The sequence below is a fragment of the Felis catus genome, chromosome C2 (genome assembly GCF_018350175.1).
Source record: "Felis catus isolate Fca126 chromosome C2, F.catus_Fca126_mat1.0, whole genome shotgun sequence".
In the NCBI taxonomy this organism is placed as follows: domain Eukaryota; kingdom Metazoa; phylum Chordata; class Mammalia; order Carnivora; family Felidae; genus Felis; species Felis catus.
In genome coordinates, this window is record NC_058376.1 from 149,908,870 (window position 1) to 150,053,048 (window position 144,179).

Genomic DNA, 144,179 nt, shown 5'->3' on the forward strand with positions numbered 1-144,179 from the left:
GGTCCCCGTCCCCCTTCCTGTCCCTGAATTCTCTGCTCTGTTCCCAGGCAGCCCTGGAGCCCGCACCTGCTGTGATCCCACTATCTGTACCTCCACACCGGTTCTGGATGTGAGTGTTCTAGATGGAGAATGTAATTCTTTGATAAACTCCCACATTAAAAAGAAACAAGGAATAAAGGCTAACAGGGGAGCATCAAATGTTAATCCAAACTCGTCCCTGGGGATGGAAACGGCAGTTATGTGGGCAGGAAGAAAATTATGTGACCTCGGCCTCTAGCGAAGGCCAAGTTTAGTTAGTTTAATTGAATCAGTGATTCTCAAGTGGCCTGGAGGGTGCTTTTAGAATTTCTGGGGAGCTTCTTTCAAAACAGGCACACTTTGTCCTCTGAATCTGATGGGTTACCCCGCAGAGGGTCAGGGGTGGAGATACGGCCTCCTCTCTGCCTCCCTGGCAAAAAATCCCTGTGGGAAATCTGGGAAGTTACTGATGGGGAAGCCTTGGAATGTGGACAATGTGGGGGCAGAGGGAAGGCTGAGAACCTCTGGTTTAAAATATAACCCTGGATGGGGCGCCTGGGTGGTGCAGTCGGTTAAGCGGCCGACTTCAGCCAGGTCACGATCTCGCCGTCGGTGAGTTCGAGCCCCGCATTGGGCTTTGGGCTGATGGCTCAGAGCCTGGAGCCTGTTTCCGATTCTGTGTCTCCCTCTCTCTCTGCCCCTCCCCCGTTCATGCTCTGTCTCTCTCTGTCCCAAAAATAAATAAACGTTGAAAAAAAAAATAAAATATAACCCTGGATCCCCAAGGGCAGTAGAGTGGGAGGGGCATGTGGAGAGGAGACAGGGGTTTGAATTCAGAACTGACTGGCCACCGACCTTCTCTGCGCCTGTTTCACCATCTGTAAAGTGGGAATGAAGATGCAAGCCGCATGGGAGTGTTGAGGGAATTAACAGAGTTTCTAGCACACTGGTTTGATCGCACGCTCACTTATGATTTGTTTTGTAACCAACCATCTGAGTGGTCTCTAATGCAGTGAGATTTAACCCGGTGAGATTACCCAATAGCAGTCTCCTGGGTCCCTTCCTTCCACCCATATTACTGACCCTCTTGCCCAGCTCCTGGCCAGCCTCTGGCCATAGCTTGAGCTCCTCCATAGTTGCCAAAGGTCCTTAAAGGGGTGAGGGAAGGTCAGAGCCACCTCCTTCTTGCAGAGCCACCTCTCTTTCTTGTCTAGTAGGTGGAGGTAGAGGCTGGTTCAGATGTCCCAGAGGGCTACGGAAGAGTGCTTGTGAGTCTTGGGACAAATGGTGGTATTTAACAGAAAAGGCAGGAAATGGAAGTTGAGCACCTTCCCTGGGAGAGGAAGTGAGAACCACGACCAAATCACCCGCAGAGACACCTTCCTGACCCCCCAATCCTCCCCCGTAGGTGAAACTGAAGGCATCCCCCCACCCTTTGAGCTCTACAGGGCACACTCTCACCAAAGAACTGCCAGTCTCGTCTCTCCCATACATTTGTCTGCATGGCTATTTCTGCCTTTCCTGTGTGCCTTTAATTAGTACTGAAATCATTGCCCTCAAATATTCAACATACGGGCTCCTGGATAGCTCAGTTGGAAGAGCTGATCTCAGGGTCATGAGTTTGAGCCCCATGTTGGGTGTCGAGATTACCTCTACAAATAAATATTTTTTAAAAATTCAGCATCGTATTTTTTAAAGATATGATAAACAAAGAAAATAGCATACATACAAAATAGCACACAGAGGAACATTTCATTTGCATTCCTAAAGAGGCGTTGGTTGTCGTGGATTCTCCAAGAAGCCTGCCTGAGTTGACAATTTATCCTAAACCCAAATGCAAACATAAATGCTGTCAGAGTGAAAAGCCACTTGCTGTCTTTTCGAGGGGAGGAAGTGGGTGGAAATTCCCAGGAATTCCCTGGGTGACTCCTGCAGAGGCATTGCCTCAAGGAGACTGACCCCAAATATAGCAGGTGCAGCTGGCCCCAGGCTGGAAAAGACATTCCTTCACCATTCTTCACGCTTAGCCGGGAGGGGCTCTGCCCAGTACCATGCTGTCCTTTTTTTGCCTCCTGGATTAGTGTGACATGCTCTGAGACATTTTTTCCCCCCTTAAAGCTCTACGTGGCGAAATGAAAAGAAAAAATTGCTCACCCCTCCTTCTCCTCCTACTTGCTTTACCCAATGACAGCCAAGGACACATTTTTGCCTCTTTTTCTGTGCCTGCTCCACACACATACTGAATACGCTAGGAACCCAAGCAGAAAACTCTTGTAGCGAGAGCCTGCCCAATTCAAGTCCCACCACTGCAGGGCCCTTGAGAATGCCTGATGCCCAAGAGTTCTGCCAAGGAGATGAAGACAGTGCAAAGTCAGTCCATCTGGTATATTCCACTGGTTGCTTCTAATGCTGGAAGAATGGCACAACTCTATGCATAATCCTATCTGGAATAGGATGAGAAATAGATGAAGAAATAATCACACAGTGTTAGCTACATATTAATATATTTAATGTTTATATAGAGAGTGTATTTTCAGAAGAGTTTGTAAATATTCCACATTCAGGGACTCACTGTGTGCCAGGTACACTCATATTGGAATCTTTCTGCAATAGGATTTGCGGAAGAGTGGAGAAATGATTGGACCATTCAATAAAAGGCGTTAAAAAGAAGTGATACACTTCTACACCATACTGTGCACAGGAATATATTCAAAGAGCATTAAGAAGTTAACAATAAAAGTATAAGGGTATGAGGATAAAACACAGGAAAGGTCATTTTATTTTTATTTTATTTTTAATTTTTTTCATGTTTATTTATTTTTGAGAGAGAGACACAGAGTGCAAGCAGGTGGGGAAAGAGAGAGAGAGAGAGAGAGAGAGAGAGAGAATCTGAAACAGGCTCCAGGCTCTGAGCTGTCAGCACAGAGCCCGATGGGGGGCTTGAACTCACCAACTGTGAGACCATGACCTGAGCTAAAGTCAGATGCTTAACCGACTGAGCCACCCAGGCACCTTAGGATAGTTCATTTAAAAAAAAAATGTTTGGATGTGGGCTTCCTAAACAACAAATAAACCCCCAAAAGTCATAAAAGTGGAAAATTAAGAAACCTTATCTCATAAAAATGAAAAAACGTGTGAGCAACAATAAAAAAATACCATAAGCAAAGTTAGATGGAAAGTTATACGCAGAAGAAATATTTGCAATATATTTAATGCAAAGAGATTATTAGAATGGAGTGTGGGTGTTACAAATCAATAAGACAAGCTGTTATGATAGAAAAATAGACAAGAGATATGAATGGGTGCTTCAGACACAGATATATAAATAGCCAAATATGTATTAAAACACTCTAGACTCCAGTCATAATTAGACAATAAAGAAGGGCTATCATTTGACATACATAGAATTGGAAAAATTTTAAAGATGGACCCATCAGTAGTGGATCTTAGTTGGCAACAGAATTCAATCCAGAGAGTTTAAGCAGGAAAGAAATTTGTGGAAGTTCTAGGAGGGCTAGAGATAAAATTGTAGGATGCAGGGCTGGAACAACACCAGATCACACTATGGGGGCCATTCTGGCTAAGATATCCCTGCTGCCCATCCTTGATCCAGACTCTGCAAGTGGCCCCAGTGATGTTAGACCCTGGACACCAGCAACTCTGCCTCTGAAACTCCTGTAGAGCTAACACTTTCCCAACAAACCTTGTCAAAAGAAGGATCTCATGTTGACCCGTTTCTTCATATTTCCCTCTTCTGAAGACTTGAGTGCATATGTCCGATAGGTAGAACGTATGCCCATACCAGCAGCTTAGACACAATGAGGCTGAGAAAGCAACACCTGATGGCTACAATAGGACAAAGGACTCGTTATGTCTTCAAACACAGGAAGGATGAGCCAAAGATGGTGAGGTTCTAAGTTTCCACTTGGAGAAACTTGAAAAAGTAGAGCAAACTAAATCCAAAACAAGCAGAAGGAAAGAAGTAGTAAAGATAAAACAGAAATCAATGAAATTAAGAACAGAAAAACAAAAGAAAAAAGTCAATGAAACTAAAAATCTGGCTCTTTGGAAGGCTTAATAACATTGATAAACATTTAACCAGACTAAACCAAGAAAAATCCAGAAGATGTAAACTACAAATATCAGGAAAAGAAGAGGTGATATCACTAAAGACTCCGCAAACATTCAAAGGGTAAGGAGAATACTATGAATAGCTTTCTGCCGATAAATTCAACCACTTTGATGAAATAAACAAATTCTTTGAAAGACACAAACTGCCAAATATCACTCGAGAAGAAATAGATAACCTAAATAGTCCTTTACCTTATTTGTAAAATACTTTATTAAAAAAATTGAATTAGTAAAAGCCTCCCAAAAAAGAAAACTCCAGGCCTAGATGTCTCACTGGTGAATTCTACCAAACATTTAAGGAAGAAATAACATCAACTATACACAAATGCTTAGAGAACAGAAAAGAAGAAGGAATACTTCCCAATTTATTTTAGGAGTCCAGTATTATTCTGATACCAAACTGGACAAAAATTTTACAAGAAAATAACATTATGGACCAATATCCCTCATGAACATAGATGCAAAATTCCTTGGCAAAATACAAGTAAAATAAACCCAGGAATATATAAAATGATAATACATTATGTCTAACAAGGATTTTCCTAGGAATGCAAGTTTGGTTCAACATTTAAAAACCCATCTCTGTAATTTACCATGCCAAAACACTAAAGAAGCATTACCATGTGATAACCTCTATGGATGCAAGACAAGCATTTAACAAAATTCAATATTGATTCACAGGCAAGAGCTCTCAGCAAACCAGGAATTACCTCAACCTGATCAAAGACATCTGAAAAAAAAAAAAAAAAAAAACACCTCTCAGCTAATGTATACTCACTAGGAAAGACTGAATATTTTCACCTAAGATCGAAACAAGACAAACATATCTTCTCTCACCACTCCCGTTCACTATTGTATTGGAGATCCTAGCCACTGCATCTCTATTGGAAAGGAGAAATGATAACAATGATAAACTCTCTCCACTGACAGATGGCATGATTGTCTACATAAAATACCCCAAATAATCTACAAAAAACTACTGGAAATAGTGAGCTTAGCAGTTTTATAGAATACAAAGCTAATTAAAAAAAAAAATCAATGCTATTCCCATAGGCTAGCAATGAAGAATTGAAATTTGCAATTTAAAAAAGTATCATGTTAATAGCACCCAAAAGTATGAAATACGTAGGTACAAATTTTATAAAATATGGTCTGAATGAGTGTGTTGCAAAGTGCAAAACGCTAATGAAAGAAATAAACAAAGACCTAAGTAAATAGTAATATCATGTTTGTGAATTGGAAGACTGAATATAGTTTAGGTGCCAATTATCTCCACGTTGACGTATAGATTCAGTGTAATTCCAACCAAAATCCCACCAGGAATTTTTTTGGACACTGACAAACTGATTCTAATATGCACGTCGAAAAACCAAACCAATTTTTGAAAAAAAACAAGTTTGGAGAACTCACGCTATCTGATTTCAAGAATTTTATAAAGCTACAGTGACAAAAAGAGTATGTTATTTGTAAAAGGATAGACACAAAGATCAATGGGACAGAATTGAAACTCTAGAAATAGATCCACATATATGCTTGATTGGTTTTCATCGAAATCGCAAAGGCAATTTACTGGAGTAAAGGTAATCTTTTCAACAATTGGGCATCCATATGCAAACAAACAAGAAACATCAGGCTCAGTGCTGGCAGCATGAAGTTGGCTTGGGATTCTCACTCTCCCCTTCTCTCTGCTCCTCACCTGCTCACGCTCACTCTCTCTTCCTCTCTCTCTCTCTCAAAATAAATATATAAACTTAAGAAAAAGTTAAATACTTTTATGACCCATAAAATACTTTTATGACCCAGCAACATCATCTCTGGAAGAGAGGCTGTGGGGGGCACCACCCTTAGGCAGCTCTCTGATTTGGTGAGCACCAAGGAAGGGACCAGAGAAGGAATGGACGACTGCTTATGAGTGCATGTGGGAAGAGCAGACGGTGGGTAGATTTTGCATGAGGTATAGGCTTGTGTCACTGAAATGTAAATTATTACTGTGGGGAGGACCCCTGCTTTGCTCACATTGTCCTCTGTGGGACAGAAACACATGCCGTAGGAGAGTTTCTCACAGCCCTTCTTTAAATTAGACTAGGACAGCTGAACTTGTGGGCTTACCGAAGAGGCCCTTTTCCCAAGCACCATCAGTCACTGCCCAGAGATTTAAATTACACAAATGGAATCTGTAGCCTGTGAACCACTGCTGTTTAAGTTGGATATTAATAATTTGTGCCCCTTCTACTCCCAAGAAAGAGTTTTGAGAAATGACTGCGTATGTTGTGAATTTTAGAACATCCTGGGTCAATTCATCTTCTAAAGCTAACTGGTCAAAGCAGCTGCTGTTCACAACATCAAAGATTAAGTTTTCGTCATCCACAGTGGGCCGGCTCCAAAGACAAGTTTCGAGCCTAGCTGGTGATGCTTGATTCAGATCCTTTTCTTTCACGAATAGCAACCATTGTTGAACCAGTTCAAGCCAACTGGACTCCTTATGAAGACTGTCTGGAAGGTGATACAAGGTCAAGACTGTCCTTGAAGACACTCTGAGTCTCTGCAAGCGTACTGCATTATTACTATTGGCAATATCAGAGCGTAGGGCACAGTAGACGTCAACTGGCTTATGTTAGATCAAATGTCATTGAGTCACTTGCCATGCCGGTCCCGTATTACGCTGGGCTATTTTCTCCAAGACACAGACTACATTAACGATGCAGCCAGACAGTATAGACTGTGTTGATTGACAAGTGCCTTTATAGGTGTCAGTGGGTGGCAAGTAATTAAACTTGTCTCTACAATTCAGTTTATTCATAAGCTGTAGAAACTACATATTTTCTCCAGAAAGATATAGAAGAGGATTAAAACAATTTTTTAAAATGTTTATTTATTTTTGAGAGAGAGAGAGAGAGAGAGTGTGAGCAAGGGAGGGGCAGAGAGAGAGGGAGACACAGACTCTGAGCTGTCAGCACAGAGCACAACATGGGGCTCAAACCAATGAACTGTGAGATCATGACCTGAACCGAAGCTAGACGCTTAACCGACTGAGGCATCCAGGCGTCCCAAGAAAGCATTTTTGTGTGTGTGATATGCGGACCCTATAACTCACCCAAGTATTGCCCATCTGATAATAACTGCGAGGTAATTTGGAATAGATCCTAACAACTAGCATGACTGGTCAAAAAATTCCAATGAGAAATCCACATAGATTTCTGCAAAATGAGTGCAAGGGAAGAATTTCTTGATATAAATTTATGTTGATACAAATCAATATATATCTATTTATATCTATTTATATTTATGTGTATATATATCAATTTATATCAATTTAGTGTGAGAAAGGAGGTAAGTTATTGTTAACAGTACTCCCAAGCAAATATTTAGATCTATAAAATTTAACAGTGTGTATGATGACTTTATTACATAAACCAAAACTTTCAGAAAGACTCAGACCCTTCAGAAAGGGTGGGCTAGCCGGGACAGAGGGAAGCAGATGGTTGTTCCATCTCACGAGCTCTCCTTTGAAAAATAACCTTTTGTTTTCCCTTGATGATAAGTTTCTTTGCTTATGAAAATCTGGATGTGATTTTATCCCTTTACCTCACCCAGCTTGGATATAGAGCAGGGTGAGAGTGGTAAGCACCCACTTGTAAAAGTTCACACGGGCTTGGGGTGGGGCATACGGAGACCTCAGAAACACAGGGTTGTAGGGGACGGAGAAGGCTAGGGAAGCATGAGAAGAATGAGGGCGGAGGTGAAGGTCCAGGACTCTAGGGCAGAGGCTTCTAGGGCAACCAGCCTTTGGCCAATGTTAGGAGGGTCCCAACCAGCAGAGGCAGCAGGTGGTCCTCTCAGAGGCAGAGGGCTGAGCCCACTTGGGGAGGAGTCCACTAACCAGATTAATGCAGCTTTGCTAATGCCACAGTGGGACATCTGGTTCCCCTCTGAAATGAGGGCACCGTGGGCCCTCAGCAGCTTCAGGCTTCAGGCCAAGAAGACTGGAGCTTAGCCCCAGGCTTGCGGACCAGAGAAGGTGGGAAGCTGGCCCAACACGATGGGTATGAGTGAGAAGTGGAGGCAGGGGGCCCTTTGGTGGCCTGAGAACTCATCACAGCAAGTATTAGGCTTGTGGCTCAGCCCCACGTGCTGGAGCTGGGCTGCTGGGAGGCAGTTTGCTAAAAGCTAGGTCCCTGAGTTGGCCTGGCATCTCGAATGGTACAGCCTTCCCATAAGAAGCCCAGGTATGGCCCAGATGCACACCGGGCTGTCTGACAAAGCAGGCACAGCACAACATGCTAGCCCCAGGACTTGTCCCTGCCCCGCGCTGCTCCCTCATGCAGCCTTAACCACACTGGTCTCTGTTTTTCCTTAGGAAGTCCAGCACCTTCCTGTCTCAGGGCCTTTCTCCTTGCTCTCCCCTCTACTTGGACTGCTTTTCCTCCACACATCCTCTTGGCTTGCTTCCCCCCCTCTATTCCGTTGTCTGCTCAAGTGACCTTAAGAAAGATCTTTGCAGACCATTTTTACGAAAATAGCGCTTTTTTCCCCTCTAGTCTCCTACCCTGGACTTACTTGCTTTTCCTCATAGCACTTGTGATTCCTCGATAGTATATCAAGTCTCCCCACCATAATAAAAACGTGATGGGGGTAGGACAAACTGAGCCATCATATCTGCAATGTATAGAACAAGATTCGGTACAGAGAGGTGCTCAAGGGATATTTGTTGAACGAATGAATGAATGAATGAATTGTACTAGAACCCATCATAGGGAGTGAATGGCGGTGGTGTTCACCAGCCCGCGTGTGGCACGGTCAGCACAGTTCATTAAATGGGGCTGCCTAAAGTTGTCTGTGGTCCTAAGAAAGCACTGCTGGGCTCCAGAAAACTGGGGTTACTGACACGTGAGGAGAAGCTTTCAGCTCGCAGGGAATCTTTGCACCGTCTTGTTCTCTCCCCAGCGGGTTCTCCCCATCTCCGGTGGACAATGGCAGTCCTGATTAACACAAGCACCTCCCGCAGGGGCTGGAGAGAGTGGCTTCGGGCAAGTCATGACCTTGGGAGCAACCTGGGAACAGGAGACAAATCCCCCCAATTTGTATTCTCAGCGAGATTCAAGACGGCACAGCACTGATGAAAAGGGAGAAATTCGAAATCAGGATAGATTGCTTTCTGATGAAAACATGAATTCCCTAATTTAGAAAACCACCCTGGACAGCGTGAGTAACACAGTGGATAAGGCAGAAAAGACACTCATTGATTTTGAAGGATGGTTTGATAAATTATCTGATTATTCAGAAATGTAAAAAGATTTCCTATAAATGTAAAAAGATTGAGATCATGAGCAAAAGATAAGAGTCATGAAAAATTGATTCAGAGGTATTATGAAAGCTATTTCCCAGAGCGGAAAAGACTAAAATCTTCAGATTAAAAGGGCTTACCAAGTATCAGAGAAATTAGTATAGAGAAAGAATAGACACTTAGAAATACCCTGGAAAAAATTTTTTAAATTTAAGAATAAGGGGAAAGGTCTTACAAGTAACCGTGTAAATAAAACAAACAAAATGATCAAATGTGCTGCTCACTTTCTGCAACTCTCAAGATCGGAAGGAAATGGGGCCATGTTATAGATGGCAGTTGAACAAATTTGGGGCAAGAAAAATAGGGAAGACCCAGATGACAAGGTCTCGGGGGGAATGCAACAACTCACCTCTCTTCTTAATTTTGTTTTCCCAGAAAAGTGGTCCAGTGATCTTAGCAACAAATCACAATACGGAGCCCTGGTATGAGGAAAACACAATAGGAAAGAAGTGGGGTGGGCAATGATAGAGTGTAAAGTGAAATTATTCTCTAAGTAATTGATTAAAAATGTAAATATCATGGGGCCCCTGGGTGGCTCCGTCGGTTAAGCACCGACTTCGGCTCGGGCCACGATCTCATGGTTTGTGAGTTCAAGCCCCGTGTCGGGCTCTGTGCTGACAGCTCGGAGCCTGGAGCCTGCTTTGGATTCTGTGTCTCCCTCTCTCTCTGCTCCTCCCCTGTTCATGCTCCGTCTCTCTCTCTCAAATAAAATAAACATTAAAAAAGATTTTTAATGTAAATATCACATTAAATATAATTAAATTTTTAATTATGTAAGGAAACAATGCTAATGTAAAAATACTTATGAACAGAAAAAGATGGACAGTTAAACAATAACATTAACTTGGATTTAAAAACCAAGGTTATACCAAAAAAACAAAAAAAAACAAAAAAAACAAAAAAAACCCTGGGAAGTTGGACATGGGCATAGGTAGGGAAAAAAATAAAAGTGTACTAAACCATCCACTGTGGAGAGGGCCAATTAATCCTGTCTCATTCTTGACACTGATAAAACAATATAGGATCTTATGGTTTACCGCCCTCTCTGTTTTCATCTTATTTTATTTTTGAAGCTCTTAACTATAGAGAACTGAGGGTTGCTTGAGGGGAGATTGGTGGGGAGATGGGCTAAATGGGGGATGGGCATTAGGAAGGCCCTTGTGATGAGCACTGGGTGTTATATGTCAGTGACGGGTCACTAGTTCTACTCTTGAAAACAATACTGTATTATATGTTAGCTAACTTGAATTTATCTGTTTTGTTTTTCAAATTCCAGATATGAATGAAATCATATGGTGTTTGTCTTTCTATGATTGACTTGTTTCACTTGACATAATACATTCTAGCTCCAACCATGTCATGGCAAATGGCAAGACTTCATTCTTTTTATGGCTGAGTAATATTCCATTGTATATACCACATCTTCTTTATCTATTCATCAGTCAATGGACATTTGGGCTCTCTCCATAGTTTGGCTATTTGTTGATAATGCTGTTATAAACATTGGGGTGCATGTACCCTTTGAGGCTGCATTTTTGTATCCTTTGGGTAAATACCAAATTAACTAACTTGAATTCAAACAAAAACTTGGAACGACAAACAACAAAAAGAAGACAGGATCGACTATTTCTTGAAACGTAAGGGTAACCGTTATCCCGGGAAAAACAGAATTCACAACATTCCACTCACTTGAGTAAGAAAAGAACAAATAAGCCATTTGGCAAAAGATGGGGAACAAAGAGGCAGAGAGGCATAAAAATCCCAAGCAGGTCGCGGAAACTACAGTGAAAGAGACAAGACCGACCGCGTCCATCTTCGAAGCAAATAAAAGCAAAGATTCCCGGATTGGATCTAAGTGGGGATTACTCCTAAGTAACGTATCTAAGACAAAGGCAGAGAAATTGCAATGTCAGTAAGAAACAAAGAAATCCACATATAAATGAAAGTACAAGAATTCACCGGGGTGCGACACACAAATAAAATCATCTGCTCAAAACACAAGGCAGCGAAAGGAAGCCTCGTTATTCCCGTAGTTCCTGTGAGCAGCCGCATCACATTTATGTGGAAGAGATGTATGGATGAGCCGCCGGGGTGCTGTGGGGAGTCCCAGGGCCAGCTCAGGCCTCGAAGGTGCTCACTAAGCTGTTGTGCACAACCCTGCAGAGCGTTCTTCGTGATCCTCGGACACAGGGAGAGGGAGAAAGGAAGGAACCTGCAGGCTGCCTGGGGGCCACACTCTGCACTGTTACCCTCTCTCTGTGCTCCAAGCAAGGTCAGTTGGGTCAGCCCAAACCCCTGCCGAACCCGGGCGCCCTTGGGTTTTCGCGCAAAGGGGTGAAGGAGCTCGTGTCTCCTCCTGAGTGGCGGAAGGGTGAGATACTTGAAGCAAACCCCAGCGGCAGGAGGCCCTCCAGCATTTGCAGCAACACTGAGGAGGCCTCGATGGGTTTCCACCGAGCACAGGTTTGCGGGTCTGACTCGGATCCCCCGACGGTGGGGTGACACCCTTGAATGCACTCCGGTGGAGATCAGGGGAACCCACAGACCAGACCAGAGCGTAAGTTGAGGGCTGGGGATGTAACAAACGCAATCGCAAAGCTCCATCGGGGAGGATGGAGTAAAGAGCCAAAGGTGAGGCGCTCGGCCCAGATATCCTCAGGTCCTTTTCTACCCCTCCCTGTGTGCTTCTCCCACCTCTGTGTCTTCCCTGTGATCCCACTGCCCACAGCCAGTGCCTGCAGCGATTTCCTGAGGACGCCCTTGGGCTGCTGCAGCCCCCCACGTGCATCCACAGCAAAGGCTGAGCGTTCTGGAGAGCGAGCTTACTTCTCCGCCATGGCCCATAGCCAAGGACTGATGGGTGCAGGAGGATTCGAAGCCATTTCCTGCTTGCAGGTGTAACTTGTACTCCAGAGCAAAACTCATACCCCGGAGTTGCCTGCCGTCCGGCTGAAAGTGTCTCTGGTGGGAACCTCTGCTTGGCTTCCTGCCCTCCTGGCTCTTGCACCCCCCAACTCCTTTGCCAGGTTTTTATCTCAGGATCTACTTCTGGGGAATCCAACTAAAACAGGTGTGCCTGCCTCATGCAGTTCTGGCTTTTTCTGCCACCTTACCTCCTCCCTCTGCTTTGGCTTCCTGCCAGAAAGCAATCTCATGACTCGGTTCCGTGTAGACTCTCTTACACAGGGAATGAGTGAGTTGGGCTATGAACACCGGCACTGGGGGGGGGGGTCTCTCCTTGGCACCTCGCTCTCAGAAGACCTGTTAAAGACTGTCCCCATCCAGCTTTATGAAGACCTGTAAAGATGCTACTGAAGCTGTTAGCTGTTGGGAGTCCCTCCTCACTGGTTCCAGGTTTCTCTTCTTTGAGACAGATAAATCTTTGTTTTGGGGGACTGTCCGACATACTATACAAGGTTTAGCAGTATTCCTGGTTCTCTACCCACCATATGCCAATAGCATCCCCATCTCCCCTCAAGTTGTGATAGCAAAAACGTCTCAGACATTCAGCCAAATATTCCCCGGGAGAAAAAAAACGCCCCTGGATGAGAACCACCCATCTACACTAGCTCCCGGGGCCGTGGCCAATGCCACCACCATACTCCGTGGAATGAGGTCCCACTTCTTCCTCCTCTTTTGTGGTCGAGTTTATGAATGGTGTGAGGTAGGGGTGTTTTGCTTTGAAAACACAAGGGATCGCCAAGTCTCGATCTCTAAGCCAGCCATCAAGCTGACCGTTTGGAACTTGGCTAATTCTGACCTCAGTAGCGCTCTTGTATATCCCAGCCAAGGTTCAAAACCTTTGTAACCGCTGTAGAAGGAGCACGGTCTGAGTCTCAACTGTTATTTTCCATTTCTTTGGTAACAGGAGGAGTGCTTTTTTCCAAGGTGTTCAGTATTGTTGAGGAACACCCGAAGGGCTGGTGAGCACTGGCTTCTAATTCTGCAGATGGGTCCCCAGATATACTCATTAATTTAGCTTTCTCCCTCGAGGAATGTGACTCCTCCATGCTGAGGAACCAAATTAGGAGCAGGAGAGAACCTCTTTCATGAGCAAGATTTACAACACACCTGGGAGAAAATGTGGTCCAAGCCAAGGTGACAATTTGTCGTCTCCATTCCACCTGAAGCTGTTCAGAACGTTCTGTGTAATTCTCCTTGGCCATGTGGGGAATGTAAAAAGCACACGGAGTTTGCTGCTAATGGATTTATTAGAGCTGTGTGACTTCGGAGAAGTTTCTTAACCTTTCTGAACCGCAGTTTCTTTATTTAAAAATGAGTACCGGGGCACCTGGGGGGCTCAGTCGGTTAAGCTTCCAACTCCTGATGTTGGCTCAGGTTTATGATCTCACGGTTGTGAGATCGAGCCCTGCATCAGGCTCACGCCGACAGCACAGAGCCTGCTTGGGATTCCCTCCCCGTCCCTCCCCTTGTGCACGTGTGCAATCGCTCTCTGCCACTCTCTCAAAATAAATAAATAAGCGTTTAAGAACAATAAAATAAAAATGAGTACCTACTCATGGATAAGTTGGATTTTTTGAATAAAATGAGATAACATATACGAAATCAGCTGGTAAAATACCTAGCACAGAACTGCCACTCCATAGATGGTAACTACTCTGTCCTTGAGGACCCTGGTCAAGTTCCTTCGTTCTTCTGAACCCTGGTTTTCTCATTTGTAAAAAGGGAATGCTAATTCCAGTCTCACCGGGTCCCCATGGAGATGAAGTAGCAGCTTAGATGCAACTCTTGTTACACCTGTGGAGTTCTACAAAAGTATGATGACATCCGCTATGTCACAGCTACGAATATCACGGAGCTTGCGACGGACGCGCTGAGCACGGCTGGGTTGGCTGTAAGCTCCAGTGCCAGTGTGGCATAGTTGAACCCCTTGGCACCTCAGGGCACCTGCTCTTCCCATCTTAATAATATTAACGCAGTGTTTGACACTTCCCAGCAAGCATCTGGCCTGAGGGAAGCTTCCAGAGTACCCCACCCCAAATCGAGGAGCCATTCGCTGGCTCCTTCAGAACCCAGAAGGGCTTAGCTCTTCGGAAGGGGAGGAAGACCGTACAATGCAAAATGCCTTCTCTTTGATACTTAGTAAGAGCTAACTTTTTGGAGTGCCCGCTCTGTGTCAGTCATTGCGTTGTGCTAAGCATCCTGTGTGAACGATTTTACGTGATCTCCACATGATCCTCTGAAGTGAGTGCTCTCATTATCCTCAATTTACAGGTGAGTTAACTGAGGCTCGGAGTGGTAGGTCCAGTGTTGGAGCTGGAATCCTAATTCAACGATCTAACTCCATACAACTGGCAGTCCTCTAATTTCAAGCACTGGAGATGTTGTCATTCTAGAGCTTACATTAAGATTGATCGGGGGGGGGGGCGCATAGGGGAGAAAATCCTTTTCCCCTCAAAATAAGAGAGCGTGTTTTGTTGACCAGAGTTGTCCCAAGTGAAAATGGCACCTTTGAGTATGCAGGCTCTCTATCATCGCAGATAGTCAAGAATAGTCTGAACAAATAGCCATCAGAGATACAGAAGAGAGAATTCAGTCTTGCTGGGGTTTGGGTTATATGAGAATTTAAACGTGCCGGAAACATCGGGTCTGGGATTCTGGCAAAACACAAAACATATTTGGAGTATAGTCTGTATCAGAATGGTATCATAAGTAAAAAGCCAGGTTGTCTCTCAAAAAAAAATAGGATTGAATATAATGGATCAGAGGTAGAAGCTATGAAATAGAACGCATAAAAAAATAGAGAAGATCAATTAAATGACATTAGTTTAAATTACCAATAGTATGAATGAGGGATGTACCATCACCTCAGATTCTACAGTTATTAAAGGGCAATAAATAAATATTATAATTAACTTTATGCCAATAGATTTGACAATTTATATGAAAGGGACAAAGGATAAAACAACCAAAGCTTTCTCAGGAAGAAATACATCATCTTAATAGCCTTAAAAATATTAAAGAAATTAAATTTATAGTCGAAAACATTCCCCAAAGAAAACTCCTAACCCAGATGGATTTTCATTAGTGAATCTACCTCACATGTAAGGAAGAAACAGTGCCAATTCTATACGACCTCTTTCAGAAAACTGCAAAAAATGGAATACTTTGCAACAGACTCGATGAAGCCAGGCTTACTCTAAAACCAAAATGAGACCAAAAAAAACTTTCAAGAAAAGAGAATTACCAACCAATATCCCTCATGGACATACTAGCAAAAACCCTCGAAAGAATACTATCAAAATGAATCTAGCAACATACAAAAAAGATCACACATCACAACCGAAAGACGTTTCTCCCACTTGTCATTGTTGTTCAACACTATCATTCAACATTTGAAAACCTGAACACTACTCCTACACCGTATGTGCCCTTGAACTTTATTTATGGAAACCCCTCAGATCTTTCCATGACTTCTTACAACCTTTCCTCCTCTTTCTCTGCACTATTGTTGGGTTATTAGACTTGGACCCTGGGCGTCTGCTGGGGAATCTGTCTTGTGTACATCGTTTGGTTCTTTCTTGAAACTTTTTTGAACGTTTTTATTTATCTTTCAGAGACAGAGAGGAGGAGAGACCGCTGGGGAGGGGCAGGGAGAGGGGGGGACAGAGAATCCGAAGCAGACTCCAGACCCTGCCTTTGGTTCCTTCTAATTCCGGATATCTGAATTCAGAGTCTAAGACCTCCAGCCTCCAACCCCAAACTCAGCCAACCCAGAATCCCATCCATGTTCGGCCTGTAAGGGGGTTTCAGACAGGAGTAAGACCATCTTAATTTACGAAAGGAGGGCTTTGAGAAACAATATATGTAAACCACCTACCACATGGCAGACACCCCAGGAACACCACTCGACTTCTTCTCGTCTCTAGGGGAAAGCTCTGGATGAAATCTGAGTGAAGCAAGTTGCCTATTACGTTAAGCCTTCCAGCTCTGCGTTGCGAATCCAGATGCGAGCCGCCCATCGCTCTTCTCCAACATCAGGCTTGCTGGATAGAGTTGCAGAGCGCTGTTGGGCTGTGCTGGAAGCTGAGGACTGTCTTCAGTGGAAAGGGATTTAATCTCATTATCACCGACAGTGAAGTTATGGCTGCTGGCTCTGCCATCAGATTGCAGACCCAATCAGCAAGATGAAGGGGCATCATTTCCAGGAGTTGTAGGATGGCCGCTGCAAAATTATGTTTAGGAAGCTGCTTTTTTTTTTTTTTTTTTTGATCGAGAACATCCACCTGAAAATAGCTCTGAACATTGTGGAGACAGCACCGTGCGGAGTACCGAACTGAGAGTTCAAGCCTAAAGATTTGTGGAGCAGAGTGTACCTCTGATTCCAGGTTTTATAATGATACGAAACACGTTGATAATAAATAGCAGTCACAAGAAACCTGAGAATGTGATCCCAGTTCTGTTCACTCCTTGCCTTTTACCCATCTGAGAATCTGAGAATCCTGTTCCTCGAGCCTGGGGGGAACAACGACTATGCCTTCCCCTCTCCGTTAATAGTGGATTTTTCTCTTGCGTTCCACTCACAGGTTGTTTTCCTTTTCTTCCTTGCTAACAGAACCCTAATTTTGTTCAGGCAGCAGGTCACGTAAGCCAGTCTTGGCAATCCCATTCTCTTTTGCTGGGCTGGGGCTGGGCAGGGGAGCCAGGGCTGGCAAAGGAGACGGAAGGAGAAGCTTCTAGGGACTTCTGCGGGAACACAAAAAAGAGCAGGACATGAAGGAAGGTCTCCGCCACCACGTCCTCAGTCCTACTTTTGGAGCAGGTGTGGGGATCTGCTGCTCGAAGCTGAAGCATCTATCTTGCCACCAGAAGACCACGGCCGGGGGAAATAAGAGGCAGAGGGGAAGCGTGGGTGCTAGCCTTGGACCACCTCCCTCTGGATTTCTCCGTGATTAAAGAACGAATGTCCCGGTGGCCTAAACCACTGAGATACACACCCACTGGTTTTCTCTCAAGATGTGCACTCTCCATCTTCCTTCGTAAGTAGAGACCCCCTCCCCAGGCATCTGGCCACTTGGATTCATGCGCCATGTCCCAGCCTGCCCTACAACTAAGTGTGCCCATGTGACTGGTGAGTTATTGGTAGATGTGTCAGGTGGCAGCTGTTGGGAACCATCCTTGACAAGAATTGGTTCATACAGCTCCTTTGTCTTCATCCCTTTCTCTATCCAGGCACCGGGGATGAGAATGTGATGGCTGGAGCTTCAGCCACCATCTTGGTCTGTGAAGATGAAGGCTTCATCCTGAACAAAATGTGGCAAGTTGAAAGAACCTGAGTCCTTGAGTGCTTTATAGGCAAGAACAGCCCTAGATTTGCCCACCTGCAGATTTTTGTATGAAAGGCAAGTCAGCTTCTATCACGTTTAAGCCATTTTTATTTTGGTTCTCTGTTCATGGAGCTGAATTTAATCCCAACGGATACACTAAATGGGCAGCTACTGGGAGGACCCCGTAGCCCTTGTACTTCAGACCCTGGAGTCCACAGCAGCCCTCTAGTTTCTAGAAGAAGAGGAAGGAGTTAACAGTGAATTGCAGTTGTAGGGAAAAAAAACAGCTGTAGATAATATGTAAATGAATGGGTGTGGCTGTCTCAATAAAACTTTATTTGTAAAAACAGGTAAGTTGGTTAGATTGGTCCTGTGACCAGGTGTTTTAGATGCCAAGCATCATGTTAGATTCTCATTTATCAAGCATCTACAAAGTGCCTGACATTGTCCAGATGTTTCAAAACCCTGCCTCTCCTTATTCTGATCAGATTCTGAAAACTTTGTGCACAAGGACACTGACCACTGGAGACAGGAGCCACATCGCCAAGCTCACAAGTCAATAACGTTGCTGGGATGTGGACCCAGACCCGGTCTCCAAAATCCATGGCCATTTGAATACATTACTCTCCTGTTCTTTCTGTGAATAACATTTCTCTTCTGGTAACTGTGTGCGTCATGCCTGTCAGACTGTCAGTGGCTCTACCTGATCACATTTCAGATGCTCCCCGAGGACCAGGACGGAGGAACATGCCAGAAAAGCCCGTGGACGGAGGCGCGAACACAAACAGTGTTTCGTTTAACACATTTCCTGCAGACAAAACAGGCAGCTTCAAATTGTGGGTGGGAGAGGAAGGGAGAGACAATAGAAGGGAAAAAAAGAGAGAGAGAGGAACGAGGCTGTGAGGCATTTCCACAGCAGAATAGCCCAATTCTAGTGCCTCCTCCCTGAGGTCTGAGAACCCAGTGGGCAGGAAGTTGGAAATACCAAACCCACCAACAGGGACCTCCCATGTGCTGACCCCTGTGTTAAGGGCTTTCTTTCTGTGGTCTTATTTCATCCCCACAAAAAGCTCCATGAGGATGATACTAGAACCCCCTTAGTGGTACCAGAGGCTCAGAGAGTGGAGTGCATGGCACAAGGCCACCTAGCTTATGAAGGGCAGAGCTGCGAATTAAATGGACATCAGTCTCACTCCAAAGCCCATCCTCTCCCCTGTCCCGTGACTTTCCAGAGCCTCTCTGCTGGTGGAAGAACTACAGGGGCTGCCCAGGGGGTGGCTTGTCCCTCCGGCCACACCCCCCTGATCAGCGTGTGGGCGTCTCCAAGGCCTGGTTCTCTCTGCTCCTTTCTCTTTGGTCCGAGCAGCAAAGCACTGCAGGAATGGAGGGAACGGCGGCCTTGGAGGGAGGGCGCTACACCCAATCCTGCCTCTTCCACAATGAACCATGTAAAGGTGCTTCAACTCCTGGGATCTCGGCTGTCCTTCTGCAAAAATGAGAATAATAAAGACCTACCTCGCTAGGTTCTTGTAGGAGCCAAATACGAACATGTATAGAAACACCGTGCACAGTGCTTGGTTCATACATGGGGACTTAACGGGTGGGTTGAATCTCAAATGCATTGAATACCAGGGAACCCTTGGGAGGCGGTGTTGCCTAATGGTTATGGCATCCAACAGCCGTCCAGACTACCATCTGAGCCAGGGAAAGTCACTAGCTCATCCAGCCTTGATTTTCTTCTTTGTAAAATACGCAAATGCTAGTAACTGCACCCTGGGTTTGTCCAGAGGACTAAATGAGAAGATAAAGGACCGTGCCCAACAAACTGCAAAAGCTCCATAAACGCCATTATTATTATGTCATAGACTATGATTATTCCATATGGGTTCATCTACTACATTAATAAAGGAGGAAAGGACGGAAGAGGGCTCATGGCCCAGGGGAGGGATTTGCTGGATATCCTGATGTGGCATTAAATTGCACGCTCAGAGCGCATGGTAGATGGGGGACAGTCAGAGGTAGAAGGGAAGGAGAAGACTAGAAACTCTCGTGAGAGACCAAATTAGCCTGCTCCCTTTTAAAACGTATTTATTCATTCATCCAGCCTCTCTTTATGACCACGTTTTTATGCACCAGACACACAGGGCTGGGCTCTCAAGACACAGGAGAAAACAGAATAGACAGGATGTCTGTCCTCACGAAGCTTAGAGTCCAGCAGAACGACTAAGCATCAAAGAAGTAAAACCACATCTGTACATAACAGCAGGTCCTGATACTTGCTAGGAAAGAAAGCAACCGGATGCTGACAGAGAATAACGGGAAGGACTTTCTTTTCATGGAGAGTCCGGAAAGGGCTCTGGGAGGTCTCAGGTGACACTTACTCTGACATTGACTGTATAAGAAGGAGGCAGCCATTGCAAAGGTGGGCAAGAGGGAGGAATTCTGGGCGGAAGGAACACCATGCTGTCAAGACCCTAAAGGGAGACTGGATTTGCCTCCTCAGAGGATCCGAGTGAACGGGGAGTGGGGGAAGTGGGGGGGGGGGGAAGAGGGCTCTGAGGCCAAGCTGGTACCATGAGAGTTCAGATTCAGTTTTGAAGCCACTGGAGGGTTTTGAGCCCAGGAATGATGATCTGCTTCATGCTCCTGCAAAGCCATTCTGGCTCGTCTGTGATGGCAGAGATTCAGTGGGAAGGCCACTGAGGGTGTGAATTTGATGATTCGGTAGGAGGCGGTGGGGACTCGGACCAGGGAGCCGGCCTCGGAGACGAAAAGAGGTGGATGGATCTGGGGGCACGAAAGCACACAAGGTGATGGGCTTAAATGGAGCGAGGAGGAGACACGGGGACAATGTCCGGAGCCTGGCTTGAGCAACCCATGAGAGGGACGGGTTACCAGTTCCATCACAAACAAGCTTGAGATTTCAAGGACACGTCCAAGTGTGTGATGCCCACGAATGGCTCCAGAGCTAGCAAGGGGGGTCTGGGCTGGAAAGAACACATTTCAGAGTTGGTGGCATTTGCATAAGGTTTAAAACCCGGGGCAGGCTCGGTGTCCCAGCCCCATCCTGAGGCTCCCCTTCTCGTGCTGCTGACTGGCCCCGAATCTTGGTACAGCCCACTGCCTGTGGACCCCAGCATGCCTTCACGCTGCCTACCCCCGGAGCGGGGTGCGTTAGAGCAACCCTAGCCGCCCCTGTCCCACAAACGTCTTGGTGAGCAGGGGCCATCCAACACAGCCGGCACCAGAGCCCTGAGCTGGGACATCTTCTTGTCTTAGAAAGGTGCCTACGCACGGAACACTGTCCACGAGGACTGAGGGCTGGAAAGGCAAGGGCGGAGTCGGGTGGGTGTGAGGGCAGAGTGCCCCGTGGGGCACATGGGCACGCAGGACATGTTCTGCCCCGCCCCCACCTGTCCCTTCTAGATCCTTGACCTCCTCTCCTTGTCTCCTCCCAGCTCTAGAAGAGCCCTCATCTCCCCCGTGGATTGTCTTTGCCCAGGTACAGCCCTGTGTGTTCAACAACTCTTGAGCAATACGTGGGGAAGGTGCTTTGCACCCTGTAAAGTGTAATTAATGCATGCTGTCCTATGCACAACGCTTAGCAATGTGTGTAGAGGCTCTTACATTTCTGCTTTGCCCGCTTTGGATGGTAAACACCCCAGGGACTAGACCGGGGAAGCTCAGGGCGCTGCTAGGGACTGTGAGGGGTGCGGGGTTGTGGCTGCTTCTGTTCAAAGATGCCTCGCGTCTGTGGGGTCTTGTGCTTTTCAAGGAGAAGTGGGCAACTTTTTGTTTTTGCTCTCGATTCACAGAGTGATGTTAACCGGTGCCTCTTCTGCGTACTGAGCAAATCTTAGGATTGTCAGGATGTCAGAGTAGGGAGAGAGGGTGCTGGGAAGAGAGGAGGGAGGGAAAATTCACAGTTTAGGAGAGTAGCAGTACTCACATCTTGGGTTTGGGTTTTGTTTTTTTTTCAACCCAACAAATAAATAAGAAGAAGCCCCTCGAAGTGGTCCTAACCCCAGGGCCTTTATGACCGGATCTTGACTGCTACCCGAGGAGAGTTTCAAGCTGAAGTGATGTCAGCTGCATGCACTTGAGCGTGAGTGTCTGGGGGTCTGTGGCTCTGTGCGCCCTTTGGCCTGAGAGGGTTGCAGAGGCCTCCAGAAGCCTCCTCCACGTCTGTGTTGACTCCGTTTCTCTGGCTTTTCTCAGCCTCTTTCCTGTTCACCTCTGGCCTCGGCTGTCTGGCAGGCCTGACTCACAGGAAGCCAAGTCACCTGGTTAGTGTCAGTCACACTGGTCTTGGAGCATCTCTCTCTTCAAAAATAATAGAGGCAAAAGCAAATGCCTCAGTAAGTACTGCGTTTTGCCACGGATTTCGTCCGAGTGGTGCTCTTAAATGGTCAGTTCTGGGAACTCCCCACATGTCAGGTGACTCCTCTTTGGCAAGTGGGATATAAGCAAATCATTTTCTCTCCCTGCAACCGACTTGCCTCCTCCCTCCCTTTTCCTCCACAAATATTTGCAGAGAACCCGTGTGTCCCAGGCGCTGCGCTGGGGCTGGACGAGAGATGTGAAGACACAGTGTGCTGGGCCACAAGCTCCTGGTGCACACGGGGGACGGACCAGTAGACACATGAGAGCAGACGGGACAGGTTCACTGGAAAGGGGCAGCACAGGGCGTGGCTCTCAGCCTGGAGATCGTCCTGGGCACAGGGCCAGGTGTGAGCAGTCCAGGGGAGGCGCGCATGGGGAGACGTCCCGGGCAGGGTCAGACGATCCTTCACCACCCTCTTTCACGGTCAAGTGAAACGTTCCCTTAGGCAGCAGCCTTCATCTACCCTTGGGGCCCACCGAGGGTGCATCACTGTTCGGTTCTCTGCAGGAGGGAGTGCGGACAAAAGTATAGGTTGGAGGAAAGACAGAGGAGGGCCGTCCTTAGGGTCCCCACACCCCTCGGGAGAAGCTGATAGCAGTCTCTTTCCGCCTCAGTGTCGTTGGGATCCTCTGGATCCCCTGGTGGGGGAGCACCCCCATGGGCACAGTGGGGAACAGTAGGTACAGAAGGGATAATATGTTTTTACACAATGGTTTTGGTACCTGTGACACATCCCCTCAGCCCCCCTATGATTTCAGCTGTGGTTCTGGTGGTAAGTTCAGTAAGTTCATGTCTGAAGCCGGGAGCCCACCCAGCTCTCCCACAAGCACACCCTGGAAGTGTGGGAGGGTCACGCCCAGGAGCCACTGTCAAGGGGAGAATGAGAGCCAGTAGACAAAAAGCTCATCCTTCGGACAGAACGTTCTGGAAGGAATTCTGTACACTTGCCGGAGGTTCTAGAATTGAGACCCTGTTGCCCAGCAACCTTGATAATACACATAGAGTGACTTTTCCTCCTTCCTGGGCTTGCTCACTTCCTTTCCCTTTACCCCTGCTTCCTGGGATCTCCTCCCAAACGAACGAGTCCTGTCTCAGGCTCTGCTTCTGGGGGAACCCAAGCTAAGAGAGAAGTGCTATTAACAACCGGAGGATCTGAATGCCATCTCTTACCTTTCAGAATTGTCACTTACACCTAAACCAGAGAGGAGGAGAGTCCCAACGCTGGCTTTGAAACACCTCTGACCCACAGGAAATGGCTGTTTTCAAGGTGGGCTGTGAACAGGGCTTATTGATATAGAAAGCTCAGAGGACCAGGTGTGGGGATTGGTCGGGGGACTCAATTTAGCACGTGACAAGAAATTCTGGTATCACCCAGGGGAAAGCTTCTGGATATTGTTTCCTCAGTCATAATGGCCACATGTTTTAAAACCCCACAGTTCTAGAAGGATGAATGGCTGGGAAAAGATTGGGATAGGGAGGTTGTATGCGAACCTAAAAACTCTTATAAATATTTTTACGTTCATAAAAGCCCATTAAGAAAATAACAGTGAAATTTAAACCTCAAAAAATTGGAAATCAAAGTCAATAGACGATTACTTTTCCTCGTCTTTAATCTCAAGATATTGGACTGAGGTAATGATGGAGTGATGTATGGAGGAGAAAGATTTGGGGACGAGGCATTCTTAAGATTCCTTTTATCCTCTGAATTACTTTTGATCTTCAAAAACCCTATGGAAATTCTTTCTGTTGTAGAAAGTAAATACATCGCAGATGGAGTCAGACTCATGTATTTGGCGAGGTGTGGTAACTCCCATCCAAATATTTAATTTTACTCTGCTCATCAAAGGGCCAGCTCACATGGAAAGTGTGCTTGGTGTGCCGGAGACCAGGTTACATTTCTAGGTTATTCGCGTGTTTCACGAGACACTTAACAACACAATAGCCCTGAAGGTACATGACAGCGTTTAGTTTTATAGACAGGAGAGCTGAGGCTCTGTTATGCATGCAGTATGATCAGACCTGGTTTTAAAACTTTGAAAGGTTTTTCATGTGGATATATTCATGCATGGGGTGGGGGGTGGGGGGAAGGGACGGGGACTTGCCAGGCCATGTGACTTGTCCTTGGGTTAAAATCATGATCATCTAAAACTATGGGAATACATGCTGTTAAAAAGCCCACTTCCACAATTTTGCATTGGAGAAGGCCGTATTTGTCTCAGGGAGAAAACACTTCTTTAAGGAAATGCTCCGATGGCTCACTGGTCATGAATAAGCTCCCTGGCTCTTGTCAAGACAACAAGAGAAATTACTCGGCTTGGATCGCTCAATATTAAGAGATTTAAAATGTTTCCCCAGTGAGCTCAAGTCAGAAGTTAGAGTGCCAGCGGTTAAGATACGCCCAAGGCAGGGATGGTCAGTTTTCAACTGTGTGTTTTGTTTTTGTCTTTTTGTCTTGTGCAGTCCTTCCCCTTTGTTACTCTCAAACCTTCAGGGGATCCCATCACCCACGGAGCACTGCATTAGCAGTGTCTTCGGAAACTAGAGGGGAAAAAGCAGATACGTCAGCGTCTGGGCAAAGCCATGCCAAGGAAACACAATAGTCAGCAGGAGCAGGGAGTGGACGGTCAGAAGGCAGTAAGACAAAGCTGGCAACGGTTGAGATTGAGAGGTGACGTCTGTAATTCTCCACCTGTAGAATTATTCAGGAAGCCGCTGGATCTCGTACAGAGGGAGTCTGGATGAGGTTTCGGTTTTCCTTGTTTGTTTGCTTTCTCCTGGAGATTGTAAGAAACCGGGACTTAGGCCACAAAGATTACAAAGAGAGTGTGAGCCAGTTGACTCAAACCCCTAAAAAAGATATGGTGATTTCGTGGTGACTTCCTGGGCTCACTCCTCTTCCCAGTCACCTGAGAGCCCGTTAATTTGGGGGCATTTTTTTAACATTTATTTATTTTTGAGAGAGAGAGAGACAGAGTGTGAGCAGGGGAGGGGCAGAGGGACAGAGACGCAGAATGTGAAGCAGGCTCCAGGCTCTGAGCTGTCGGCACAGAGCCCGATTCGGGGCTCGAACTCACAGACCGCGAGATCGTGACCGGAGCCAAAGTCGGACACTTAACCGACTGAGCCACCCAGGCGCCCCTGGGGGCATTTTATATTCAAGTTTGTTAGATAAATGGAGTTGAAATTTGATTTTACTTCTGATTCATCACCTTTGTTCACCAACTGTACAACTGTGATAACTTCCAATAACTAACCCAGCCCAAATTATTAGTAAGCATGGTCTAATTTTTCAGACCAACACCCCCCCCCCGACAATTTATTAAACTCACTTGAAGCGTGTGATAGGATGTAAATGGAGCTCTTGGGGCTTGTTCACGGTGTCCCATTATAACCTAGACTCTTGGAATCCCCGTCCCAAGGCACTGATCATGCATGCATGCTCCAGCACCACGAAGCAACTTACAAGGGGGTTCCAGGATGGCTGCCAATGTCAGTTTTTAAAATCCAATGGGAGAAGGTTTCTGGAAAGATGGAACAGACGTACTCTCTGTTATCTCTCCCGCTAAATCCAGCTAGAACCTCTGGACAGTACATAGAAAAGAAACGTAAGGAAGGGTGTCACGGTTCATGAGTCCGAGCCCAGCGTCGGGCTCTGTGCTGACAGCTTGGAGCCTGGAGCCGGCCTCCGATTCTGTGTCTGTCTGTCTGTCTGTCTCTCTGCCCTCCCCCACTTGCACTTTGTCTCTCTCTCTCAAAAATAAAATACAATGTAAAAAAATTTAAAAAAAATTAAGGAGACTCTGAAAGGTAGACCTTGGCTGAGGACCTCAGGACCCCAGGAATGACAAGCTGATGTTTCCCTGGGTGTTCTTGGGGCCCCGTAGATCCCAGACGAAGACCAAAAGAAGCCAACAACTCAGATATGCCAATGGTTGCAGACAAAAAGAAGCCCCAGGAAAAGCCTGCTCTCTCTAGCCAAAGGACGGGGAAAGGGGCAGTCTTAAAGACAGAAAACCTTTAGGCGACCACTGCTCTCCTCCAGCCAAACATCACAGAGAACACTGTAGTCCTACTCCACTCGTTCTAGCAAAAGCCAAGTGGAGAATCTAGATTTCCACCTCAACAGGCTGTGACAAGGCACGTCCCCCCCGACAGAGTGGTGTCACAAAAGGTAGGGAGTTGGGACTTTTCATCTCTGAAGTACGGACTTGCACTTCCAGGCGATAATGAGGTACCCCTTCCCTTCCTCACTGGGGGGTGTCAGAGAAAACCAGGTGGAAAGTCAGGACTTCTGCCATGGCTCAGCAGTAATGAGCTCACCCAGCTCATTGGGAGGTGACCGGGAACAGTAACCAAGTGCCTCCCCTGTCCCTTCAACCAGGATAATAACAGCAGAGACCCAGTGGGGGAGACTGAACTCCTATTCCCACCCAGGAGCACAAAAAAAGCTTCCTCCCTCCTCCTGTTTTGACTCCCACCCCCCCGTAAGGAAGTGATGTCTCCCTTGGGAGCAATGTGAGAAGAATCCTTCTAACAATGCAAAATTTAAAAAAAGATCTCGAATCTCATAGTACCCCAGATGTCCAGGTTTCAATTGAAAATCAGCGGTCATACCAAGAACAAGAAGATTTCGACTTGAATGACAAAAGACATCAATACACGACGATTATGCCCAAGTACCAAATAACAAATATCAACGTGAAATACCAAAACAAATACCAACACCAACACCGAGATGACACGTTGGAATTATCCGACAAAAATTCAAAACCAGCCGATATAAACCCATTAAAATGAGTAACTATGAACCTACCTGAACAAATTAAACTTTAGAAAACCCTCACTAACGAGTAGAAGATATCAAAAAGAGCCAAATGAAAATTTTGGAACTAAAATATACAATAACCAGAATAAAAGCTCAATGGCAGAATGGAGAGGACAGAGAAAAGAATCAATAACCCTAAAGGTAAAACAATAGAAATTAAGACTCTGAACCACAGAGGACAAAATAAACTGATACAGAACAAAATCCGCGTGATCATCTCAGCAAATGCAGAAAAAGTGGCTGAAGGAATTCAACACCCCTGCATGGCAAAAACACTCAACAAACCAAGGATAGAAGGGAACTTTCTCAACCCGGTAAAGGGCATCTATGAAAAGCCCACAACTAACACACTTAATGGTGAAAGATTGAGTGCTTTCCTCCTAAAATCAAGAACGAGACAAGAATGTTCTTACCACTGCTATTCAATACTGTACTGGAGCTTCCAGTCAGGACAATGAGACACGGACGAGAAATAAAAGGTATCCATACTGGAAGGAAAGAGGTAAAACCATTTTATTTGCAAAGGACGTGATCTTACATACAGAAAATCCCGAGGAATCCGGTAAAAAATGAACAGAGCCCCAGGACTATAACAAAACAAAAAGCGAAACAAAACAACAACAACCAAAAAACCTAGAATTTGGGGTATCGGAGCCCGAGAAGGAGAGGAGAATGGGAGTGGAGCTGGAAAAATATGTGGAAAAAAAAAATAGCCGAAAATTTCCCAACGTTAGCAAAAGACATAAACCTACATATCAGGAAGCTGGGCAAATCTCCAAGAGGATAAACCCGAAGAAATCTGTGCCACAATTTCCGAAAACTCAAGACAAAGAAATCTTGAAAGAATTCAGAGACAAATGAGGGGTTACCTGTAGGGAAAACAATCCCAATGACAGTGGCTTTCTCATCGGAAACCGTGGAGGTCATAAGGAAGCAGCGAGGTATTTTTCAGGCGCTGAGAAAAAAAGACCTGCATCCCCTGAATTTTATATTCTGAGAAAATATCCTGTAGCAATGAAGGGGAATCAAGACCTTCTCAGATGAGGGAAAACTGAGAGAACTGGTCACTGGAGGACCTACGTTACCAGAACGGCTAAATGTAGTTCCAAAAAAAGAAAGAGAACCATAAAAGAAGGCATCTGGGAATGTCATGAGGGAAGGAATAACATAATAAAAAAAAGTCAGGAAAGAGGCTTTCCTTTTCCTCTTAACTTTTCTAAATTATGTTTGACGGTTGAAGCAGAAATGACAACATCATCTCATGTAGTTCTCAAAGGATGTAGGTGGAATATTTGAGGAAATTGTATTACAAATCAGAAAGGGTAAAGAGATATAAAGTGGGGAGTACTTTTTTTTTTTAATGTTTTATTTATTTTTGAGACAGAGAGAGACAGAGCATGAACGGGAGAGGGGCAGAGAGAGAGGGAGACACAGAATCGGAAGCAGGCTCCAGGCTCCGAGCCATCAGCCCAGAGCCCGACGCGGGGCTCGAACTCACGGACCGCGAGATCGTGACCTGAGCTGAAGTCGGCCGCTTAACCGACTGAGCCACCCAGGCGCCCCAGGGGAGTACATTTTATACACTTCACTTGAACTGGCAAAAAGCAACATCAGCAGACTATGACAGTTACGGACACATAATGTAATACGTACAGCAATCGCCCAAAAAGGTATGCAGAGAGATACGCTCAAAAACATTACAGAAAAATCAAGATGGAATTCTAAAGAAACGCTCGGTTCTCCCTCAAGACGGCAAGAAAAATGAAACACAACAACAGGAAAACAGAATAAACAGAAAACAAAAAAGTAAAATGGTAGACTTAAGCCCTAGCAATTAATAGTTACACTAAATGTAAATGAACATATCCACCAACTAAAAGACAGAATTTGGTGGAGCAGCTTTTTTAAAATTATTGAATTAATATTCTTCAAATATGATGGGATAGGTCTGTTGAAAGGGTGGGAAAAGCTATGCCAGACAAACATTAATCAAAAGAAATCAGGAGTGGTTATATAAAGATCAGAAAAAGGAGATTCGAAGCAAAGATAATTATTAGAGATAAAGAAGGACATTACAGAATGATAAATCAATCTCTCGAGAACGCATGCCCATTTGAAAGGTGGATGCAGCCAACAACTGAACTACCAAATGTGTGAAACAAAAACTGATGGAATTGAAAGGGGAAATAGACAAATCTACAGTTTTAGTGGGAGGCTTTAACACCCCTCTCTCAACAATGAGAGCAAAACCACACATAAAATCAGCAAAAATAGGGGCACCTGGGTCAGTTCAGCATCTGACTCTCGATTTCGGCTCAGGTCACGATCTCATGGTTCGTGGATTTGAGCCCTGCATCAGGCTCTGTGTTGACAGCGTGGAGCCTGCTTGGGATTCTGTCTCCCCTCCCCCCTCCCTGCCACTCTCTGCCCCTCCCCTGCTCAGGATCTCACATGCTCTCTCTCTCTCTGTCTCTCAAAATAAATAAATTAAAAAAAAAAATAAAGATAAAATAAAATCAGGTAGACTATAGAAGAATTCAACAGCGCCATCAACCAAGTGGATTTAATTGATCTGTATAAAACACTTCACCCAACAACAGCAGAATGCACATTTTATGCCCGGGGAACATATACCAAAAGAGATCATATTGCAGGCCATGTAATAAACGTGAGATCATGCCATTTGAGATGACTTAGTATTTGCTAAGTGAAATAATAAGTCAGGCAGAGAAAGACAAATACCGTAAGATTTCACTTGTATGTGGAATCTATAAAACAAAACAAACAAACAAAAAAAACAGAAACAGACTTGGAAATACAGAGAACAAACTGGTGGCTTCCAGAAGGTAGGGGGTGGGTGGAGGGATGGGTCAAATAGGTGAAGGGGGTTAAGAGGTACAAACTTCTCGGCTGCCTGAGTGTCTCAGTAGGTTAAGTGTCTGACTCTTGATCTCAGCTAAGGTCTTGATCTCAGGGTCGTGAGTTCAAGCCCCACATTGGACTCTGTGCTGGGGGTGAAGCCTACTTAAAAAAAGAAAAAGGTAAAAACTTTGTAAAGTTATAAAATAAAGAAGTCACAAGGATGAAAAGTAAACCTCAACAAACTTCTAAAACTAGAAATAATACAGAATATATTTTCTGGCCTCAGTGGATCCAGACTTCAGTTTAGGATCAAAGAGGAAATATTAAGAGAAATTTTAAAATACATTAAACTGAATGCAAATGACAATACAACGTATTAAAATTTGCAGCTAAAGCTGTGCTGAGAGGGAAATTTATACCACTAAATGTTTACATTAAATAAGAGAAAAAGTCTCAAATCAATAATTTACAACCCCCATCACAAGAAATGAAAAAGAGAAAAATAAACCCAAAAGTAGCAGAAAGAAGGGGGAAAAAAAGGTAAGAGTAGATATCAATGAAATTGAAAGCAGAAAAATAATAAAGTCAATTTTAAAAAACCCTGGTTCTTTGAAAAGATCGATAAAATTGATCAAACCTCTATCAGGAATGACAAAGAAAAAAAGCGAGAAGACACAAATTACTAACTTCAGGAATAAACTGGGGGCATCACTGCAGAGCTTGGAGATATGAAAGAATGACAAAGGGATATGAGGAACGCATCTACACAAATAAATTTGACAACTTAGATGAAATGGACCATTTCCTTAAAAAGTACAGACTCAGTATGAAGTAGATTATTAGGATAGTCCATCACAATTATGAAAATTATTCATACGTTAAAAATGCCCCCAAAAGAAATCTCCAGGCCCAAATGGATTCAATGGACAATTCCACGAAATGTCTCCAGAAGAATTAACACTAATTCTATACCGTCTCTTCCAGAAAATAGAAACACTCTCTTCCAGCGTCACTTCATAAAGCCAACACTACCTGCAACCACAAGAAAGGCAATACCAAAAGAAGAAAAATACAGAACAGTATCCCTTATGAATATATATGCAAAAATTCTCAACAAAATGGCAGCAGATAGAATTCGACAATATAGAAATGGAATTACACACCATGACCAAGTGAGGTTTATTCCAGAGGTGACAGGCTAACTTCATATCAGAAAATCAGTCAGTATAATCCACCATATTAAAAAGTTGAAGAAGGGGCGCCTGGGTGGCGCAGTCGGTTAAGTGTCCAACTTCAGCCAGGTCACGATCTCGCGGTCCGGGAGTTCGAGCCCCGCGTCGGGCTCTGGGCTGATGGCTCAGAGCCTGGAGCCTGTTTCCGATTCTGTGTCTCCCTCTCTCTCTGCCCCTCCCCCGTTCATGCTCTGTCTCTCTCTGTCCCAAAAATAAATAAACATTGAAAAAAAAATTTTTTTAAAAAAATAAAAAGTTGAAGAAGCACATGGTCATATCAACTGATGTAGAAAAGGCATTTGATAAAATTAAACATCTGTTGTGATAAAAACTCTCAGAAAACGAATAGTGAACTTCCTCAACTTCATCAAGAATATCTACTAAAACTACTAAGCTAAGATCGTGCTTAATCATCAAATTCTGAACACTTCTCCTCTCAGATCCGGCATAAGATAAGGATATTCACTCTCACCTCTATACTAGAAGCTGTATCGTACACAACAGTCAAGAAAAGGAAATAAAAGGCACAGAAATGAGAAAGGAAGTAAAACTGTCCCTATCTGCAGAGAATATGATTATGCACATTGAAAGTCTCACAGAATTTATAAGAAAACTCCTAGAATTGGGGCATCTGGGTGGCTCAGTCAGTTGATCAACTGACTCTTGGTTTCGGCTCAGGTCACGAGCCCACTGTTGGTGAGCTTGAACCTCCCATCGGGCTCTGTGCTTCTGATGCAGAGCCTGCTTGGGATTCTCTCTCTCCTTCTCTCTCTGCCCCTCCCCAACTTGTGCTTTTTCTCTCTCAATCTCTAAATAAATAAATAAATACATACATACATACTAAAAAACCACACAAAAAAAACAAACCCAAAAAACAACTTCCAGAAGTAATGAGTTCAGTAAGGTTACAGGATATAAGAATATACAAAAATCAATTGTATTTTTGTATACTAGTAAGGAACACATAGAAACTGAAATTAAAAATACAATGCCATTTAAGTCGCTCAAAAGAAAATGGGAATACTTAGGTGTAAATCTAACAAAGCATACATAGGACTGGTTCGCTGAAAAAATACCAAACACCAGGAAGATATTCAAGAAGATCCAAGTAAATGAAAAGACATACTGTGTTCATTAATTGAGAGGTTCAGCATAATAAAGATGCCAATTCTCCCTAATCGGTATGTAGGTTTAACTCCCAAATCCCAGTGAGACTTTTTTTCTAGATATTGACGAAATTATTCTAAGCTTTTATATGGAAAGGTGAAGGCACGAGACAGCTAAAACAATTTTGAAAAAGAAGAAGAAAGTGGGATGAATTACCGCATCCAATTTCAACACTTGTCATATAGGTGTAGTATTTAAGACTATGTGGCAATAGTGAAAGGATAGATTGATGAACAGAACAAAACAGAGAGGCTAGAAAGAACCCCACACAAGTACGAGCAACTGATTTTGGACAAAGGGGCCAAAGCAATTCAATGGAGGAAAGACAGTCTTCCCAGCAAATAGTGCTGTAACCATTGGGTATCCACAGACAAACAAACAAACAAAAAACAACAACAACAAAAATGAACCTTGACTTAAACCTTACACTTTAGGCAAAAATTAACTGAAAGTCAATTATAGATTTAAGGGTACATAAAACCTAAAGCCGTAAACTCATAGAAGATAATACAGGAAAAAATCTTTAGGACCCAGGTCTTGTTGAAGAGTTCTCAGACACGACACCAGCCGCATGATCTAGAAAAGAAAAAAAAGAATCGGTAAATTAGACTTTATCAAAATTAAAATATTACAAAATATTCCATTGAGAGGATAAAAAGACCAGCTACCAACCGGGAGAAAATATTTGCAACCACATAGCTGACATAGGACTCACATTCTAGAAAAGATGAAGAAAGAATTCTTGCATGTCAACACATCAACTTGCCACGTATAAAATAAATCCTATTTCAAATGGGCAAAAGACACAGGCATCTCATCAGAGAGGAGATGCAGTGGCAAACAAGCACGCAAAGGGGCGCCTGGGTGTCTCAGTCGGTTAAAGCATCTGACTTTGGCTGAGGTCATGATCTCACAGTTGGTGAATTTGAGCCCCTCATCGGGTGATCTCGAGCCCCTCACCACTTCAGGTGAGCACCAGCACCGCTTCCCTCTCTCTCCCTCTCTCTCCCCTCTCTCTCTCTCCTCTCTCTGCTCCTCACTCACTTGCACCCTCTCTCTCTCTCAAAAAAAAAAAAGCACACAAAAAGATATTCAACGTCACTAATCGTTAGGGAAATGCATATTGAGAACATGAGGTTTTATCAATGCATAGAAGTTGAAATAGGTAAAACAAACAAACAAAAAAAGCCGACAACACCAGGTGCTAGCAAAGATGTGGAGATGCTGGATTGCCCACATGGCTTCTATAAAATGGTCACTCGGGAAAAGAGTTTGAAAGTGTCTTAAAAAAACTAAACATACACCTACTAGAGATTCTACTGCCGGAGAAATGATAGCTTATGTCTAACAAAATCCTCTACAGGACGGTTCACAGCATAGCTATTTATTTGCAGTCATCAAAACCCAGAAGCAACCAAAATGCCCCTCAACAAGGAAAACAGTTAACTGTGGTAAACAACCACAACAAGCCCATCATCAATAAAAAGGGATAAAATATTAATACACACAGCAACCAGGACAAATCTCAAGAGCATTATGCAGAATGAAAAAAAGCCAACCTCAATATTACATACTGTATGACTCCATTTATATATTATTCCCTAATGACAGAATTATAGAGATGGAAAACGGATGAGTGGTTTCCAGGCGTAAAGAATGTTGGGGAGGGGCAGTGGGGGGTGGGGGAAGGGTGGGAATGACTATACTGGGTAGTAGGAGGGAGATCTTTGCAAAGATGTAACAGTTCTGTATCTTGATTGGTGGTGGCTACAGAAATCTACAAGTGCCAATGTCAGTTTCCAGGTTTGATATCGTCCTACAATGGGAAATCGACGCTCAAAGAACTCTAAAGGGGCTGGTATTCTGAGCCTGAGTGCTACGTTTGCCACCTCAATGGAGTGTGGCGCCTTGGGAAAGTGTCAGAGACCCGAGATTAAATGCTTTGTTTGTGTTCCTAAGACTCCAAGCGGCTTTGAAGTGTTTGGTCTCCAGCGGGGTCCGAAGTTCAGCGTACCACTGGCTCAGGGAGCCACGCCTGTCTGCACACACAGGGGCGGGCTGGCTGGCCCTTGCGGAACCCTCCTGTTTAGGAAATTCCTTGTGTAGTGGAACAATGTCCAGGAGAACAAGAATTGAAAAAAGTGAGGGTGTGGCTCCTACTTCATTGAACAATGTCTCCCGGTGGGAATAAGCCCCGCTTTCCAGCCTCTGGCCGCAGCCCACCTCCTGTCCTCGGGGGAATTCTCTCCTAGGTGCACCTGCTTCAGATAAGCTGCATAGTGTTACTCCTTAGGCCCCTGCAAGCTCCACCTTGGAGTGTCACGCCCTGTAAACTTGGAGTTGTGTGGCTGTAGGTGAGTCATCGGTTGGCTGAGCCGTGCTGGTTAAAGGGCACACTATAAGACCTTTAACTGGAAGGGAGAATAAATCGAGAATTGTGTACCTGGTGCTCTTGATGTCCGTGTTATTCAGCTCGACTCAGTCCCCGTGCCGGTAGGCCCTGGGCTAGGCATTGGGATGCAGGAGGGAATAAAGCACTTGTTGTCCTTCATGGGGTTGGGCAGGGAAAACGGACGTGAAGCAAACAAACACAGAGAAATATGTAGCGGCCCATGCCTTCCGGAACTTCCTGCCGAGAGCGGGAGCAGAAAAATAAACCGGGCAAGTTCCAAGGAGATCACGAAAAGCCCCTTGGAGGTGTCCCTTCAGCTGGGAGGTGCGGTGGGGATGCAGGATGGAAATGGGCTCCACGTTGGTGGAGAACCAACGTGGGCCAAGCAAAGGTCGAGGAGTGGTTCAAGGCTTGGCCAAATTGGAAGTGGGCTGGTCTGATTGGAGAGTGGGGGGCCTGCGGGCCATGGTGAGATGTGTTCATTGCCGACAACCAGCAAGGGCGGAGGGGGCATCGCCTGATACTTCCAATGGTCAGTCTGTGAGCAAGCATTTGCTGAGACCCCATGGGCTGAGCTACAGGTCCAGTGGGGTGCCCAGTAAGGTCTGGGCCTGCCCTTAAGGAATGTCCAAGCCTCTAGTGAAAAGAAAAGTGTACTTCAAGGAGATGTGTTGTTTTCCGTCTACAGAAGGGTGAACTGGTGTTGGCAGGCTGAAAATACCACCAGAACGTCTGACCAGCCTCTGCAGCTGTTACATATTACGGAGGCACAGAGGTCTGGCCTTGAATGTCTTATTTTTTTTCTGTCCCAATATTCTTGTTTTAAAATAGAGGGAAAAAAAAAAACCCAACTTAAAAACAGTCTTGTTTACTTTATCCGAGATTAAAGAGCTTAAACCGACTGGGACAGTCTAAATGGATTTTTAAGTGCTTTATGGACAAGTACCTCTAATTGCTAAAATGCCCGACTGGGCTGCCGTGATTCTGTGCGACGCTTGTGTTGTCTGGGTTTGCTTATTTACTCTCCTTGTTAGAGGTCAAAAGCTAAATCTCAGATTAGACAATCTTAACTTCTGAAGTTGAGGATTGCAACAAGTTCTAAATTTTCGTCCTTGAGTCGGCTGGTCCAAGGCCTGACCATGTCTCTAAACCAGCGTTCTACCCACGGGTAAACAGTGCAGTGATGAACTAACTGGAGGAGAGGGACAGATCGTGGTCTATGTGTTTTGGAAATACGGAGCCACCACAGACAAGTGTGGGAATGGGGCAAACCTCTACCCCTCCTCCTGCTTCCTTTTGTCCATCTTGGAAGCATCCTGGGTTGGTGGAGACCCAGAGTCTGAGCGCCAATCCTAATGAGGGTGCTAAGGGATTATGTGACTCGGGGTGGGACACTTCACTTCTTTGAGTTGGAGGTTCCTCACTTGTAGAGTGGGGATGGTAACACTTGCCTCAGTGTTCTGTTACCGAATCTATATTGTGGCCGTGAGAGCTCAGGCAGGCCCAAAGCTCTGGAGTCAACAGGGTTCTTGTGAGAGTCCCTTCCTGAGAGAAATGGGTCCTAGATGGCTGGCTCTGTTGGAGGTTGGAGTCACCCACCAGATGGGGCAGCCATTCACTCGGGCCGTCCAGGCGGTGACTTCCGGCACAATTTCACCGACGGATGACCCACAGTTCATTGTCCTCTGGAGAATGGAGCCGAGGCCTACTCTAGAAACCTGACACAAAGGGAGTCAAAAGCCAAACTAAGGAGCAAGCAAGGCTTGGTCGGGTAGGAGCGAGGGGGTGTATGTACTGGGCGGGCAGTGCTTCTGGCCCTTCAGAGGGACTCCCAGTCTAGCAAGGAGGCAGGAGACAACTCTAATCATAATTGGGGTGTGGTGGGGGAGCAAGGCCAGCAGGAGACTCACTCCAATATCCGGAATGGGGAGGGAGCCGGCTGAGGATGCAGCCTGAGCCGAGCCTTGAAGGATGAATGAACCCAAGAGAATTTCAGAAGAGGGGTAGGAGAGGCCCTACGCCGAGGCAGCTGAACTCCCAGGGGTACAGAGGTGTGCAAACAGATGCTGTGTCTGGGGCAGCAAGTTCAGTGTGAACGAGCTGGTGAGCATTACAGATGAGCCCTGAGATGAAGAGGGGATTGAACGGCCTGTATTTTGTGTGGAGGTGCTTGTTGGACTTTTTTTCATCATCAGGGCAACTCAATAAAACTGACAGAACACATATTGGTATGGATCTCTTTTCATTTATTTTTTCATTTATTTAAAACGTTGACCTGGGAAGCTCTTTCAATCTCTGCGTTCAGATCAGGAGAAATCAGGAAAGTTGTCTCCAGTTAGGAGCTTAATTTTTGCCTGGGTTTTCTGCCCCCTGGGAAAGCAATAGTTTTGACCTTGGATTTCAGTTCCGTATCATGGATAGCTACCGCCTCTCTTATCATTTATCTCTTCCCTTACCTCTGTGGGTTTTTTTAAGTTTTTTTTTTTTTAATGTTTATTTTATTTTTGAGACAGAGAAAGACAGAGCAGGAGTGGGGGAGGGGCAGAGAAAGGGGGAGACACAGAATCCGAAGCAGGCTCCAGGCTCTGAGCCATCAGCACAGAGCCTGACGCAGGGCTCGAACCCACCAACCGTGAGATCATGACCTGAGCCGAAGTCAGACGCTCAACCGACTGAGCCCCCCAGACGCACCCCCCCGCCCTTTGTGTCTTGAAAGCACTTCCCAAACATGGCTTCCACCTCATGGATATGATTCTCTGCAGTGTTGGCTTGTAGGGCTGGATTGGGGGTGGGAGAGAGGGCCCTGAAGGGACAGCAGAGCAGAATTCTGGGCAGCTCTTCTTTGTAAGTAGGAATAGTGGGATTTACCCCAACTCTAACCCCAAAGGGCATTTTTGAACCTCACAAGACCATTTCTCGCATTCGCCCGGGTATCCCTGATCTCATATCCCACAGGACTCTATCTCATGCCCCTGTTTCCTTGGAGGCTCCTTGAATGTCCTCAGACCTGTAATCTGGCAGTGGGTCAATAACGACAACTCATCAACTAGTGGTTCTCGACCTTGACCACACGTTACGTTTGCCTGCATTTACCCAGGAAGGTTGAAACCCATCGCTGTCCAGTCCCCAACCCAGACTTTGTCGCGTTTGTTTCCAGATTCCAGAGTGTTGCGGGGACCAAGAAACAACAGTGAACATGAAAGTGGGACGACCCCACTTCCGTCCCAGGCGCTGTTCCCACCAGCAGCATCTCACACGGGGACCCGCCTCCCTACTCGTGCCGGCACCACTCTCTCTGCTTTTCCATCTACTGCTCTTGAGGAGTTTGCATCTGTCCCAGCAGAATATAACGAAGTGGGGACAACTGTCGCTTTAACGCTGTCAAGCGGGGACCGCATCCCAGTTTCCCGAGTGTTTTCTGATCAGAATCCCACAACGTGAGATACGCAAACGTTTTAGTTGGCTGCGTTTATCGGTGCCTCTTTGTACAGCATTCCGTTCACACAAAGGCTCCTTTAGTCTTGAGGGTTTATTTGGTCACGCTTGGACAATTCTGGATGTGTGTCAGGGATTTCAAGTCCAGGCCCCTACCTCTGAGCAATCTGGAGAAGGTCACCATATTCACGTCCAGCATGGACCATCACTCCTCACAGCGTGCTGTAGCTGAAGATTCATGTGAGAAAGATGATTTTAGGGGCGCCTGGGGTGGCTGGGGCGGTTAAGCGGCCGGCTCTTGGCTTCGGCTCAAGTCATGATCTCACAGCTTCCTGAGTTCGAGCTCCGTGCCAGGCTCTGTAATGGCAGTGTGGAGCCTGCTTGGGATTCTCTGTCTCCCTCTCTCTCTGCCCCTCCCCTACTTGTGTTCTCTCTCTCTCTCTCTCTCTCTCTCTCTCTCTCTCTCTCTCAGGATAAATAGATAAATTTTTTTTAAAAGATGACCTTACCCGTAACGATCCTTTCTAGTTCCCCCCCCCCCCAATCTTTAGGATTGTAAGAATTTGGCCTTATGCTCTCTCCTTACTTTTCAGCTATACAACATCACATTATTTTTGCTCCCTTTCTATTGACTTTTACTCATTTCGGAAAATATTTACTGGTCACCAAATCATGCAGGGTATCTTGGGGGACACCTGGCAGGAGCAACAACGTATCCGCTCTCAAGGCTTCTACATTTCTTTAGGAAGATACCCACAGACACATAGAGCAATTTAAACCCCCAGCTGCCACACTCACTCACACAGTGGTGCATGGTGTGCCTTGTGCACCCGGGGAAGCCCATCCCTCTGTGCACCATTCCACAGCTGTGAGTTTTGACTACGTGGGACTAGAGGCCCTGCAGCTACGTGGTGAGTTCTCCGGGGCTGTGGTCTCCCGGCCACAGGGCCATTGGACAAGACATCACGAGAGGAGGTTAGGCGTAAGGCAACTGCATCAGGTTATGCATCCTTAACATTTCTAATAAGGAAAGTCCCACGTTTCTTTTCTACCCCCTTCTTACTAAGAATGTGCATCTATATTCCAACGATGCAGAGTCTATGCTAGACGTCATCAAGCAATCTATTTCCTTTCACCTCAGTGGAGTGTTCGATGACGGAGCCCTCCCTGTCCTCTAGGAAGGGGGAAAATCCTTTTCATTTGCTAGCGACTGGAAATGTGGTTCTCATAGCTCTTCAAGGTTTACTGTAGAAGTGACAGATGACACTGCGTATGTGGGGAAGAGAGGGCGGACGATGAGCAAGGGAACAGAGCTTTCGACATGGGCCACGACGGTGGGCCCTTGTCCCTGAAGGAGAAGACCTTCCGTTAGGGGAGTGAGCAGGAGCCACGCTGGACTTGAGTTGTTACCACTCTCCGGCCAGCACATCTACCAACTCTCCCGAGAGAGTCTATGCCCCTTAATGGTGGGCATGGAGGCTTGTGCATCCCGGGGCCCCTGGGTGGGGGGCTACACCAGTGAGCTGAGGTGTGCCTAGGCTTTGAGATGTGTCGTGACTTTTGCCTACCTGCTGGTACTACTAGAAATCAGAGAACAGAGAGGTGTTTCCCCGCATGGTTGCAAACTGCTGAGATTCTGCTTCCTCTTTTCCCGTTGAACCGCTGAAGTGGCCGTGTGGTGTTCACCTCCTGCAGCCTTCAGCCTGACCTTGGATGGCTGCTTACGGGACTCACGCGCAAGGGTGGCAAATATGTGATGCCCAAGCCTAGAGGACTCCAGAACTCAAGGGAGGGACACCAAGTCGACCGTCACCAACAGGTGGTTCCTACTGAGTCAAAGTAACTGTTTCTTTTTTAGGAGTTCTTTTTTTTTTTTTTTTTTTATGTATTAGATATAACTTATTGCCAAATTGGTTTCCATCAAGCGAACTTTTAAAAGCCAAAAGGAATTTAATTTTATCTAAAAAGCAGCGAGCGCTCTCAAAGAGAGAAAACTTGTAAAATCCCAAAGTCCTGAAACTGGAAGATATGATTTCTTCAATATTTCCTTACATTTCTTTAATTTAAGACGTGATTACAACTTTCATAAGGAAACTAAAGGATAAGCACTGCTTGTGGACTGAACCGTGTGCCCCAAAGCTCATATATTGAAGTACAGCCCTCAATGTGACTGTATTTGGAGGCAGGGCCTTTAATGGAGGTGATTCAGTTTAAGTGAAGTCATAAGGACGGAGCCCTAATCTGATAGGACTGATGTCCTTGTAAGAAGAGAAAGAGGCCTCGGAGAGCTCTTTCTCCACACACACAGAGAAGGGACCATCCGAGGACACAGTGAGAAGGTGTCATCGGCAAGCTGAGGAGAGAGGGCTCACCAGAAACCAACTCTGCCGGCACTTTGATCTTGGACTTCTAACCTCCAGAACTGTGAGAAAATAAGTGTCTGTTACGTAAGCCACTCAGTCTGGTTATGGCGACCCGTAATACAGCACCAGCCCTGAGAATTGCCTGACACTGGTTTTGAAGATCCAAAGGAAGACATAATCTTACCACACTGAGCAGTAATACAAGGGAAATGAAGTGATGAAAGAAAAACATAAGGCACCAGGGGGGGAAGTACAGGAAATCTAACATTTCCATAAGAGGAGATGTGAAGCGATGTGGAAGGAGAATAATGATAATTACGAAAGTAACAGAAGAAAACATCTCTGAGTTGACTCGATCTTCAGATTTTAAACACTTAATGAAAAGCAAAATTAGTAAGAATTTATATCAAAACCAGTATAAACAATAACAAAAACCAGTCCTACGTGCCTAAATGTACCCATCCTAAGGACAATGGATCTTCCACACTTCCTTAAAAAAGAAAGAGAATCATTCATTAGTTGATGGGCGTTTAGGCTCTTTCCATAATTTTATGAATGGATAAGGAAATTGGGTTTATATACACAATGGAATACTACTTGGCAATGAGAAAGAATGAAATCTGACCTTTTGTAGCATCGTGGATGGAACTGGAGGGTGTTATGCTAAGTGAAGTAAGTCATACAGAGAAAGACAGATACCATATGTTTTCACTCTTATGTGGATCCTGAGAAACTTAACAGAAGACCATGGGGGAGGGGAAGGAAAAAAAAAGTTAGAGAGGGAGGGAGCCAAACCATAAGAGACTCTTAAAAACTGAGAATCAACTGAGGGTTGATGGGGAGTGGGAGGGAGGGGAGGGTGGGTGATGGGCATTGAGGAGGGCATCTGTTGGGATGAGCACTGGGTGTTGTATGGAAACAAATCTGACAATAAATTTCATATTTAAAAAACAGAGAAAAAAAGAAAGAGAATCAGATTAGGAACAGACTTCTCATCTGTAGCCCTGGGAATCACAGCTATAGTTCTGCCTCCCAAAGGAACCCCATTGAGCGACAGGGACACTAATACAAAAGCTGGACACATGCAAGATAGCATTACTAGGTCAGGGCAAAAGAAATACATCTTGAAACACTCAAAGTCTCAGAGAGTACACTACCCAGGTGTCCTATCTAAGGAGAATTCATGACAGGAGAATGCAAACCAGATGAAAATCAAACGAGATCCAAGATCTGCAGGGGACTAGAAATAGCAGTAGGCTTCTCACTTCTAATGCATCGAGTAAAATCTAAATGGATGGACTGGCAGTTAAAGTTGACCACGCATTTATACTTCTCTCTCCTGTGACCCCATTCAAAGGATTGTAAGTGAATTTTAAAAAGGAAAAACCCCACAAGGTCCAAAAGACAGTAGAAGAAACAGCGGCAGAGGAGAGGTTTCAGTGGATGTTGGGCAATCAAAAGGTGGGCGGAGCAAGGTAGAGCCAAGTTGCTCCGCAGAACTGGACTCAAAGGCACCAGGGACAGCAAAGGGCGGGGTAGCACTGGGAGCTAGAACCAGGCAGACTGGTTAGAGCCATCTGCACCTGAACTGTACTCTCTTCCATCCCAGTGTCAGGAGGAAGCCTGGGGAGCTTGACTTGGAAAGACTTACAGTGCAGTGGACAGCAGACACAGCAGAGTGTGGGAGGTAATGCCTGAAGCTTCACTAGAGGGATTCAGTGAAAGTTTGCAGCCTGCCTGCAAGGACCTCCCCCAGAGCCTTCCTCAGGAGGCTGGCGGTCAAGCACGGACTCCCCAAAAGAAAGACTGGAGAGGATAAGTACTCCCAGACTGACAAGTTAACGCGAAGGTACGTGGGATAGAATGTATTGCTATTGGGTCTCGTTACTCACGCTGCTATCATATGGGTATTACTGATTTGTTCAGTGTACCAATAAAGAATACAGAATTGAACACCTACCAAATTTAGAAGGTCCTGTTTGACCCTGGGTCAAGGGGAGAGGAGGGTAGAATGACATCCTAAAAATGACTTCCTGAAGATAGCTTATGATCACTCCAATGTCATTTTTGATATATACAAGAAATGTGTGGCCTGGAGAATTAAGCATAAAGGACTATGAGAATATTGCTTCCCTGTGTTTTGCAACCCATGATATAAATGTCTCCACGAGGCAGAACTGATACACACATATCTGGGATGCTATAAAAATGCTGTTTTCATAGGGTTCAATCTACTAAAGAGGGGCTCGGTATGACAGCATGGGTGGAGAAAGGGATTGTCCTGGTTTCTGAAGCTCCAGGTTTCAAGTCCTGGAGAAATCTCTAACAGGAAAGAACCTTGGTAACCCGGGAGCAAAGCTGGACTTTTAGTGGGTAGGCATCTTTAAGCCACAATAAGATTTAGAATTAAGGATGGAAAGACTTCAGAGAATAAAAATCATTGTATTGATCTTTTTCGTTAGAAGGAATAGTTTGCGTTTGGTGTCTTTGGTATTTGTACTGTTAGAATTTGGCTAATTATAAATGAAAACCTTGAACTCAAATTTAAAATGTCTGTTAAAGGATGTCCATTCTCACAACTTTTATTCAACCCAGTACTGGAAGTCCTAGCCATAGCAAACAGATAACATAAAGGAGTAAAAGGCATCCAAATAAGTAAGGAAGAAATAAAACTTTCACTGTTTGCAGATGGCATGATACTCTATATACAAAAGCCCTGACGAGTCTACTAAAAAACTACTAGATCTGGTAAAATGAATTCAGTGAAGTCGTAGGATATAAAATCAATATACAGAAATCAACTGCATTTCTATACACTAAAGAGGAAGCAGCAGAAAGAGAAATTAAGAAAACAATCCCATTTACAATTGCACCAAAAAAAAAAAAAAAAAACGATAAGATATCTAGGGATAAACTCAACCAAGGAGGTGAAAAATTGAACTCTGAAAACTATAAAACGTTGATGAAAGAATTTGAAGACGACACGAACAAATGGAAAGACATTCTCTGCTCATGGATTGGAAAAACAAATATTATTAAAATGTCTATATGACTCAAAGCAATCTACAGAATTAATGCAATCCCTATCAAAATAACCACCAGCATTTTTCACAGAACCAGAACAAAGAATCCTAAAATTTGTATGAAACCACAAAAGACCTCAAATAGCCAAAGAAATCTTGAAAAAGAAAAACAAAGCTGGAGGCATTACAATTGCAGACTTCAAGTTATGTTACAAAGCTAAAAGAATCAAAACAGTGTGGTACTGGCACAAAAATAGACACATAGATCAATGGAACAGAACAGAGTGTCCAGAAATAAACCCACACGTGTATGGTTAATTAATCTTTGACGAAGGAGGCAAGAACATGTAATGGGAAAAAGACAGTCCCTTCTACAAATGGTGTTGGCAAAACTGGACAGCTACATGCAAAAGCATAAAACTGGACCACTTTCTTTCACTATACACAAAAATAAACTCATAATGGATTAAGCACCTAAATGTGAAACAATAAAAATTATAGAAGAAAGCACAGGGAGTAATGTCTCTGACTTTGGCCAGAGCAGTACTTTTCTAGATATGTTTCCTAAGGCATGAAAAACAAAGGCAAAGATGAACTACTGGGACTGCCTCGAAATAAAAAGCTTCTTCACGGCAAAGGAAACAATCAACAAAGCTAAAATACAACCTACCGAATAGAAGATATTTGCAAATGATACATCTGATAAAGGGTTAGCATCCAAAATATATAAAGAATTTATACAACTCAACACCAAATAGCAACAAATAATCCAATTAAAAAATGGGCAGAAGACATGAACAGACATTTCTCCAAAAAAGCCATCCAGATGGCAAACTGGTACATGAAGAGATGTTCAGTATCACTCATCATCGGGAAAATGCAAATCAAAACCACAATGAGGTACCACCTCACACCTGTCAGAATGGCTAAAATTGAAAACACAAGTGTTACAGAGGATGTGGAGAAAAAGGAACCCTCTTCCGCTGTTGGTGGAAATGCAAACTGGTGCAGACGCTGAGAAAGACTGTATGATGTTTCCTCAAAAAGTTAAAAATGGACCTACCATAGGATCCAGTAATCGCACTACTGAGTATTTACCCAAAGAATATGAAACACTAATTCAAAAGGATGTATGCACCCCCATGTTTTTGCAGCGTTATTTACAATAGCCAAACTATGGAAGCAACCCAAATGTCCTTCAAAAGATGAGTGGATAAAGAGGATGTCATACATATATGACATACATATATATATAACATAATATATATTATATATATATATATATTATATATAACACAAAATCTCTGGCTGAGGACTTTGCAGAAGGTCCAGGAAGTCAGATTAGAGAAGAACAGGGCCTCTGGAAGAGAGGGGGGACTGTTTACCCCAAGCTGATCTGATACGAAGGAGTACTCCGGAAGAAAACACTGCTTGGCATATGGTCGATCAGATGCCACGTGTGGGTGAGATACAGGTACGTGAAAACCAGGCAACTGTTAATTTCAGAAAAACGAAAACAAATTGTACAGGAAAAAAATATGCAATCTTCTACTTGCTACCACAAGGAACATTATTTCCATAACCACAATCATGTAAACATTGACTGTTAGTGAACAAACAAGAAACAATTCTGTAGACGTTCTTGGGAGGATAAGAGCAGGGAAGAGGGTGTTGGGTGGCATTACCACAACATTTTGACTCAGTTGAACAGGATGTTAATGGATAAGTTCTAAAAGCTAGGGAATAAGAAACTAGGGATATGAAAGTATTTAGAAAGCTGCAGGTTAGGGGCGCCTGGGTGGCTCAGTCAGTTAAACATCAGCTCAGGTCATGATGTCAGAGTTAGTGAGTTTGAGCCCCACGTCCGGCTCTGAGCTCACAGCTCAGAGCCTGGAGGCTGCTTCAGATTCTGTGTCTCCCTCTCTCTCTGCTCTCCTCCCCGCTCCCGCACTGGCTCGCACTCTGTCTCTGTCTCTCTCTCTCTCTCAAAAATAAACGTTAAAAAAAAAACACAAAACCCTGCAGGTTAATATCAGAAGTGAACAGTTCAAGGAGGCAAAAAGAAATTGCTTCTAAGGGAGCAGGCTTGAGGAAGGGTTGGGGGTGGGAGGGTAATTAATTCTTCTAAATCTTCTGGTACGACGTGATTGTGTGATGATTTGCAGGTACTGTGCTTACAACGAAAGCCCTTTATGCCTCAGCTTGTCCTGGCCTCGCCTGCCGGCTCCTCAAATCTCGGCCGCAGTGCAGCATCTGGCCAGCCTCCGGCAGGTGCAGCCTGACAGTATCTGGCCTCCGGCCCACGGATGCTTCTTACTTCCTGCCCTTGGGCTTCTCCCGGAGACCCAGGCAAGAGCCACCTCCCTTCTGATGTATGTTCCACCTGGAAATAGAGTCGAGTTGACACCCCCTGAGTCACCTCTTTGACCAACTGGTTTAGGGGGAGAATCCTGAGCTGACAGAGGCATCCCTCCCTCTTTCTCGGGAATGGACAGACAGCGCTAGGACACGTTCACGCAGCTGTCCAGGCTGTCCCCCGATAGAGCAACCAGTCACCTGCCGTCATGACCAAGCGATAGTGAATCCTTGAACCGGCTCTCCCTCCTTCCCTGTTTCACCTCCTATCACTCCCCGTCCCCTGGAGCAAACCCCCGGTTTGTCTTGTGTGGTCTTAGGCTTTGCTTTCTGGCAAACCCAGGTTAGAACGAAACTGATTAAAAACGTTAAAAAAAATTTTTTTTAATGTTTATTGATTCTTGAGGGAGAGACAGAGTGTGAGAAGGGGAGAGGCAGAGAGGGGGAGACACAGAATCACAGAACAGTTTTCTAAATGTTTTCTGATCGTTATAATCGTGGGTCCCGATTTATCTATTTTTTCCTACTATGTGGCCTGGCCGAGTTTGGGGGGTTTCTTCCTATACTAACTCCCTCTCCGCCATCCACTTACAGCTGTTACCACGCTTCTCCATTATGAAATATTAGTATTAGGGGTAAATATTAGTATATCTAATCCTCTATCTTCCACTGGTATATGAAATTAAATAATGGTCATTCTGTCCCCATAAAACACTTTGCCAGCTCAGCCCCCTTCACTCTCATGGTGAAGGAAACTTTATTTGTTTACTTGCTATTTCCTTCCTCCTTCAACTTTGAACTTTGCTGAGACTGCCCATAATTATAAATGTCACCCCATCAGCTTTCCCCTTCAGGTATTTACCTTTGGTTTCGAAATCCTACATTTATACTTTGTAATTCTTTGTTACATTATCATTTTCCGTTTAGATCTATTTTAAAAATCTGATTATTTGATTCATTTTCACTTACTTTGGCCTTTACTGGAAAGTTTTTAGGGGCGCCTGGGTGGCTCAGTTGGTTGAGCATCTGACTCTTGGTGTCGGCCCAGGTCACGATCTCAGGGTTCGTGGGTTTGAGCCCCACATGGGGCTCTGCACTGACAGTGCGGAGCCTGCTTGGGATTTTCTCTCCGTCTCTCTCTCTCTGCCCTTCACCTGCTCGCATTCTCTCTCTCTCTCTCTCTCTCTCTCTCTCTGTCTCAAAATAAATAAATAAATGTTTAAGAAAAGAAGAGAAGAACTAAAAATAAATCTGTCACTTAGGTCAATAAATGGGCTGAAATCTCCCTTTAAAAAATAGACCCTCAAATTTAAAAAAATAAAATAAAATAAATAGAACCTCAGGTTGGTTCAAAATGAGATTTTCATCTACATGCAGTTTCTAAGAGACACCTCTAAAAGTAAACACTAGTGAAGAAATGTTGATTTTAATACTCAACGCTACACCAGGAAAATGTGAATAATTAAAAAACAAGAAAGGAGGTATTTCAATGCAAAGATAATTCAAGGCCTGAACCATGGAGGGAAGAAAAAGATTACATTTTTCTCGTAATAGATACAATCCTTGAGGAAGATGAAGACAGACATGGACCTTCGTGGAATGAAAAACATGACAGCAAAATACACAGAACAGGGGCGCCTGGGGGGCTCAGTCGGTTAAGCGTCTGATTTCAGCTCAGGTCATGACCTCATGGCTTGTGAGTTCAAGCCCCGTGTGGGGCTCTGTGCTGACAGCTTGGAGCCTGGAGCCTGCTTCGGATTCTGGGTCTCCCTCTCTCTCTGTCCCTCCCCGGCTCGTGCGCTCTCTTTCAAAAATAAATAATAAACATTAAAAATAAATAAATAAATACATCCTTTAAATTAAAAAAAAAAAAACTTTTCCTTAATGCGCAGGACAAAAACACCCAGAAATTAAGGAGGGCTTGACAAAATCACTCTGGCGGTAGATTTGATTGCACCTCTGGAGTATTTAAATATCACAACCGATAGGTTCATCTAATAGCTCTGTACGAAACCCTGGAAAGCATGTTTAACAATCAACATTTGGGAGTCTGGGTGGCTCAGTCGTTAAGCATCTTGACTTTGGCTCAGGTCATGATCTCACGGTTCGTGAGTTCGACCCCTGCCTCTCTCTCTCGTTCACCCTTCTCCCTCTCCGCCTCCTGGGATTCTCTCTCTCTCTCTCTCTCTCTGCCCCTCACCCACTTGCACCCTCTCTCTCTCTCTAAACCAACCAACCAACCAACCAACCAATATCAACATTTACTTCGCCTCCAAGAAAACAGACTCTCTCCAATAAGAGAGTTCATAGATCTCATTTTGGAAACACACCCCTCATACGCTGTGGCCATTTTTGTCCCTCCCCTTCCCACACTCGAGGGGTGCATCCACGAAGCCCCAGTGTGGTACCGAGCAGGGGCAGAGGCGGGGGCGGGAATCGTGCAGAGGGAACTGGTGTCACTTGCCGACACAGCTGCGTTTGCTGGGGGCGATGGACGGTTATTCTCACTGGCCCCTGTTTGGACTATCAGATCCCTATCAACACCAGCAAGCAAACTCCCTGCCCTTCATTGGAAGGAGGAGCTGTTCCCTCGGCCTCAGACTCAAGGCACTTTTCCCGTCTCCGGGAAAGGTGTCTTTCACCTCCGTGGTAGAATGGGGACTGTCACACTGACCCACTTCCCAGCAGGGCTGGGCGACGTAACGACTAATTACAAAGGCTAATAAAATATTTACAGAGCCTCTGGAACACTTTGGATGTGCAAGGGCTCACTTAATAAAAACAATGACGGTGCTGGGTAAACACTGCCCAGAGCCTAGCGCCACTCTGGAGAAGAGTAAACAACTTGCCACGGTAATTTCAAGCTCTATTAGATGCTTGCAGCAAATATCACTGTTCTCCGAGAGGAGAGAAAATCTGCCACGCAGGAAATCTCGACTGAAGGCCACAGCCCAGCCATGCAGAGCAACGCGGTTTGATTAAAATGAGCAGTGACCTTTTGTGCCGGCGCTGGTGCGTCTGGGCTTTTTCAGAATTCGGGAAGGTAGAAGTGAGTTCGCTGCATACAACTGGGGCCCCAGCTCCAGCGCCTGGCCTGCTTTCTGAAGGAACCACTGTCTAGGAAATCCGAAACAGAGGCTGCTGTTCCGGGCTGGCCAGGCCCCAGAAAGGGAGGATGTCTTGTGACAAGTGCAGGGGCGTTTTGCATCTTTGCAGGGGACGGGAGAAAGAGCAAATGGCATGGCCCGTTTATGTAACGGAAAGAAAGCCAGCGCACCAGAAGGGAGCGGACGGGAAGACAGAGCCCACGCCAGGAAGTTGGTGCAGGGTATCAGAAGTAAGAGAAAAGCTGAAAGGGCACCTGGGGGACAGTGGGGCCACCCTGAGATCCGCAGCAGTGGGCAGCTGCTCCCAGCCTGGGCCGGGGGGAGCAAAGATGACGGTGGTGGTGTTGCCAGAGCCCAGATGTGAGCTGGACCCACGAATAAAATGCAGCCGCAGCCAGAGACATGTCCCAAAGAGGAGAAGGGAGGGGAGAAGTCCTAGGACGCATGGTTTGCGCGGGGGGGCACCTGTGGCACAGAGCAGAGCCAGGGAGGGCTCTGAGGGTCACAGGTGCTCAGCATAGAGCAGGGCAGTGGCAGGTGGGGCCAAGCAAGGTCTGGCTAAGCCAGATAGGAAGCCAGGCTCCCACTGAAGAATAAGGGGAACAGTTGATGGTTTTTAAGATGTTTTGTAACGTTTATTTATTTTTGAGAGACGCAGAGCATGAGCGGGGGGGCGGCGGGGTGGGGGGGCAGAGAGAGAGAGGGAGACACAGAACCGGAAGCAGGCTCCAGGCTCTGAGCTGTCAGCACAGAGCCCGATGAGGGGCTCAAACCCGTGAACCGTGAGATCATGACCCGAGCCGAAGTCAGGACTTAACCCACTGAGCCACCCGGGCGCCCCAACGTTTGCCAGTTTTTAAACCAGGGATGGCTTTCCCCATCCCACACACGAGATAAACAGCAGATCGGGAGCAGAGCTCCCTCCTCACTGCCAGTCTAGCTCACGAGCTGTCACCTGGTGAGCTCGGTACCAGCAGCCCCGCCCGAGAACGAGTCTGTGGGTCAAGGGATAGGATTCTGATCACTTAACACGAGTTGTAAACTCCCAAGGCTGCTGACCTCTGGGAGCAGGTGAGTGCTCTCTCTCTCTTTCTCTGAATTTGAGTTCTAGCTTTTTTTACTGCTTCAAAGACCTGGTGCCAGGGGCGACCTAGTTCTCACCAGTTTACCAAATTCTCATACACGTAACTGTGGGATTCCAGCTACAGAAAGTCACCTCTACCTCCATCGCAAATGACTGAGCTGGCACGAGGGTCAGTGAACAGGGCAACGTGTTAACAACATCACAGTAGGAGAATCAGTTGGGTGGCCCCAGGAAGCAGTCTAGAAAGTTCCAGACCAACGCTCCGTTCATTTTTCCTCAGTAAGAACGGTGTTTAAAATTGTAAACTTGTCTTATGAATCAAGCAAGGAGAGTTAAGTTCATGGGGTGTTAATTTAATGGCTCACTTGGGCTTTGACTAATTTTGTTCTATGACAGCGGGATAATTTTAGAAACTTCACACTGGGAAGGGAAGAGGAATTCATTCCCATTCACTCTGTGTCAACAGAGCTGAACCGCTGGAAACAAGTGTTCCTTTAGGCAGGCAGGTAGGTGAGGGTTCAAAATCTCACAGAGCGTCAGGGAGACAGGATACAGAAGGTTGTCTGATTTGTTGGAGGCAGAACTGGGGCCCAGAATCCAGAACTCGGGCCAGTGGTTAGGCTGGGGACACGGGGGGGGGGGACCTATTTGGTTAATAGTGCCCTCCCCCTCCCCCCATATTTTGTTCTGAAGCTCCTTTTATCTCCAAATAGCTTGGTAAGAATATTTGTTCCTGGCCCCCATGGAAACAACACTGGTTTCGTTTCTGGAACCCCAAGAGTTTTGATATCTCTTTTTTTTTAATTTTTTAAAATGTTTATTTATTTTTGAGAGAGAGAGAGAGAGAGAGAGAGAGAGAGCGAGAGCGAGCAGGGGAGGGGCAGAGAGAGAGAGGGAGACACAGAATCTGAAGCAGGCTCCAGCTCCAAGCTGTCAGCACAGATCCGGATGCAGGGCTTGAACTCACAAACCATGAGATCATGACCTGAGCCGAAGTCAGACACCCAACTGACTGAGCCACCCAGGCGCCCCTCAGATCTGACTCTTCACCCCATGACTCAATCATGTTATCTGGGGGTTAAATAGGGAATGCATTTCCCAGTGCCTAGCATGGTGCCTGGACACAAGAACTCAACGATGCCCCCTTCTTTTGTGATGATGTTGGTTCATTAGCCATTGGGCTGGACAGTCTCCCTTCGCCAGCTCAGGACCCCACAGTTACTAGCCACAAGCGCTTCACCCATCCCATTGGCTTCCCACCCTCTCCACACCCTCAAAAATAACCTTCTTACACTCAGTTGTGCCCTCCTTTTTCTCCTGGACTGTTTAATCCAGTCATTGATTAAACTATATCTCACGGTAAAAAACCAGTTTGAAAACTCTCAGGGCCTGTTGTGGCCTCTTTGGCCTCTCAAGGCCAGTTGTGACATGCCTTTGTCTTTGCTATTTCATCTTTTCAAATTCCTCATCAGGCAGGTTGTGGGAGAGGAAGTTGGGGGAATTTACACCAAGGGGGGGTGACCAGACATTTGGCTTATGGCCCATGGTACAGATCTTCTGGAACATGGTCGATCAAGAATATTCTATCCCTCTGTAGCTGCAAGTATGCTCATGTACCAGGGCCAAGCTCAGGTCCCGTGCACCTCTCCCCTGTGGCCAGAGACTGATGAATGGATAAAGAAGATGTGGTTTATACATACAATGGAATACTGCTTGGCAACGAGAAAGAATGAAATCCGGCCATTTGTAGCAATGTGGTTGGAACTGGAGGGTGTTATGCTAAGTGAAATCAGTCAGGCAGAGAAAGACAGGTACCCTATGTTTTCACTCATATGTGGATCCTGAGAAACTTAACAGAAGACCAGGGCGGAGCAGAAGGGGGAAAAAAAGTTACAGAGAGGGAAAGAGGGAAACCATAAGAGACTCTTAAATACTGAGAACAAACTGAGGGTGGCTGGGGGTTGGGGGGAAGGGGAAAGTGGGTGATGGGCGTTGAGGAGGGCACCTGTTGGGATGAGCACTGGGTGTTGTATGGGAGCCAATTTGACAATAAATTGTACATAATATAAAAAAGAGAGAGAGATGATGGACCCAGACCATTTGCTATGATTTCTGGGAAACCCAGCACCAAATTCCAGCTCCCAGAGACATGTTGGGCACATCATGAGCACTCAATACCCATTCGTGGACTAATAAATGAATTCTGGCATATATCCACATTCCCCTATGGGTGGCATATGGGGCCATCAGAAACCATCAACTCCTCGCGTGTAAAGTGTGCCCTGTGTGTCCACTCCTATGTGTCCAGCCATTATCTGTAAAATGCGATCCTTAGACCTTTGGCAGATACCAAGAGGAGCGTCCAGTTGGGTCTCTGGCTTTAAATTGTCTTCTCTAAGGGAATACACCACGCATTCTTGAGGTCAGCGTACCATTGCAAACCTCAATTCCAGCTTCTGACCTGACTACAAGTCGAAAGGATGAGAGGGCTCAAATCTCCTCAGCTACTCCATAGCTCTTTGCTGAAGAACCTAATCCAGAAGTGGCCCCCAGGGTGACCCATCCAGAAGTAAGAGCCTTTTCCCTGGAGGATGTGCTTTGTGATGCCAATTGAGTATGAGGGAGTTGCTTAGGAAACAAGATTTGCTTTAGGTGACAGATCTTTGGTTAAACTGGCCAGGTAAGGATGAACTAGCAGCTTTCTGGAGCCTACACTCTACGGAAGAAGCTGCTTTGTTGGTGTGGCTTTGTGCCCTAAGCTAATGGAATTTCTAGCGGAGGAGGGCCTGAGGCCCTGAGCCCCAAAAGCAGATGTGACCCACCCCTGCCCAGGGACAATTTTCAGACAAACAAGTAGAGTTATTACAACTTATCCTCATGATCACAATTCCTGCAGATAAATAGAACTTGACCGTGGAGTGGCTGAAACTCTTGCCCGGGCCCCCCTCCCCCACCCCACGGAAGCAACCATTGTGTGGGTGCTTAGGAAAGGATCTACTGAATTACAGCAGAACCAACTGGTAAACAGGGACCTTCAGAAAGCTGATCTGACCCTCGGCCGTCCTCCTCCGCTTGCTAGAATTTGCACCAGGACATTTCCAGGACCTTCCAGACAGGTTAGCAGCCTTCACTCTGGCAAGCTTGATGGGTCTAGGCTCCTTTTGTGACAGAGGTTGGTTGTGGCTTTACTTTTCAGAAAGAATGTTGTATCAATTCGGGTTCTCCAGAGAAATAGAACCAACAGAATATATACGTGGGGTGGAAGGGAAGAAGAGAGGAGAGATTTGTTTTAGGGAATTGTCTCACATAATTATGGGGGCCTAGCAAGTCCAAAGTTTGTAGGACGGGGCTGGCAGTCTGGAAATTCAGGCAAGAGTTAATGTTGCAGTCTTGAATCCAAAGCCTGGAAACAGGCAGCATTTATATATTGTGCAGTCTTAAGCAGAATGCCTTTTTTCTCAGGACACCTCAGTCTTTACTCATAAGGCCTTCAACTAAGTGGATAAGGCCTACCCCATTATGGAGGGTAATCTGCTTTACTCAAAGCCTACTGATTTCAATGTTAATCTTTAATCAAAATACAATGATTGTTAATGTTAATCACATCTAAAAAATACCTTCACAGCAACATCTAGACTGGCGTTTGACTAAACAACTGGGCCCACAGCCTAGCCAAGCAGACATGTAATAGGAACCATATTATCTGACAAAGATGTCCCCAGACAGGTGTATGTTCCAACAGATATGTCCCCTTTACAGCAAACGGCCATCCTGAAGAGAAGTGGCGGAAGGAGATATGAGAGAATAAGAAGGAAAAACGTGTACATTCTAGTATGATCTGGGTCTTAGTGCCCCATTTTCTTTTCTTTTCTTTTTTTTTTTTAATTTATTTTATTTCTTTTTGAGCGAGAGAGAAAGACCGAGTACAAGCTGGGGAGGGGCAGAGAGAGAGAGGGAGACACAGAATCCGAAGGAGGCGCCAGGCTCTGAGCTGTCAGCACAGAGCCCGACACAGGGCTCAAACTCGCGAACCGTGAGATCGTGACTTGAGCGGAAGTCGGACGCTTAACCGACTGATCCACCCAGGCGCCCCAATATCTGACTCTTGATATTGGCTCAGGTGGTGATCTCAGAGTTGTGAGACTGAGCCTCGAGTCGGGTACTCTGTCTCCCTCTCTCTGCCCCTTCCCTGCTTGAGCTCTCTCCCAAAATAAATCAATAAACTCAAAAAAATAAAATAAAGAAGAAAAAAGGACATAAACCTCACACCTGGGACAGCATGTGAACGACAGATGGTCATCTAAATAAGTATCTTGCTGATTTCTTGCTTTTTAAAATTTCATGTTCTATTTTCATAGATTCACAGCTAGCTCTGAGTAAATGAAGTCATTATGTTTTGTAGACACTTAGAAATAAATGTCTACAATCTCTATTCTCTATTCTTGTCTCCATTAAAATTTTTAAAAAATATTTTTATTTTTTATTTTTTGGAGTAATCTCTACACCCAACATGGGGCTCAAACTCCCCATCCCAAGATCAAGAGTCACATGCTCCACCAACTCCCTGCCGGGTGCCCCTTCTTGTCTCTGTTTGTTGGACACCGTGTGGCATTTTGAGCTCTGCCCCAGATGCATAAATAAATACATACATACATACATACATACATACACATATATACATATGTATACACACATATACACATTTTTAAATGTTTTCTTTAAAAAAATTTTTTTAATGTTTTATTTATTTTTAAGACAGAGAGAGACAGAGCATCAGTGGGGATGGGGCAGAGAGAGAGGGAGACACAGAATCTGAAGCAGGCTCCAGGCTCTGAGCCATCAGCACAGAGCCCGACACGGGGCTCGAACCAAGGAACCGTGAGATCATGACCTGAGCCGAAGTCAGACGCTTAACCGGCGGAGCCACCCAGGCGCCCCCATTTTCTTTTCTTTTAATCAAAGTCACAGCTCATTGGAACCATCAAGTGGAGTAGCCCCTTGCTCGCTGCAATTGAGGATACCCCTGGAGAGTCCCCTCTCATTTTGTTCTTGCTCCGCCCCCCTCCCCCAGAGAGGAACAGACCACAAGCCCGGCTGTGTTCCCTAACACGTGAGGTCACTTTGGGTTAAACGGTAAAGAACACAGATACCCTCTCTTCTCTCCCATCCACGATGAAGCCGTGCATATAGACATCATAATGCTAAATAAACCACGTGTTTTCTTTCCTGGGTTTTCTTGAACTTTCCTACTTAGAACCAACGTATGCAAAATCGTTTAGGTCAGCCAACTGTATTTATCCAGGATCTAAATAAATCAACACTACCTTTTCTGACATTTTTAATAAAGCAGAAAGTCTCTAAGTACAGTCCCATCACATGGGCCAACTGAGAACATCCAGGTGCGTTGAATGTGGGACTCACTTATATTCTTTTCTTTTCGTTTTTCCTTTTCGGTCCTGCAATCAATGCTCCTTTATAAAATGTAATTCATATTATTATGTTACAGATTGATACTCACTTTTCCATTAAAATGAAGGCCTTGATTCAAAAAGATTAACAAAAGAAGAGAGTAGACACTTATACATTGACTCGAATTTGAATAGATTATAGAAGTTTTTGCTTTATAAGATAATATCGCAATGTATAACATTAAAATTTAAAGTATTCAATTATTTTATTGCCAAATGCCATCATTTTTCAAATGACAAGTTTCCCTGCATTTTCTTACATTGTATAATTATATGTAAACAGATAACCTGAATTCAAATTAAAAATTTAAACTCCTTGCTGATCACTAACCTATGAATTCATGGCAGTTGCTATTTGAAACAGTAATGGGAATCTCCTAAAATCAGAAATTTTGTTGTGTTTTTAAACAAAATTTATATTAAAATGTAACACATACAGAGAAATGCACAGATCCTGGGTTTAACTTGATGAATGTTGGTTTTTATGTTAATATTTAATTTTAAGCAATTTCTGGGTTGCAAATTATTCCAGTGTATCTTTCTAAAGCCCCAGTAAAATTAGACTATATTTTTCTTGTTCGAAAATATAGAATGATGCATCTAAAAAATTGCTTGACATATGTTACCTGTGTGTCTTAACTTTTAGTGGTTGAGAGTTGGAAAATACTAGCCACAGGAGTATGAGCACATACCTCTCAGGGTTGTCAGTGGGGACGAGGGTGACCAACTTGTCACCATTTGTCCAGGACTTTGCTGATTCTAGCACTAAAATCAGTCCCAGACGAACCAGAACAATTGGTCATCCTAACAGGGACAGGAGGTGGCCTGGTCTGACCGTGGCATTTCCGTATTGAACCCTCTCCCCTCCCCCCTCCTCTCCCCGGCCCTTCTCTTTTAGCTTCAAAATGAATCCTGTAATTGGATGGGGGTCCGGGGAGGTAAGGGGGGACCTGGGAGGTCCTGGGAGAGGACCTTACAGAGATTTCCAAAGAGGGATCTCAGTGCAAGTGTGAAATTACTTTTTCTCGAAGCCATTTACGTTGCTTTTATGCCACAGGTCCTTTTTGGGTTTGGTAATATTTTTCTGCCCGTCAGCCAGAAATCGGATGGAGAGTTGGATTTGCTTGACCTTGCAGCCCCCAGGCCTCAGTGGCTAAACCTGTACATGATCACTTACCCTTCTGATTGGACACATTTCATAGCAAAAGGTCCTACAAGAATTTGTATTTCTTGGAACATGAAAAATACGGAGGGGAGAATTTTGGTGAGTGAAGTGGAGGGGAATAGAGAAATACTTACACTTTACCAAAACCTATTTAAATGAAGAGAAGAAGAGAAAACATGCCCCACACACCTGCCTACACAGAAAGAAAGAAAGCGTAAAGGAAAGGGCAGGCAGCAGGCTGGAAACTCTGGCCCTCAAGCAGTTTGCTCGATCCAGACTTCCTGCTGGTCAAATTCTCTTGCAGAACACTCCCTGTGAAACCCTAGTGAGCCCTGTGCTTTGGGAGCAGCTACAAATGGGTATGGCTGTTGCCTTCGCCACTTGCTGGCTATTCAAACTGTGGTGAAATGCTTAAGAATTAGGAACTTCAGATTCCTCACAGAGAAAGTGAAAATAAAAATATTTATCTTAAAAAGTTGAACTGAGGATAAAACCAGATAATGTGTGTAAAGGTGTTAGCCAGGCGATGGCATATAACGAATGTTAAATAAATGCAAGATTACCTTGTCTCCTGACATTAACAAGGCATTCATTCATCATCCATACATCCATTTATTCAGCAAATATTTATGGTGCTGAACTGGCCCTGAGTATAAGCCAAGAGTAACCCTGGTGATGAGCAAACCTGCTGGGTCCTGGCCCTCATGGAGTCTAAGAGGAGAAATTAGGCATTAACAAAGCTACACATAAGGAATTTTTAGTTACACGTGTATTAGGAAGAAAAAGAACATGGCCCCATGAGAAAGCCTACTAGACAGATATGAGTTTGTATGTGGAGGTCAGGAAAGCCTCTCTGAAGAAGATATATTTAAGTTGAATCTGAAGGAATTGTTAGAGATAGCCCAGAAAAACCACAAGGGTGGGGGAAGGAGGAAGAGGAGAACTCTGGAGTAGAGCAGGATATGTGAAGACCCTGAAGCAGGAAGAGCTTGGTTCACTCAAGATTGAAGAAAGGGTGTCATGGCCGCTTTGAGGGAGCTGGAGAGTGGGCTCCAGTAAGGAACGAGAAGAGCGGCCACCCTGCGTGAGGGTATGTCGGTGGCCTCAAGCAAAGCAGTAAAAGCAGGCCAGATCACACCTGGCCTTGGGTGTTACATGTTGCAGAGATGACCAGCTTCCACCAAAAATCATGCTACCCCTTCCAGAGAACGGAGTTGTTTCTGAGAAGTGTTTGGCAAGTCAGGACCCCTCCCCTTGCACTTAGATGTGGCTAGAGGCCACTTCGGGCTAGAAAATCAAGGTGTTATGTGCCATTTCTAGGCTAAAACCTTTAAGAAGTAGGTCTGCCTTCTCCAGACCCTTCCTTTCCCAGTCTTCCAGCTGGAAGCAGATGTCGATGAGGCCCTCAAAAACTGTGGTATTGTAATATAGAAGGAAGTCTGGCCCCTAAATCCTAGAGGATGGCTGCCGGCCGCCTAGGCGCACTCACCCTGAACTCCTATGTGTCTGAGAATTGACCTTTGATTGTGTTTCAACCGCTACATGTCTTTTGTTCCATCTGTTCCAGCAGCTAGCATCGTTCTAACATCTAGGTTGTGCTAAGGAGTTTTGATTTTATTCTCAAAATTTTATTTTGAATTCTATTTTGCTCTAAGTGCAGTGCAAACTTGCTGAAGGATTTTAAGCAAGGACATGACATGACCTGATTTTCACTATAAAATGATTACTCTGCCTGAGCAGATTAGGAGGTCTAAAATTTTGTAAGATGAAGCGCCTGTGCGGCTGAGTCACTTAAGCATCCGACTCTAGATTTTGGCTCAGGTCGTGACCTCACGGTTCATGGGATTGAGCCCTGAGATCGTCTCTCTCTCTCTCTCTCTCTCTCTGCCCCTCCCCTGCTTCTGCTCTCTCTCTCTCTCTCTCTTTCTCAATCTCAAAATAAATAAGCATTTTTAAAATAAAATAAAATTCTATGGTAAACAAGGCAAGAGATGATCATAGCTAAGATTAGTGGTTGAAGTCAAGAGAGAGAAATTTGGGTGTGTGGGATGACCGAGATTCAATGATGGCGGGCGGGAGAGAGACAGATGTTGCAGGTCTGCTCTGACTGGAGCATGTGGGTGCTCTGATGGTGAACTCTGGGAAGGGTCCTGGCTGGGGTGGGGGCAGAGAGTTCAGAATGAGCAGTGTGGAAGTGGGGATACTGCCGTGGTCTTCACTGTGGGGCTAATCTTCATGCAGTCACATTACCAGAGGGAGCCTTTGGTCCGGAGAGCATGAGGCATCTTTCCATCTTAAGTAGCAAACACATCATGCCATATATTCATTTGTTCATTCATTCATTCAACCAGGCACTGGGCTGGGGACAGTCATGCTCTTGAGGAACTGATAGTCCTCACGTTCTCTGTCTTTAATTTCTTCCTGTTTATTTTAATTTTTGGTAGAGAGAGAGAGAGAGACAGAGCATGAGCAGAGGAGGGGCAGAGAGAGAGAAAGAGACACAGAACCCGAAGCAGGCTCCAGGCTCCGAGCTGTCACAGAGCCCGATGGACGCGGGGCTCGAACTCGCAGACCTGAGCTCACATGACCTGAGCCGAAGTCGGACGCTCAACCGACTGAGCCACCCAGGCGCCCCACGTTCTCTATCTTTAATTGTGTATGTGTATCTATCATACGGAATCAGTAGCCAGAAGTAGGCGGCCAAAGAAACTGACAATTAATGAAAATACCGTTTCTTTTTTTTTTTTTTTTCAACGTTTATTTATTTTTGGGACAGAGAGAGACAGAGCATGAACGGGGGAGGGGCAGAGAGAGAGGGAGACACAGAATCAGAAACAGGCTCCAGGCTCGGAGCCATCAGCCCAGAGCCCGACGCGGGGCTCGAACTCACGGACCGCGAGATCGTGACCTGGCTGAAGTCGGACGCTTAACCGACTGCGCCACCCAGGCGCCCCTGAAAATACCCTTTCTAATACGGAGAGGGTGGTGTGAGGGACAAGGGTGGAAAGAGAGCAGGTCTGAGAGCAGAAAGGGCGAGGAATGATAGTTTCCCTTAGAAATTTACAGGGTTTCACCTCTGCAGTTTCACAGGATGCTTAAAATATGGGAGGGAGAAACCAAGTCCCAGGTGCACAAATCCCCCCAAAAGTTACAACTAAAACAGCCTTTGAGTCAAGGTCCATTTGCTCATCACTACATGCCGCCAGGATGCTTCCTCAGAGTAAGAGAAGCGCCGTATACAAAGTAGGTCAGAGAAAAATGGTAGAATGTGAGGATTAGAAGAGGCTGCACCTTCAGAAGGACATAGTGACTGACACCCCTTCACCCGAACAGGTGCTCAAGACCTGGCCGTCTCCACCGGGTGAGGTCCCAGTGGCCGGAACGGATTTGGTCGGGGTCCCGGTATTGTGCCAGGGGGGCACGGCAGGTTGTGTCCCACGGAGCCTGATGGCCAAGTTGTGTCTCCAAGTCAGAGAGGAGGGCGTTGGGCTGGAAACAAGGATGTGCTGAAAAGGTCGGAAGAAAGACAGGCAGCAGACCATCGGCGTGTGGGCGACACAGCTGGTTCCCAGACCTCCGGGCCTGGGTGGATGGTGTTCCTGGGGCCTGTTTAGAGCCGGTCAGAAGCAGTGTCATTTCATCAGAGCCAGGAGAGCTTAGGAGGATAATCCAGGCAAGCCTGTGCTCAGGTGCATGCACGTGTGTGTGTGTGTGTATGTGTGTGAGAGGGAGAGAGCATATGTGCACGCTCGCACACACACACATATACGCGCCCAGGGCATGTTGCATGATGGTGGGGAATCGGGGATGAGCAGAATGAAAACAGAAGACTTAACACGGAGAGAGCTAGCCTGGGAAAGCGCTTGTGTCTGCCCCCGCTGGCCCTCTCTGCTTCGCGAAGTCTTTCGATTTCGTTCCCCAGATGCATCACACACCGTTCCTTCTTACGCTAGTCTTACAACGAAGGAGGTGCACTGAAGATGTGGGGCTGCTTCCAGCTCTCCCCAGGACAGAAAGAGCCCCTTAAGCTTTTGCTAGAGAGAATCGGTGGCAAACACAGATACTGTGCTAATATCAAAGACTTGGGTGCTCTCTGTAAAAGGTGGCCTGTTAAATACCAACACGTTTAATGTTGCCACATTCTGTTAGACTTTTCATGAACATATGCTGATAAATCAGGAAAGCTCTGCTTATATATTCAGTGCCTTAATTTTCAGAGTGAAAAAGGGGGTGTCCCAGCCCATATGGAAAAGGATTCCTTAAGGATTATATGCAATTTAACAACAAGTGCTGCAATGTGCCAACCGCTTAAAAAATATTCTTTTAGTCCTCTAAAAACCCCACCAGGTTACGTGCTGTAATCATCAGATGAGGCCACTGAGGCTCAGTGAGGTCAGGTAACTTGCCCAAGGTAACACAACAGGGAGTGGCTCAGGCAGGATTTGAACCCAGGCTGCTGGGTTCCAGGGGCCCTGCTCTGAACTGTGATCCTCCTTCCAGGGGCAGGAAGGGCCACTGCTCTGCCTTGTTTTCCGTTTCACTAGTAAACTTGGAAGAGAAGAGAATCTAATTGTAAGGTCCTAACCACATTTCCAAAATGGCAGATCTTGACCCAACAGAACAGCCGACTTAAGGAAGGAAGAGAGTGAGTGACGTTTATTGACCTCCTACTACAGGCCAGATTTTTACATATGTTCCTTTTGAAAGTCACTGAATGGTTACCAGACGTTCTCCTGCACTAAATGGGGATGTCAAAGACAGGAGTGGTTTCTCATTTCTCCTCATTCTTCCAGCTAGGGGCACAGAGGAAGGTTGACAAAGGAGAGAAGCCCACTGAGATTATTACTTGTTCGGTGTTGGGCCCGGCAAAGGGATCTGACCCACTCCCCTGCCGCTGGCATTGTCGTCTAGGATTTTGCACACAGCAAACTTAGCCACTCCTCCTCATCCCCATTTCCTCCATAGTCTCGCTCCTTCTACGCAAGCTCCCCTGGCAGACCAAGTCCCGGTTCACGATCATGGGCACCTGCCACTTCTTTGCAGGGCCAGCAGGAAGTGTGCCACAGCACTGAACAGTAAACAATTCTGAGTCTCAGCCACATGTTATCTGGGCTGGGCACCAAAGCAGACTCTGGTCCCTTGTCACTTCAGCAACAAAACTCCCTCTAGTTCCAACGATGATTTATCAAGTGAGCCCGCTGCTGGGCCTACCGTGTTCCTTTCATTTTGGGGGCACAATAGGTAAAATCCATTGGTGAGGCAGAATGGCAGATTGAACTTACAGATTTGGACGTAGACACTTCCCTGAAGGGGGAAGGAGCATTCCATGCTGTTTGGGTTTCCTCCAGAATATTGCCCTAAGGCCTAATTAGAATGAGAAAAATAGATCAGCCTTTTCCATTTCACTAGAAAACTTGGAAGAGAAGAGAATCTAATTGTAAGGTCCTAACCACATTTTCAAAATGGCAGATCTTGACCCAACGGAACAGCTGACTTAAGGAAAGAAGAGGGTGAGTGACATTTGTTAACCTCCTACTACAGGCAAGATTCTTACGTATGTGACTTTCGAAAAGTCACAATAATTTCACAGAGGGATTATTTCAAGGCGCAGTCTGGGAGGGGACCGAGATCCAGGGGTTATGTGACTCTCCCCAGGTCGTATGGCTAGTGGGTCACAGAACTTGAATTTGAACCTAGGTCTGTGTGACCCCCAAATTCATGATGTTCGCACACACACAGAGCTGCCACAGGCCTTGACTGAGCCACCCACAAAGAATGATTTTTCTAGATCGCTGCAATAGATGTCTCTAACCTTTAAAAACAGCACGAGCTTATAAAAAAAAAATTCTCCTATTTTGAAAAGTTAACATCTGTTCCAAGATTTATATGGTAAATAGCATAGTGGTATATTGTATTTTTGAAATACATTTTTGAAAAGCTATCTTGACCCAACTTGACAAAAATAAACTGTACCAAGTAAAGGTGAAGAAAGGTAAATGTTCAAACAGTTCCATCCCATGTGTCAGGATTTTTTTTTTTTCCTGATCAAAGCTAACAAGCAACACAGTCAAACAAGGAGACAAAGTTAACTATTAACTTTGAGGTGAAAAGTCAATGTACATTCTTTGTACTACCCTGCCCACACTCCGGCAAACATTAACATATATGGGCAAGCACACCTTCCTGTGACTATACAAGTCTGTTGGATACGCTTGGGAAACACCTGCAGTGAAGGCATTGTCCAGTGCTAGGCCCTTCTGTTACAGAGACCTGGAAAAGTGACCTGCTTGAGGTCATTTGGCCGCTTACGACTGGGAGCCCAGAGAAGGGTAGTCCCTGACATTCCTACCCTTGTGTGATGGTTGAATACTTGCGTTGTGGTTGGACAGAATTGCGGTACACGAAATGACTGCTTCCACTTTTGAAACAGTGATGAGCTCAGCATCCTCTTAGATCTTAATCCCGTACCTAAAATGAAAACCAAATTCGCACAGACCCCTCTGCCCTTTTGCCTCCAGCCGTATGATGTGGGGGCCAACTGTTGGACAACCATTGGCTCCATGACTTTCCAGGCTCAAGTTTGCAGACCGGTTTTCTAGAAGCAGCGTGGTGTAGCAGAAAAAGCACGGAACTGGCCTCAGACATGTCTGAGACGACAACTTAGCTCACAGTGGGCAGTTGAGGGACAGGGGAAGTGGCTTTCCCTCCCAGATCTCAGCTTTCCCAGTGATGATATGGAAACAGTGTTACGCAATAATCCCTTTGTGGAGTGGGTCGAATACTGTCCCCTCCCAAATTCATGTCCATTCAAAACCTGAGGATGTGATCTTATTTGGAAATAGGGTCTATATAAATCTATTAGTTAACATACTGGATGAGCTCATACTGGATTAAGGTGGACCCTGAATCCAATGACTGATAACCTTTTAAGAAGAGGAGAGGGCAGAGACACAGAAAGAAGCCTGTGTGAAGATGGGGTCAGAGGTTGGCGATAAGCTGCCACCAGCAAAGGAGCGCCAGGAGCCATCAGAAGATGGAACAGTCAAGGATGGACCCTCCCCTAGACCCTTTGGTGGGATCAGGAACCTGCCAACACCTTGATTTTGGATGTCTGGCCTCCAGAACTGTAAGAGAATAGAATTTTATTGTTTGAAACCACCAAGTTTGCGGTCATTTGTTATGGCAGCCCAAGAAGGCTAATACACTACGCAGAGGGGTCAACGGAGTACTTACCGCACAGAAAATAATTGAAAAATGCCACCAACAGTTATTAATCACACATCATCATGTTCAGCCAGCAATTGGGGTACTCTGCAGTAGGTAACAGAAGTGTCACGATCCCAAAGCAAGACTAGAATCACCAGTTGGAGCGACTGAGAATCTCCATGTTTTTCTAATCTTCTTTTTTTCACCCCTAAAAGCAGAAACAACTTGTTTTGTTTAAACAACGAAATTTAACCATACAATCTGATGCTTAATCTCAAAAGAATCCATGACAATGCAAAATCCTAAAGAAATAGACTTCTAGGCTCTGTTTGGAAATAATTAAAACTCTACAGCAAAAGTCATACCTACAGAGCTTAAGCTAACTGGTTTTAGTTCCCAGACTTCCTTATAAATGTCTGTCTGGCCCTGGGAAAAGAGCAGATAATACGAGCGGGGCCCTGCCTGCAGAAGGAAGAAGAGTCAGGAAAAACCAGAAAAGCAACAGATAGAAGGATCATGTTTTAGAAGCTGAGGGCAGCAGGCCTCGCAGTACAGACAGGATAAAGACGACAAGAGCCATGAAACACAACCCCCAAAGTTATATCATGGCCTACCTGTCAGGGGTGGAAAAAGTTGCAATGTATTTCGCAGGCCTCAAAGCCTTAAAGCATAGAACTTCCCCAGAGTCCACAGCTTACGCTCTGTTTAAAAAATCAAGTCCATGGGGCGCCTGGGTGGCTCAGTTGGTTAAGCATCCAACTTGGGCTCAAGTCACCATCTCATAGCTTGAGTATGCAAGCCCCACGTCGGGCTCTGTGCTGACAGCTTGAAGCCTGGAGCTTGTTTCAGATTCTCTCTCTCAAAATTAAATAAACATCAAAAAAAATATTTTTTTTAAATCAATTCCATCAGTATCAAGTGGCTTGAGGTCTGGGCTCCCCAAGGTGGTGATATCAGAACTGAGGACCCACCGAATTGAGCGCAATAAAGACTATCAATGAATGGCTACGTCAGACCTTCTGGCGGGGTTGGGGGCAGGGGGGCTTCCTAGTTCAATAGTCTCACCCTCCCCTGGTCGCCTCCCTGATTCCACCTGTGGGAATGGGCCCTGTCTCTACCACAAGCCCCACTTTCTTCTGCCCTTAACTACCGTTCATACATCCACAAGTAGATGTTTTATCCACGCTGAGCCAATCAGAATCTCTGTCCTGGGAATTTGAAATCTGGAACATACACAAATATGGATTGGCGGTCTTTCAAGCAGAGTCACATGAATGGTAGACACTTAAAAAAAAAAATAGGTCTGAAACTCTAGGCTGATGCTGCTATGGGAAGCTCTAATCCCAGCCTTCCTGGAGCTAGGGGCTTCCCTGGTTTCTGGGATTCCATAAGCCACCTTAGCATTCTTCCAGTAAATTCTCATAATTAATTAATTAATGATTTCCGTTACTTCTGCTCGTTCCACAGCCTCTAGGTCACACCCAAGGTGTGAGTAGCATGGATGGCCCACCATGGCGAGGCAAAGGGGGTACCTAAAGGGAGCGCTGGCAAATAAACCAGTAAGGAAGTGGGGAGCGTGGCTCAGAATTTCTAGTAATGCACCGGTGACCATCACTAATGAAATGAATAGGGCAATATTATCTTAGTAGCAGGCACCAAACTTCTCTTAATTAGGGAACTATCTTTGTTTTTAAAAAGCCTGGGAGGCTCAGTGGGTTAAGTGTAGGACTCTTGATTTCAGCACAGGTGATGATCTCATGGTTGTGACATCAAGCCCCACGGGGGGCTCCACGCTGAGCCTAGAGTCTGCTTAAGACTTTCCCTCTGCCCCTCCCCTGCTGGCACACACACTCTCGGTCTCGAAAAATTAAAAAATAAAAATGAATAAATAAAACTGGACAAAACAAAACTGTCAAAAGGACTCAGGGAAGCATTTTTGAAAGCCCCTCGAACAGCAGTGTTTGGGAGACGAGTTTGCTGAGAAGTACAATAGCATAACGGAAGCAGAAAGTTTCTGAAATTCCCAGACCGTGCTTAAAGTTACTCGTGATGATAAAAGATAGAAGGCGGAGAGGGAAGGAGGCAGGGAGGTGTTTGAATTCTGTGTGAAGTCGGGTGAGACCCCCTTCTTGAGATCCGCTCTCCTCAGCCTTTAGGAGGCTGGATTCACCAAATCCACACGAGGGCATGTGTGGATGCCCAAATTCACCAAATCCACACATGCTGGATGCGAACCATTGTTTGTTGCTGGAATGAACCACCAGCTCGAGTTTCTCATTGGGATTGACGTGTTCTAAAACATCCCACAAAGCTGGAGCCTGTGAGGCAGTTGACCTGGGAGAACAGAAGTTCCAAGAATTGGCAGAACTGTGGGAGAACATTGGGAGAGTGTTGTAGGCTCCTTCGGCCGGTGGAATAGGCCTGGAGGTGATGGGAAGACAGTTTCGAAGTAATTTCCCCCACACTTCCAGGTGCGAAGAGGATCCCCAAATGCCAGCTGGGATTCAGGTAACAAAGACACCCCTGAGCGAGCGAGTTTTAATCTCATTCCCGGGAGCACGTGGGGCCATTCCTTTGGCTTTCCTTGTTCATCGTGTACCCTTCTCCGAGAAGAATGTGATATAGCTATAAATGCCTTCCCGAAAACAGCGTGCGTAACTCAAGGTAGAGGACCGAAGACAGTTCTGTGCAAGCTCAGACTGGCTTGAGTGGACAGCATCTTGACACAGTATTGGTCCTTCTGCTTTCTGCCCCCAAGGCTTCTCCCAGGCCAGCTGGCTCTCTCTGCCTGCACTTGAGTGCATGGTTAGCCCTGCAGGGGCGCCCCCCAACTAGGGAGATGCTTGTGGATAAATGCCTGGCTGGATGAACATCCATCTTTTGGATGGACAGTTCTAGGAGACACTTCTTATGACTCTCGGGAGGTCCCAGTGGAACTGAGCACAGTTGCACACAGTGGTGACTCAATGCCCCTTTCTTGGCTTTTCCTCCTCGCCAGCCTCACTCTCCCCACTCTCTCCCTTCTGCCTCTTCGGGTCACCTCTCAAATAAGTGTTCCCAAGTTCTCATCGCAGGCTCTCCTTTCAGGGAAACTCCAGCTAAGACGGAAATACTGGGTCGTTTTGATAAGATAAAAGGCAAGTGGATTTGTTTTGACATGAGAGGAAGGCAGAAGGTGTCAAATGTTCTGATGTCCCATGAGAATGCCAGTCAAATGTCCCAGAAACTCTGAAAATAGGAGGCCCCAACTTCAGAACCCCCCACTCATCAATAAAGAAGACACACTCAATTCTGAGACTACTCCAATGCCCTGAGGCACCTAAGTGGTTACCCTATAATTGCTACCCACCAGTGGGTAGACTTGTTCCTTTGCTTTAGATGGCCAGGAGAGCCCACCACTCCACTCGTGGCCAGTGTCTTGCCACATGAGAAATGCAGTGGAGAAGTAAAGGTGTAGGTCATTTTGAAAGCTTTTAAAGCAACACATAGCTCTTAGAATGCGGACTCCAGGAGAAGCCAGCTACTGTGTAAGAACTCCAGCTATTCTAAGACTGTTGTCATGTGAAGCCTAACCTAGCCATATGGAAAGAGGCTGAGCGGACCCCTTTCTTCCAGTTGTCCTGGCCGAGTCTCAGAGCATGTGAGCGAATAAGCCGCCTTGGATAGAAGCCCAGCCAAGTGTTCAGATGACTTCAACTCCAGCCGCCATGTGACACAACTTCATGAGAGGGCCCAGGTGAGAACTGCCCAGCTGCTTCCAGCCCATCTGCACAGTTACGAGAGGGATTGACAAACCGTTGCTTTGAGCCGTATTAAAAAAAGTGATTTAAAAAATTCCTGTTTTTGTTTTTGTTTTGGTCTCTGCTTGCCATGAGAACATGCCTTGGCTAGCCTGCTGGGGATTGAAGGGTCGTTGGTAGAGAAGCGAGTTGAGTCAGCCAAGGTCATCCTGATCAGCCAACAGCCAGTTGCCTGTGCTCGTGTGGGAGACAGAAAATGCACCAAATGGAATTTTGAACGTGTCCAAAGGATCTCCAGGCAGAATATTGAAAGTGTCAGCTGGCTCTTACTCGCCGTATATGCTAATATACCACAAGGAGAAATGAATGCACAAAGAGAACTGGCTGGTTTACAGGCCAACTTTAGAGGGAATATAGCCATGCTTGATTTGAAAAATGAAAACTTTCTCATCGCTAGTCTCTGGAGTGAGGAAAAGGTGGTCAAATTAACACACGCTATCACGGTAATATCAAACCAAGGATGTGGTTGTGAGATGCCGAGAGAATCAAGGTAGTTCCCGATAAGTCCACTCAGCTAGACAGGAGGGTTTCCAGGAATTTTAAGGGTGATATCTCACAGCAAATTACATGCCCAAAATAGCAGTGATTAAGTCTATAGTGAGAGACTCATTTTGAAAAGGATTACGAATATGACCTTGTCTATTCTGACTGCTCTGTAAATAAAATGGAACCTGGCACACAATATATATTTGTTCAATGAATGAGTGAATTAATGAATGAACTTGAAGGAAAAAAAGTCTAGTATAAAACATATGTGCTAGGATTGATTCATTCATCCATTCATTATACAAATATATGTTGTCTAATATGTACCAGAAACTATTCAATTTGTTGGGGACACAAAGCTCCTGTCCTCTTGGAGCTTACATTCTAAGTGGAAGACATACACACATAAACAGTGAAAAGTGAGATTCCATAGAATGGCAAGTGATGTGAAGAAAACAAAGAAAGTTAAAGAGATAGAAATTGACCAGGGTAGGAGAGTGGTGGTTGATATTACATAGGCTGGTCAGGAAAGGTCTATCGGAGGAGGTGATATTTGAGCAGATCCCTGAATAATGAGAAGAGGTAGCTAGACTCTTGGGGAGTGGGTGTCATGGAGAATTTCCAGATAGAGGTAATGGCAGGTCTAAATGCCTTGAGGTGGGATCAAAGATGAGTCTTCAGTTTAAATGTGCTGCAGAGGTGAAGTCAATTCTGGATTATCATATTTTCTGGAAGCTGACGAGGACCATCCTAGTGTCTGAATACGTAGCAATACATTTCAATACAGTCAGCTCTCCTTTGGTGAGTGATGGTGGCTTCTGACAGGAGAAGGAGGAGTCTGGAATAAGGGAAGGATTCACGGGGTAGAGGAATTGAGAAGGAAGTTGCATGCATTTAGGTTTACAAGTCCAATATAAAAAGCTGAGGGTTTTTAGATTCTCCACTTGGTTGTGGGATTACTCGGTCTTCAGCCTCCTTCCACTAAAGCAGGCATTTAAGAGTGGCTGGTTCACGTCTTTAAGGATCTGTTCTAAGAAAAACACCCAGCAAGACTGGCTATGCTTCCCACCTTAAAGATGGGGGAACTGGATGTTTCAACTGGCATCCCGAAAATAAGTAGAGATGTTAGGAATTGAATTCAGCCATTGGAGAATCCACTCCATATGAAAGCCAACCTCCAAGACGGCTCCACTGAGTCTTATTTCCTGGTATTCATGCCCCCGTGTGCTACTCTCTTGCCGAATGAAGGCTGGCCAATGTGACCAGAAGTTATGGGGAAAGTGACAGCGTGTGACTTTTGAAGCCAGGTCACAAAAGGTATTGCAGTTTCTGTTTTGGGAGCACTCACTCCAGGGGAAGCCAGCCCCCATGTTGTGAGGGTTCCTGGGCGGTCCTGCAAGGAGTCGCAGGGAACCTGCTTGGGAGTCTTTCTCTGCTTCTCCCCTGCTTGTGTGCAAGTGTAATGACTCTCACGAAAGAAAGAAAGAAAGAAAGAAAGAAAGAAAGAAAGAAAGAAAGAAAGAAAGAAAGAAAGAAAGAAAGAAAGATTAAATAGATATAGATATAATTTGGTACATAACTATACTAAAATTTTTGTTTATCTGAAATTTAAATTTAATCACTGTCTTGTATTTATCTGACAACCCTACCTCATGGAAATGAACTCAGACCCCGCCCCCATCAGCATGGTCCCCAGTTGGAAGCCACGTGAGTGAATCATGTTAGATTTTTTTTTAATGTTTATTTATTTTTGAGAGAGAGAGAGAGAGAGAGCATGCGCGCATGAGTAGGGGAGGGGCAGAGAGAAGGAGAGAGAGAGGGAGACACAGACATTTAGCCAGCTGAGCCATCCAGGCGCCCCCTGTGAGTGAATCATCTTAGAAGTGGATCCTCCGGCCCCAGTCAAGCCTTCAGATGATGCAATCGAGGCTGGAAACTTCTGAAGAAATTCCCAAGTCGGAACCACTCCGCTAAGCAACTCCCAAACTCCTGGTCCACAGAAACCGTGAGACCTAATACACGATTGTATTGTTTTAGGCCCCTAAGTTTTGGAGTGATTTGTTTTCTAACGTTAGATAAACAATACATTCCATAAAACTCTATTAAGCCTGTGTTAGTCCCTTCAGGCCACTGTCACAGAATATCGTAGACTGGGTGGCTTATAAACAACAGAAATTCACTTTCTCACGGACCTGGTGACTGGGAAGTCTAAGGTGAAGGCACCTGAGGACGCGGTATCTGGTGAGAGCCCGCTTCGTGCTCACGGATGGCTGTCTTTCTTCCGTGTCCTCCCACGGTGGAAGGGTGCCGGAGTTTTCTGGGGCCTCTTTTTATGAGGGCTCTAATCCCATTCATGAGGACTCTGCCCTCACAATCTAATTACCTCCTCCAAATACCACCACGCTGGAAGTTAGGAATCAACATATGGGTTTGGGGAAGACACAAACCTTCCTCACCGCCAGGGACCGTGTCCACAAAGACGACTAAGGCAGAGTTTCCGGCCTCGAGGAGCTCAGAGTCAGGTGCGGAAACAAAGGCGGACAGGATTTGTTGACCCGGTACCGTGATCAAGGGACAACACACGGCCTGCAGGACAGCATGACTCATACTGGCAGGGTTTTCGGGGGGTGGGGGGCTCCCAAACGAGAGAAGTCTTGAAGTAAGTCTTTCGGGAAATCCTAGTTCCTCAGGCAGGTGGGGGAAGGGTGAGGAAGCCAGATGGTCATTCTGGGCAGAGAAAATGGGGAACCACAGGAAGCTAGTTTCACTGAAACGCAGCGTGTGTGAACGGGGACCCCGGCCACGTGGCTGAAGCAGCACTGGACCAGCAGTCACATAGGCTGTTCCTGGAGGGACAGCGGATTAGTAGGTGCTGTGTTAGGAGGCTGTTGCCATGGACGGATAGACAGTGATGTTCTGGGCCTGGGCAGTAACCCTGGGATGGAGAGGAGACAGGACAGGACTGACAGGGCCTCCTTGCCTGGGGTCCGGCAGGAGCAGCTGCTCCCCGAGTTGTTTGTTGAGTGAGTGACAGATGGGTGTACAGGGGGCTGACTCGAGCAGGGCTGTCTGCGTATTTATCTGAGAGGCCGGGGCCAGATTTCCCCCGAAATGGGAGCTCGGGGTGGATTTTTGCGACGGGCACGCAGAGTCCCACGTGTGAGCCAAGAAGTTCAAATAACTGTCATCCCTGGGGTTTGAGGCTGATCTTCTAGCCCACAGGGGTAACCTGTGACTCTGGCGGTGGCCCTAGGTGTTTTCCGTGGGGCCCGACTGGGAGGGCACCTAGGACATCTGCAGAGTTTCAGCCTCCCCAGGAGTGACTTATCCTTTTGCCGTCCACGTGCTGGGCAGGAAGCCTCTGGACACAGTTAAAGGGCTCAGGTACCTGGGGGGGGGGAGGAGAGGACAAGGGGGACACTGGGGTTGAATTCACAGCTCCCGTCACGGTGGCGGGGGCCTTCATTCCTGCTGGAAGGTGATTGGTTCTGAGGAGTAACTGTAACTTTTTATTTTTTATTCTTTTTAATTTTATTTTTTAGGGCACATCATTTATTGATTTAAGTTCAAGTTAGTGAATACGCAGTGTGGTTCTGGTTTCAGGAGTAGCATTTAGTGATTCATCTCCGACCTACAACGCCGAGCGCTCATCCCGACAAGTGCCCCCCCCTTCATGTCCATCCCCCATTCAGCCCCTCCCCCCACCCACCTCCCCTCCAGCAGCCCTCAGTTTGCTCTCTGTCTTTCAGAGTCTCTTATGGCTTGGCTCCCTCTCTGCTGTTATCTTATTTTTCATTCCCTTCCCCTGTGTTCATTGGTCGTGTTTCTTAAACTCCACATATGAGTGAAATCATATGGCATTTGTCTTTCTCTGACTAGAGAAGTAAATTTCCTTTTAAAAGGGCTGTGTGTGTGTGTGTGCATGCACATATGCACACACAATTTCGGGTGGAGCACAGCTTGACACAGAAGGTAATGGGATCTTTGCTTTAGAAGCTTGGCAGTTGATTCTGTACAGAGTGAAATGAAGACACCACAGAGAAAGAGACAGAGATTCCATGGAGCTGTCCTTCAAACAACAGGAAACTAACACTTATTAAACACTTCCTAGAGGGGCACCAGGCTGGCTCCCATCAGAAGGGCATGTGACTCCCCATCTCAGGGTTGTGAGTTCGAGTTCCACGTTGAGGGTAGAAAATACTAAAGCCAGAATTACTAAAAAAAAAAAAAAAAAAGGGGGCTCCTGGGGGGCTCAGTCGGTTAAGCGCCCACTCTTCATTTCGACTCAGGTCATGATCTCACGGTTGGTGGGTTTGAGCCCTGCATTCAGGCTCTGGGCTGATGGTGCAGAGCCTGCTTGGGATTCTCTCTCTCCCCTTCTGTCTCTGCCCCTCCCCTAGGCTCTCTCTCTCTCTCTCTCTCTCTGCCTCAAAATAAATAAACTTAAAAAAAATAAAAAAATTGGGTCATCTGGGTGGCTCAGTCGGTGGAGCGTCCGACTTCAGCTCAGGTCATGATCTCACAGTCCGTGAGTTCGAGCCCCACGTCCACTTTGGGCTGACAGCTCGGAGCCTGGAGCCTGCTTCGGATTCTGTGTCTCCCTCTCTCTCTGCCCCTCCCCTGCTCATGCTCTGTCTCTCTCTGTCTCAAAAATAAATTAAAAAAAAAAAAACATTAAAAAATTTAAAAAGAAATAAACTTAAAAAAAAATAAAATAAAGGAATTAAAAAGAAACATCTCTTGGGAGCTATACATATATGATCTCATTTAATCCCTACAGTTATTCCCAGGTTAGGGGTGCATATCTCCATTTCTCAAGGTTACACAAGATAGAAATGACAGAACTGAAATCTGAATATAAGTTTCCAACCCCGTAGCCTTGATGGTGTCATGATTCCTCAAAGATGGGCTTCTGAAGGCTTTAGAATCCCCTTCCTTCCTCTTCCATCTGCAGCCAGAGACCTTTCCAGTCCTGGAGGGCCATCTCTTCATTCCCCTGAGCCGATGTGGTTGGTCAGTCTGGGACGCAATGGAAGCCAGGTGACTGGTGGGAGGTCAAGCCAGAGCATTTTCATGCATAAGCCCCTTTCTTTTCCCCTCGTCAAGGCCTCAGGGCACCAGCTTCCAGGAGGGTGACACCTTCGCCAGGATTCACTTGGGGAGCCTCTTTCATGTGTTGGGCAACATTGCCTCAGAGCTCAGTAGTTACAGTAATCAGCGTTTATTGAGCCATTGCTATTTGCTAGACTACGACCAACAAGATACCTGCATCATCCGCCAACAGCTCTGAGGTTGTTACCTTTGATCCCTCTTAGTCTACAAACCAGGCAACAAGGCTCAAAGAGGTGGAAGAAAGGTATCTCAGAACCCGACCTTGAATCTGCTGTGGCCTGAACCCAGCACCCAAGCTCTTAAGCACCAAGCTCTGCTGCCCCGGAGGGAAAGGGAGATGGGCCATTCTTTCCTGGGCAGGATGGTCCCTCCTCCGATTCCTCTCTTGGTTCTCCTAGAGGAGAGCAGACCCAGTGCCCACAAGCAGTGGTGGCAAGTGTTTGCTGAGAGAGAAACCGATCCTGGGAGTGCTGGGCCGTGGAGCCTCCCCATGGGCTAGCCCCTCGTCAGCGCGGGCTCCTCCCTCTCTGAGCACTGTGGTCGGGGTTGACCTTTGCTGGCTGGGAGCTTCTGCAGGGTAGGCGTGTGCGCGCGCGCGCGTGTGTGTGTGTGTGTGTGTGTGTGGCAAGAGTCGCCATGCCTTCCTGCCACCTGCACTTCATGCCAGCTGTCCTGCCTCTTTGGGGTACCAGAAGGCTCCCTGAGCCTTTGCACTCTGGCAGTCACGTGGCCCCATTGCCATTTCTTTTCTTCGGGAGCATTCACTGAGCTTTGCCAGGAGGTGAGGAATCTCAGGGGCCCGGAATGGTGACCAGCTTTCCTAAGGTCACAGAGCACGACGAACAGTAACCCCTGGGGTTTTGACACCTCCCTTTCCTGTTTCCAGGTGAACCAATAGCCCTGTGTGTCTTTCTTCCGTGGGGGGCCACGCACCTCAAGCCCGACCATGACTCGTTGCCCAGAACCAGGATGACCCCACAGATGGCCTCCCTGTTACCCTGCCCTGCCTTCAAGCTGCTCCAGATTCTTAAGGCCTAGCAAGTGTCTCTGTTGGGGGTGTTTTCCAGCCCTTGAGCCTGCCGCCCTGACCCTCCTGGAGCTGAGACCCCTCCCCAGCCCCTGAACCTGGCCAGGAGTGTGTATTACCACCTTAGCCAGGGAAATGGCTGTCACTCCGGAGACTGGGAGTCAGCTGGAGTTCTCCTCCTGGGATACTGGCCTGGCTGTAGCTGAGGGCAGGAACAAAGGCCCAGGTCCGTTCTCATTCCACACAAGCCTGAGCCTCAATGTGAGGCATTAAAAGCCTGGGTCTTTGATGGATCGAAACGGTTCCTCTGTAATCACAGCCTCTTGGCTCTATTTTTACAATCCTTGCTTTGGCTCTCGTCGAGGCAAGGCTCTCCTGGGAGCTTGCTGAGTCAGACTGTCCCCAAGGGAATCCAGGGGGATGCTCGCCAGACGGAGCCACCCGTGAGGGCCCTTCCTTGTGGGCCTGTGGTCACTCAGGCCTCTTTCATGCTTCCTGGAGACATGGAGGGGCAATTCCGGGACCTTCCGGGGCCACTGTCAAAGAACCGTGACCCGTTGGTGACCCTGGACTCAGCTAACGCCACATGTTGGGGCCTGCGGGGTCTCCTCAGGACCCCAAGAAGCTGGTGCAAAGCCGAGTCGTGACAGGCGAAGATACGTCGGCCTGGACAGAGCCCAGGTCTCCACCAGCCAGAGCGTTCCTTCTGGAAGCCCACGGTTGTTCCCCACAATCTCCTTCCTCTCTCCCTCAGCCGCAATTTCCCTTCTGTTATTATTTTATTGTTTTGTAAAGAGATTGATGTGGAGCCAGACTCCATCGGCTACATTTAATTTGTGTTTTCTTCATGTGGAAAGTTGCCCTGGCTGTGTATCCTGGAGAATTCTGGGCTTGGTCCTTCTCAGGACCTGCTCCTGTCAACAGCCACTTTCTGCACTTCTGAAGGAGCAGAGCCTTCGCCCCTGAGCACCAACGTGCCAGGGTGAGTAGGCCTCAGGGTGTTGGCTGAATTTTCTGAAGCTCAAAGTCCCATATGACTAAACAAGGGAGAAGGGACTTGGGTCTCAGAACAGGGGAGTCCCACCCCCAGGCCACTGGGCATCCATCCCATCCAATCCCAGAGGGCATAATCGCTCCTGCCTGGTGTAAGGGGAAGTTTTAACTGACGTGAAACATCAGGTTGGTGTGAACAGCTCACAGATCACAACAGGAAGTACACTACACAGTTGGGAACAAGTGCTGTGGAAATTTTGTTCGCAGAAAAAGGAGGGAGAATGTTACATCCTGCCAGTCATTTGTACCAAATGGTTAGTTTGATGTGGAATAATGAGCTAATTTATTTTTCTTTCAAGTTTCAAGTTTTGCATTTGTTTGGGCTCCATTTATTTGAATGTCACTCTTTTTAGCATAATGGCATGGTATGTACATATAAATGTGTCTGCAAACCGGCAGTCTAGAAGGAGATCCTCCCCTCGGTGGTGGTTTTGCTTTTATTCTGCAACCAGCAGGCCGCGATGTATCCAACTGCGCCTTGTGATTGCTTGGTTTCCCTCCAGGACCTCATCACAGCCCTCCCCACGGAGGGAATATGATCCCTGAGCTTGGCTGGGGGACCTTCTCAGACACTGTCGATGCCATTTTCAACCAAACATATTGACTTTGCTCTATTTTTTGCACAATGCTGCTGCATTTGGCGTTTCCTGCAATGGGGTTTCCTAAATGGGGGGGGGGGGGGTTGTTTACTAATTTATTTGTTTGTGTTTATTTAATTTCTCTTTCGGTTTGGGCTCTACCAAAAACCAAACCCTAGACCAGGACTTGGGTGCTTACGGTTTTTTGCAAGGTGATTCCAGGAAGTAACATAAGGAAATGAGATAAGAAGAAGACAAGCCAATAGATGGTGAGTTCTTAAAGCAAGTAAAAGCTGGTTATTTCTAGGGCGCCTGGGTGGCGCAGTCGGTTAAGCATCTGACTTCAGCCAGGTCACGATCTTGCGGTCCGTGAGTTCGAGCCCCGAGTCGGGCTCTGGGCTGACGGCTCGGAGCCTGGAGCCTGTTTCCGATTCTGTGTCTCCCTCTCTCTCTGCCCCTCCCCTGTTCATGCTCTATCTCTCTCTGTCCCAAAAATAAATAAACGTTGAAAAAAAAAATTTAAAAAAAAAAAAAAGCTGGTTATTTCTGTGGGCACCTGAGCAGTCGTTCTGGGGGGTCCCTATGCAACCGTGTAGAATACACCTCAAAAGAGGTGCATTTTTATACCAATCCCCAACCTCCTTTGATAGGGGGTCTATCCTGGGGATGTCAATCTCCCCAGCCCTCTGAGCTGTGCTTGTGTGGCCTGAGTAAGCTCTGGTGGCTTTGGAGAAGCTCCAAGGCAGGAAAACCCAGAAGCTCAGTAAGCCGGGTCACTGTTAAATGCAAGGATTAGCTCATCGTAGATGAACGAAAAGATGTGACGAAATTAGGCAATGAAGGGAATGAAAAACAACACGTTTCCCTCAGGTCTTTCTAGCAGCCAGTGGGAGGAGGGAACCTGATCAGTTATACAATTTATATTGTCCACGACACAAGTAAATCTTAGGCAAAGTTAACCTTCCTCGATGGTCCTTGGAGCAAAGGCAGGGCGCACAAAGGTGACACTGGTATCCCAATGGTGAACACAGTGGCTGATCTTCTCTCTGTATGGTCTAATGGATGAAGAGTCCGCCCTCAAAAAAAGACAAAAAGCGTAATGCTCTTGAACAGATTGTTTGGACAGGATTCTTTCAATGAAGTGAGTGAAGCCCAGCGAACAGCGGCCTTGGTCGGCTCGTGTGCTTTGGAAGTCAGGAGTGGACTGACTTCAGCCAAAGCTGGATGCAGGGATTCACGTTTTCACCATAATTCAGTCTCTGTCTACCAATTCCTTGGAAAGAGCCATACTTTCCTCTGTATGGCTTCATTTTCCAGATGTTCTCTCTGTGGATGGAAAGGTGATCCTTGGCAGCTCGAGGCTTACGTGGCCCTTGAGAAGTTTGCTCTCCCAGCATCGATATATGAAGTGTTACTAAAGCATTCTGATTGACCCTGCTGGGGGCCCATGCGGGCCCTTTCAACATTTATTCACCATATGAGGGCCATGATAGGGCTGGCCCTGACCATGTGTCCACCTCTGCAGCCAGAAGACAGGCCCGTCTCTGTGATCCACAGACCCTTCCATCACAGTCATACGGGATGGAAGAAAGAAAGCCGAGCAGCCAATGCAGCAAAGCCTCTGTACCCACTATAACTTCTCAGAGTCGGGGTTGACGTTAATATTCGAGGGGAGGGAATGACACGATACGGTCCCCACCGTGCATCGTGACTGGGGTTGATTTTTTTAAGTGGTCCCAGGGATGTAAAAACAAACCTCCTGCTTGCTTAAGAAAATGGATGAAACTACCGTCTAGTAAGAAGAGGGGTCTGGCAGAGCTCTTCGTGCCCCGTGCATAGCCCTTTGGTGTTACTGTTCCCATACATGTTGATAGCCCCTGCAATTGCGATTGTTCTCAGGGCTCTCACCACAGGATTGTGTTTGACTTGTTCATGGGCACTGGAGGTAGTTAACGTCCCCAGGAGCATCCATCGACAAATTGGGAATTGGAAGATAAAAGCCCCATCTCAGTGACACCAAAGCGTGGTCTACACTGTTTCCTGGAGGACCCTGGTGTGATTATAGATGGAATCAATACTTCCTACACTGGCTTCCTTCCATTCTCTCTCCCTGCTCACCCCATACTGGTGCTTCCTGGGATCACCTCCTATAGACTGTTTGTATTAAAACCCTTGTTTCAGGACCTGCTTCCCGAGGAACCCAACATCAGCACACATACTCATTCTTCTTATTTCCAAGATCATCAATTCCTCTCCCCCACCCACTCCCAGTTCTCCAAGATTAATAAAGTCTGCATTCCGAATTGACAGCTTTGTGCTGCCTATTTAGAGATGAACTAGGTTACCCAAAGGTAGGAAGAGGTCAAGATGATCCTTCTTAGATTGGAAATCGCCAGCAGGAGCAGATGCCTGAAAGACAGAAAGATGGACCGCCTTTAGCAAACATACCTCCCATTATAGCTCAAGGTCTTTTTCTGCTCGATGTCCAATTATAGCGGCAAGACTTATTGCTCAGCTTTAAACTGCTATCAGTTATTTTAGAGACAGCACAGCCAAAGAAAGAGTGGAGCCAGCCCTCAGCAAGGGTTTGCAACCCGGATTCCTAGCCGACAGACCAAATCGGCACTCTGTTCCTGAAGGCACAGGGAACGGCGGATTTGTAATAATTTCCAATGGAGTCCAGACAGGTTATATTACAAGAATGAAGATAACTCCCCTGCCTGAAACGTATGGATTTATTTCCAGGCATACCTCTGTCTGGTTGAAGAAGGACCTTCATTTAAATGTAAATGTGGGTTTTCAATGTGCTCCCGGAGAAAGAAAAATACTGAAGCGACCCACATCCAGGACCTGGGGGAAGGTGTTTAGGGTGGGTCCTATGAACTGAAGGGGAGAAGGCACACGAAGGGCAAGCAGTGAAAAAGATAAAACAGAAACGGAAAGAGAGCAGGTAAACTGAGGATTGGACAATGAGATGTCTTACGGTGGGACGGGTAGGTTGCAGGAGCCCATGGGGAGCTCATGGGCCGACTAGAATAGTGCTGTCCCGTGGCAGGTCTGTGATGGCAATGTCCTCTGCCTTGTCCCGTTCACCAGTGGCCACGGAACACTTAAAATGTGTTACCGGAGAACTGAATTTTTTTGATGTTACTTAATTATAATTAATTTAAATTTGAGCAGCCATATGCCTAGAGGCCATATTGAACAGCAGAGGACTAGAAGCTTGTAGTTTAATAAGGAGGGTTTGAAAACAGATTATTGTTCACTCTGAGATATGTTAGGCCTGGTGAATCTCCGTGTGGCTGGAGCAGGGCAGATCGGAATTACTTGGAAGGCTTTTGTGTGTGTGTGTGTGTGTGTGTATTTACTTATTTTGGGAGAGAAAGAGAGAGAGCATGAGCTGGGGAGGGGCAGAGAGAGACGGGGGAGAGAGAATCCCAAGCAGGTTTCGCTGCTTGCCAGTGCAGAGCCTGACTCGGAGCTCGGTCCTGTGAATCGGGAGATCACCACCTGGGCCCAAATCAAAAGTTGGACACCTTAACCGACGGAGCCACTCAAGTGCCCCTGGAAGGCTTTCTCAAACAGCACACGCACACTATTATTCTGATAAGCACCACCTCCCACCTCGGGAGGAAGGGCCCTGCCCAGTTCTGCGGTGAGCTTCCCTTTGGGAGTGTGTGTCACTCAAGGTGTTAGAGCAGCAAAATAAAGTTGAGAACTCTTGGCTTACTGGGCCAGAAAAATGGAAAATTTCCGACCTTTATTTGTCCCCCAGGGACTAGGAAGGAGTATTTCCAGTGGATCTTGATCTACAGGATTCTCAATGATGAATTCCACTTTTGTGTAAGACAGATGGGGAGCTGCATACGTACTCATCCTGCTTATGCTGAAGGCCTACTGTGTGCTCAGCTCTCTGTTAGGCACACGGCTTATCACGGAAGGGGTGGGGAGGTAGGGAGGCGAGCCATCCAGTCCTGGCCAGACATTCGTGAGGGTTCTCAAACGGACACTTATGATTTAATGTTATTTACCAGTCCAGGAGCTCTTTCTGGAATGGCAACATCTGTTTCGTTTTAGTTCCATGAGTTAATCTAATTTGGTAAATAGAAACACGGAAATTTTATCAAAATATCTGTGAACCTCAACTGGGCTTTTCTTCTCATCTTGGCCACACTTGGGTGATCTGGGCTGGGCTCACTCGGGTTCCTGCGGTCAGCTGGTGGGTTGCTTGGAACTGACTTTGCTCCTTTGGCTGTGCTCTCTTGTATGTCTGATACCTATGCTGGGATAACTGAGCCCACTCCGCCCCCATGCTGTCCCTCATTCTCCTGTTGGCGAGCCTGGGCTTGTTCCCATGGCAGAAGCCAGGGGCCCCAGGCAGCAAGCGGAAGCCCATAAGATCTCTTGAGATCTGGGTTTGAAACTCCCACATATTACTTCTGCCACATTGGATTAGTCAAAGAAAGTCACATGGCCAGCTCAGCTTTTAAGAGTAGGGAACTTTTCCAGTTCTTGACTGGAGGAGCAGCTAAGTCACATTGCACACGGACGTGCATACGAAGAGGGAAGTAATTGTGGATTTTTTTTTTTTTGCAACAGTTTATCCATAAGGCTCAGTGGAGCTCCTTGAGATGGGAGTCTAAGGTGATCTAGGGGGGATGGTAATATTTGAAGTTTTAATGAGACATTTGTATTCAGAAGAGAGACAGATACCCTTGTGTAGAAATGTACAACTTAGCTGGGAAGGAAAGCAAGCACATGTGACAAGCACATCGCCATTGACCCCACCTTCATCAGGAGAGCACACATGGAAGGTTTTCTTGATAGAGGGGAGGGTTTAAGCTAATCCAGCCTCGCATTTCTTCCTGTCTCTTTTCTGAGCATGAGTACAAATTTAGATTTTTGCAAGACAGCTGGCTATGGTTTAGATTTTCCTAGACAACTTTGCAATAGAAAAAATTGATAATATATTTGGCAACGTAAGTCTCCTAAGGTCCTAGAGTCTTAGCTTTTGTTAATTTCCTGTTGTTACAATGACTTTTTGGTTGCTCCCATTTGCGTCATTTTATCTACGTGTTTGGGTGTTTGTTTTTTTTTAATTTTCAACTCATCGGTGCTTTTTTTTGTATATTGCTTGGACGTAGATAGATAAACTAAAGCAATATTAAGAAAGTTGAGTAGGTGTGGTAAAGTAAGGTAATGGTGCATACGAAGTTGAAAAGAACTCATGCTAATTCAATAAGCAATAGAAAGCTATGGGTGCTCAGTAGAAGTGACCAACGGTCGGTGTCCTAGACACTCAGCACACTGTATCCCTCTGTGACCTCCAACTGCCGTCCCAGCTGTGGAGTGGTGATCCCTTGCTTGGTTGGCTCACAGGCACTGTCTCTTCAATTTCTTACAGAGAAAGCATCTCTAAAGCGTGGAGTTCCTTTGGGTGAGGCACCTTAAAGAAACAGAAGGGAACAGCCCTGGCTTATCTCCGGGTTTTGAATGACATCAACTCTACCCAGATTACTGGGGAAACAGCAGAACCATTTCCTCAGCAGGGTTTGAGGGAATTTGTTTGGACAGATCCAGGAAATACAATTTGATAACTCAGGGTTTATCTCATCCTCCCCTGTCAAATTGGAACCTTTCCTAGAGCAAGAAATGCAGTCAAGAATTGCAGGGTGAGTTAAAATGTATAACTGCACAGGAAGGAATCATTGACTTCATTTCTCATTGGCTGTCAGGGAGCAGGTGCTCTGGGGCTAGACAAAGAAGAGAACAGAAGGCAGAGGAACCCCTTCTCAGTCCCTCCCCCACTGCGTTTGGGATCTGAGCTTACACGGAGTGAGGGAGACTCTCTTTCTCTGATATAGTCTACAAAAGTATTTTGTTTTTATGTCAGCTAGACCCTTGCTTTTAGGTAGGACCCATGAACCTACAGGAGCAGCATCACCTGGAAACTTGTTAGAAATGCAGATCTTGGACCTCACCCTACACCTGCTGAATCAGAATTCACCTTTAACAAGATGCTCTGGTGATGAGCATTCCACATTAAAGTTTGGGAAGCCCTGATCTAGAGAAATCTCTTTGATAATCAGATGCAGAGACTATTCTAGATAGGGCTTGGCATTGACTCGGGTTTGAGTCACGGCACTGCCCATCATTAGCTCTATAACCTTGAACATCTTTTTTTTTGTTGTTCTGGAAACTGACATAGGCAGGAAATGCCTTAGTGAGCAAAAAATCGCCCTTCTGTTCAAGGAACTTATAATCAGGCAGTAAATGGATCATTGGAAGTCATCATGATGAGTTTCATGATAAGAGGAAAAGTCAAATGTTATGAGAACATAGATAAAAGGTATATAACCCAGTCTTAAAGGCAGAGATGGCTTCCCAAGTGATATTTAGACTGGTGAGCTTCAGTTAAGGAGCACGGTAGGGCACGGCAAGGGGAAGTGATGCACATTTACCAAAGTGATGGGAACAGAAGCCACATTGATGGAGCTAAGGAACAAATGGGAGGTGAGGAAGCAGAAAGCGTTCATAGTCAAGCCTTTTTAAATGTTTCTCCTGAGGATTAGCTGGAGAGAACATGGGTTGTGGGAAGATTTTTCCACATGAAAGAAATTTGATTATGTACAAACACTGATGGAAATGGACCAGTGGAATGGAGAAGGGGTAAATGAAGGAGGAGACCCCAGAGACTGGAAGGGAAGAGACCCAGAACCCAGGGGTTGGGACCAGTCGCAGGCAGGAGAGGGGTTCCTTCCTTTTGACTAGAAGGAGAGAGAAGACAGAAGCAGATGCAGGTATGTTTGTAGTCAAAGGAATCCCTTTCAGATGCATTCCATCTTCTGTAGGGAGAAGCAAGTAAGAATACTTGCCAAGAGGGAAGAAGTCTGAGGAGGGTAGAAAGAGATTGAAACAGAGGCTGTAAAAAAAAAAAAAGAGGAAAGGGCTGTTTCAGGGCACACAGAGGTCTCTCTGGGCCCCTCTGATGATGGAGAACTTGCTGTGGCACCGGTTTGCACGGTAGGGGTGGTTTTCTTTAAAAGTGCTCTTCAGCATTAAGTATAGGCTGAGACACGGAGGCTGATATAAAGCTGGGTTTTTTTTCCCCAGGTGTGTGATGAAAAGACAATGACACAGGAGCTGACAATTCTGACAAGAATATGACAGACCATGGTATGAGAGAAATCAGTCATTCTCTTCCCTCCCACATCCCCTCTGGTGGGCACGTTGGTTGTTATGGGTCCACTTGGGCCCCCAATTCATATAGGCTGAAGCCCTAACCCTCAGTATGACTCAGAATGTGACTGTATTTGGAGACAGGGCCTTTAAAGAGGGAACTAAGTTCAAATGGGGTCGTTAGGGTGGGCCCTAATTTAACATGGCAGATGTCCCGTGAGAAGATTAGGACACAGACAACACAGACAGAGGGTTGACTGTGTTAGGACAAAGCAAGAAGGTGGCCATCTGCAAACCAAGGAAAGAGGCCTCAGAAGAAACTACGACTGCCAACACTTAGATCTCAGATCTCCAGCCCCCAGAACCGCAAGAAAATTGATTTCTGTTGTTTAAGCCACCCGGTCCTAGCAGACTGAAACATGGCAAGTATGTATTGTTTTATGCACTGGCTCATGCGGTCTTACCTCCCCCATTGGGCTGTCGGTGGGAGGCAAGGGTGGGCACCTGACCCCACTGACCCCTGACTACAGGCCAACCATCAAGCCGTGGTGTGTGAGTTGAGTCATCAGAACCTCTATTTTGGGAATTTGAACCAAAACACGTGGATATGTGGATGTCGTTTGTGTTTGAATGCCGGGATCCCAATAGACCTGGGGCTAGAGTGGCCCTTTGGGGGCCATGAACAAGTTAATGAGATGGTAAAAGAAGTTGATCTGCAGACTGAGAAGCAAATAGGTAGGTAGAAAGAAGCACCAGTGAGAAAATAGCACCTAAGATATGGAGAGAGCTGGAGTGGCCCTGACTCCTGAGATTTCAATCCCCACAGGCCTAGATTAGCTTCCAATCTTTGAACTCAATAAGACCTCTCTATAACTTTATAATAACCTTCCCTGGAGTGAGCACCCCCCTCCTTAGTTGGATGGGGAGGGACCCAAGGGAAAAGATGATTTACAGCCAGAAAGTGGAGAAATCAGGGACCTGAAGTTCCTAACTAGGTTGAGGAACAAGAGGGGTGGGGTGACTGGGTAACATGTTCCTTCTGTCAAACCTGCCAGTTCTGAACATCTGTGCGTGTCAATGGGCCATCGGCCCATTATCAATATAGTGTGCTATTCCTCACAAAGGTCTTGGTTACAGGACAAATCTCTTATTTCAAAAGAGGCAAACTGGAGAGATATTTTGGAATAAAGAGTACTCTGGTCTTGAAATCAGGCCAAGTAGACCACTGCCCCTCCTTCCTTTGTATACACAGCATTCACCTTGTCTGCACTTCCTGGGGCCAATAATCCAGCTTCTAGGGAGTCTCTCTGGGTCCTCGCGGTAACCACAGAGAGACCTCCGTCCTGCGTATGTGCTGCTTACGTGGAAAGGGGTGCAGCGTCAGGAGGGGCATCCCTGCAGTATGATCCATGTCAAATGCAAGGGTACGGTGGTTGGTTGAACCCTGTAGTCCAGGCCTCGGGGTGGTATGCCATGCCCAGCCCCTTGACCCTGGTGCCTGTGCTGTGTCCTCTCATGACATTAACCCCTTGCGCTTTATGCTTTCTGGCTCATTGAATACAACCTTGCTGTGTCACCGGCTCGCAAGCTGCTTGAGGACAGGACACCTCTCTCCGTCCTCGTGGCCCCTTTGGTGTGATCATAGGGCTTCGTTTGGAGCGTGTGCTCCACAAACATTTGTTGGCATCAAGTGGAATGCCCCGTCCCCCACAGCCGGCCAGGGAATGCGGTTGTCTGACTCCTTACTGGGGACACAACAGTTGTCACGATGTCATTCTCTGCTCTCTGACTTGTTCCCTCGCCTCTGTTCAATGCATTCCTCTGGGATTTGGAAGAGCTAGAGGCACCCACAGTTTGTGTGTCTGCTCCGAAACACGAAGGTACTTTGTAGTTATGAGGCAGTAACTTTGCCATTGTTTTTATCGGAAATGGTGACAAGAAGGCAGTGATTGACTCTCAACTGCCGCCCCGGGATTTCATGATCGATGGCGTGGCCGCTTTTCCTGTCACCATCAAACGTCGCTTGGCCTTTCGCTGTGGGAATTATGGGAGTCGGAAGGTGAAGAGGGGCACATCTGAGGCCACCTGGATTTATCAGTCTGGTGTTCCAGCAGGAAAAGGGTCAGGCTTCATGATCAGTGAGAGACTATTTCCCCCACGGCCCCTGCCTTGTTCAGGTGGCTTCTCAATGTCGATATGGGATCCAGGCAGGTGCAGCGAGCCACAAATAGGATGTTGGCTGATTGGTGACGTTGAACTTCCACTTGGGAAGAAGATGAGCTATAGAAAATGCAATTACCTTTGGCTCCCCCAGTTATGCAAATTTGGACAAAATCCCACGGGACTGGGCTGGTTTGTCTTCCTGTGAAAGAAAGGTTTGTCAGCAAAACAAACAGATGAAACAAAATTGCAGGTAGTGTTCAGACATCTTAGGGAATCATTTCCCAAGCCCTTTAGCAAAGACTATATGTAAATCAATAATCAGCTGGAGTATTTACTTATTAAAGCCGTTGGTTTTCAGCTTTCTTTTTATTTATTTACTTTTTTAGACAGGGAACTTTTTTTTAAGTCTTGGACAAAGCAGAAGAAAGGGGAGTTCTCTGAGGCGAAAGTGGGCTGTGGGACCGTGCACGCTCAGATGTCCTTTTCTATCTTATCCCTCTTTCAGGGCCGGCGCTGGCCCCCCAAGCACCTCTGCAGAGACCCGGGATGCCAGGGAGGCCCATTTACAAGCCAGCAATTCCAAAGGTGAGACCTACATTTGGAGCTGTTTGATAAGCAGAGTTACTGTGCATACTTTTCAGAAACGAGATTGCTTCTGAACAAAGCATTCTCTCACTGTGGCTTTTCTTTCACCAGAGACTTGTTCTCATTCAAACAGCCTTTGCAATTAGCCCGGACAATCCTTTGGAGTTCTTCAAACAAAACAAGGGCGGAGGGAGGGAGGGAGAGAGAATAATTAGCGGGGATGCAGGTGATCCCGGGGCCTTGGAAGAGCGGCAAAGTGAAGGATGGGGTTGCCTGGGTCCGTGTCGGTGACAGGAAAGAAGGCAGGGAGGGAACGGGGCACGGCGTTAAGAGATTTCAAATGGTTGTTCCCAGGAGCCAACGCAAATACTTTTCCAAAGGCAGTGTCCCGCATGCGTGTGGCATATACCTCCTGGAGGCTGTTCCACATTATACGGCCCCAGGGCCAGTGATTGAAGTCCAGTATCGGCCCCCTAAGCCAGACTGCCAGGCAGCATAGACCAGGGCCCTTGGTCTGGTTGCTGGCTGACAAATCAGAAAGGCCACTGTGAGGGGCAACCTGACCAGCACTCCCAAGCATCTGTCTGTGGCCGAAGTCCCCAGATCCTCCGAAGACTGCTCACCCTCCCCTCCTCGCGGCACCATGTGGCTGCCATATTTTCCACGGATATATCCTGGAAGATGGCTGGGGGGACTCCCAAGCAGACCGTGCATTGTCAGCACAGAGCCTGATGCAGGGCTCAAACTCACAAAGAGTGAGATCATGATCTGAGCCCAGGTTGGACACCTAAGTGGCTGAGCCACCCAGGTGCCCCCATATTCTGGAAATTTTTCTTGTCCACCAAAGCAGAGAGAATAGCATACTGAAATCCTATGGATGCATTACCTAGGCATCAACATTCAGCAACATTTTGCTCATCTTGTTTCATCTATATATCTATATCTGTTTTTTTTTTTTTTTTTTTTTTTGCTAAACTGTTTCAGAGTAAATCTCAGCTACACACACACACACACACAAATAAGAACTTTTGTTTTTTAACATATCCATAGTGTATTATCACCAGCCCGGATTATCTAATAACCTTTGTTCACATTTTCCAGAATATCTCAAGAAAACTTTTACAACTGGTTGGATAACATCAGGGTCCAAACTGGGTCCACACATTGTTGTTTTCAATACATTTCCTAAGTTTCCATTAATCTGTAACAGCTTCTCCTGTCCCGTGTTTTCAAAGTCATTTCCATGTTGAAGGAATCAAGTCCTTTGTCCTATAGAATTTCCCATCTCCTGGACTTGGCTTCCTTCCTTCTCATAATGTTGTTTAGCGTATTCCTCTATCTCCCGAACTTCCTGTGCACGGTGGTTACCTCCAGATCCTTGATTAAAGCCCGGGTTCATTCTTTCTGGCAAGAATACTTCTTAGGGAATATTGTATGCTTCCAATTGTATCATAGAAAGAGACGCATCATGGTTATGGCAACTTCCTAGCGCACATCCTCATTAAATACATGGTGTCGTTTTTCTTAAACTTAGTAGACTTTTCTTGAATCTCAGTTGGACAGCGTTGACTTTAGGTATTAGCCCAGAGTCACGAGGAACCCCGGAACACACCCAGCAGATGACCCCTTGGAGATCAGCAGGTATATCCACAGTGTATTATCCCCTAGAAATAATAATAGGAAACTACTTCTGAAGTTTCACTTGTGGTCCACACGTATCATTATGCCCGGCTGGTGATTTTTAACCTCTCGAACCATGGTGAAGTTCTGCTTGGCATGGAACAGTGCCTGGCATCGAACCAGGTGCTTGTGTTACACACTCATTCTCGGAGCCCCAGGGGGTCAGGCACGTTCTTAATAACAGAGCAACCACATTCACAGATGTGAGCTATGGGTTTTCAATAAGCAATGTGTAAGTTTGCACGCATCAGTTAACAAAAATTCCCGGCGTCATCTAAACAAGCTTGCATAAATTAGCAACAGCTACGCTCTGCGGTGATATTTTATTATCGTCCTGGAGCTCACAACTAGGGTTTTCGGAACTGGAGCTAAAAATGTCCTTCATGCTGCAAAGGCTTCTGGTGGTGTCTCCAGAAATTCAGGCAGATACTCGAGGGCTGTGGTATCTCAAAACGTAATGCTTCTGCAACCACAGAGAACAAGGCAAACGTGAGATTAACCCAGGCTCTGCCTGATTTCTTTCTTTCCTCCCTTGGAACCAAGGAGGCAATTTTCATTTGTTAGGGAAAGTTACCCCACCGCTCAAATTAAATGACGCAGTTTTCACGATCAGGGGCTTCGAATCCGCATATCGCCTCAAGGAGCCTACTGTGCGGATCTGTCTTATGGAGACATGATCCATTTCCAGGGGAGAGGGGTCCCTCTTCTGAGTGAACTTTTGAGTTTTCAAGAAGGTTTCCTTGAGGATCTGGAGCCATTCAAGGGAATGATTCTGTCGGGCACTGGAAGGAAGTGTGTGCCAATCACACCCAAGTTAGATTATCCTTGCAGAAGAGACCAGTGGTGTTTATTGGACTCGTAGAACCGAACCCACTCTGGACCCTGAACTTTGCTTTGGTTGAGCCCATTCTCAGGTCTGCATTGGGAGGTCGACTCCAGAGCAAACTTCTGGAGGACAGCCGCACTATCATAACCAGTTGATTAATCCCCAAGCGGGTTTTCAGAGCCCTCCTCCAGGTCCGGGGGCAAGTTATCTCTGTGTCTCTGTTTTTCCACTATCACAGGGGAAACAGCAGCCTAGTTCAGAGGGAAAAGATGATTGGAAAAGAAAAGTGAGAGTGTTTACCGACACATTACAATTCCGTGAGCCCTGGGGCTCCCGTCCACCACGGAGAAAAGTTTTATTTACCTTTCCATGATAGGAAAACATGCACCCCAGTGACTTCGCCAGCTCCCCCCCCCCCTTCCAGACTGCATCCAACTGCACTGGCGGGAAGTTGCTGGGGAAGGCGGCAATGCACCCTGAACAAACGTCTTTGTGAGAGAGGCAGGCCGTCCTGGCCAGGGGCTAACGGGCCTGCTCAGTGGAATTTTTCTCCCTTTTTAACCAGACTGAGGCCTTGCTCCTTTCTGGCAGGCAGACGGGCCTCCTCTTCCAAGTACGCAGGAAAGTTCTGTTTTGACAAGCACACACATTCTTTTTCAGAAAGCCACAGAGGCAAACGCCTTTGTTGCAGACAGACCAACTCCCTTCCAGTCCAGGAGGTGAAACCCTTTCATGAGCCACATAATGGGAGCCGCAGTGGCGCTGGCCGGTTCAGTCCCCGAAAAGTACATAACTTCTATTATGTGGCTTCCACACACGGAATGTACTTCCCCTCTCAAATCCAAACTCTGGCAGGGCTGTTTGTCCGGCACTGGGACTGGCACGGAGCAGAGGTTGGCAGGAGTCATGAGGCATTTTTCTGTGGGCTTTGGTTTCCTGGCCAGTTGAACCCAGTCCAGTTATTGTCCCCAAGGTTCTGCCAGATAAAACAAGGAGAGAGCTTTTCTAGATGCCTGGTGACTCAGAGATGGGGGGAGGGGAAGGCACAAGCTGAATGGGGGGCGGGGCGTCCAAGTTCTAGCAAAGGCCATGGCCTGCAGACCCCTCCCCAAGCCAGGGCTCTGACTCTGCCCTGTGGAATGTGCAGTGGCCTCCAGAGACCTTGCCCTTCAGGCAAATGCCTGGCACCCAGGCCTCTCTCACCCTGGCACGGGGCCCCCTTCTTAGCACCCTTTGTGACAGAAAGTCAAATTTCCTGGAACACGGGGTGAGCATTTTGGGGGGACCAATCCCCTTGGCGATAGTTAGTATTCTGAGTGAGCTGCCCATACCCAGAAGCGGTCTAGAAAGTTGCTACCTTGAGGTAGTACCAAGAAGGCTGGGAGACCCCGTCCACTTCTAAAGTACCTCCCTGAACGGCCTGCCCTGTGCTTGAACTGCCTACAGCTGGAGCCACTCATTGGGACTCACTAAAGCATCTCGTCCAGGAAGTTCTATTTAAAAAGCACATATTAAACAATAAACTAAAATGCACATATTAAACTAATCGCGCCCTAATTAAAACTGGATAAATACACGGAGGCAAATCATAACACATATACAGGCTTAACTCCCCTTGCAAGTCTAGTGGCTCCTTCCCATCCCTCCTTCCTAAGAAATGGCTGCATCTTTTTCAGAGAGGAGGCTAAGGGTAAGTGTCGGCTGGACCCTTCTTCTCATACTCTCCTGGTTCCATGTTCTCCTCGCTTCCTTCAATAGTCCACGAAGACCTTCCTCCCCCGTTGGTCCAAACAAACCCACATCGGATCGACCATTTTCTAGTGTCTGAGCTGACGTGCTAAGTGCAGAAGCTTTTCAACGTCCAGTATTCGAAGTATGGAGACTTTCTGTCTTGCTTACAATTCAGCGATTCTATTTCTGCTGCCCTGTTGTTTTGGTGCCTATGTGTGATCGCATGGAACTGTGAAACGTTAAAAACTCAAGAGGAGCTCGTTTTTCCTGAAATATAAAGACTCCGAGATCCTGCTTCTTGCAAAAGTGTCTTTGAAGGCCTCCTACCACGCGCCGGTGCTCAGCCCTGCAGAGGTGGGGCAGGGCGAGAGGGTGGGGCCTCCTTGATGATGGGCAGGCTAGGGGGCATCCTCCAGGCTGTCGGTTGCCAAAAGGATTCTGACGACTCGAAGCCCTTTCCCCTGTGGTCACTTTAGGTCTCCCGCTATCGAATGCCCCTCTGGTTTCTGGCAACTGTCCTCTGACCACAAAGTAGGGCTTTGCCAATGCCTGATGTTTAATTATTTCCATTTAATTAAGTCTAGGTCACTTGTACTGTCTTGTTTTCTCCCAGTTCTTTCAAACCCAGCGTTTTGGATCAATGCAGGGAGGAAAATCCAGGCTTCAAAGCTACTCCTACCTCCAGATAAGTGTGTAAAAACAAACAAACAAACAAACACACAAATATGGGGCGCCTGGGCGACTCAGTTGGGTGAGCGTCCAACTTCGGCTCAGGTCACAATCTCACAGTTTGTGGGTTTGAGCCCCACATCGGGCTCTGCACTGACAGTTCAGAGCTGGCTTCAGATCCTGTCTCCCTCTCTCTGCCCCTCCCCTGCTCAGACTCTGTCTCTCTTGTCTGTCTGTCTCTCTCTCTCAAAAATAAATCAACATTAAAAAAATTTAAAGTATGTCATTTAAAAAACACACAAATAAAACAAAAGCACTCTATGTTGGAAAGCTTTAGGTTTCCCATTAATTTCCACTTTTATTTTTTTAAATGAAGAAAGGATAGAGAAGGGAGAACCATGAAGGGCCACAGAGGAAAGGGACAAGAAGGAAAGCAGTAGCAGGGCAAGCCAGAGCCGCTGGAGTTCATGGGCTGGCAGGAGCGGAGCTGGGTGTCCTCGACGTCGACCAGAGCATAGCCAAGCCTTCTGAGCCTTGGTGGACCATACTGGCAGCTCCAGGCCAGTGTGACCCCGAAGCCAGGCCAAAGACACCCTCGGGGAGTAACCAAGTTCAGGGTGGAGCTTCTTAGCATGGTCACAAGGAGGAGGAGCAGAGGCCAAAATGGCAGCTAAGGACAAGGGCTAGCAGCCTAGAAGCTGGCGTAGAAATAAGACAAGAAGAATCCTAGCAATGGACGTTCTGGGCAGTTTCTGGGAAGCTTCTCTCTATCAGCTGTTAGCTAGAGTCTGGATGGCAAGATGTTGGGCCAGACAGTTGGGTTAGAGGAGGGGAAAAACCAACCATAATGTCTTAGAGCTGTATACACAGAGGGTTTCAGGTAACGCTTTATGAGTGAATTAGCCTTTGAAGACTAATATTTTTAGCTCTTTGCAGCTTTAGAGGGCATGTGTCACTGTCTCCTGCAGCCCCAACGTGACTACCTGACCCAGACCCATCCCTGAGCCACATAAAGACAGTGGCTGTAAATGTGACAGGAAGTTGCCCACTGGCCCACATACTACATCTGGGGCGCCCAAAGTGGGGGCCGAAGGATGATTCCCTTAACTGGGATCTGTCTTGCTCTTCCTCTGCCTTGTTTCCAGATCTCACTTATTTATTCAGTAAATGATTATTAAACTATTACCGTATGCCTTGCACCGTGCTAAGCATGGGGCATACAGTGGTGAACAAGACAGAATTGATCTCTATCCTCATAGACCTTAGAGTCTGGTGGAGATTTCAGACAGGAAGCAGGCAAAGAAGCATAATATATATACAAAATACATACATGCATTCATGAAAAACTATGACAGCACTGCTCTGTTTTTCCTTTACAATCACTCGGTTACATTCATCTGAGGCTGTGTATGGTTGAATCCATGGATTCGAATTCAAAGATCTGGAGACACCCTCACTATCAGGAACTGATCACAAGGTGACACATCCCCAGACTGGTTCCACTCCGATCTTGCCTTCATCTCCCTGTACAGCATTATTCAGGTGGCCTTTCTATAAACAAACAAACAAACAAATAAATAAAAGGGCATTTCAGGAATGTGTGCCCAGATCCTATAGTTTCCCACCTCTCCAAGCTTAACTCATTCCTTGGTTCAAATGGCTTTTTCCTACGGTTCCTAATTCCTTACTTTTGTATCACTTATCTGTGGTCACAATAATGCTGCATAACAGACGGTCTCAAAGTCCAAAATCATAAACATCTACTTAGTTTATGGGTCTGTGTGCTGGCGGTTTAGGCTGAGCTGGCCAAGCAGTTCTGGTCTCAGAACTCACTCACGTATCTGGTAATTGTCTGACTATTGGCCATCTTGGCTGGGACGGCTGATGATTCAACTCTGCTCCCACGTTTGTGTCCCATCTCCAGCAGACAAGCTGGGGCATGTTGTCCTGGTGGCGACAGAAGACAAGAACAGAAATGCACATGGAAACATGTAAGTGCTCTTTCAAGCAACTGCTTGTGTCTCGCCCACTAATATCCCATTGGATAAAGCAAGTCACATGGCTGGATGCACAGACAGTAGGAGGTCTTCAGAGGTCATGGCTACAAGAAGGGGTGGGGAACTAGGATCGCGGATGTGATCACTTTACCATACCTACCATCTCCTTTTTTTGCTTTTTGGATGAATGAAGAGAGCTCATCTGATTAGGACGTTTGCTTGATTTAATACTGGGACATCACTGGCAATTTTTGTGTTCATATTTTTAAAATTTACCAACAGTAAAATTTACCTTTTTGGGTGTATATAATTCTATGATTTTTTTTAACACCGGCAAGGACTCGTATAATGACAAGACACAGGGCAGTTCCTCCCAGAATTCCTCAGGTCACTGATATCTTGAGACCTCACGTCTGGATGCAGCTTCCCCAAAAAACTGGTATGTTTGAGTGAAAAAAAGTTAAAGCCTTAGCAACACCTCTGGGCTATTGTGTAGCCCAAACTTGAGGTGTCAGTAAGATAAACGAGTCAAAAGAGTTAGACATCAGATGGAATGCCTTGTGAAGACTTTGGTATTAAGAAATTCTAAAAGTTTCGAGCCGGAGGGATCTGAACTTGAAGAGATCACTACATTAAACAATAACCTAAATCCTGGAGGGGTTTGAGTGCATTTTCAAAATGAGGGAGGGATGGAGAGAGAAAGAAGAAGAGAGGGAGAGAGAGAGAGAGAGAGAGAGAGAGAGGGAAAGAGAGAGAGAGAGAGAGAACAAGAACCTATGCCTCTCACTCAGTCCGGTGTTGCTCAAAACTTCTCCCATGTGCCCTTCATCTCTGCTACAATGTTCGTCTCTGCCCTTTGACTTTATTTTCCTACTATCTGGCCCAGTGAGAATAGACTGGCCTATCAGTTCTCTGTTGTCTTAATTCCTCTTGTGGAAGCTGAAGGCATTGTTTTCTTCCAAGAAAGCCCATTTGGTGCTAACTGATTTGAGGTGCCTCCCCTAGGTTTGCAGAGGGAGCAAGGTTTTAGTTCCTGGAACATGTAAGACACAATTTGATCTTTGCTACCCTGTTGGACTCCTGCCAAGTCCCCTTTCCCTGTCTCAGAGCTCTCCCAGCTGCCAGGGAATTTGATCTGGATTTGTCTTATCAGTCCTAGGGCAACAAGCAGGTGATGAATGAGAGGGACTGGGGAGGCAGCTGTCTCTTCTTCGAGGCCACTGGCATTTTTGAAAGGGACTATGTGTGTGGCAGTTGCTGGAAATGGAGGTAAACCTCACTCCCATGCTCCCTGGCCCAAGGTCTATAGTATTCTTCTGTCTCTTCTCCCTCCAACTAACTTAGAGGTGGCCCTTTCTTCTTGACGGTTCTTGGCCTTCTTGGGGCTTTGCAGTGGCCTGGTCCAGAACAGAATTTCCCGGGTGTGATTTTGATCGATCTTTAAACCATCGCTCACACTTACAAATCATGCCCAGCGCCTCGAACTGAGTGTGCAAATGTGCAACAGGTGGATGTGAGATTAAAGATGTGAGATTAAAGAATCAAGGAGAAGCTGTTGAGTCACGGCATCTGATCCACTTAGACCTGCTACGCTCTCTTCAAGAACCTGCGATGTCCTTTGAGAGGGTCTGCTTGTGAGTTGCACGTCTTCTGCTCGGCTGCAGGGAGGAAAGCCCTCCATTTCTGCCGGAGTAAAAACGTGAGCAGGGAAGATGGGACCTAGACTCATGGACATCCGGACCCAGCTGGACAAAACCCTGTATGATGAAGCCACTGGGCTGATTCTGTAGGACACTGTTTGCCTCCATGTCCTGAATAGAAGCGTACCCAGCCTGCCTAGCTGACACTTCAGCATTCCTGTGCCTCGGGGGTCTGATGCCACAAAACAAGTCAACCGTCATTTAGGGGAGTCATTTCAAGGTTTCCCATGTCTGCTCTCCGGCTCGCTTTCTCTCTGCTCCTGTCACCAGGATGTCAGCACCCAAATTAGCGCGAGGCCCCAACCCAAGCAAGCATCAACTGGATTGTCAGCCCCGTGAGTGACCCACCCTGGGGACCTGCTGTTCTAGCCTTGCCTCAGCTGTCACCTTCCTGTGGCCTTTCGCTTTCCCTCGGCATGAAGAAACTGCCAAAAACAGCAGTCGGCTTCTCCCTGAGGAAGAAGAAGCTACGTGCAAGGTCAGGTAAACACGGGGCCTAAGAAAGTCTCCCCTCCCCCACCCCACGTATACCGTGTCTCATCCTCACTCCAAGCTAAGGACCTCTATCTAAATCCAGCCACAGCACCGGTCCCGAATGGCAGGAAAGTGTTCAACCCAGAAGCCACATCCTCTGCAGTGCCACAGCCAACACCAGTGAGGGATGTGAAGTTAAATCGAAATGGAATTTGAATGACAAAGTGACATGATGTCCATCTCCCTAATGATGGGACGAGTTGGCCTTCCGTCACTGGCAAGGCAAAACTGCCAGGCCCAGATCTGTATTTAAAAGCTATTTTGCATGGCTTTAAGTCACCAGCTCAGCTCAATATCTAAAACAAAGAGAATGCATTATGGAACAGGACGAAGGGAGCTTGTTAATTTTCCCACTGATGCACTGTGAAATGAAAGCTTTATTCTAAGAATGGTATATCCTCAGGGCTCTCTCTGGAGAGACGCTGACAAATCCAAGTGTTCTTACTGTTTCCTTTACCCCCTGCTTCACGGCTTTTTTATACACATTTACCAAATATGTATATTTCATGGTATGTCAGTATCTGTAGGACTCGGTGAGTTCAAGTCTGTGATTCTTTTTAGGGCTTCTTTGACAATAGAGTGCTCAGGTGATGTTATTGATGAATACACACACACACACACACACACACACGTTTGATTGTGTACAGCCCGTCTGTGCATATTATAGAAGTGTCCATGCAGCCTGCCAGCTATTGTCCATGCTAGTGAGCTGTATAGCCCGTCTCCAATTGGAACCCAATGAAATAATCATGATAATTTTGCCTTCGTGTATCACCTTTCATCAGGGAGGATGAAAGGGCTTCACAAACTCTGGGTTCCTCTTTGATCCAGGCTACTATCTGGTGTACCAATCTCCACTGTGCATTCTGCCCTCACCCCGCAGATGGGCCTCCCATTGCCAGTAATTGAACTTCCATATGCGGAGCTCCAGCCTGGCCCGAGAGCCTCCTGTCAGCTGCCAGGAGGGGGAGGGCTGCTTCCAGAAGGGCTGTGCTTGCTGGTCCACATCCGCGACAGGGCAGGAGCTATAAACACGGGAAAAGGGGAAAGGAATTCTTAAGCCGCAATTTTAGTTTTGAGAGAGAGGTGCTTCATGGCAGGTGGAAGAACCTTCTAGGCAGTGATAAAACAAATATTCAGAAAGTAGGTGTTGCCTAAGGCTCTGTTCTTAGTTTCTCATCCACACCCAGGACTTTAGCTATTAGCTCTATGGGAAGGACTCCAACATATATATCCCAGGCTCAGACTCTCCCTTGGGTCTGGCCAGGCATCTCCAGCTGTCTCCCGGGCATTTCCATCCACATGTTCTACTAGAACATCAAACTCGACTTCTACCGAATGTACATGATTCTTCCCCCTTCACTCTCAAAGAGCTCCCTTCCCTGACTTTCCCATGTGCGGTCGCCGGAGTTACAGCCACGAGTGACTTAGTCAAGATCTGCGTTCTCGTGGAGCTGGCATTTGCAAAGGGGGGGAGAATGTAAAAAGCAGGTGATAAAAGAAGAGAAACACCAGGCGATGGGGGGTCAGGATGTAGTGGGTTAGAGGTGTAGACCTCATTGGACGGAGTGACCAACACTGGCTTCTCTAGGCAGATGATGCGCCCCGGGTGGGGGCCAGACACCAGGCGATGGGGGGTCAGTAGTGGGTTAGAGGTGTAGACCTCATTGGACGGAGTGACCAACACTGGCTTCTCTAGGCAGATGATGCGCCCCGGGTGGGGGCCAGACACCAGGCGATGGGGGGTCAGGATGTAGTGGGTTAGAGGTGTAGACCTCATTGGACGGAGTGACCAACACTGGCTTCTCTAGGCAGATGATGCGGGAGAAAGCGCCTGGGGTGGGGGCCAGAGGAAGCAGGAGAGCCCGAGGCAGCAGTGAGATCTGCCTGCCTGTGGAACCGAGGAGATGCCCGGTGCCAGAACACGAAAGAGGGCGAACAGGAGGCGGGGAGCCCAGAGAGGTGCGCAGGGGCCGGGTGAGGCGAGGTTCGCACATAGGGCGCAGAGTCCGGATTTTCATCCAGTGTCGCTCAAAGCCAGGCGACGGTTTTTAGCAGGGGCTGTGGGAGCTGATGCCCGTTACTGGCAACTCTCCGCTATGGCGATGAGTCACTCTGCTCGCTCTATGAACCCCTCTCGCTTTCCACGCAGGCAGCGTCTAGCACAGAGCGAGGGCAAGGTTTTGGTCCTCCTCCAACTCCCTGCATCTCCCCTCCAGGGTCCTGGACAGAGTCTTCTGTGTTCGAGAGCACTGGCAGCCAAAGGGAAAACAAAGCATCCCTTTTGTGATCACTGGGAAAGCACCAGATACCCCTAAGGCCGTGAACATAGCTTAGGCTTGCCGACCAAAGCCTGGCTTCCTCATATCCTGAGAATTTAAATCTGGGAGCCCACCTGCTCAGGCGTGCCTGCTGGGGGAGGGGCTGAGAGTTGGGTGGTCAGACGGGGACTGGTGGGTGCCCCGATCCTTCAGCTGCTCTGAGTGTCGGCTGTGAAGGGGTCACAGCTGCTTCTCCAGAGAATCGCCCTGGGGAGGCTCATACCTCCTTCCCCCCGCCCCCCACCCCATCCAGGGGCAGCGGGCAGCCCATGACTGACTGGAATGGGGGCACGAAAGGCCAGCCCGGCCCAGGGGGTCAGTCCAAGCCCCAGCAGTCTCCAGCTGAGACCCCATCCTTGCTCTGTCTCTTGCTCCCTCTGGCTCCCCTCCCTCCCTCCCTTCCCCTGGGAGCATTCTGTCAGTAAGCCACACGCAGTTGGCCACCTTCTCAGACTCTGACTGTGGGGCAGGGAATGTAAGACAAAGCGACCTGTAGCCAGTCCTTACAAGGAGGCCTGACTCAAGCCCGCCGTGAAAGCTTTCACCCACCTTTCTCTTCTCAGTCCATTCAGGTATTCGACAAATATGTCGAAGCACGCTTCATTCACTGAGGCACACAAGGAACCGGATGGGTACGGCCCATGCCCTCGGAGCTTGTTAACCAGGGGGAAAGGCGCATGTTAGACTGCCAGACGCATCCGTTTGGGCGCGTGGTGGTGGCTGGGCGGCCTTCCACACTGTAGGGGGATTGTTTGCCTCCAAAGCCGTATTTCCCAGACGGTGCAGGAGTGCAAGTGAGTCTAGGAAGAAGCATGGCCACCAGAACCTTCTGCTTATGAGCTGCCGGGATGCAGTTAGAAATAGGGGCCCAGATGGCATTACCAGTCTCACCGTCTCCCTTGAGCGGGCTGCCGCCGGTGAACCCATGTAGTTAAAGGGGCAAGAACCCTGCAGGAGACCCCCTGGTGTGGCTCACACCTCCTTCTCCTAATTATTTTCCTTTTTTGTTTTTTTTTTGGAGGGAGGGAGGGGCAGAGGGAGAAAAAGAGAGAGAGAGAGAGAGAGAGAGAGAGAGAGAGAGAGAGAGAAAGAGAGAGAGAGAGAATCTGAAGCAGGCTCCCTGCCCAGTGCAGAGCCCTATGCAGGGCTCATTCTCACGACTGTGAGATCACGACCCGAGCTGAAATCAAGAGTCCAACATTGAACCGACCGAGCCACCCGGGTCCCCTTTATATATATTTTTTTTTAACTTGGTTATTTCAGCCTCTTGGGAGAGGCTCAGCTTGTGGGGGAATATGGCTGCTTCCTAGAAGAGTCTGGCCATGACTTCAACACCAGTCCCACAAAATCCAACACGGCTCAAGACCCCCCCATGCTATCGTGGGCTGAGAGCCACCCTGCAGCTCTTGTGACCGAAGGTGAACATCCCAGTCATCCCTGGGCTTACACAGAGGCTGGGTCCTGTCAGAGAATTCTTTTCACCCGGAGTCCCCAGCCACATTGCTGGGAGGAGAACTTTCCTGGGTCTATGGGCTCTCCTAGAGCTCCAGCTAACACTAATCATCCTCTGTGCCTCAGTTTCCCACCTGGAGAAGGAAGAGGAGGATGGCAGACTGAGGCTTGTTCAAGTCAGTCTGAGGGTGCAGCCTAAGGAAGGTCTCCCTGAATGGTGGCCGGACTCCAGAACCCTCTGTTAGTGCCTACTAATGGAGGGCATAAATTTGGATCAGGGCCAGGATCATGTGTGTTCACCTCATGCAGTTACACAGGGCTTCCCACTGGGAAGGTCCTCAGGCTTGGTTTAATGCCCTACTCTTGCTGCCTCAAATTTCTTAATAATTCGTAAACGATGAACTCTGCCTTTTCATCTTGTCTTTGGCCCCACACCTTATGCAGCCAGTCCTGGTTGGGGCCCCACAGCAAGAGTTGTTTGGGGTTGCCTGCCAAGAGGCAGGGGGAAAGGTGAAACTTCCCCGGGACGTCTTTCACCAACCTCACAGGCTCTGCAGCCGAGGTCTCCAGTTAGGCAGTGTCCCGGGGAGAGCGTATTCCCAGTATAAAGCCATCGGACTGTACAGAGGCCAACATGGCGGACAATTCCTGATGCCCCAGGGTGGTCAGCAGGGAGAATAGAGGGGAAGAGGGGCAGGAAAAAATCCTGCTTGACTGAGAGCAGACCCCGATCTGTCCTCTCTTACTCCGGCAGATGTTTGGAGTTGCTTTTCTCGGGGAGCTTGTGTGGGCTCCTTGGATGTTCCCTGCTGGCTCTTTACTGGGCCTTCCCTCCATCCAGACAGAGGTCTCTCTGTCCCAGGAGTTGGTCGGGCTCTTTCCACGGCCCCTAGAGGTCCAGCCTTCCCGTCAGCTCCTGGGGCCTTTGTAGAGATGAATTCAGGCAAACCCCACCCTGCTCCCCTCTGCATCCAGCTCGATCCCCTCAACCTTGCGGCCACGGACCGCTTTGTCTCTAGCAGCCATGAAGGAAGACACTGATCTCTCTTTCCACACTTCTCATACAGCTTTACCCATGTCACAGCCTCCTGAGGCGTCCCATGGCCACGTCTCCCTAAATCTGAGGCCAAAGTAGCACTCTACCATTTCCCCTAGATGGGATGAGGAACCCCTTGGCAGAGCAAGTATTTTCTCAATAAATAAATACATAAATAACACACACCCCTGCAAAATTCTCGCTCCCTCTCCTCTCTCGCTACTGTTTTTGCATATTTTGCGTGCAGAGTATAGTTGAGTGGCTGAGAGAAGATTCAGGAGCCCTAAAACTGGTTCTTGACAATTTTCTTTGTAAATTTTACATGAGGGATCTGGCTTTGGAATTTCACACCATCGTGTCTCATCCTCTCTGTGGAAACTTCAATATTAACACCTTGTTACAGGTACAAAGCCCCGGACTAAGTGCCGCAAATTGAATAACGTATTATGTAGCCGGTCCTGTCAAGTTTATGAAGCATCTCCCGTAACTGGCCCCATCTGGTCCTCCCAACAGCCCTGTGGTAGACATTATTATGTTCTTACTTTACGGGTAAATCTTCAGAGATTCAGTTGGCTGTGTGCTTGCCCTTGCAACTCAGCTCATAAATGGGAGGGCCACCACGGAGGCCCCCCTCCCCGGTCTCCTCACTCCCAACTGCTTGCTCTGCCCTAGTGCGTCTCTGCCCGGGAAACAGACATGGCTGCTGGTAAATGAGACACAGAGCAGCCTCCAGGGAGCTCTCTACAAGGAATGAATGAAAATCCATTGCAAGCTGTAAAACGAAGGATCAACAGAACGGGTTACTACTTCTGTGATTATTACCTTTAGCTCCTGGGTCATCTGGGTTGACTGTCTAAGATGCCCAAGTTCACCTAATATGGTCATCCCACTCCTGGATTTTGGATAACCCTGAACACCGTCTATCCTTGTCTTTGCCTTGTGTTCCCTCATTGCTTTGAGTATTGTTGCAGGTCAGTTATACCCTCCCTGACCCCGAGTGAAGTTTACTTTTCCTGCCTCCCTGTACTTCAGGCCTCTGCTCATTCTCTCTCCAAACCACCTTGCCCTTCACAAAGGTGAGAAGGTGAGTCCACACGGAGAACCGCCCTGGCCTTGAGTGAGAGCAGCTTTGTAGTTGTGAGGACATTGTGAATGATCTAGAAAAGTTGCTTACCAAAGGGCAGGGAAACACTCAAGTGAAGGGAACATCGGCTAAGAACAATAGTTAGTATGTAATGTATTTTGTACATGCTAAGCACTGTTGTGCATGATTTTTTTCTACTAAGTTCATGGGTTTGTGAACCCAGGAATAATTATCCCCATTCAACAAATCCCAGCTGTTAAGGTTAAGTACCTAGCCTGAGGTCACACGTAAGCGGTAGACCTAAGATTTCAGCCCAGATCTTTCTGAATTTGAAGATCAGGCTGTTAATCATTATGTTGTGTGTGATCTGACCCCTTGAGGACGGTGGAGAAGAGTACTGCAGATATATTCATGTGGGTAAAACCATAAGAGCTATTTTAAAGAGAGAATAAAAGCACGTTTGTTCCCAAGTTCCACCCATAAATATGCCGTGAAAACTTGCATGATTCCTCTCGATTCTTTTCTTCCAGAGTTTCCCAAGCACTCTGCCGTGGATCATAATGTACATAACGGCTCTTCACGTGGACGTGTTGCCAGCTCAACCTCCTTATAAGAATTCGGGATGCGTTACAGAAACACGGCTCTCCAAAACTTCGCGTTCCTTTAAAATTTCATTCTGAGGAGTAGTCATGAGGCCTGCTCTCGCCACGGCCAAGTCCACCACATTAAAGCAAATGAAAACCTAACTCAGATGATTCATATAAAATTAGTCTTTCCATAACCTTTTATATTATCAAAGTGCTTTGCCCCTCTGGTGTTGGTCTGTGTAAACCAAGTGATTCAGCCAGCCAAAACATCAAGGAGAAAGATCCCACCAGGCTTTGATTGAATTACATAGTCCATTTTGTTGTTGTTGTTGGCCATTGCTGAAGTTTTCGTATGAAATTAAAACAAAAGAGCCTACCCCTCCCAGCTAACATCTCTGTAAGAAAATCATTGGCCGGCCTTTGTTCTCCTCCCCTCTGTAGAGTGAAGGACCAAGCCCTCCCATTTAGTTGCAAGGTGGCACATTTGAGAGCTTTGTCCCAAGATACAAGGTAACCCAAAGAGTAGGTCTTCAGCTTGGGTTCTCCCAGCAGCAGACCCTGAGGCAAGAATTTGAGTGTAAGCGACCCTGGGTGGCTCAGTCAGTGAAACCTCTGACTTCAGCTCAGGTCACCATCGCGTGGTGCGTGTTTTCAAGATATACATCAGGCTCTCTGCTGTCAGCGAAGAGCTTGCTTCAGATCCCTTCTCTCCCTCTCTCACTGCCCCTCTCCCCCTTCTCAAAGATACACATTAAAAAAAAAATTTTTTTTTGAGTGTAAATGGTTTATTCAAGAGAGGATCCCAGGAAACATGGGTGGGAGAGTGAAGAATTGAAAGGGAAGGAAAGACAGCCAATAAAAGGTCCATTGTCAAAAAAGTTACACTTTGGGAGGCTAGGGGTTAATCCTGCTTGTGTCCTCTGGGAGTCAATGAAGAACGTGGGCCTCTGAGTTTCTGGCCTGAGAAGTGAGGAACTAAGGATATTTACACACCATCTCCCATTACACACTATTTTGGAGCTGCTAGATAAGGAAATCCCTAACAATTCCAGCTTCAGGCAAAGTGCCCCAGGTGCTAGCCCTGAACAGATGGGCCAACAGGCATGGAAGTGGTAAAGGCCAAAGCAGGCTGCAGCAAGGAAAAGGGGAAGAAAAGGGCAGAGGCCGAGCTGACTCCTTCGTTAGGCACAACATCTGGGGCCCATGAAAACGTTTTAATTCTAGTTTCTTTTAAGATCAGAAGGAAGAATGGACATAATCATAATGAATACGTAAAAATAAATCCAGCCTGGATGGTATTTGTCTTTATACCAGCACAGTCATAAAATAGAATTAAAAAAAAAAAAAAACCTTTTTTTTAATGAACAAAGGGACTCATAAAAACCCATAGAAGTTATACTGAATCCCTGAGGAGGAGTTCAGTTATTTATTTATTTATTTATTTATTTTTGATTATTGGCCTATTCTCCCATTTCAGATGGCTCACGCTAGTCCAAAGTACCCCACCCCTTCTGTTTTTATTTCCTTCCATTTTCCTTTTTTTTCTCTTCTGCTTCCACGCTCTGGTGTCTCTCCTGCTATATTTCTCTACCTGTATCAGTAGGGGATACGTGTTATGTTTGTCTGTTCAGCATCCAGTCCCAAATCTTCTGATAAAATATTTGTTTTTGAGGAACCAGTCTGCCCTACCTGCCCCTGGCCAAGAGGTGGGCACCTGACGTAAATCAGATGATCACTCCCTGGAATTTGAGTTCTGAAGAGAGTCATATAAAAACTACACAACTTCCTGCCTCAGAGATCCCTGGAGTACCCTAGCTTCTACCATTTTTGAAACCTGGTTCTTCAGCTATTCTTTCAATTCTGCAATGTATAGGGTATATGTGCAATGCATACAAGATGCATACACACACACACACACACACACACACACACACACATCAGTACAGGAAAAGCATACCATGTTTATAGATTAGCAGACTCTATGTAAAAGTCATCTATTCTTGATGAATTGATGCCCCAAACAAACTATGAATAGAGTTTTCTTTCTGTAAAAATTAAGAGAAACTGAGACACTCTTTTTTTTTTTAATTTTTTTTTCAACGTTTATTTATTTTTGGGACAGAGAGAGACAGAGCATGAACGGGGGAGGGGCAGAGAGAGAGGGAGACACAGAATCGGAAACAGGCTCCAGGCTCTGAGCCATCAGCCCAGAGCCCGACGCGGGGCTCGAACTCACGGACCGCGAGATCGTGACCTGGCTGAAGTCGGACGCTTAACCGACTGTGCCACCCAGGCACCCCAAGAATTACTGTTTTAAAGTTCCAGTAACTGAGATATGGTTAACTAAGCTAAAAGTCTAGACGAATGCACCAATGATACAGAAGAGAGCCAAGAAACAAATACATAGGTGTAGAGATACTTGATTTATGACCAAGGTGGCATTGCAGAGAATTAAAGACTTTTCAGTAAATGGTGCTGGGACAATGAGATTGTGATATAGATGTATAGATACAGATAGAGATAGAGATAGAGATATTGAGACATAGAGATACAGTTATGCTGAATCCCTACTTCATACTATACACAAAAATCAATTCCAAGTGGATTTTAAATGTGAAAGGCAAAACAGCAAATTCTTTAGAAGATAAGATTAGAAAATATCTTCATTATCTTAGAGGAAGGAAATAATACGGAAACACATAGTAATTAATGAAATAGAAACTTGTTAATAAGGTAGATCTTAGGTTAAGTGTTCTTATGGAAAAAAAGGAAGGAGGACACCTTTAGAGGTAATGGTCCTGTTTATGGCACTGTTTATGGTGACAATTTGATGCATATATACTTATCTTCCTAGTCAAATTTTATTTTTTTCTTTTTGATTTTTTTTAATGTTTATTTTTGAAGGAGAGAGACAGAGTGTGAGTGGGGGAGGGGTGGAGAGACAGGGAGACACAGAATCTGAAGCAGGCTCCAGGCTCTGAGCTGTCAGCACAGAGCCTGAAGCAGGGCTTGAACTCACAAGTCATGAGATCATGACCTAAGCCAGGCACCCCCATATTCAAATTTTAAAACTCCAAATCAAGTTGTGAGAAAGTCTTTGCCTCCCTGGCTCTCCGACCAACCCCTCTCTTGCAAACTTTGCACATTTCTTAGGTTAAACGAGACCATAAGAAACACGGACTGGACGTTAAGAAAGATTACTAAACCAGACCCGAAATTAAGAATTTCTGTTTAAAAAAATTTTTTTTCAACGTTTATTTATTTTTGGGACAGAGAGAGACAGAACATGAACAGGTGAGGGGCAGAGAGGGAGGGAGACACAGAATCGGAAACAGGCTCCAGGCTCTGAGCCATCAGCCCAGAGCCCGACGCAGGGCTCGAACTCACGGACCGCGAGATCGTGACCTGGCTGAAGTTGGACGCTTAACCGACTGCGCCACCCAGGCGCCCCAAGAATCTCTGTTTAAAAAAGTCACCTTTAAGAGCCTGAAATTACCTTTAAGCATGAAAAGACCATGAAAATGCAAGCCACTGAGTGGGAGAAAATATTCAGAAGTCATATAACTGACAGAGAACTTGTATCTTGAATATAAAGACTACAAATCAATAAGAAAAAAGTATACAGGGGTGCCTGGGTGGCTCAGTCAGTTCGGCGTCCGACTTTGGCTCAGGTCATGATCTCACAGTCTGTGGGTTCGAGCCCCGCGTTGGGCTCTGTGTGGACAGCTAGGAGCCTGGAGCCTGCTTTGGATTCTGTGTCTCCCTCTCTCTGCCCCTCCCCTGCTCATGCTCTGTCTCTGTCCCAAAAATAAATTTAAAAACATTAACAAGAAAAAAGAAAGAAAGAAAAAAGTATACAATGCAATGAAAAAATAGGCAAGGGACTTAAACAGATCACTTAGGGAACAACGTGTCTAAATGGCCATAAATATCCGAAAAGCTGATTAATTTCATTGTAATGAGGGCTGTGTACATTTGTAACCACAACGAGATACCAATGAATGCATCTCTGATGAGGGAGACCAAGGGTCTTTGAGGTCAAGAGCACAGTTGCTTTTCACTGTCCTCTTTTGCATTGAGTTTATTTTATGCTTCCTTGTATTTCTTTAAATTAAGAGGAAATAAAATTAGTTTTAAATTAGAGAAGGAAAACAGTAAAGAACAGAAGTGACAAGACAGACTGTATCTTTTCTGCTGTGGATCAGTGACAGGCATTAGCTGACTGGTGTTCTTGAGCTCTCACCAAGATAAATTAATGACTCAGAAATCAATTGATGGAGCAGTCCAACAGGTAATTCAGGCTCCCAGACCACTTTTCTTTTCTAATAGAAGACAGGTTCTGTAAGGAAAGCTAGTTTTCTTTCGCTCTCAAAGGGTCATAGTGGGCTGGGATGATATCTAACTGACTGGAAATAGAACTCCTTTGAAATACATCTATGTTTTAGCTGAAGTACTGATTTTTCTATCTTGATGGTTCATTCATCCACCTAACTGTGCCTACCGTGTGCCAGGCATTGTTCTAGATAAAGAGGATACAAAAGTGAATGAAGCAGACAAATTCTCTGCCCTCTTGAAGCTCACATCTTAGTAGGAACGGAAAATAAACAAATGTCCAGCATGAGGCCAGAAATAATACATGCTATGAAGAGAGGTAGAGTTAGAAAGAGTTGAGGGTGATGTGGTTTCAGCTAGGGTGGCCATGGAAGGTCTCTTGGAGGAGGTGATGCTTCAGCAGACAGTGGGACGAAATGAGAGACAGAGTATTGCATTCTAGGCACAGGAAGCAGCAAGTGCAAGGAGCCTGGGGTGGTTTGCCTGCGAACGGACTCTACTCGGCTTCTTGCTGTTTGATGGGGTGGGCTGTTATTTTTCCTGGGCTGTTTCCTTTCAAAAAGGTAAAGTGACAAGGGAGTTTAATGTCTGTGGTTTGTCTGGATGCGCTCCTCCGGGCAAGCCTGTGCCTGCTAGGCTGGAGGCAGATGTTGTCAGCAACGGGCTATGAAAGAACAGATTGTCTCCCCTGGTGTCATGGCCATGCTGCTCATACTCTAGAATAGCTAATGAGGTGTCTTCTCCTGGTGTAAGACGAGTGGGGATTTTTCAGACTAACTCCGTAAAGTGTCCTACAAAGAGGGCATCATGAGCCGCTGTCACAAGCTACAGGTCTTGAGCTCCCTCCCACCCCACCTCAGGATGTTCAAAGGGCCTATTCTGAGCTACTGGGCTCCGTCCAGGACCCTTGGTTGCTCCTATTCCCCCAGGCTTCCTTGGGGTTCTGACCTACACACTCCCGTTTCTTTGTACAAAAGCCTTGTTTTCTTTTCTTTCACAATTAACTTTGGCTCATTAAAACCCAGAACTCAAACATTTAGCAACCAAAAAACTGGTTCTCCTTTCCTTGAGGCAGGGACGGCTTGCTTTCAAACTCTGCCAGCTAGTGGGGAGACGATCACATTCCGTCCTGGTGGCCGCGAAGTGCCCTCCCCTTCCGAAGTGGATTGCGTCCCTCTAATGGGACAAGGCAAAGGGAGGAGGAACCTTTGTCAACAAGGATAACCAGGTTGAATGATCAGTTCTTGCTACATTGTCTCCCGCCAGTGATCTCGTTGTGCACCCCAGTGTCCCTAGGACGGATTTCCTTTCATTCAGCAGATACACCACCCACCGCTGTGGGAGGGACTCTGGCTTCTCTGGGTGTGTGCATTAGCCTGGCCCCCGGGGTGAATTGCTCACCTCCTTTGTGCTTTGTTTCCAAGGGCGTGATTTCCTCACTATTCTGTGTTTGGTCCACCTCTGGGCCATCCCTGTGTGTGCCGTAAGGCTCAAACGACATCATGCAGGTATAAAATGAAGCTGTGGAAAAATCTTTCCCTCCCTGGCTCCCTGACCCACACCTCTCTGTGGCTGTGTCTGTCTTCCTCAGGCTCATACTTGACTTTGCTGCTATAATCCCTGGGGAGTCCATCATCAGACCCAGCTTCTAAGGAAGTGCTCTTCACCCCCACTCCCACGAAGTGAACCACCTTTTCTAGAACTTTGCATATTTGAGGATAGTTTTCCCATCATCTCCCTCAGGAAAAATTCACCAGGTTATTTCTAATCTGAGCCACCTCAGCATGCCCTCCTCCACTTTTTCCCTGTGCTCATTGAAGGGTAAGTCTTACTGTAGAGAGACTTTCAGTAACGACCATTCTGTTCCTAGCATGCCGTCCTCCATCTTGTACCTCAGTTGGTCCCCTTCCTGTAGCTTCTGGCACCCTCCCCGGGCAACATAATTTAGTCAGGTCCCTGCTCTTGCTGAGATAACCGATACTCTTCCGGTAACTTGGCTCTTAGGCCCTTCATCCAGTGGCTCACCTCCTTTGTCTATCCTCAAGCAGTGATGGTTGGGAAGCAAGGTTGTCAGCCAAACCTAATGACGTCACTCCAGTTGGGATTGAACGTGCTGTAAAAGCACCAATGAAGAGTATCTATTGCTTGTTCTGATCGGGGGAAAGCGTTACCGCCTGTGTACAGAGAGAGAAGTGGGGGATGGCCAATATAAAGGATGACTGTCCATCCTGAAGACAGAAGAATATCTCTGTCCTGTGATGTTCCTAACCCAGTATAACCGGGGGCAGTGGGGCTCGACATAGAGCATTCATCCGAACCCTTAAAGATCTGGTAAAAACGCAGACTTCAGGGAACCACTGACAGATAAGGAAACTGAGACATAAAGATTAAGTAATTTGCCCAGAATTTTATAGTAAGCTAACCTCTATATTATACCGTTTCTATTTAATCCTTGTAAATATATTTATTTTATATCCTGAATTCGATACTTTTATCATTGAAGTTCCTAGGAGTCTAAGACTTCTGTTGGTTGACTCTCTTGACCCCAGCTCATGGAATTTTGTTTTTCAAGCTTATGTGGGGTGGGATCTATCTGTGGGTGTCCTGTGTGGACAGGTTGAGTGGGAGGAACCTCTCCCAAAGGATTTTACTTTTGCTTCTTTCCAGTTGCCCCAAAGATGTGGCCTCCCAAGGACTGCTCTTTCTTAATGTCTAGGTTTGGAGTGTGCTAGGATAGGTTTGAACCTAGAACCTATATGAGGCAACCCTTGGATGCAAATTCCCAAAGAAGAATCTTTTCCACTGCGAGGAAGGTTCAGAGAGATTCAAACTTGTTAGTCACTTTTCTTTGATAGTGAATGGACTTGCCTTAGTTCACTGTTTGTATCAGCGTTCTCCAGAGAAACAGAATCATCAGAATGGGCATATAGATACACATCTATGTATCTATAAGTACATATGGGAGAGAGAGAGACAGAGAGAGAGACAGAGAGAGAGACAGAGAGTTTAGGAATTGGCTCATATGATTATGGAGACTTGGTGAGTCCAAAATCTTCAGGGTAGCCCAGCAGGCTGGAGACCCAGGGAAGAGTTGCAGGTCTGGCAGAATTCCGTCTTGCTTGAGGAGGGTTAATCCTTGTTCATTTGTTTTGTTTTTGTTTTTGTTTTTTTTTAGAGAGAGCAAGAGTAAGTGGGGTAGAGGGGCAGAGGGAGAGAGAGAAAATCCCAAACAAGCTCCACACTCAGAATGGAGCCCGCCACATAGCTAAACCCCACGGCCCTGGGATCATGACCTGAGCCAAAATCAAGAGTCAGATACTCAACCGACTAAGGCACCCAGGTGCCCCTCAATCTTTGTCTTTAAATTAAGGCCTTCAACTGATTGGATGAGGCCCACCCAGATTGTGGAAGAAAATCTGCTTGCTACTCAATCTCCCCTGATTTAATAGTTATTCTCACCAAAAAACAAAACAAAAAAAAAACACCTTTCGCAGAAATATCCAGAATAATATTTGACCAAATATCTGGGCCCTGTGGCCCAACCACATTGACATATAAAATTGACCAGAAAATTGTTTAATAAGACCGGGGCATTTGAGCATACTGGCTTTGTGCAAGGGTCTCTGTTCCCATTTTCTGCCTCTGTCTCTTACCCCGCATGGAATTAGTCTATTTTTAGGCCTAGGTTTCTGAGTTCCATTTAGGATGACCTAATTCTCAAAACTTGAATTTTCATTTGGAGGCCTCTTATTACTCTCATTAAATTACTCTTCTCACCTGATGTTCTGGAGAAAACCAGCTCTTTAATGACGTGTAGGGACTGTGGTAGTGTATTCCCTTGGCCCACAGATCTCAGACCGAGTGATTTGGTAATGGATTTTAGCACCTGCAATTCACACAGCCTTCACTTGCTATATTAAAGGAAATTCAAGTTAAAATGTTGTCAGCTTAGAGAGCAATTATGATCTGAGCCTAGTTGATTTAGGCATCATGTGAGCTCTGGCTTCATAAAAACATGGCCGTAGATTCTTCTAGAACCTACTGCGGAGGATGAATAGCATTGCCACTGAAAAGGGCTCACTGGATAAATCTCATAGTTGTATTAATACTAATGATGATGAGGGGAGTCTGGGTGACTCAGTCGGTGAAGGGTCCAACTTCAGCTCCGGTCATGATCTCACAGTTGGTGAGTTGGAGCCCTGCATCAGGCTCTCTGCTGTCAGCACGGAGCCCGCTTCGGATCCTCTGTGCCCCTCCCTCACTGGCCTTGCCCCACTTGCACATGCATGTGCACGCTCTCTCTCTCTCCAAAATAAAACAAAATATTCAAAAAATACTAATGATGATGTTACAGCCACCGTTTACAAAGCACTTACTATGTATGCCAGGCGCTGTGCTCTTTCCTTTGCAAACCTTGGAGCCAGGAGCTCCAAGGAGCCGGGACCGGCAAGAAGTAAGGGCTGCTGTACTTGGAGAGTTTGCCTTAAGAGCTAGGTGTGTATCGCAATATTGTTGTGTAAGAAACAATCCCAAACTCTCAGCGGATTTCAGCAATACGCATTTATCTCTTACTCATGAGTCTGTAGGTCAGGTGCAACTCAGGTGGGCTTGGCTTCCGGCTCCAGGCTTCACGTTGCCTATACTGTTATCTCAGGACCCTGCCTGCAGCCCCAACCGCTTTGTGGAGAAGGTTCTTCCTGTGGCAAAGGATAGAAACTCCAAGATGGCGAAGAAACGGTGCACGATGCCTCCTATAAGGCCTCGGCTCTAAACTGGCACCTTGTCCCCTCTGCTCACATTGCAGCAGCCAGGGCAAATCCCACGTCCAGCCTCGGAGTCAGTGGGGAGCGGGAGCAAAAGCTGCACCACGCAGAGAACAGGAATAGACCCAGGCAAATAATACCGCCTGCCATGTTAATCACTAAATGTGTGCCTAGCCCCCAGTCCTCTCTCGGGATGTTTTTGAAAGAGAGAATGAACATATTTATTGATCTTGCTAGTGTTGTAGGGCAGATCAATCAAGCTACAGCATCCTCTCTGCCCTTTATTCACCTGCATCCATCAACACATCCCTAGGGCCCGGTCCACTGTAGATGCTCAGTAAATATGTGTTGAGCGAATGAATAAGTCAACCAAGCAAGCAATCCAGGAGGCTCATGTAAAATATTTGATGTCCCTAAAGGACCTTTGTCGGAGAACTTGGCACAGACATTCACATCTCTGGATGCAAGGCATGACCTCAGAAAGCCTCACAGCAAGACAGCTACTGAGTCAGATGCATAACCATTCTTGGGGCCCAGGAAATGGGGTGATCTCCTGGGCCCTGTCTTACGGTGAGCACATAGGAAAATAGGGCTCTCTATATGTCTCCATATATAGGAAGACAGGTCAGCTGAAAGGTGAGGCATGAATTGCTTTGCCAGCTGGCGTAAGAGGGGCTTGAGGCGCAAACATGGCGATTAATCCACTCATTTCTGCTCCTACAACCCACACACGAAAGGGCAAAAATAGCGAACACAACAGTTGAGTGGCTGGCAGGGTGGGGGGAGGGTGATAGAGTCACAGATAATGACCCAGAGCGTGTGTAAAAGCAATGAGTGGGGAAGGGGACACTTCTCCCGCCAGCACCAAGATTAGATAGAGGATGTCCCCTTCCCACTAAAGACTGGGACATGTATCAATCTATTTGTCTATAATAATGCAGAGACCAGGTGGCATTCCTGAGCTGTTTGCAATCCTCTTTAGAAAATTAGAGGCGAGTCCCCACTCCAACATTTGCACTGAATAATGCAGCACCAAGTAAGAGTAAAGACGACAGGAAATGTGGATACAGAGTCAAGGGAGATATTCTACTGCAAATCCTAGAGTGAGAAGTTTGAGAAAAAGAGACCACGAAATTCTCTGCAATTAGTATACCAACAATCAGGCTATCGGAAGTGACCAGCCCGGGATCAACCAACAGGGGCCACAGAGAAGGATCCAAAGCTGACACATGTATTAAGAAGGAAGAAAAGAAACAGCCCAGAAGCTTTTCCCTTCTCTCTCTGCTGATGGCTTCCCTAGTGGCTTATGGAGGGCAGATGGGTAGGTGACATATAACTCACCATAGGTGAATATGTGGGTTACTTGTAGTCTCGTCCTATAGTATATTGGTCATTTGCCTATTTGACCTTAGATCTAGTCTCTGCACTTCTGTTCTGCTCTATGTGGCATCAGTCCCCTAAAAATTACATTTCCCAGGCTTCCTTGTCCACTGGCTTCCTGTGAGGTTCACCAATGGGAAGAGCCCATGGGAAACTGAGAGCAGGCATGCTCACCCTTCCCAGTGCTTCCAGATCCCAGGGGCCGCTACCCCCATGTTTCCAATTCCAAGGTTCGGCTCCACCTAGACAGGCCTGGCTCTTATGTTCTGGTGCCACTATCTCTGCCCTTTGTCCCTCTAGCTCTAAGAGTGGTCACATCTTTCTAATCTTCAATTTGCCCCTCTGTCTCTTTTTCAGCTCTTCCAAAACCTCTATAACCAGGTTCCCTTTTAAAAATCCCTCGATTGAATTGCTCAGCATGGGTTCTGTTTTCTGGGCTTCCATGGCTATGGTTACATTTCTTTCTCTCTCTTTTTCTTAGTGTTTATTTATGTTTGAGAGAGAGAGAGAGAGAGAGCATGAGCAAGGGAAGGGCAGAAAGAGAGGAAGACAGAATCGGAAGCAGGCTCCAGGCTCCACGCTGTCAGCATAGAGCCCGACGCGGGGCTCGAACTCATAAACCATGAGATTATGATCTGAGCCGAAGTCGGACACTTAACCGACTGAGCCACCCAGGTGCCCCCATATGGTTACATCTCTTTGAGCCAAGTCAAGCAGGAGAGAGACACAAGGTGAGTTCCCCTCAAGAGCCTGGAAGCAAGCATCTTGCCGTCCAGTGGAGCAGGTTAGCTTAGGCCAGCTCTTCCCACAGCGCATGGTGCTTGGTGCCGATGGGAAGCGGTCCCTCTCTGTCTCAGTTAAAGCAGCAGTTCTTGGTCTGGCGGATAAAGGCCGGCCAGTGTGTGCTGTGCCCCAGAGCAAGGCAGGGTCCTATAAACACTTCCGGTTGGCCACCCCAGCCCAGAGCTCTAGGCCCTTGAGGCTGGGACGGGGAGGAAAAACAGCTCTCACAGCCCTTTAACTCTCTGAGCTGCCAGTTTCCACCTCTGCAAATTAGGGAACCATGAATGAGTTCGTGCGTCTACACAAAAAGCTCTACATGCCACACGCCTCCGCGATATTTAGCTCCTGATGGGTATTTAATTTGTCTCCAGTCACATACCTCTATCACATTTCCTCCCACAGGAAGCACTGCCCCCTTCCCCTGGGAGGGAACTGCAAGTCTCTGCCAGGTATGCCTCCCCAGGACCTCCCGGGCTGCCCCAGCCCCAAGTGTATTTTCCTAGCACCCACCCAGACCCGTGTGTGGTCTCATCACAAGCCAACAAGCAGTGCTCTCACCTGTTGCTTGCCCATTGCTCCTGTGTGTGCCCTCCCCCTACGCTGCAGCACCACGTGACCCAACCAGGGGGTACACCCCGCCCCCGCCCAGCTCGACACCCCTGAGTGTTAGAGCCTGTTCCTGGGCTGAACTAAACCAGCCCGTCTTGATGTCTTGAGCTGGGACAACGGTGAACATTCCCATTATGCTCCCAATGAAAGGAAAGAATGGGGACCCTCCTTTAAATTTGTGCCGATTTGGAATTTCAGACAATGCTGGCTGAATACAGATTTCAAAATCTTTCTTCTTTTATCTCAAGTCCAACCCTCAAAGTCCAGCTGAAAGGCTCATCTGACATGGTGTGCTTTTCATAACAGAAGGGTGTCGTGGAGATGTTTGCCGACTGGAAAGAAACACTGAGAGCCCAAGAGTTAAACTCTGCCGGCACGGCCACTCCTCCGCTCCTATGTAGCATTATCCTCCTCTGCCCTTGAACAGTTGATAATATGGAAAGGGGGGGAAGAGAGGAAGGTAATAACAGTCACCTTTTTGAAATGAGCCTTATTTTGGCTATGAGAACCAAAGACTAAGAACATCAGAGCAAGTCCATATTCCAAGTCTTCAATGGACCGTGTCCTTTGAACATGAAAGCCCCAACTTAGGCTCCCCCAGGCATGGAATCACTTAAGCAATGGTCAATAGGCCCAGGTCCAGCTGTGAATAAAGTCAGAGATTTCAAGGCTCAAATCTTTATGAGAATGGGACGTTAACCATACCATATATTTCCAAAAATATGCTGAGGACCAGAAGTGGGAGGAGACCTCGAGGCTTTGGTTTTCCTCCAGATACGACCCAGGGCTCTGTGGAGAGAGCTCTGCCCTCCCTTCCTTGTTGTCCACTGTAGGACTGAGAAATGTCAGCTCAGTAAAAAAGGACCCCAGCCCTTAGATCTTATTGCCACTAGTTCGCAACTTTTTTTTTTTTAAGTGTGTTTTGGAAATAAATGTTTTAGAAACCTTTATGCATCAACTCCTCTGCCTTTGGTTTCCTTTCCTTTCCCTCTGGGCCAAGTGGGTTCTGGGTACAGTTTGCAGAACAGGACCCGTCTGCCTTCTCCCCCCCGTAGCCTTTCCAACATAATTGGAACTACAACTACCCCCTCTAGACAATCCTCTTTCTGGATCCTAAGATAGTTAATGGGGCGCCAGGCCAGCTGTTCTGTTCCGTCCACACTAGACTTGCGCTGCTCTTACATCCATTCCTTGTGCCTGGGCATCCCTTTGGATTTTTTTGTTTTGTTCTTCTTTGTTTTTGTCTTTTTGGAGCCAGGCTGATGTGTTACACTCCAGTTCTAGAAGTTTGGCTCTGGCGTTCTTTCTCCCACCTGCCTCAGTTCGTGCAGGAACTTTCTTGTTCTTACCTGTGCCACTTTTCTGACACCTTCCTGTCTCCCCCTATTTCTCTCATTCAGCCTCCTGCCAACACAACAACACAACACAACACAACAACAACTATTCATCCATCCTCTGCCTGGACACCGTCCTCTTACATCCCATCCAGGTTCCATGTTGCATCTTTGGGGGGCCTTTCTGGGTCATGGCCAGCCTTGTGATATATTTCTAGTGCCTAAGAGGTCTCAACATTCCGCCCTGCCGGCCTCTGGGATCTGGTCGGATAAGGGGCTCTGACTGAGCCTTGATGAACGCACCATAGCTTGGTATTCTGGATTAAGAACTGTAAATACGGGTCTGGAACTTTGGCCACTTTTTTGATGCACTTATGGTCCTGGGTTTACTGGAAATATAGCGATTAGGAAGGACCTGGCAACACCTTTCGTCTTCTGGGTCACTCTGGCCAAATCCCTTCCTCTTATTTTCTTATCTGTGAGACGAGAGTTGAAGAAAGAGAATCTGTAAAGACCTTTCAACTCTAGGAGCCTTGACTCCCATACACTTTTGACTGAGGCAGTTCTGCTCTCGGTGATGCATGGACTTCTTACAAAACCCATCTGTTTGGGTCGGCAATGCTGACACCTTGTACTTGGTCTTCATCGAAAACTTGGTCACTTCACTATCGTCTTTTCCCAAGGCCATTTTATTTTGTGTTGCTCTGTTTAGAGTCTCATCAAATCAATTCAGCAAACGCCTATTATGTGTTGCCATAAAGGAAGAATGACTTTGAGATGCAGAGAGGAGAAACCCCCACACACGCGTCTTCCTCCTTAACAGAAATGGAACCACCAAGATGCTGCGTGGGGACCACCCCAAAGCAGCCAGAGCTCCCAGGTGCCCCCACCCCTGCTCTGCCTGTCATAAACCCAGGCCTGGCAATTTTATGAACCTCCCTAGGTGTGCATTTCCTCTCCTTACAGATGAAGAAAATAAAATCAACCTAGGCCTTGGGAAAGATCGTAAGACCAAGGTCTTCAAGCGATTAACCCTGAGCTTACCTGATCGAGGCCTCCACCTTGTTTACGCCTTAAAATAACTCTGTGCAGCAAATGTATGTGTTCTTATTCCCGTTTTCCAGATGAGAACACTGAGGCTCGGAAGGATTTCATGACTTGACCAAGTCACTGTCCCGATCTTTGATCTGTCCTCTCTCTTTCATACATAACCTTTCTTATTTGAGAACACGTGCCTGCTCAGCCGTACGTAGCCCGAGCCCTGCCTTGCAGTGAAGACGGAAGGGTCTCTTCAGACAGTTTCACGGATCATTTTCAGGCAGCTGTGGAGAGGACAAGAAACACCATCTTACGGCTCTGGATAGAGGAGCAAGTAAGATACGGTATCATACGTGGTCACGGAGCCTGGAGCCCAAGATCCCTGGTATGGCAGATGACTCCATAGCTACGAAAATATTGTCACTCAGGCTCTCATAAGCTCCAATTGTCCAAAGCCCCCAGAAGCATTTATGAGGTGGGGAGAGGGGTGGCAACGGGGGTGCCTCTGGCTACTTTGCTTTAAGCAGAATTACAAAATGGGACAGTTAATTCACCTACTTCACCAGCAGCTCTACCAGCGCATGTGGGTGGATTGATAAGGCTTTCCTCTCCTCTCTTCTACTTTTTAATAGGAGAGTCATTCTTGGGGTGAACCAGGGGCTGCAATTACTTGGCAGCAAAAAAAAGAAAGGAGGGGACCAGTCACATATCTAATTACTAAGCCAGCCCCATGTGCGTGTTTCTAACCAGAGGGTCCTGTGTATGGGGCGGGGGGCAAAGTCCACAGGTGCTCACAGACCCACCCATGCATCAGTCCTCCCGGGAGGACCCTGACGAGAGCCCCCCACATGGACATGACAGGGCTGAGGCTTTCAGAGCTCGAGGGACAGAATGGTCCTCCCCACCATGGCAGTCTGCGGACCGGAAAAGACTCTCTGGTCTCGGTAGGTCAGAGGAAGGAGGATCCCTTAAGAGCTCTGCTGTAGAACTCCTGGTTGTAGTGAGAGGAGACCAGAGGCCGGAGAGGGGGACGCCCAGGAGTAGCCAGTCCTGCCTTCCCTCCCAAGGCAAGCCGGCGAGCAGCACAGACCTCCAGAGCCTCTGCACCTGCCGTGGGTCTGAGGAAGAGGGAGAATTCCGAAGATGCCTGTGTCCCTTCCGTGCTGGGGACACAGGCAGGGGAAAAAGGAATGCAGGGACAGACCGGGCAGACTGCATGGAACACAGACAGCACTCGGCTGGTCCCCAGGGCCTCTGTTCTGAGAAAGAGAGCGCTATCCAGGCTGACTCTTAAGTAACTAGGGGACCCAAGGGAAACTAGAACAGTGCTTGGTTTGCTGATAGAGGCAGTGTGCTGTGAGGTCCGCCAGGTGCGAGTGAGCATGTGTGCGTGAGTGAGTGTGTGTGCACCGGTGTATATGTGTGTGTGTGTGTGTCTGCACGCACACCCACACCTTCACAAGGGCAGGAAGACCGTCCCAGGACGCAGGGACAGGAACTACAGGCAACTCCACGGGGCCACAAGTTCTTTGCTGGAGTCTTTGCTGCTATCGTTTAAAGGGGCCGTGACGGGTAGAGGGGTGACTTTTACAAAGGGGTGACTCCCCAAAACATTCTAAAGTTCCTTAGAAACCACCATAACAGCTGGTAGTCCCTGCCGAAGGAGTTTTGCAGGGAGGCCTCCAGACCTGGCTGCTAGGATGGGTCCTGCGCATTGGGCCTCCCGCCACCTCCACCCACGCCAGGCGTTTTCCCGATTTTGTTTCGCTGTCCTGAATAGGTTTGCATTTCAGTTAGTTCTCTCGGGTCTTTCTTTGAAACGTGTCATTCTTTTCCTCTGTTTCTGTCCCCGGGTTGCCTTTTGGCTTCAGCAAAATGAGGGTACTGCAAAGTAAAACGTAAAAACTGGAAATGCCCACACCTCCAACATTAAAAATCTCAGAGTTGTGCACGTAGGGCCAAGTCTTTGGTTTTCATTAGATCAGAAAGACTGCAGACTTAGGAGCTGGACAGGCTTGCGGCCAAATGCTGTCTTTGCTATTTGCTTGCAGGTTGCTTTGGGCAAGTTCCTCGACTTCTCTGTTCAGTTTTCTCATCTGTAAAGCAGACGTGGTTATGCCATCCTTGCCGGCTTGCCTGAGGATTCTGTCAGCCCATCATGCCCAAGAAGCACACGGTAGCTGTTCGACAAACGCTACCTCCTTCCCCAGCTGTCCCCTTGTCCTCTCCGTCCCTGTCAGCAGCTGTCATTCCCAGACGTGGTTCACATGGCCACAGTCCATCTTTGTGAAAAGTCTGACACGGGGGTTTCTTTTAGGGAAACATGAAGGGAAGGGTAGTCAGGAGCTATGAGCATCTGCTAATCCAAGCATTTTAACAGATTTCTTTTGAACAGAGGACACCCCGAGCTTTGGGAATCAGGCAGGCCTGGGACCATGTGCTGGTTCAGCCTTGTCAGTTAGCTGTGTGACATCAGATCATGTAGCTCTCCAAGCCTCAGTTTCCTCCCTTGTGAAATGGGGGAGGGGAGGGTGTGGATGGGGGGCTGGGCAGATTGTACCTCACCAAGTTGGTGGTTATGTTTATTAAATGAAATCATACTTATTAAGGATAGTTCTAATTATCGGCTACCACCCAACACATCAACCCAAAACTTAGTGACCTACAACGATGGTTTGTGATCTCACAACTCTGCCTAGAGGCTGTGCTCGGCTGGTGGTTCTTCTGGGCTGGAACATCCAAGATGGCTTCTTTGCGCACACGTCTCACACCTCACTTGGCGCGGCGGGAATGGCTGGAGGCTGTCCAAGCGGTGCTCGCTCTCCCTCTGTGTGGCTCCATGGCCTCTCCATCCAGACACTTAGGCCACCTCCCAGCATGGAAGTGTCCCCGTAGTTGCACTTCTCATTTGGCAGTTGGCCCCCAAGAGAAAAAAGAAGCAGAAGCCCCCAGACCTCCGAAAGGTTAGGCCTAGAACTGGCACAGTGTCATTATCACGACATTGTGGTGGTCAGAGCAGACCAAAGGGCCAAGCCCAGATTCAAAGGAAGCAGAAACACACTCCATCTCTTCAAGTGAGAAACAATGGGTGCATGCAGCATGGGAAGTAATTGATGGCGGTCACATATGGAGACCAGCGACTGTAAGCCCTTAGTCCAGTGCTTGGAACAGTAGGAGACATTTTTCTTTTTTTTGGAATGACGTGGTTGAGATTAGATTGAGATCTCTCTGTACAGAGAAAATGAAACACAGACTGTCCCCCTGAAATTTCAGGAGATGTTTGCTCCTTAGCATGCATGAACAAGAAATAATTCTAAGCAGGCATTCCCAACCAAAGCCTCAAGAATGCCATGTTCCTCCTCGCTTATCACATCTATGCCCCGTAAACGGCCCCCTCAGAGTGTTGTCAGCAATGCAGAGGTCCTGTTTGCCGTGGGGATTAATGCAAATTAATGCAAAGAAACACGGGAACAGGTGGTTCTTGCAACTGCAGAGCGGAATATGGATCCCATTTTAAAGGAGACTGATGGCCAAAGATGTGTCAGAGGGAACTACCCAAAACCCCTTGGGGCGAGAGATTTCTGCTCCGGGAAAGAATGATTTTGTGCGTCCATCATTCTGTCAGCCGTTGGACAGTGATGGGTATGGAGGAGGCAGAGGGAACACGGTACTCGGACTTCAGAGCAAACAGCGCAGGCAAAGCCTTCGTAAACGGCAGGTCAGACCTGCTCTTGTGAAAGATTCTGTTCACACTCGCCCCCCCCCCCCGCCCCAAAACTGGCAAAGCTGTACAACGTTCTTTTAAATAAGAACGGAATAAAGCTTAAAGCGAGAGGCTGGTGTTTGTGCTCCAGCGAAGCCCACAGATGACATGGCTAAGCACGTTTGCTAACACAGCGCGTGGTCAGGGCGCCATTGTGAGGCAGGCAACCTTCTCTTGGACCGCTTTCTCTCCTTTTCATCACCAGTCTTGCTTCTGAGTTGACCTTTCTTTCTCCCTCTTCCTGAGTGCCTGGGGCTCTCGACATGCACACCCTCTTCTCTGGTATCACAACAGTATACATTAGAAGACCCCCCCCAATATTTTTTTTATTTTCTAGTAAAAGAATTTGTTTGGGGGTGGAGGGAGGAACTGTCTTTGTGTAGAAAATACCTTGAGGTTGGAAGGGAACACCCTGAGGGGTAAGTCAGCACTGGGGACTCAAGAGTTCTGTACTGGAGGCAATTGGGAGCTGAGAGATAGGGACCCAGCATAGAAGGGCTGCTGGAGGGGAGGCGGGTGGTGGGATGGATTAAATGGGTGATGGGCATTAAGGGCACTTTTCGGGATGAGCACTGGGTGTCATATGTAAGAGATGAATCACTAGGTTCTACTCCTGAAGCTAAAACTACACTGTATATTAACTAACTTGAATATAAATTAAAAGAGAGAGAGAGAGAGAGAGAGAGAGAGAGAGAGAAAGAGAGAGAGAGAGAGAAATGATGAACCCCTTGGCCAGGAGCTGGCGTCTACGATGGAAGAAATGGCCCGTTGACTTTTTTCAACCGTTTAACTTCTACAACAGCCGTTCCAAAACTTTCTCAGCTCATAGCACCCTTAGTGTTTGTGATTTTTTTCACGGCGGCCCCTAGGTCAAACGAATTACCTAATGGTTCTTTTATCAAGTGGTAAGCTCAAACAGCTTAATATGGCCTAACAACTTAGCGGCAGTTTGCAAGAAAAGTTAAATGAAAACTTATTTTATTTTATTGTTAAGTAATCACAATGATTTACCAATCAGATGCGTGCATCTTGGGCGGTGCGAACCTCTCAACTTTGGAATCGGATTAGATGCCTCCACCCTCATTTCCTGTTCCATGTTGAGTTTCTACCTAGATGTGCTTCTAATATCAGTAACCTCAAACATCGAGGAGTCACAAAGATGTCATTGAAAGGAGCGTAGCGCAATCTGCTGTTGAAACAGTGAACTACTTTGAGTTAGTAACGCGTGCAGTGCCCGACTGAATATCCCTTTGTTTCCTTCGGAAACGTAAAATATCTTCCAGCACTGCTGTGAGTTGGCTGCAGCACCCCAGGGTGCCTTGGCACACAGTTTGGGAACCAGGGTTCTACAGCATTCACTCTGAGTTCCCAGTGTGGACTGCCATGTTGTCCTGTCTCTCCCAAGGTTCAGCAAGTTCCGAAACACCGGAAGAGAACGTGTGTAAGTGTTGACACGTGGCTGAGTGTCGAAGATGACTCAGTGAGGCAGGGTGGTGACAGCAGGCACAGGTGGGAGGAAGTGCTGAGAACAGAACCAGCATCGCAGAGGTGCAGCTCTGTGTGAGGGGCCGCCCCACAAATGTGGCCTCTGGGGTCTTGTAGACATCGCAGCGCAGCATTTCACTTTCTGCAAGATTCGGAATGGAATTTGATCTAATCTCCGGACAGAATGATGCCGGTTGGCTTTTTTTTTTTTAAGAGTTGAACATCTATTATCTCGGTGGTTGGCAAGGTTTGTAGTTTTTATACTTGATCTTAGCCAAAAGGCTGAGAAGTGATGGGTTTGTAGAGTTGCTGTTTTTTTAATTTTTTTTAATGTTTATTTCTGAGACAGAGAGAGACAGAGCATGAGTGGGGGAGGGGAAGAGAGAGGGGGAGACGCAGAATCCGAAGCAGGCTCCAGGCTCCGAGCTGTCAGCACAGAGCCCGACGCGGGGCTTGAACTCACAAACCGTGAGATTGTGACCTGAGCCGAAGTCGGATGCTCAACCGACTGAGCCACCCAGGCGCTCCTGTAGTTTTTAATGTAAATTACCACCCTTGCTTAGCCTAAAATTGGAAATATGTGTCATGGGGACAAAATAAAAATTGCTCTATAGAATATATTTTGATGACAAAGAGGTTAGGGGGCCAACGTGGAAGCTTATCATTTCACATTTATCACGTAATAACGCCACGCCTATCTAGTAATTTGCACTTCGTTTGCTGAATTCATTACTGCGATTCACTTTCCTTGTCCTGTATGTCCCGCCCAACTGTTGTCCTGTGAAAGGTAATAATAATTAGCCCACGTTTAGTGACCCTCTGAGCCCATACGCCCAATTCCCAGGTCAAGTTCAGGTCCAGATCAGAAACTGGCAAACTTTTTCTGTTCGAGACAGTTTGCTAGAGAGTAAATATTTTAGGCTTCGCAGGCCATACAGTTTCTGTTGCAGCTACTCAACTCGGCTGTAACAGTAGGAAAGCAGCCACAGATGATATGCAATGGAACGAGCATGGCTGTGTTCCAATAAAACTTTATTTACAAACATAAGCAGGGGGCCAGATCTGGCCCATGGGCTAGTGTCTGCAAACTTCTGGTCCAGGAAGTAACAATCTATAAAAGAATGTGTGCGATATCTTTGAATAGAGACCGTAAAAGAAATAGGTAATTGCAATTGGTTGCCAAACTCAAGGCCAAGGGCACCGTTCTCCACACACCTACCCTATCAGCCCAAGATTCAGACACCAGCTGCAAGTCTGGGGGTCCTCAGGGCCACCCTCACTTCTGACTAGGTGACTAGATTTGGAGGTTTTCACAGCCTCCCTCCTGTTTGATAATTTTCTAGAATTATTCATGGAGCTCAGGAAAGTACTATATTTGCGGTTAAAGTTTTATTACAGTAAAAGGGTTTAAAGCTGAACAAGCTGAAGGAGGGGACACACAAGGCAAGATCGGGGTGGGGAAGGGGGGCAAACATAAAGCTTTCGTGGTCTTCTCTCATGGAGTCCTGTACCGCATTTCTCTTCCTGGCTATGACGTGTGACAGCGCTCATAGGAGTCCTGCCAACCCAGCGTCAGGATCCAGAGCTTTCACTGGCCCCCCGTCACACACTGACCACACACTGAGGCTGAGCTTTAGCTCCCCGCCCCTCCCAAGGGTCAACCTAAAACCTTTGCCTTCCAGTTCTTCCAGAGTTCAGAAGTGATATGGCCTGTTCCAGAGCCTCCGCCGTGAATCACCCTATGAGAGCGTCAGTGGTCAAAGCTCATAGGCAAACGAAGACATTCCTATCAGGCAGGACATTCTAGGGAACTAAAGATCAGCTTCCAGAAGCCAAGAGCAAAGGCCAGAATTTGCTTTGAGTAAAGATAATTCGTCACTATAGGATAGGATGTCACTGCTTGAAAAGATCTTAATTTTCCCACTTATTCATTTGTTTCTTCATTCATTTTTTTTTTTTTACTGTGGCAACACCTTCGGACCATCTAATGATCTCCCTGCTTCCATACAGTTAGAGTGATCTCCTCAAAGCCTGTGTCAAGTCACATCACTCGTCTGTTCGGGACCCTCAGTGGTTCTTCTCCCAAACAAAAGCCAGAGTCCTAGAATGGTGCCCAAGGCCTTAGTGATCAGGCTCCCATCCCAAGTGTCCCCATCACCCTCTCTTTCCCCCTTAAGCCACTCCCCTTGCATTGGCCTCTTTATTGCTATTCACACACGCTGGGCCTGTTCCTTTGTGTTGGCTGTTTTCTCTGCCTGGAATGCAAGTATCCTCCAGATATGCAGATGGCCAGTCCCTTCCTTCCTTCAAATCCTTGCCGTAATGTTACTTTCTCAGTGAGGACGAGTCTATTGTTTCAGTCTGTTTGGGCTGCTGGAACAAATTACTATCCACCGGGCAGCTTAGACAACAAACATTTATTTCCCGTAGTTCTGCAGGCTGGGAAGTCCGAGATCAAGGTGTCGACAGGTCCAGTGTCTGGTGAGAGCCCCCTTCCTGGTTTGCGGATGGCTATCTTGCTGTCCTCAACATGGTGCAGAGAGACCTTGTGTCTCTTCCTTTCTTAAAATCCCATCATGGTGGCTCCGCCCACACGATCTCCCAAAGTCTCCACCCTCTAATGCTGTCACACTGGGGGTTGGGATTTCCACAGGTGAATGGGTGAGCACAAACATTCAGGCTAAAACACCTATTCTAATCACATCATTGACATCGAGAGCACCCCCAAACCCTTGCCCTCAGCACTCCTAAGCCACTTTATCTTCCTCTAGGTTTTTTTATTAATTTTTATTGTGCAACCAGCCTCCAGAACTTTTTCATCTTGCAGAACTGACATTCTGCACCCATTAAACAACAACATCCCATACCCCCCAACCCCCGTCAGCCACCATTTTATTTCTGTCTCTATGACTTTGACTATTTTAGATACCTCAAATAGGTGGAAATACACAGTGTGTGTCTTTTGATGACTACCTCATTTCAGTTAACTTAATCTCTTCAAGACTTATCCACACGGTACCATGCGTTAGAATTTCTTTCCCTTTTAAGGCTGTGCATATGTAACGTATTTTGTTTATCCATTCATCGATGGACACTTGGGTTGATGCAAGCTGGAGGTTACTGTGAATAGTGCTGTCATGAATGTGGGTTTGTACCCTCTGGTTTTTTTCACTGCATGTATCACCTTGTACAATATTATAAAATTTACTCATTTGTATGTGTACTGTTTATGATCTGTTTCCCTTCATTAGAATGGAAACGTCGGGGTGCCTGGGTGGCTCAGTTGGTTAAGCGTCCAACTTCGGCTCAGATCATGATCTGAGCTCGTGGGTTTGAGCCTTGCATCGGGCTCTGTGCTGACAGCTCAGAGCCTGGAGCCTGCTTCAGATTCTGTGTCTCCCTCTCTCTCTGCTCCTCCCATGCTCTCCCTCTGTCTCTGTCTCTCAAAAATGAATAAATGTTTAAAAAAAATAATTTTTTTAAAAGAATGGAAACTTCATGAGGCTAGGGGGCTTTTGCCTTTTGTTCTGTGACAGACCACAAGCAGAACAGGGTCTGGCACGTAATAGACACTCACTAAACAGTGCTATTAAGCAAAGTAGTAAAAAGCACCTACCATGTAGCAGGTGCCATGGGAGGTCTTGAGGAAGCCCCAGCAAATAAGACATGAACGTACAGGTTGGCAGTAGAGTTAAATAAAATTAATTGTTAGGTTCAAACGTGGCAAAACACGCTCACTTACAAGAATGATATTAGTTGGGCAACTTACCTTTTTCTTCCTGTGGCTCCTTGGGTGCATCCCTATGTCTGTTACATGTGTGTCCTAATGATAAGACTAAGCTCTTTCTTTTTTTTTTTTTTTAAATGTTTATTTACTTGAGAGAGAGAGAGACCGCGCGCGAGCAGGGGAGAGGCAGAGAGAGAAGGAGACACAGAATCCAAAGCAGGCTCCAGGCTCGGAGTGGTCAGCACAGAGCCTGATGCGGGGCTCGAACTCATGAACATGGGTCATGACTTGAGCCAAAGTTGGACGCTTAACCGCCAACTGAGCCACCCAGGCGCCCCGACTAAGTTATTTCTATTTGTTCCTTTAACTTCTGCCTGATGTGCAAATATTCCAATAATTTAAATTGTGATTAAATAATAATTCTATTTTTGTTATCCTTACTGGAACATTTCCACCCGTCAATCTGGCTTGATTGAAGGGTATGTTGCCCTAAACACTCTTCATTTAATGCCAACATCCACAGCAAGAAAAGCTTTAAGTGTTTCGTGTGTATGTGTGTGTGTGTGTGTGTGTATTTTATTACACCTCCATAGAATTTCCAGAAATATCTTTAAAAGGGAATTATCTGATTTCCAAAGCCCCGGATAGCTATTTTTTGTTAATCAGTATTTTTACTTGAACGAAATTCCAGTGTTGTTTAAAACAAGTAAGCACCCTCGTGCGCTGGGTTCCTGGGAGCATATGTATGGAGAGCTCAGAAATTCTGTTCCATTTTCTAGGCGTATGTGGTCAGTGTGTTTGATTCTCCCTTCTGCTTCTTCAACTTATTATTTTTTCAAATTTCAGTATAATTAGCATACCGTGTTATATTAGTTCCAGGGATGCAATATAGTGATTCAACACTTCTTTTTTTTTTTTAATTTTTTTTTCAACGTTTTTTATTTATTTTTGGGACAGAGAGAGACAGAGCATGAACGGGGGAGGAGCAGAGAGAGAGGGAGACACAGAATCGGAAACAGGCTCCAGGCTCCGAGCCATCAGCCCAGAGCCTGACGCGGGGCTCGAACCCACAAACCGCGAGATCGCGACCTGGCTGAAGTCGGACGCTTAACTGAGTGCGCCACCCAGGCGCCCCATCAACGCTTCTATACATTACTCAGCGCTCATGATGAGAAGCGGGCTCTTAATCCCCTCCCCCTCTCTCACCCATCCCCCACCCACCTCCACGCTGGTGATCACCAGCTTGTCCTTTAAGAGTCTGTTTTATTGTTTCTCTCTTTTCTCTTTGTTTTGTTTCTTAAATTCCACATATGGGTGAAATCGGATGGTATTGGTCTTTCTCTGATTTCTCTTGGTATTATACTCTCTAGAGCCATCTATGTTGTTGCAAATGGCAAGATCCCATTCTTTTTACAGCTGAATAATATTCCATCATATATATCACGTCTTCTTTCTCCGGTCATCTATCGAGGGACACTGCTTCCATATCTTGGCTAATGTAAGTAATTTCACAATAAACAGAGCCGTGCATGTATCCTTTTCAGTTAGTGTGTTTGTATTCTTTGGGCAAATAACCAGTCGTGGAATTCCTGGATCGTAGGGTAGTTCTATCTTTAATTTTTTGAGGACACTCCATGCTATTTTCCACCGTCTGCCTGATCTGATATTCAAATGACTCTTTGGACTCCTTTCTCTGAGTAAATAAAAACATTTCTTTGAGTTATTTCTTCTATGAAAAAAAGTCATACATTCCAGAAGACACAAAAACATAAAGAGCACACAGGGCACTAATCGTTTCAACTTCCATTAAAAGCTTGGCGAATATGATTCTAGACTTGTGCTGTCTACGTCGGTAGGCACTATTCCCTCTTGGCTAGTGAGCACATGAAATGTGGCGAGCCTGAATGGAGACGCGTTGTAAGGGGAAATACACATTAGATTTTAAAGATTTAACACACACCCACCAAGTTGTAAAATATCTCAGTAATTTTCAAATTGATTACATGTTGAAATTGAACTATTGTGAATATACTGGGTTAAATAAAACATTATCAGTTGTATTCGTTTCTTTCTACCTTTTGCAATGTGGCCTCTAGAAAATGTAGAATTACATATGGGGCTTCCATTATATTTCTATTGGATGGTGCTGCTCGGATAATCAGTTTCTGTACTTCTCTGTACATTTACATATATTGTAAGAGCAAGAGCATGGTACTTTTCATTTCATAATCCACATTCTTCCCTCATTGATATACTGTTGGCATATTTCCACGTCCAGAGACATAGGTTTCAAAGTTATACATAATAGTCATGGTGTTCCATTGTAAACATGGGCCATAATTTCTTCAACCAATATCCTATTGTAAAACAGTAGAGTGTTTCCAGTTCTATTACAAGCGTTGTAATAAATATCCTTGAACCCACATCTTTACCTAAGTGAGTGACTATTTTATTAGACCAAGTTTCCAAAGGTGAAATTGCTAAATCGACACACACACATTTTTAGGACTTTTGTTACCAACTAAAAGCAATTAAGTCACTCTCTAAATATGTGGTGTTAATTTGAACTCCATCAGCAGGTGTACCGGGTTTCCATCCCTTTATAGCTTTTTCTTACTGATCGTTACAGCTTAAAGAAAAATCTCATTGTCTTCATTTTACTACTTCTATTATAAGTAAAATGAAAGTTTCTCGCATTTTCATTAGCATCTTGTAATTTATCGTTTGTACGCTAACTGCTTGTGTCCGTAGCCCATTTGTCTTTTGGAAAATTCATCTTTTGTTCTTGATTTACGAGGCTTTTTTTTATAGATTAATTATATTAATTCTTGGTCACACATGTTTCATATATTTTGTTCTTAGTTTATTTGCCTTTAATCTTTTCTGTTACTTTTTGATGTCCAGAGGTTTTAATCCCTACGTAATTTTCTTTTAAGATAACTGCCCTTGAGCTTACGTTAAGGAATTCCTTTAATACTTTAAAATTAAGTTGTTATTCAAGTGTAACGTCTTCTGGTATAGGCTTGGTGAAATTTTTTACATTTATTCCCTTACACCATATGGAATCTATTTTCATGTAGAAATTACAAGGCTTTTCTTTTCAAAATATTTCAGGTTTATTAACAATCTGTCCTTCCTTTGTTGGTTTAAAAGTGATTTGAAAGTGAGCTAATGGTCAACTCCGTGGAAATTTGCAGAAGTAGGAAGAACGAGGCGTGCACGTGGGTCTAGGATACAGCTGGGCAGTGATGAGGGTAAATCCTAAAACTCAGCATGAAGGGCACAGACTTCCAGCCTTATGCACTGTTCCCAGGCATGGGTGCTCTTACTTGGGCTTATGATTTTAACTTGTGCAGAATCATGTGCCATTTTATAAATCTGAGTAACGTTTAGGTGTCTCGCCCCAGAAAAATGGGCAAATACCTCCAGTACATCCAATACATCCAATACTTTGTACATCATTGCATGAGGTCTCTAGACCGCCCTGTAGTCTGTCCAGTGGACCTTTGGGGATACAAAGACCTCAACGTGAAGATCCCTATTTCCTTGTGGAAAAGAAAATCAAGGACCCAGAGGCAGGTGCAAGGGCTGCTTCCCTCTTTATGCAGTCGCATTCGGGTACTTCCCAGTCTCCAAACCCAGACACATGTCTCAGTCTCTTGTTCCTCAGTCTCCGTTCCCACTGACGCCCCGTCTAACGTGCCATTTTCTTCAGCGGTGGTTAGTGCCGGTTACTTCTTCAGCATCCTTGCTCCATCAGGTAACCCCTCAGTGCCCTAAGTTTTATTTAGTTGTCCGCTCTCTCTCTCCAGGAACTGACCCCACCCCAGCCAGCACGAAGGGTGGGATCTGGTTGGTTCGGACCAACCGGGACACTATCTCCTTTGACTTTGGTCATTGGTCCGGTATTGGACATGTGACCTAAGCCATTCCCTCAGTGCGAATTGAGGTCTCTTTCCTGGGCAGAAGTTGGGACAGAAGCACTCTCTCTCTAACTGGATGCAAAAGGGGAAGTGAAGGCACTATCTGCTGCTGTCAGCCATCAACCAGCCAGCCTTAGAACAACGACAACACCGTGGAAGGCAGGTGGGGAGAAGAGGGATTTGCTTAGTGGGATGACTGAGCCACCTGATCCATCAACCTTGAGGGCAGCCCTGACTTGGGACTTGTGTTACTTGGGTCAATAAATCACCTTGGCTGTTTAAGCTAGTTTGAGTTTTGCTTCCTGTTCCACGACCATAATATTCCTAACTAATACAGCCTGGCCTGGGAGCCTGGCTGAGACGCTACCTTCTTCATGGCTTCCACAGTCAAGCCAGTTAGGGGGGATGCTTCCCTCTGAAGCATTTGTGGGACCCTTTGCTCCTCCCGGTCATACTCCGCCAACGCCCCTCACTAGATTGTACACAACTCGCCAGTCAGGAACCATAGCTTGAGACCCATTGTGTCATGACAGCACCTGTTAGCTATTCAATGACGTCTTGAAATCCACACTAGGCTTGCCTCACTTGGTGACTAGGTCTGTGTGTTCTTTCATCACTAATATAAAGTTTTCTTAAAGGGCTGAAAGAAAGATTAACAAGAGTTTCCCTGATGCCCAGAGGACCTGTGAGCTTCACAAACCGTGACTGTCAACCCTCGCTGTCCTTTTTCAATTATCTGGGGAGTCTCTTAAAATACAGATTGTTTTGTCTGGTTCAAGATGGTGGAGTGACCTCACACATTTACCACTAAATGACAGAAAAGTGGTCAGAAGACCATACGCTCATAAAGGAGGAAAAATGGTGCAGAAGACCAGAGACCTTGCTGAACCTCTGGGCAGGGTGGGATGATTTGAAAGAATAAACCAGAGCAGGGGGTGTCCTGATCAGAGGACCCAGGGGGAGGAGCTTGGGGAAATGCTGGCTTCTGGTTGGTGGGTGAAAAGCGTGGGAACAGCAAAGGCCTCCAAACTGCAATGACTCCTGGCCCTAGGGTTATCAGGGTTTGACCCTAGGAGAGAGATTCCAAAGACATGAAAAGCACGCCTGGACATCTAATGAAGGGGCTGCGGCTTTGGGCTGGAGTCTTTCTGTCCTGACTTTTGAGGGTCACCAAGTGCTCAGCTGGACCTGCCGGGCCTCTGAAAACGAAGCCGGCGGGTCCATCCGTCTGGTCCACTTATACGGCGCCTATAGGCAGCCTATGAAGGAAATGGACCTTCTGGGGCACCCGGTGGCTTAGTCGGTTGAGCTTCCAACTTTGGTTCAGGTCGTGATTTCACAGTTCCTGAGTTTGAGCCCCACGTCTGGCTGCCTGCGGTCAGCAAGGAGCACACTTCAGGTCCTCTGTCCCCCTCTCCTTCTGCCCCTCGCCCGCTCATGCTCGCTCTCTCAAAAATAAAGCAAAAACATTAAAAAAAAAAAAAGGAAAAAAGAAAATGGACCTTCAAAAGGGTCATATGCCATGGCCATAGTTACTCTTTCATATATAAGATGGAATAACTAAGATTCACTAGCTGTCGAAGTAAACAAGCAGAACAAAGGATTTGGGCCAATACGAACAGAGAACCCTGGCCGAAATAACTTTTGAAGGAGAGAACTGTAGAGAAAATGTAATTTCTCCCTAGAGAAAGTTGAGTGGCTACTGCATCCATTAAAACAGAACGTGTATCTATAAAAAGGAGCAAGAATGAGTTCATAAATTTTATATATCTATACATATAAAATTTTATACATAATCATTTTATACTTGTAATAATTATATGCATATGTATGTACAAACCATTTAAACTCAGTTTGCCCCTCTAGAACATAAACCCTGGAAATACAGACACGTTGTCTATTTTGTTATTGTTGTATCCCCTCTACCAGAGTCAGACAAAAATAGATAAAATAAAAATATAAATATAAGCAACCCGAAACTAAAGTAATAGAAGGGAGTAGAAGAGATAATATAAACGAACTAATATTCTTGCCTTTCAGGTAGAGAGTCAACAAATATTTTTTTAAAATTGATAAATCAATAAAAAGATTATGGGACTTCCAAGTTGAGATGGTAGGTTAACCACACGAATACATTTTCTGCTTGGTCTCAAAACCCTGATGGAAAGCAGTACAGGGGCTTTTTGAAAGACACAGTCTATGAAAACAAAAAGTAAAACATGACAGAAAAATTTGGGGGAACGCCTGGGTGGCTCAGTCAGTTGGGCGTATGACTTCAGCTCAGGTCATGATCGTGCAGTCTGTGAGTCCGAGCCCCACGTCGGGCTCTGTGCTGACAGCTCGGAGCCTGGAGCCTGCTTTGGATTCTCTGCCTCCCCTTTTCTCTGCCCCTTCCCTCCTTGGGCTCTGTCTCTCTTAAAAATAAATAAACATTAAACAAAATTTTTTTAACAAAACAAAAAAAGAAAAATTTTGGAAACTATAGAATTTGAATAGGGACTAACTCTTTCAGCTGACCTAGGCCACCTAAGCAGGAGGGAAAGTTGTGGATATTTAGGATTTAGGTTTGGCCACTCAACTTGCGATGCCCAATGGTGTATGATAGCTAACTCAGTAATATGGAAGAAACTACCCAAAGAATTAGTTCAAAGCGGTTACCTCTGGAGCATAGGACTATGATGGAGGGGGCCGGGTAAATCATAGAAATATTGTCAGACCTTTAAGTACTGTTGGAACTTTTATCTCCATGTGTGTTCAATAAATATCTATATCTACCTATATAATGGATCTGTTTCAAAAATGGTCACAGTAATTGTCCTCCTTATATACCTTTCCACACTCGCATTCTATTAATTTATAACCAGATCTATTTCTCCCCTTTGTATTATACTTTCAGCCCTCCGCTTTGAAAGGAACCTAGACGACCATCAGAAAATAAACAACTGCCTCTAGGTGTTGACATGATGCCTAACTTTGATTAGACTTTTATTCACTATCCAGAAAGGAAAAAAAGCACATTAGCGGCCCATCATCTGTGTCCATGTTTCTGACCACTTTTTTCATTTTGTAGCCCCTCACTATCCAGAGAAGGATTGTATGCGTTGCCTCAGTTTCTCCCAGGTGACCAGCATATGGGAGGACAAAAATAAAATGGCTTTGGTGACATCAAGGAACAATACAAAGTTGGGGCACCTGGGTAGCTCAGTCGGTTAAGTGTCTGACTCTTGATATCAGCTCAGGTCATGATCTCACGGTTTGTGAGTTTGAGCCTGGCGATGGGCTCTGTGCTGACAGTGCGGACCTTGCTTGGGGTTCTCTCTCTCTCTCTCTCTCTCTCTCTCTCTCTCCCCCACTCATGCATGTACATGCGTACTCTCTCTCTCTCTCAAAATAAATAAAGAACGTGTTAAAAATCTTTTAAAAAATAAATTAAAAAGAAGAAACAAAAGAAAACAAGCAAAATAACAAACGCAATGACTGATCACTCTTTTATAAATGGCTGATTGCGTCCACATCAGCCAGAACATAGGCACGAGCTCAAAACGTTTGCTTTTATTACAAATCACATCGTCTGTTCCTGTCAAAAAGAGAATATATACTCTGTGTGGGCTCCTAGTGACCAGAGTCCTAGGCTTTAGCTCAGGTTTTTGTGACTCAAGCTTCTGTCCCTGAGCTTGGGGACCCTGCCTGAGACAGTGGCATGAACAGCCCTGTCCAGGAGGGGTTATCGTGCAAGAAAATTGGCACTGAATGTAGTCAGACAAGCTTTACCTGTTCTGGACTCTGAGAATTATCCAGCTGGCCTCCCCAATCTACTCTAATAATACTTGAAATATGAAACTATTCAGAATCTTCTGAAAAATCCTATCAAAGAGACTGATGGCATTTTTTGAAATTAGAGTGAACATTTTCATGTTAAGATTGGGTGATCTTTCCTAACGGGATCATAAAATTCATGCATGGAAAATATAGCCACGGACATGGACACATGCACTGACTGTGTATTCCAGACTCCAGGCACAGGCGGGGCAGAGGGGGGTGCTGGGAGGCTCTCCACTCTTGGAAGAGCCTGTGCGTTATCAGCCAGGCCAGCACTAACCCAGCTTGGCAGGAAAAAGAGCTGGGCCGTATCGTTGATTAGAACCTCGCTGCGCCAAGCATAGTGTGCAAGCCAGTGGCACCAGCATCACTTGAGAATTTGTTAGAAATACCGACACTCGGGCCCCACGCCTAGACCTACTGAATCAAACCTGCATCGTCACAAGCGCTGCAGATGATTTATACGTATACCATGGTGTGAAGAACGCTTGGACAGAGCTCCTCCCTTGTTTGGGCGGGACTATTTCTCACTGTGACAGACTATTTCTCACTGGTCACAGATTCCTCCCTCGTCTGTTCACAAGCTCCCTTTGCTCCTCCATCAAGAGGCAAAGCCTTTGGGGGCGCCTGGGTGGCTCAGGCGGTTAAGTGTGGGACTCTTGATTTCGGCTCAGCTCATGATCTCGCGGTTTGTGAATTCAAGTCCCACATTGGGCTCTGCGCTGACAGCGCGGAGCCTGCTTGGGATTCTCTCTCCCCCTCTCTCTCTCTCTGCCCCTCCCCAATGTTCATGTGCGTGCGTGCTCTCTCTCTCAACATAAGTAAAAAGAAAAGAAAAGAAAAAGAAATAATTATTTAAAAAAAAGAGAGGGAGAAGCAGAGTCTTTTTCTACCCCTTTGAATCTGGACACTTCGTGTCCTGCTTTGAACACTAACAGTGATTGCAATAGCAGTGATGACATTGGGGGTCCAAGTCTGGGCCTTGAGTTGGCCTTGCAGCTTCTGCCCTCCCCTTCTTGGAACCCCAAGAACCCTGTGTGAAGGGGCCCCGGCCAGCTGGATGGAGGATGAAAAAAACTGTAGAGAGGGAGGCTCAGCCAAGAGCTATAAGCAGTAGCCAGACGTGTGAATGAGTCACACGAGATCACCTAGTCCTCGTCGAGCCGCCAGATACAGCAATCATGTGGGTGTCCTCTGAGAGACCTCCATAGAACTGCCTCACTGAGCCCGGCCCAACGTGTTGACCTACAGAATTATGAGCGAAAAATGGTTATTGTATTAAACCACCAAATTGTGTGCGTGGTTTCCTATGCGTCAATAGATAAAGAATGCACTCCCGAAATCTTTAACAAGGGCCACGTAGGTTTCCCGAGAACAAACTAGTCCGTCACCATCTTGGTGGGAGAAATCACCTTTGTTGATAGGAAACCTGAGGGGTGGGCAGGTTTATTCCTGGGGAGGCCCCCTGCTGATGGGCTCACAAATGATAGAGCAATGCAGCTATTCATGCCGGCTGATTGACACGGGCTCCGTGACCCCCTTCCCAGCTCCCCAGATGGATGTTGTGAAGGAACAAAAGTCACGATCAAAAATTCCCCAACATCCCTTGCCCGGTTCATGCAGAGACTCTGGCCTGGCTCTAGCTATTCTCTCCCCCGTGCCTTGACCCAGATCCCTGAGAGTTTCTGCTCGGATCCAGCTACCACCCAAGGCAACCATCCATGAGTCTTTGGTGAGCAGGGTTTAAGCTGGAAGGAGTTGAAGCTTTGGGGTCACCCGAATCAAGTTTTAATCCTGGCCCCACCCCTCACTAGCTAGGGGATTGGGCAAATTACCTAACTTCCCTGGGACTTAGTTTCCTCATCCGCCGATTGAGATGAAGAATCTCTTCTCTATTGAGATTATTAAGATTAGGTATAAGAAAGATGATGACATATAATGAGTGAATGCTCTGCAGATGTATTCTGCATAAATACGACCAGGGGCATGAACGCCATCAAGTCCCTGACGTGTGCAATTTTGAAAAAGAGACAAACCCACCAGCTGGCCCCCCAGCCCCTGCCCCCCCCTTCCCCCGAGAGTGGCGGGTGTCTAAAGAGCTGGCTATTCCCACTACAGGCTGGTCTGTTTATCTGCTGCCCTCCTCCTGCTCTTCTACTCACCGCCATTGGAAAGAGGGGAGGGGGGCAGGGTGATCAGCGTTCATCTCCGGGTCACCAGGTCAAGTGGGTACTAATCAGGAAAAATGTTTGGCTATTAAATGCTCCATTGAGTCCTTTAAATATCACCTGATGTGTCATAAATTTGGATTAGCCGTAGAAAATCAATCTTCTCCGTATGCAAATCAGAGATGAAACGAGATTCTCCTTGTGAGCCATTGCTGTCCCCCAGCACACCAGTCGCTTCGACTTTATTTAACTGGCCTGAATTTCTTTTCCATTTTGCTTCATTGTGTGACTTGAAGCCAATTATCCCTTAGGCCGTTTATGGTCAGAGAGCTCCGATCCCCAGGACAGCCTTCAGAAGGACTCTGCTAGCGGCTGTTGGCTTTGTTTCCTTACCTCCCCCGTGTAGACTCCGCTGCCCCTGGGACTGAGCCCCGGTGAGCTGGCCTTGGCCCTGAGACCCTCTCCCCAACACGGATGTCAATCTTGGTAAGGACGCATACGATGCGTGCGCATGTGTGCCTGTGCCCGTAAACAGGTGTTCTGAGAGTATCCGGGAAGTTGAAGTCTCCATTAAAAACAATAAAACACCATATTTATTCACAACTCTTCCTGATTCCATGGGGCAGGGAAGCCTTGGCAGACTTTTCAGAGCCGGATTGAATTTTTGGGTTTGGGAGGGCAGAAAACAGGCGAGCTGCTCTGTTCCAGCCCGTAACATCACCGTCGCATAGAATACGCGGAGGGGAATTGAGCAAAAGCGTTGGCAACTTCCCAAGGGAATAAAACGCCTGCTTTGCGTCCCAGCAGCCGCTGGCTACCCAGAAACTTATTAATGTTCTGCCTTTGTGTTCGGCAAGCTTGAGATAGGATGCGGCTAATTAGCCTGCCTGGGAACCAACTGGTGTGGATTGGAATGGGATGGAATGGAATGATTAATGATAATAAACTCAGCACACTACTTCCTAGTTTACTCTAAACTTGCAATAAATTACCTCACTTGATGCTCTCGACAATCACGTGAGGTTGGTATTATTATTATTATCCCATCTTACAATATGGAAACTGAGGTGCAGAGAGATGAAATTCACATGAAAAACCTTAAAAATATGCATGCCTTCCGACCAGTCATTCCATTGCTAGGAATTACCTTGGGAAAATGATAAGAAACTCAACAATTAAGAGATGTATTGATGGATACATACAAGGAAGTTACTTATAATAGTAATAAATTGAAAACCACCTACATGTCCAAATGTGAGTAATGGCTTGGATACATCACAATAATTCAATGTAAGGGTCCACTTCATTTCTAGAAACCAGGTTCTTGAATATCATTTAAGGAAATAAGTTTACTGTAGAATCTTAAATTTTAAAAAGGCACATTGCCTTTTTAAGGGCAGTGTTATCCCCATTGTTTTGTTTCGTTTTTAATGTTTATTTATTTTTGAGGTGGGAGGAGGGGCAGAGGGAGAGGGAGATAGGATCCAAAGTGGGCTCTGTGCTGACAGCAGACAGCCCGATGCAGGGCTCGAACTCACGAACTGCGAGATCATGACCTGAGCCAAAGTCGCATGTTTTTTTTTTTTAATTTTTTTTTCAACGTTTTTTATATTTATTTTGGGACAGAGAGAGACAGAGCATGAACGGGGGAGGGGCAGAGAGAGAGGGAGACACAGAATCGGAAACAGGCTCCGGGCTCCGAGCCATCAGCCCAGAGCCCGACGCGGGGCTCGAACTCACGGACCGCGAGATCGTGACCTGGCTGAAGTCGGACGCTTAACCGACTGCGCCACCCAGGCGCCCCAAAGTCGCATGTTTTAACTGAGCCACCCGAGTGCCCCTGTGTTATCCCAATTGTGTTGCATCTGTGTATATGGCAAACAATATGGAAGAAATATCCTAAAATATTAGCCATGGTTATATCTGTTCCATGAGATCCATATTGATTTCTCCCCTTTTTGCTTTTCCGTATTTCCATATTTCTCCATTAACATACGACTCACACAACCAAAGAGTGATGAATAATAATCAATAAAACAATGGTGATACATGAAAGTATTTTTTAATGTTCTTTTGTTCATGAGGAACTAGTGAAAACCGGAAAACGAAAACAGAGGAGTACCTTGAAGTGCTTTTCAAGGTCAGAGCAGACATATGCCAAATACGGTTACTTTATCAAAACCATTTTGCCCGGGTCTAACTAATTTATCTTTAACAAGATAAACAAGATTTCACGAGGGTCTGGTAATGATCCACCTGCGAAGTCACTGGACGTTTGGTTCATCCCTGCAATTTTCTAGAGTTCTCTTACTTCTCCTTCACAAAGCACTGTCAGTGTTTGGGAAAATGGTTCTGTGAAACTTGGTAAATTGCTAGGTAAAATATTTCCTCGGATCGCGGTGTAAAACTCTCCGAGTTATTAGATCTCAGACGGAGGAGGTCAGATGATGTCTCTGGATATGGTGCCTATTAGGAAAGCTCTGGGTGCTATAAAATAGGAGGCAGGGGCGGAGGGAAATAGCAGGCTGCAGCTGCAGAATTCTAAACAGATATTTCGAAGGAATTTCCAAACAAGAGGCAAAGCCCCTGCTTCTATCAGAATGAAGGGAAGCAAATTGATTCTGCAAGGGAAAAGTCTGGCCTTCGTGAGGAGACTTCTAATGATACCCAAATTCCATTTCTTACCTTTTTTTGGTTGGTGTTCCATGGCATGTAACGCTATAATCTTAGCATTTTTTATGTGGGGGCGTTTACATATAAATGCGGGGGTTTTTCAAAATTGTGAAACTCATTGGAAATGCACGGATACATTTTTTACCTGTAATTCTGTAATTCACCTGGAATGTACTTTGCCTTTTTGATGGATCTCTGATCCACTGAGAGTGAATATTAGTGATTTTATTAATAATCATCCCCGCTACCATTTATCAGTACTTGTTATCCACTCAGATTTGTGCTAGACCCTTCCTCACAAGCTAGCCTACTACGTCAGTTGCTGTGCACCTCACCACACTCTGCGGATCTGGGAACCGAAACTCATAGAGGTCGATCCGGGAGACAGCCAGTGATCTCGACTTTCTGACTCCCGAATCGTAACTGCTCCCGAATTGTGACTGCTATGACGCCACCTACATCACAGACCAAATCGTCACATGGGGCATGGTCCTTTCATGCAATCTCTGTTTAACTTCATAGTTCTGCCTGTCCTGTCCTGCATCTAACCATCTACTAAGTATCTTGATAGGATAAGATCCCCTAATGAGTCTACATAATCAAAATTAATCTTGACTATTCTCACCCACACATCCTTCCAAAAGATGTTTTAAATAATTTTTGTCTTTTAATTGTCCAAGTAATACATGCTTATTACTGAATGCTTGTGAAATGCACACAAGCAAGAGTAAAAGAAAAACTAAAATCTCTGATGAACTCAATGACCCAGAGATGATCACTGTGATAAAAAAAAAAAATTCATGTCCATCGTGTTTATTTATGATCTGTCTCCCTTCATTGGAATATAATCTCCGTGAAGTGGGGATTTTGTCTCTTTTGATCATTGTTGCATCCCTGGGATCTATGCAGTGAATGACACGGTCTGCTGCCCAAACCACAAGTTCAAGGCCAAGGTTCTCATTAGCCAATCTGCTGGGAGTTGGAGTGCTGGCTCACGGATCAGCCCTTCTTCAGGAATAACCTTCAGCCAAAGGAGTGCCTCTTCCAAGGTTACGTCTCCTCCACAGAGTAGCCCACCTCAGTGACTTGTAGGCTTGGGGGGTACCGAGGCCCAACCCCCTTGCCCCAGCTTGGAATGACTCCAAAGGTCCATTCTAATTACAGAGCCCCCCCGTGGAACTGGCTGCATCACGGTTCACCTCCCTCTGTCCACTCCTGCCTCCTTAACTCCTCTACTGATGCTATTTCTTTTTTTTTTTTTTTAAAGACTTATTTATTTATTTATTTAAGTTTATTCATTTCTGAGAGACAGAGACAGTATGAGCAGGGGAGGGGCAGAGAGAGAGAGGTAGACACAGAATCCAAAGCAGGCTCCAGGCTCCAAGCTGTCTGCACAGAGCCTGACGCGGGGCTCAAACTCACAAACCACGAGATCATGACCTGAGCTGAAGTCGGATGCTTAACCGACTGAGCCACCCAGGCATCCCAAGACTTACTTATTTTTGAGAGAGAGAGAGAGCTCAAGCAGAGAAAGGGCAGAGAGAGAGGGACAGAGGATCTGAAGCAGGCTCTGTGCTGAGGGCAGCCAGCCCCAAGCGGGACTCGATCTCACAAATTGTGAGATCGTGACCTGAGCTGAAGCTGGATGCTCAACTGACCTACTGATGCTATTTCTAAGAAGGCTCCCCAGGAAACCTGCTGCAGGCTACCTGCTGTCACAGAGCCTCTGGCCAAGGAACATAAAGGACGAGAATGTGGAATAGCGCCTGACACGCGCTTGGCTTGATAATATTTGCTGATGAGCAGGTGCAAAACTCCCTAGGGCTCCTCCTTCATTCCTGGTGCCTCTCCATGAAGCAGAAACTCCACTGGGCCACCATGGAAGCACGGAAGTCTTTTTTCTTTTTCTTTTTTTTTTTTTTAACGTGCACACATCAACACTATTGTAGCCTCCTCCCAGTATTGTCTCCTCGCCTCCTGGTGATGCCGGGGGCCCCATCCACGGCTCGTTAACAGTCCGACACTGTCCAGAGACAAGATCCCAACTTGGCCACCAGTTCTGGGTGTCTCTGTACCCGACCTCCGCTAGTCCCCATAAATCCGGAGGCATCTGATGCCAGGGAACCCACAGATATCCTAGTCCTGCTGAGCCTACCTTCTGGGTCTCTGCCCAGTTTTCCAGGGTGGGAAGCATGCTCCCGCCTCAGGGTTTTGTTCAGATTAAGGGTACTCCGCGAAGGAAGTGACCTGGTCTTTCAAATTTCAGATCTTAGGTTCCTTCACACGGCTGCTTCCTGAGAGCAAGGCCCCACCGGAATGACCATGTTGGGATTACCGGAGCAGACCTAGAAGCCAACACATGCCCTGACTCTGAGCAAGTCGTCACCTGCCCTCCCGATAAAATCTCTCTCTGCCTCTATCTGAGGTCAGGATAGCCAGAAACGGAGCCTGAAATCGGGGGTTCTTGGCCAACTGATTCACGGAGGAGCACTCTTAGGAGAAGGGAAGGAAGCAGCAGCTGACAGGGGAGGGGCTCAGCAAGGGTGTAGCCTCGGCCGAGTCCGTCTCCGCCTGATCCCGCAGGGAGTTCTGGAGCAGGGATAGTACCCCTGAGTTATCCCACTTGGGGGTAAAGGGGTCCAGCCTTTTATACCTCATGCCAGATGCCTACCGGCTATGGGCTGACCCCAGGGAAGGAGTGGGGAGCATAACCTTCTAGGCAAGGCAACTTCTGGTCAGCCCAGGGCAATCCTCTGAAGAAGGGGACAGCTGTGAGACCTTAGCAGCCAACACTCAACAGCTGGGAAAGGGTGAGTTAGCCGTGCTCACGCGGGGGTATTGCACTCTCTCATAGCAGGTGGCCTCCACAGAGTGATCCCCGTCCTCAACAGATTTTAATACCTTTGCCTGAAAAGGGAAGACGCCAGGCCTCTGTCACATCTCCCCCGACAGCAACTCTCCTCCCCTCATATATTCACGGGTACACACAGAGAAGCAGGTGGAGGTGCTCTGCCCACCTGCCCTCCCGTCCCCTTCCTGTCAAGCAGGGTCCAAGCTCCAAATACTCAAGGAACATCTGCTTAGAAAGCCTGCGCTCCTAACGAGGGGTGAGCTGGTAAGCTTTTAACGACCGGCTCTCCAAGGAGAAAAACCCTGATTTGTTGCATTTGTCAATTTCTGTGATGTACTTGCTCGCCCCATGGCCCGTTTCAGGATACCATGGGGATATCGCTCCACTCGGAGTTGGGGAGAGATACGCATGAACACACGCTTCTAGAGTATTTTCGCCATAAGCTACAATAAGCATAACTGCAAGAACAGCAAAAATAACAAAATGTAGTAAAATAACTGATGAATTTTAAGTATATAATACCTTTTCTCTTCTTTATTATTTTTTTAAAAAGCTTGGACACTCCGGAGCCTGCTTGGGATTCTTACTCTCTGCCCCTCGCCGACTCGCACTTTCTCTCTCCCTCAAAATGAATAAGTAAACTTACAAACCTTGACACGCCATGAAATTAACAGTTCCGTGAATTTTAACACACGTCTACCTTTGTGCAACTATCACTACAATCAAGATTCAGAGTAACTGGGGTGAGCCAGCTCCTGCGTGACGCTGCCTGGGCCCTAATCCGCTGAAAATTGTTTTATAACATGTGCATGCATGTGTGTAGTTTCTCAAAAAAAATGTTTTCTTGCTCATGCTTTCAAGGATATGCTGAGTGTGAGGGTGTAATAATAAGCACAAACAGACTAATCTCTGCTTTTATGCAACTAACCGCTAATCATATAATCACACAAATAAATATATAATTAACAATTGATTTTAAAAAGAGGCAAGTGCCATGAAGGCAAAGCACAAGGAATAATTCCTAGAAGTGGAATTATTGAGTCAAAGAGTATGCATACTTGTAAGGCATTTGACGTCTGTCCCCAAATTGCCCTCCAGGAAAATCATTCCAATTTACATTTCTGTAAACATTGCGTAAGCCTTGTACATTTCCTCTTACCCTTGCTAAGGCTAGATGGTATCTTTTTCTTTTTTTAGCCCTTTTCATTTGGGTAGGTTAAAATAAAAATATCAATTTGGTTTTTTTGTTTTGCATTTTTTAAAGTTGATTTGTTTATTTCGAGAGAGGAGAGAGAGAGAGTGCAGGGGAGGGGCAGAGAGAGAGGAAGAGAGAGAATCCCAAGCAGGCTCTGCCCTGTCAGCACAGAGCCCTATGTGGGGCTCGAACTCACTACCTGTGAGATCATGACCTGAGCCAAAGCTGAGAGTCAGACGCTCAACCAACTGAGCCACCCAGGTGCCTCTTATTCTGCATTTTTAATTATATTCCTAATCTTCCTTTTCTGACTCATCTTTTCATTTTTGAGAAATTTTCTATTAGGTCTATTCACCTTCGTCTTACAGAATTGGGAAGGTTTTGCATAAATCGGGACGGTAGTCTTTTTGGTTATTTGTACCATATGCTTTTGAAAATGTTAGATGTACTTCTCTCAAGGAAGTAAAAAGAAAATGTCCGTGGTCTCTAAGCCTCACACCCTCTTGCCAAGAGTGCTTACTCTGCGCGGCACTGCCTTTTCATTCTGCAGAAGCTCCACTGACATTCAGTTTTATAATTTGTGCCCATCAATTATTCAGCGTCCTCGAGTTTTACACGGAGCTCTCACTTTTTCATCTTGTTGAGTTGAAATAATAGTTTCTACAAGAAGAATACTTGGATTGGATCTATTTGGAAGGATCCCTTTATCTCGTCGAGTCACGTGCTTTTGCACACGAGAAGCACTTTGCGCGGGGTATGAAATTCACGGATCACTCTTTTTCAACGCCTTACACCTGCTGCTCCAGAATTTTCTGACCCTGAGCACTAAAAGAATGAGCTCTGCTGGGTTTTTCGTTGCTGTTGTTCTGCATGACCTGTTATAGGATTTTTATACATTCTTTTTTTTTCATGTTTATTTTTGAGAGAGAGAAAGAGAGAGAAACAGAGTGCGAGTGGGGGAGGGGCAGAGAGAGAGGGAGACACAGAATCGGAAGCAGGCTCCAGGCTCTGAGCTGTCAGCATGGAGCCCGACGTGGGGCTTGAACCCACAAGCTGTGAGATCATGACCTGAGTCGAAGTCAGACGCCCAACTGACTGAGCCACCCAAGCGCCCCGGATTTCTATACATTCTTAAGGAAATTGAATAATCTTTGCATTTATTTCTGTATTTATCTTGTAGATATAGTGGTACTTAGATTTTGGCTTTCATGCGAACCTTAACGTCCATTTCTCTTTTATTTTGTTTCTTTTTTTCCCTTCCAGTTTACCGCCTTAGACTGTTCTCTTTATAACTTTATGCTACTGAGTTCTAGACTCTGTACTTAGCACTCCATTAAGTATGCTAAGTAATTTCTTCTTGTTTTTTCTTCTGGATCCTATAATAGATCATTTTCAGAGGGGAGGTCTTCCTCTGAACATTCTAGATGCAATTCCATTCTCTCATTCTTCAGTATTTTTTCCAAAAGCCCACAAATCGGTATTCTGCTCCCTTATCCTCAGAGTAGATCCAAACTAGATGGGGCTGAATAGACCTCTTTGATTTCTCTCAAAGGTCTTTCCAAATCTCTGTCTGAAGGGCAAGTTCATATCAACACCAGCCATCGCATTTTCCAATTTTAGGCAATCTGTCATGCACTGCCCTATCCGACTTGTTACCTGTGTTCTAAATAACATACCACATGAAAAACTACAACGCTCTGTGTGGAATTCTATCACTTTCTGTTCTTCATGTGGCCAATGGTGGTTCTCTGGTGGGGATTACACCTCTCAGGGCTGATCACATCATTTCCACAATGGACTTCTCACCACCACCATCACTTCAGCCATCACATACGCAGTTAGCATCTGGGATTTGCAGTCTCCACCTGGACGTGGAAAGGTGGGACTAGAAGCAAGGTGGGGACAGCAGAGACCGAACGGAAGATAAACATACAAAAAGAAGAGAACTCTTCTTGCTTCACGGAGAAGCACACAAGAAGGCCAGTGGATTATGGCCAAGATCTCAGTCAGAAGTAGATAGTATATTCATAGTAAGTGTTTATTAACCTTTGCTCGGGTTGTCCCCATCTTATGAGAAAAGTAGGAAAAAATACCTTTATAGTCAAGGAGGCTTTATTCTACAAGATTCAACCGCCACCCCCCAAAAATACCACATGAACACAAACTAGGGGGAAAATGGGAAAAAAGGGCAATAAATTTTATTACCGCATAAAAGGTAAAACTTTTGTATAATACAATTACAATCACTATAATTTAAGTGAAGAGATAAGCTACAGACAGGGAAAAGATACAGTACACATGCCTGACATGTGGAAAGAACTTCCGCCTGTCGTTTAGAAACAGATCGTCCACACAACAGGAAAACAAACGATATGAGCAAGCAATTCACAGAAGAAGAAAACTGAATGGTCAAGAAGCCGAGGATAAAGTGCTTAACTTCACTAGTTACTAAAGAAATGCACACTAAAACAAGGACTATTTCACGTTTGACATTTGACATTGACAAATGTTTATCCGTTTGACATTTAAAAAGGTTTATCATACCAAGTGATCGCAAGACTATATAGAGCGAAAATTTTTTACACCAATAAAGAAAGTATAAATTGGCAGAACCCTTAGGAGAGCATATTGGTCATATCCTATATAGTTTTTAGAAAGGTGTGCTTACCAGGGTGTCTGGCTCAGTCAGTTAAGCGTCCCACTCTTGATTTTTAGCTCAGGTCACGATCCCGGGGTCGTGGGATCAAGCCCCATGTCGGACTCTGTGCCGGGTGTGGAGCCTGCTTGGGATTCTCTCTCTCTCCCTCTCCCTCTCTCTCCCTCTGCCCCTCCCCTACTCACGCTCTCTTTCCAAAATAAAAGAAAAAAATGCACTTACCCTACAATC

At 46.3% G+C, this 144,179-nt stretch overlaps 1 long non-coding RNA gene across 1 annotated transcript; it reads left to right on the forward strand.

The window, feature by feature from the left end:
* The first annotated feature begins 23,109 nt into the window (after window positions 1-23,109).
* On the forward strand, window positions 23,110-101,853 carry LOC109491583. The gene is made up of 5 exons (XR_002745509.2): window positions 23,110-23,432; window positions 42,051-42,290; window positions 85,753-85,832; window positions 87,408-87,473; window positions 101,393-101,853. It is a non-coding gene; the product is annotated as an uncharacterized LOC109491583 (long non-coding RNA).
* The last annotated feature ends 42,326 nt before the right edge of the window (window positions 101,854-144,179 follow it).